We start from the raw sequence: 144,179 nt of genomic DNA, 5'->3' as shown, positions 1-144,179 counted from the left end.
TCACACTTCAGATAGAGCCCTAATATCCAGAGTATACAAAGAACTCAAAAAATTAAACAATAAGAAAACAAATAACCCAATCAACAAATGGGCCAAAGACCTGAACAGACACTTCTCAGAGGAGGACATACAATCAATCAACAAGTACATGAAAAAATGCTCACCATCTCTAGCAGTCAGAGAAATGCAAATCAAAACCACCCTAAGATACCATCTCACTCCAGTAAGATTGGCAGCCATTATGAAGTCGAACAATAACAAGTGCTGGTGAGGATGTGGGGAAAAGGGTACTCTTATACATTGCTGGTGGGACTGCAAAATGGTGAGGCCAATATGGAAAGCAGTATGGAGATTCCTGGGAAAGCTGGGAATGGAACCACCATTTGACCCAGCTATTGCCCTTCTCGGACTATTCCCTGAAGACCTCAAAAGAGCGTACTATAGGGATACTGCCACATCGATGTTCATAGCAGCACAATTCACAATAGCTAGACTGTGGAACCAACCCCGATGCCCCTCAATAGATGAATGGATAAAAAAAATGTGGCATTTATACACAATGGAGTACTACGCAGCACTAAGAAATGACAAAATCATGGAATTTGCAGGGAAATGGATGGCACTAGAGCAGATTATGCTAAGTGAAGCTAGCCAATCCCTAAAAAACAAATGCCAAATGTCTTCTTTGATATAATGAGAGCAACCAAGAACAGAGCAGGGAGGAAGAGCAGGAGGAAAAGATTAACATTAAACAGACACATGAAGTGGGAGGGAAAGGGAGAGAAAAGGGAAATTGCTTGGAAATGGAAGGAGACCCTCATTGTTATACAAAATTACATATAAGAGTTTGTGAGAGGAATGGGAAAAAAATAAGGAGAGAAATGAATTACAGTAGATGGGGTAGAGAGAGAAGATGGGAGGGGAGGGGAGGGGGGATAGTAGAGGATAGGAAAGGTAGCGGAATACAACAGTTACTATTATGGTATTATGTAAAAATGTGGATGTGTAACCGATGTGATTCTGAAATCTTTGTAATGTTTTGAATAACCAATAAAAAAATTTAAAAAAAAAAGGTAAACGTAAAGTTATTGATTCATTCAGAAAGTCCACTGACTCCTAGGTATCAGGCCAAGAAAAATGAAAACATCTATAGCCACACAAAACTTGGGCACACACAGCACCGTGCATATAAGAAAGAAGTGGAAAGAACCCAAATGTCCATTGGCTGATGCATAGATAAATCCATATGGGGAAAATTTATTTGACCTTAAAAAGGAATGAGGCTGATTCACCCTACAACATGAGCAAAACTTCAAAAAGTCATGCCCAGCAGGAGGAGCCTGTCAGAAGAGAGCACCTGTTACAATCCCATTGACATTCAATGTCCCAAATAAGTAGACCTACAGAGCTAGAAAGTGGATCAGTGCTTGCCAAGGGGTGGAGGGATTGGAAGGTGACAGCTACAAGGTACAGGATTTCTTTGAGGGGTGGGTGAAAATATTCAGAACTTTATTGTGAGGACAGTTGTACAATCTGAGTGTATTAAAAGCATGGACACGTGAACTATAAATGGGTTGATGGAAAGTGAACTATATCTCAGTAAAGCTGTGTTTTTCAGTGATAGTGTAATGAAAGACATCACCCAGACAAAATCAAAAGTGACGGACCCATCTGGCCTGGAGCAGTGGACCTCATGGGAGGGGTCAGGGTAGGCCTGGCCTGGGCACCCTGGCTGGCTCCTACAGCAGTCCTGACCAGACAAGAGCACAGCCCTGCAGGAGGTCTACTGCCTGGACACACAGGCCTGACAACCAGGTAGAGAATTCTCTCTTAGAGCCCCTGTTCTTCTGGCTACATCCCTTCTACTCAAAGGATGCTCCTCAGACCAGCCTGAACACGTGTGTCGGACAGGTGGAATCCAGGCCACACCCCAGGACTGGAATGAGAGTCTGTATTTCATTAGACTCTACAAGCTCTGGCTTACACGGCAGAAGTAACAACACCTCTAAAGGATTCTGGGAGGATACTTAACTAGCTTCGATTTCTACCATTAACCTGACACCCACTATGGGCCAGGCTACCATGATATACCTACGAAGGTGCCTATTTTAGTGCCTGCACACAGCAGGTGCCAAGCACTGAATGTTTGTGTCCCCCCCCAATTCATGTGTTAAAACCTGACCCAAGGTTAAGGTATTAGCAGGTGGGGACTGCAGATGGCGAGGACAGCGCTCTCCTGAGCACCCAGTCCTCAGATGGACGCTGCCCGTCTCCAGCACTGAGACCTTGGGCAAGTTATTTACAAACTCTGTCAAAGCCTCGACTTGCTAATCTATAGACTGGGTCAAGCTCACGGGATGTCTGTGAAGATTTAGCAAAATATCCTGCGTCCAGGGACTGCCCAGCCCCTGCCAGTACAGAGGGTGCTAGCAGGGCTGGCCCATTTCTTCCGTTCCCTGCAACCAGACCTCACAGGACAGCCAGGGGAACCACGCACCTTCCGTCCTCCTCAGTCTCGCATCCAGACCCACCTCTCTGCCACTCATTCATGTGTCCACTGAGCAAATTCTTCCTAAGCACCTACTGCGTGCCAGGCTCTGCGCTAGGACACTGCAGCTGTGGACCCTGAGGGAGCTTGCAAAAATCCAATCGGGGCCTGCAGAGAGGATAAAATAGGCCCATTTACCCACCTGCCTTGGGAGCTCTAAAAACAAAACCCATTGTCTCTCAGCAGACTTCCGAAACAATTAGTCTCAGCTCTCAACCCTAATGTGTTTCCTTACTGTGACAAAGTACTTTTTCAAGGGGGGCAGGAGACGTAAATTAGTATAATAACGCAATTAAAATGCATTTTCCCTTCCACTTATTTAAATTACTCTTTTTTACATCTTTGAGAAAATGTATCCTTCCTTGGAGGTATTTAGGGAGATTCAAAGAGGCTGCGGAGATGAAGCAGAAAATGACCCAAACAGAAAACACAGACACCCCGCCCGATGGAGCAGGGGCTGCCCACCCCGCCCCAGGGAGAGGGGTGACAGCTACATCTACAAAAGACCCCACACTTCCGGGCTTCAGGGAAGCCTCTGGAGAGAGTCTCCCAGGACAGGCCACTTAGTTTCTCTGTAAATACTCATTTGTTCATTCATTCACTCATGTTTTTGGGTTTTTATTTGTTTGTTCGTTTGTTTTCCTTCATGGACTAGCACCGGGAATACTGAGATAGATAGGAAATAGCTCTCATCTCCTAGGGAACTGTTGGAGGAAGGCAGACCTGCAAAGAGTAGAACCTGTTGTGACAGGAAGACACAAGTAGGAGCCCCACCTACCAGCCCAGGGGACAGGTAGGCTCCCTGAAGGTGACTCTTATGCTGAGCCCCGTTGGATAAGAAGAAATGAACCATTCCAAGAGGGCAAAAGTGGTCCTCCAGACAGAGGAGCCCACAGAGACAAAGGCCAGACCTATAAGAGCGTGGTGGACAGAGGGGCACTAAGCCACCTGAGATTTGTGAGCGGGGAGTAAGGCAGGGTTACTCTGTGAGGATTTTGTCCTGGTGACCTTAGGAAACCAAGGTGAGCCCCCAGGTAGCAGAGATGGAGTACCCCCTAGCTCAGGAATCACAGGCCATTGTCCAACCTGCCCAGGACACTACAGCAAGTCACCTTCCCTGCTAGGAAAGTGGGGGATTGACATCCTGAGTGACTGTTTGGGGCGCCACCTGCTGGCAAAAGTTCTTAAGTGCAGCCAGTTCAACCAAAATGTACAAAGAAACGCTTTAAAAAGCATACTGGAGTAATAAGGCAGAGAACTTTCTAGAAGTTGTACAAAAACAAATAAGAGTGACAATTATAGAAAAAAAAAGAGTTTCCTTCAAAAACGTGAGCAGAGAGCACCACGTGAGTGAAGTGAGTTCAAATGCCTGCTGTGCTGCTGATTAGGTAGAAAAACCACTTCTCTGGCCTTCAGTTTTAACATCCATGAAGGGCAATGATGTTACCCAAACTCGGTTATTGAGATGAATAAAATGCTTGTGCATAAAGAACCTGACTCTGCACAGTAGAGCTCCAACAGGAATTGAGGTGTGGTGGTAGAAACCATCTATGCTAGTTACCATATTCTCCATCTCGACCCCCACCCCACTGCTCCATCCTTTATGCCTAAATCCCCAGGGAATGCACATAGCCCCGTAGCCATCCCCAGGCCCAGATCAATAGGCCACCCCTCTCTGTTCTGCGTTCTCCACCGTGGGCCTGGGGGAGACAGGTCTCCCTATCACACTCCTTCTCACACTTCCTGTGAAGCCTGCTGATCCCCAGCTGGCTGGTAACCTGGGGAAGCAGCCAGGCAACAATGAAGAAGACCTTGACCAAGCTGGGGAAATATCCAACATCCTCCGCTCTGAGGTGGCAACCAGGGCCTCTCTACCTCTCACTGGACCCCAGTTTCCTCCTCTGGGAAAGGGGACACCGTATGGCTCCTGTGATGCTTCATTTAAAGAGACTAGTAGAGTCCTAGCACACCTTCAAATAGGGAAGGTACAGACATGGTGACAGGCCCTCTTATTGTAGAACAGCTCCCACAGACGGGAGGAGAGGGGCCCCCAGGCACATCTGGGTCTCTTCCAGCCTGAGGCTTGGGTCCATAGTTTAAGTCATCTTGCACATGTGAACGTGGTACATGAAACCGAAAAGGTTTTATGCTCATGGGGAAAGAACCCAATGTTTGGGACCTTGCCAGGGAGGCCCATGGAGATTTAAAAACCTGGAGAAAAGGGCTGTGGGGTGTTCTTGGAGAAGGGGGAGTCCCAAAAAGAAAAATAGAATGAGATATGTTTTCTTTTATTTGTTATAATTAGTCATACATGACAGTAGAATGCATTTTGACACATCATACATAAATGGAGTATAACTTCTCATTCTTCTGGTTGGAAACGATGTAGAATCACACAGGTCCTGTAGTCACATATACACATAGCTTAATGCTCCTCTCCTCTCCTTTCACTCCCCTCTGTCTAATCCAGAGTACCTTTATTCTTCCCTAGCCACCTCCTCTCTTTATTGTGAATTAGCATCCACATATCAGTGAAAACATTCGGCCTTTGGTTTTGGGGGGTTGGCTTATTTCGCTTAGCATGATATTCTCCAGTTCCATCCATTTACCAGCAAATACTATGATTTCATTCTTCTGTAAGACTGAGTAATGAAATTATAGCATTTGCTGGTAAATGGATGGAACTGGAGAATATCATGCTAAGTGATATTCCATTGTGTGTATGGACCACATTTTCTTTACCCATTCATCTGTTGAAGGGCACCTAGGTTGGTTCCAAAGCTTAGCTACTGTGAATTGAGCTGCTATAAACATTGACGTGGCTGCATCACTGTGGTATGCTGATTTTAAGTCCTTTGGGCATAAACTGAGGAATGGGATAGCTGGGTCAAATGGTGGTTCCATTCCAAGTTTTCAAGATATGTTCTTATCAGTCAACACTCCTTCACCATACAACCAAGCAAAAACTTAATAGCAGACAGCTTCCATCCCCTAGGCCTTGATGTCTGCTCCCATGCTAAGCACCTGCTACTCAGTCAACCACCCCATTAATGACCACCTTGAGAGTTAGATATCATTACTCCAATTTTACAGCTGAGAAATGACTTAGAGGGGCTAAATGCTGTCCCCCTATCTGGTAAGCTGTGGAACTAGAATTTCAACCCAGCCTAGCTCCAGAGCCTGTGCTCTGTCTGCCTGCCTCACCTGGCCACAAACTTCTGTACATTCTTTCTTTAAAATGCCCTTGGGGGGGCTGTGGCTGGGGCTGGGGCTCAGTGGTAGAGCCCCCGCCTCACATATGCAAGGCCAAGGGTTCGACCCTCAGCACCACTTAAAAACAAATAAATAAAATAAAGGTATTATGTCCAGCAACAACTAAAAATAAATATTTTTTAAATGCCCTGGAAGAGTTGCCCTTCCTCTCCATTTTCTGTGACCCAGGGGCCTGTCCCATCACAGCTATATTTCAGCCTTTTCCCTGGTGGCCGTGACCCACACACCATCTGCTACTTTCAAAAGCGCTTTTCAGTGGAACTTCTTGCCATGATGGAAATGTTCTAGATTGGTTCTGTCCAATATGCTGTGCCTACTGGGCCTTTGAGGGGTGGCTAGTGGGACTAACCGAGTTTCTCATGTTATTCGTTTTAATTCATTGAAGTTGGCACATGCAGCAGTGGCTACCATATTGGATGGTGTGGTGCCCAACAGTCCAGATCCGTAGTGGGAAGAGTGGGAATGACAGCTAGGTGGCAGTGTAAGCCTGGTACACCATCAGGAGCCTGAAATGTTGGGTTTTGCTCTTTCCCAGCATGAAAAGTGTGGAAAGCTACTGGGCACCCTGGCCCAAGTTTTTGATAAGAATATCTGCCGTGGGACCAGTACCTTCTGTGCCATCTCCTCTGAACTAAGCACCTGACTTACATTTTATCTAAACCTCACAACATCCCTGCAAATGACCTTATTTATGTTCGTTCATACAGTCAACAAACACATACTGAGCACCTACTTTGTGTCAGACACTACATCAGACCCTCAGGGGACTGGATTAACAAGAAAGATCCCTCGGAGTTTGCTTTTATAAAGAGGAAGTCTGAAGCTCAGTGAAATTAAGTAATTCACCCTCTGTCACATGGCTGAAATTAGCACTGAGGGAACTGGCTTCACCATTTCTCAGGTCCTTTGAACTCCCAGGCTGAAACTCACATCAACACTGAAGAAGCTTCTCCCTACAAACAAAAGGCGACCCAGAAAGAAATCAAAACAATGAATTTTAGCCGAGGTAAATATAAAGACCTTCCCTGGGCTCTTCAAAATTAAAATAAGATGGGCAGTGCTTTTTATGATATAACCAGAACAGAGCTGTCTGTCACAGTGTAATGAAGCCAGATGCCATGGGGAAGCAGGTGCCCAGCCCCATCCCTAGTGAGAAACACTCCTGCCCCTCACTGGACTGGTCAGACCACATGGAGAACTCGGAACCGCATCCTAAGAGGAGCACTAGCAAGCTTGAGTGAAAGTGGCCTAAGAAACAGTTGAATGTTTGGGTATAAAGAATAAAAAAATGGGGCATGCGAGCCGTTCAGGGAGCTAAGACTCCAAGACGTGCATTTTACTACCTGGGTTATAATGCAACATAAAAGTTCATGAAGGGCTGGGACTGTGGCTCAGTGGTAGAGCACTTGCCTTGCATGTGTGAGGCACTGGGTTCGATTCTCAGCACCACATATAAATAAATAAATAAAAATAATAAAAGATCTATCAACAACTAAGGGAAAATATTTAAAAAAAAAAAAGTTCATGAAAAGAAAAAGGAGAAAGAACGTGGTGAAGACACCCATCTGATTAAAAAATCATGGTGATTCGTTGCCAATGGTTCCTCAAAAAGAATTTCCAGGATGCACTTCAGAAAGCAGGGAAATGACCCAAGAGGAAGGGGTGGAGGACAAAGGAACTGGGAGATCCAGGAGCAAGTCTGAACAGACATTGATTCCATTAAAAAAATAATAACGAGGTCCACATTGTGGGTTAACAGAGTCATAACAAAATAGATTTGAAATCCTGAACAAAAATAGATATAAGCTGGATGAAAGTGGTTTGTGTCTGAGGAAGCTCTGATTCAGGAGGAGAGATGAGACACTGTTTAACTTTAGGCTTTGTTATGTATAACAAAAATTTAAAATCATTAATCCAAGGAGCTGCTCTTCACTGTTATGACCAAAAAAGATCCTAAGCCAATGTGGGCGGAAGGCTGGGGGCTGCCACAGCCATGGGAAACCACAGCCACTTGTCAATCCCCCCAAATGAGACACTTCTCAAACCCAGAAGACCAGGTCCCACCGAGGAAGACCCCACACCAGTGATGAAAGTTGTGTTTCTCCCTATTCTTATCCCAGAGGAACCGGGCGCCATCTATCAGAACAGCTGTACACAGGCAGACCTTCAACTCCTGCTGTGTAAACGGTGCTAAGTGACATGAATACCCAGGAAGTGCCCCTCTCAAAGGCCTAAAAGGATAAGAACACCCCTTTTAATCCATTGGTGTAAACGCTGCAAAACCAGATGGAGGTCACATTTGCAGGTGTTAAGCCCCATAGAGTCAGGAGGTCGATTAGAACAGATGGACACAGCCTCTGGCCCTGGGAGGCCGCCACGATCTGGCCCCATTAGGACGGATGATCACATCACTGCACATTCACTGTTGGATGGACAGCTACAGACAGCACGCTTTGCTACAATATGTGACAATACTGTGTTACAATATAGTCTGAAGTAATCGTGACCACCCTGACATTCCAAAGAAGTCAGTCTCTCATATTGATGACATCACATTAATTGCCCCCAAAGCATTTTCTTGTCCCTGCAGTATGAATTCTTCCAGACAGTGGGAAAGAACCCCTAAGGAAGGTTCAGAGAACTCCTATGTTGGTGACATTTTTAAGACTCAGTGGTCTGGGGCATGCCATCTTCTCCAAAGTAAAGGATAAGTGCCACCAACCACTAAGAAACAAACTTAAGACTTGCTTCTGGTTTGGCAGATAGCATGTACCACATTGGAGAACGCGGCTTCCACCCAGTACAGGTGACATGGACAGTTGTCAGTTTGGAAGGAGACCCAGAGCAAGAGAGAGCTCTGAAGCATGTTCAGGATGTAGTACAAGGAGCCCTACTGCTTGGGCCGTATGGTCTGGCCGACCCAAGGACATTAGAGGCATCTGTGGTCATTAAGGGCACTCTGTAGAGTCCCTGGCAGTCCCTTGCAGGGGAGCTGCAGCCCAGACCCCAAGGTCCTGGGGCAAAGCATGCTGTCGACAGCAGAGAACTATTTGCCACTCCAAAAGCAGCTCTCACACACTGCTGGATGCTGGGAAAATTTGTATCTGATCATGGTACATCATAAACTGGGACAGATCTGCCAAATCATCAGCTCAGGCAGGCACAATTGCAATCTGTCATACAATGAAAATGGTACATTTAACATCAGGCTCCAGCAAGGATGGAGGAAATGATTATCCTATGAACAGGTGGCCCTTTCCTAGAGAAATCCCCACGGGCCCTAGGTGTGAGTCATAGGTGTCAGGGCAGGAAAGGTGGGAGGCCCGAGGGTCTGGGCCACCTGTGATGGAAGTTATCATCACAAATCATCATCCATTGACACCTAATATTATTTGCTGAGAAGCAAACAATGTCACTTATGTAGTACTCCAGAAAAAAAAATCATAACCCACCCAGGTGCAGTGATGCACACTTGTAATCCCTGTAGCTCAGGAGGCTGAGGCAGGAGGATTGCAAGTTCAGAGCCAGCCTCAACAATTTAGCAAGGCACTAAGCAACAAAGTGAAACTCTGTTTCTAAATAAAATACAAAAAATGAGGGGCACTTGAGGTGTGGTTCAGTGGTTAAGCACCCCTGGGTTTGATCCCCGATTCAAAAAAATATATAATTAAAATCTAAAAATAAGGAAACATGAGACAAACTCCAGATGAGAGAGCCACCATCCGGTACTCTCCAAAGTGTAAATGTCGTGAAAGACTAACAGACCTCTGAAGGACTATCCCAGATTAAAGGGACTCTAAAGTCTAAGAGTGACAATGCCTGATGTAAACTTCATTTGGCAAAAGTGGAATATGGGTATGTGTTAGATAATGTCAAATTGCGTAGCACTTAGATAAATATTAAATTTTCTGATTTTGTTAAGTATTCTGTGATTGTATCAGAGAAGTACTCTTGGACTTAGGGAATAAATACTTAAGTCTTTGTTGAGATTTGGAGGGGAACAGGAAAGAAAAACATATGCACATATGTGAGAGAGACGAATAATAATGTGTTCCCCTTTTAGCATCCTGATTTAAAGTGTGACAAAACGTTAATAGTGGGTGAGGAGTTGGGAAAAGAAGTCCTTTAGTGTGTTGTCATTCTCTGCAGTATCCTGCTGCTTATCACAATGCATATTAAGGAAGCTCATCAAGGACCAGGGCCTGTTAATAGCACCTTGGAGCCAGCTTGAAGGAGTCCCCGTTGGCAAAAGATGAGAAAATTTGAGCATCGAAGATAATAATAATTTAAATATATTGAAATACAGCAAATATATACAGATCCATTTTTGAAACAGCAAATAATAAAAATTTGTGGATTCACAATGTTATACAGCCACTGTTGGATATTTTTGGAGGTTGACAGGATACCTATGTGTTCTGAAATGACACATTAAAGGAAAAGAGTCAAGCACTTATCTTACCTCTTCTATTCAGACTGTATTTTCAGGGTAACCCAATGACTGGGGGAAATTCTTTTTATAGAAGAATCACAGCTAAGAAAATACATGATTTAGAAAACCACTTTTTTTTTGTACTGAGGATTGAACTCAGGGCCACTTAACCACTGAGTCACATCTCTAGCCCTTTTTATTTTTTTATTTTCAGACAAGGTCTTGTTGCTTAGGTCTCGCTAAGTTGTTGAGGCTGGACTATGATTCGTGATCCTCCTGCCTCAGCCTCCCAATTCGCTATGGTTACAGGCGCACGTCACCGCACCCAGCAGAAAACCACTATTTTGCAACTCAAACTGAAATCATGGATACAGATCATGATCATCAATGGCTGCCAAAAGCCTGGTGGAAGGTGGATGGGAGACTTCACGATGGACAGAATAGGCCTGACCAGCTCCTCAGTACCAAAGATCACACAAGTCAGGAAAGCAGCCGCGTGGACCGCCTGATGTGAGGCAAGACAGAGCGCACAGCGCCACCTGCAGGCAGTTTGCCCAATAAATGGACACTTCCATTTTCTTAAAGAAAAAGCCTAAATCTAACTCAATCTCTGGTTCCAATTATTAGTTTTCAGAAACACCGAGGATGGCATAGCATGTTCAAACATTAAATCAAATAAATACAGAAGGCAAGACATCCCATAGTACAAATAATTCCATTTCTTCATCTAATAAGTAGAGTTTATTTTTTTAAAAAAAAGAGGAATGTTTAAGGATTTAAAGAGATTTCAGAAATGTGGTGACCAGATGAATGTGTTCCCCTTTTCGCATGAACAGTAAAGATACAAGAGTTTGGGAATTCATGAAAAATTGAGCACTTTGGATATTAGATGATAAATAAATGATTACTGTTATCTGAATAGTATGGACCTCATGTGATCATGGGTATCATGGCCATGCACTACTGCATTCAGAGATGAGGTGACAGATGCCTGGGGTACTTTCCAATATTCCATCAAAACAAGGAAAGAGGGAAGAGATGATACAAGAAAGGCAGGAGATAGGTCAACATTGAAGTTAGATGTTGGGTCTCTCTACTTTTGTGAATATAAAATAAAAAGTTAAACATATGATCATCTTAATAGACGCACAGAAATCATCTCGTCACATTCTACATTCATTCATAATTCATCGATAATTGCTATTCTCAGCAAACCAGGAATAGAAGGAAATTTATTTAACCTGATAAAGTATCCCTATCAAAATCTACAGCAAACATTACAGTCAATAATGAAACAGGAGGGATAGGGATATGGCTCAAGCGGTTGCACCCTCGCCTGGCATGCGTGCGGCCCGGGTTCGATCCTCAGCACCACATACAAACAAAGATGTTGTGTCTGCCAATAACTAAAAAATAAATATTAAAAAAAATTCTAAAAAAAAAAATAATGAAACAGGAGACTTTTCTCAAATCAAAAATAAAGGAAAGAAGGGCTGGGGTTGTGGCTCAGAAGTAGAGCGCTCACCTGGCATGTGTGGGGCACTGGGTTAGATCCTCAGCACCACATAAAAATAAAATAAAGGTATTGTGTCCACCTATAATTAAAATAAAATGCTTTAAAATAAATAAATAAAGGAAAGAAGCCCCCACTTTTACCGCTCACCAGCAGTGTTGACTCAGGGATCCTGGTTGGTACCCCAGGTGAAGAAAAAGAAATAGCTGTTACAACTGGAAAGGGAAAGGCAGGAACTTTCTATTGATTGCCTATTTAGAAACCCAAAGTGTCTATAAACACATCATTAGAATCACTAAGAGTTCATCAAGGGAGTGATAAAGGTAACAGGATGGTCTTTATCCTCAGTGGTGTTGGGGGCCAAGGAGAGGATTCAACTCAGGTAGGACCCTGGTGCCAGAGAGACTGTTCAATTTATTATTCCATAGTGTGCGTGTGTGTGTGTGTGTGTGTGTGTGTGTGTGTGAGAGAGAGAGAGAGAGAGAGAGAGAGAGGGAGAGATTTTGTTTATAAAATATAGCATATTCAAGAAATTTAAAGCAACTTTCAAAAATAAAGGATTCCTTTTTTTCTGGAATTTATTTTTTATTTTTAATGACTGGATCTCGCTATGTTGCCAGGGCTGGTCTTGAACACCTAGGTTCAAATGCTCCTCAGGAGGCAGCCTCCCACACAGCTGGGACTACAGGTGTGCCCCACCGCCCTGTAGGGTCTACTGTTTGTTTGTTTTGAGGTGCAGGGGATTGAACTCAGGGCCTCTCTCATGCTGGGCAAGTGCTCTGCCCCTGAACTACAGTACTCCCAGCGATATCTGGAATTTCTTTTTTTTTTATATTTATTTTTTAGTTTTATTTTTTAGTTATCGGCGGACACAACATCTTTATTTGTATGTGGTGCTGAGGATCGAACCCGGGCCGCACGCATGCCAGGCGAGCGCGCTACCACTTGAGCCACATCCCCAGCCCGATATCTGCAATTTCTAAAGCATAAAATATATATGCATGTCTGTTGGGGATATTTTAGAGATAATTTTTGCTTTGCCTGAGAAAATCACAGTAGCTCTTTCTTAAATAACCACTTGTCATTTTTAAAAGTTCTCTGAACAGTATCACCAGATAGTTGCCAAATGATAGTGTGAAATTGGGGTTGCCAAATATTCAGATGGCCACAAGAAATCTGGAAATACGTCTTTTCTCACTCGTGCAACTCATTTGACTATTTTGAAACACTGGATCAACACTGAGGGTCCACCAGAAGACACCCACCTCTACCCAGGGGGCCGTGACCTCGGCTCGAGACTCGGTCCAGAAGTAGTCTGAGACATCGAGTCAGGTCCTTCCCTTTGGGATAAGACTGTACACTCTACACATCCCCATTCTCCTCACTTCCAGCTGTCTTCTTCCTGCCTGGCCCCAGGAGATGGCTGAGTTCCTCTACCTATGACAGTTCCAAACTGTGAGATAGGAATTCACCTGTATTTCTCTCAATTTACCACCAGAGGGCGGGCATGTAAAGGAAAAGGAGGCGAACCTTTTTTGGGGGGAGCGGGTTGTGGGGTTTTTTTGTTGTTTTGTTTGTTTGTTTGCAGTTATTGGTACTCTCAAGGAAAGGAATCCAGGTATTCACCATAAAAGTCATTTTATGTGCTTATCTGAATCTAGATGCATTCTGCAAACACCAAGACTTGGCAGTGGGGAGGTTCACACCTTGGGAGAGCTCACTGAAATCAATACATTCGGAAGTGGGAAACTCTCCAGGGGTTCTGCTCTAAGAATCAGTGCTTGGCGCTGCTCAGGGGCATGGCCAGGGCAACCAGGAATTTGGCTTAGTTCGGAAATCCATACAAATGAGCAAGTGACCTCATGTGTCTCCTCACAGTCACCCTGTGCTGAATACATGTCCTGAAGAGAATCTCAAATAAGAATTAAGTTCTTGGGGGAGAGACCCTATGCAGGGCAGGGAGAAGCCGGCATCTCTCAGAGGAGCTCTGGCTAGTGGTATTTACCCATTTCCATGGTGTGGACACTCTTGTCTTGGCCAACTTGGAGCTACCAAGATGGCGTCACTGAGCACAGAGCGGAGAAGAAATGCACACAGTGGACTGGCTGTCCAAGCAGCACGAGCTCCTTCATCATCCCCTGACTCCCTGTCCCTGCCCCTTTCAAAGTTACGTCTTTACTGCAGAAGCAGGCTCACCCCTAACATTTGTGAGTGCAAGGTCAGGGTGCCAAGGGAGACCCCCATATTGGATATCTAAGTATTTTAAGTCACAAATCAACCTAACAAATGATTCCATTGTATGTCGGATCCTGTTGCCTTCCTGACTACCCAGAATGCCAGGATTGAATTTAGAACACGTCTGAACATGGCCACGTAGAAGCCTTCTCTGGCCCTCCACCCCAGCCCTGACTCCCCTCTTCTCACCCTGGGTACGCACAAGCTCTAGCTGGGCTGCATCCAGGGCACACAGCTGCAGTCTTGGCCATCTCTCAGCCTTAGGAGGCCACAGCCACTTAAAGTGGACTTGAGGTCATTGGGAAGGGAACTACAGGACCCCACACACCCACTGCACAGAAGTGGGGTCAGTCTCCAAGGGGACAGACATCCCTGGTGCCCTTGAAGACTCATCACCAAAAACCAAAGCAAAACCTTTAAGAGGCCGGAGTCAGGGCAGGGAGGCCTGTCTCCTGAGTCTGAGGGCGACGCTCCTCACAATGTCGGGTCTTCTGACAATCCAGTATTACACATTGCTCTCAAGAGGTTCCCGAAATTCCAAATACTCAGGCCAAGTGTTGAGTGCCTGCAGGGGCGGGTGCTCCCCTGACAGCGAATGGACACATCCTTCTGCCTCAGTATCTCCAAGACTCTGAAAAGAAAACAGGCCTGGGTCCCAGAGGGAGGACCAAAGATGGCTTCCCTGTGGCCACGTGCAGGTGTGTTCCAAACTGAACCCCAGCATTCCAGGTGGTCACAGAGGCAGCAGGATAAGACACTGGGCCTTTGCTTGGGCTTTAGGGCAGGGGTCAGCAATCCAGGACCTGAGGCCGAATCCTGCCCACCTATTTTTATACAGCCCAAGACCTTGGAATGGTGTTTGCGTTTGAAAGAATGGGGGGGGGGGCATGTCAAAAGAAGTAGAATAAGTGTTGATGTGAAAATATACAAAGCTCTGATTTCCAGGGTCCACACCTCAGGTTTTACTGGAACACAGCCCTGCCTGTTCGTTGACGTACTGTCTGTAGCTGCTTTCACACTCAGACGAAGGCGGTCAGTTGGAGACCAGAACTTTGTGTCCCTAGAAACAGGAAGCTGGAGTAAAGCACAGGAGCCAACGAGGTCACTGGGGTCAGAAGGCGGGAGGAGACGCAGGCATGGCACCCTGGCCCACTTCATCAGCACATGCCCAGTCTGTGCCTGCGTGTTCCCCTTTGTCTCATTTAGAGCCTACATGCCATTGGAATCTTAAATCTCTGCTGTGAGTTCACCGTGGTTCCTGAGCTGTGTGATTGTCCCTGAGGTCAAACGGCATTGAGGTGTCATTCATATTCTCTCTCTCTCTCTCTCTCTCTCTCTCTCTCTCTCTCTCTCCATCTCTCTCTCTCTCTCTCTCTCTCTCATTTTCAACTTTCTAATAGCCTTGCTTTAAAAACAGAAGCTGGTTAGCCGGGTGCTGGGTCATGGGCCTGTAATTCCAGAGACTCAGGAAGCTGAGGCAGGAGGATCCCAAGTTCAAGGCCGACCTCCACAGCCTAGGGAGACCTTGTCACAGAATTTAAGAATAAAAGATCTGGGGACTTAACTCAGAAGTAGAACCCCTCTGGCTTCAATTCTCAGTACCAACGGGGGAAGGAGACAAGGAGAGAAGCTGGTGATAGTCATGAAGCATTTTACTTACTCCAATCTATTCACAATTTTGTCATTTCAAATGTAATCAATGCAAAATTTGCTAATGAGAGATCTTTGTTTCTCTTTCATACGAAGCCTTTGAAATCCTGTGGGTATTTTAGAGTTGACAGTGCATCCTGATTTGACGATATCATGATGCTAAACTTCCAACAGAAATATTTGGTTTATACCTATAATTTATAAAAATAACACTGGAAAAAGTAGATAACATATTCAAATTATTTCAAACACACTTAAGACTGTTTTAAATAAGTCAATCAAGTTTCAGTTTTTAAGTGTATGTTTAAATTAATTGAAATTTAACAAAATTTAGCTGGGCCTGGTGGCATGTACCTGTCATCCCAGCTACTCAGGAGGCTGAGGCAGGAGGCTCTAAAATTCAAGACTAGCCTGGGCAGTTTAGCAAGACCCTGTCAAAACAAAAAAAAAGAAAGAAAAGAAAGTGAACAAAATTTAAAATTCAGTTCCCAGTTGTACTTGCCACATTTCGGGTCCATGTGTGGCTGTTGACAGTAGCAATGGATAGAGTGGCTCTAGACATATCCTGGGACAGGAGACTGCCACGCATGGCTCTCTAATAATTTCTAACAACAAAGGGCAACAATCAACACTTACAGCACATACACACACTCTCTTGAAGCTCCCTGAATCACAGGAGAGAGAACACATAGTATCTTCATATTGTCTGCCTGCCAAGGTGAACCTCCCGGATTATCTACCTGGACAATATAGTTCATCTTCTGGAACTCCCCAAAAAGGTCACCAGGGAGGAGGAAAGGTATTCTTTGGCCAACACAGTTATAATGGTCAACCTGAATTGTCAACTTGATTGGATTAAGAGATGCTGAAGATTGTGGGTGTGTTGATGAGGGTGTGTCTAGGAATGATTGGCATGGGGGATAGCCAACTGAAATGGAGACCCTCCCTAAGTGTGGGCAGCACCAACCAATAGGACGATGGCTTGGATGGAATAAAAGTTGGAAGAACAAGGAAGCTGCAGCAGATGCAAGCTCCTTCTTGACTGGGTTCTTGGTTGCTCCTGAGGATGTTGGACTCTCACTTCTTTACTCTTCCAAAGTGGACTCTGCCAGTGATTCTCCAGAAGCCTTTGGTCCCAGACTAGGGTAGTGCCATTGATCTCTCTTGTTCTGGGGCTTTGACCTCTTGGACAGCACAGCTACTGGTCCTCCAGCTCTCCAGCCTGCAGAGGGCCATTGAGAACTATCCAGCTTCCGGTCCCATAAGCCAACCTAATAAGTCCCTTTTTTATAATCGTACATGTGCTGATTCTGTTCCTCTAAGAGAACCCTAATGCAACAGTCTCCAAAAGGCAAAGGTCCAAAAAAATTCCCCACAGTGGTTCTGTTTCCCACTCATAGAATCAATAACCAAGTCTTGTCGGCTGTCTCTATAGAATATAAATGTCAGAGGACTCAAATCCCATTACTAAAGTGTAGTCATCAAGGCAGCATAGTAACTGGCACAAAAACAGACAGGGGTATCAGTAGAATAGAACTGGGAGCCCAGAAATAAACCCACACAAATGAGGCCAATTTATTTTTGACAGGATGCCAAACTTATTCAATGGAGGCAAGGCGGTCATTTTAATAAATGGTGATGGAACAACTGGACATCCACATGAAGAAGAATTAATTTGAGCTTCAAGAGTCTACTCAAAATGATAAGCACCTAAATGTAACAGCCCAAATTCTGATACTTTTAGGAGAAAATAAAGTGGTTAATCTTTGTGATTTGGATCGTGTAACAGTGTCTTAGATTTAACACCAAAAGCACAAGCAAACAAATCTTAAAAATAGATAAATTGTACTTCATCTAATTTTTAAACTGGGTACATTGAATAATATTATTTCAAGAGTGAAAGGAAACCCATGTAACAAGAGAAAATACTTTTAAATCCTAAGGATATAGTACCAAAAATATACAAAGAACTTTTAGAACTCAACAATGAAAAAAAAATTTTTTTTTAAATGACCAGCATTTTTGTTCCTGTTTTTCTTTTTTTGTACTGGGGATTGAACCCAGGGGCATCCACCACCAAGTTCAACTCCCCACAAACCCACACACAACTTTTTTTTTTTTTTTCCAGACAGGGGCTGGGGGGCTGGGGCTGTAGCTCAGTGGCAAAGTGCTTTACCTCGAATGCTTGAGGCACTGAGTTCAATCCTCAGCACCACATAATAACAATTATCAAATCAGACAGGGGCTGGGTAAGTTGTCCAGGTTGGCCTTGAACTTGTGATCCTCCTGCCTCTGCTGCCCTGAGTCACTGAGATCACAGGTGTGTGCCACTGCACCTGTCTGGGCAAAGGTTTTTAATAGACAGTTCTTCAAAAAAGATAGCACAAATGACCAGTAAGCACATTAAAAGTGTTCCATATTGTTAGTCATTAGGGAAATGAAAATCAAACCACATAGCCATTAAGATATTATAATTAGTACACATAGAAAATAATGGTATCCAAGAGCAGACAGAGACTCTGGAACCTCAGACATTGCTGGAGGGAATGTAAACTGGTCCTGCCTCTGGGAAACAGTCTGGCAGTTTAGTTACTCAGATAGTTAAACATAAGGCTGGGGGTATTGCTCCATGGTACAGTGCTGGGAGCCATCAGCCAAGTAGGTATGACAATTTCCTTGCCAGCTACTCCCATGCTGTCTAGTGGAAGGACTCTTGAAAGGTGACCTTGCTCAAGGACCAGGGCGGATCCGTGTTTAGGGTGTCCCCGGTTTAGCATAATAGGAGATTAGGGTGTTCCCCCTTTAGAATAGGGCAGTTTAGCATAATAGGAGATTAGGGTGTTCCCCCTTTAGAATAGGGCGTATCCTGCTGCTGAGTTCCTCTTGAGTTCTTAGGGTCAGACAGTATATTTGGGAGACAGAAGCCCAGGAGTAGTGGATTTGGGCAGAGTGTGGATTTGGGCAGAGAACATGGATTTCCCCAGAACGTGTTTGTAGAAGGCCGGTGTGAGATCGGGAATAAAGAATTGCTGTTTGAATCTGTAAGCTGTGGTGGCTCGTGATTTGTGCCCAGCCAGAGACTGCGGCAGTACAGTACCTGCTCAGCATACAGTAGGCCCTGAGTTCCATCTCAAAACCACATGCAAAAAAATAAAAGGTTAAACAGAATTACTCATATGACCCAGCAATTCCACTTTCAGGAGTATATCTCCAAGAGCATTGAAAACATATGTTCATATAAAAACTTGTACATCAGTATTCATAGCAGCATTATTCATGATAATTATTCATGATATCCAAAAGAAATTTAAATAGACTTCAACTAAAAAGGGTAAACAAAATCTGGTATATCCATGGAGTGGCATATTATTCAGCCATGAAAAAGAAGGAAACATTAAGAAAAGCTACAATCTAATAAACCTTGAAGACACTATGCTCAGTGAAAAATTCAGGCACAAGAAGCTACATGAAGTATGATTCCATCCAAAAAAAATGTCCAAAATAGGCAGTCCAAAGAAACAGAAACAGAAAGGGGGTCCACAGTGCCAGAGGAAGTCAGCGGAGAGAACTGGGAGAGGCAGCTCCTGGGGGTGTGGCTTCTTTTTGAGGTGATAAAAATGTCCTGAATTAGAGACAATGGTGGCACAGCCTTGTGCACTTTAAAATGGTGAATTTTGTGACATGTGAGTTTTTTTTCAATTTTATTATGTCTACTTCTGTAATTTTTTTTTTCCTACTACTTCTCCCCAGCTTGATTTCTACTTCTCTCTTCAAGGTCACCTTTCACTGACCCCCAAAAGCCTCCTACCTGGTCTACCTGCATTTTCTCCTGCCCCTTACAACCCACTCTTCACACAGCAGCAACCTTGTGGGTGTCCATGTCTGTGTCTGTGTGCCCCCGTGTGTCTCTGTATGTCCATGAGTGTGAGTGTGTGTGAGTGAAACTCCTCTACACTCTCACACAGAACGCTTGGCACCACCACCTCCATTTAGTATCTTTCTTCTCTGCTCTGAATCAGTCTCTCCTGCAGACCTTGGATCCCAGGAACAACAGGTCTGATGAAAACGTGTGTGTGTGTGTGTGTGTGTGTGTGTGTGTGTGTGTTACTAAGAAAAGAACCCAGTGGCACTCTACCCCTCTATCACATCCCCAGTGCCATTTACGTACATATTTAATTTGGGGACAGGGTGTCTTTAAGTTGCTCAAACTGGCCTCAAGCTAGGGATCCTTCTGCCTCAGCCTCCCAAGTGGCCGAACTCACAGCCCCACCTAGCAATGAGCGTCTCCTGACAGTCAGAACACCTGCTCTCCAGACAACAGCAACCTGCTCATTACTGCAGCTGAGATGGTGACCACCCAGGCCAGAGTTGGACCAAGGCTGCTTGACCATGCATCTTTCTGGCCCACCTCCCTGTGTAATCTGGGAGTCCAAGTCAGTCCCCAAAGACAAGGCAAGCAGGCTGGGCCCCTGTCTTCCAGTACATCCGCACACCAGTTAAAGTTTCTTTCCTGCCTTCCTTTTTTTGTTTGATTTATTTGGGACAAGTGGCCAGACCTGATTCACTGTGACCCCCAGAGTCAGGTCTCTGGCCCAGAATTCCTGTATCCTCCCCCAACTTCCCCATCTCACATGATCATAGGATAATCATCCACACCGGGAAACTGCTGCTATTTTATCGACTAATCTATACTCCTCACAGCCCATGGGGTGGAGGTGTGGCTTGGTGGTAGGGCACTTGCTTAGCATGTGCAAGGCCCTGGGTTCATCCCAACACTGGGGAAAGGAGGGCCAGAAGCCTTTCCACCAGCTCAGGCTCTGGAGCCCCTGAGCATCCAGGCCCCCCCTGCCTCCTTGGTGTCCCCTTAACTCCCGACAGCTCCTCGGGATTCCTTTATGCAACCTTGAAACTTCTGAGGAAGACAGGCTACTTACCATGTGGAAGGTCTCTCTACTGAGATGTGCCTGACATTTACCCGTCATGAATTCAGAGTTAGATATTTGGGGAAAGAATAGCACAGAAGTGATTTGTCCCCTCCTGGGTCACCTCTCAGAGACTCTGGAGTCGGTAATCCCTTGCACATGCTAAGCAACTTGGTGAAGGTGCGGACTCCTTGGTCTTCCTCCAGGAACACATTGGTCTTCTTTTTGCAATGAGATTTTGAGACTATGCAAATATCCTTTCTCCTTATGCTCTCTGCTCACTAATTTAGCAAGCCCTGGTGAGGCTCGCCTGCTCCTGGGGTGTCTACAAATGATTCTGTGCCCATCACTTCTTCTATGTCAATTCAATCTTTTATAAAGAAGATTCATCACTTTTTCCTTGTTCACTGCTTATACCAGTACAAACATATGCATGTTAATTCTATTCTGTGATATTTAAGTCATTACGGCCACTTTTAATCCTATTGCACAAATTGTCCCAGACTTGGCCCTTGGGAACCCTTTTGAATTGGCCTGTAGGCCTTTTCAACAAGTTTCCACCATTTCCCGGACATTTCTTTGCTTCTTGGTACAAGATATCTCGGGCTCATCTTGTACTGTCCCCATGAGAAAGTTTTGTTTGTGTTTCGTTTTGTTGGCACTGGGAATTGAACCCAGGGGGCACTTAACCACTGAGCCACATCCCCAGACCTTTTTTATATTTTATTTAGAGACAGGGTCTCGCTGAGTTGCCTAGCACCTCACTAAGGCTGGCTTTGAACTCGAAATCCTCCTGCCTCAGCCTCCCAGGCCATTGGGATTTCAGGCCCGGCTTGCAGTCTTGTCTTTATAAGGGATCCTTTAGCAAGGCAGCCTCCATGACTTCCTGTAGAATACAAGTCCTTCCTGTGACCTCAAGCCCTTTTCTGTTTCTCAAACCTCAATCCCTGGTGCTACCCCAACACTCACACTCCAGTGACGCCAGTGGTGGATCCTAGGACATGCCCAGCTACTGCAGCCTCGGGGCCCTAGCACGGCTGCTTCTTTGTGACCCTTCAGCTCGCACCTCCCCTCACTCACAAGAAAGCTTCCCTAGCAGCTCCTGCTCTCCAGGTCCTCCACATTCCCCTGCCCACCCGTCTCTCCTTTGCTCTTGTTGTAATCCCTGCTGTGTCTGCTTCCCAAACACACAGATCACCAGCACTGTATTTTTGACATTTTAAAATAATAATTAAATAAATATGAATGCGACCACGGTATATGCAGATCAATGAAGGAAGCCCAGGTGGGTGTTCAGCCCGGATCAGCAGGGTGGCCACCAGCAACCTGAATCCCAGCACGTTCAACAACCCTCTGCCAAGTTCCGAAGCAAACAGAGTACATTCTTCTGTGATTTACCTGGTAGTGGCACCACCGCTAGAAAACTCAAGTGTTTATTAAGATCTGGCAAAGGATACTTTCATGTTTACATATCACACAGAATGAGGTTTTAGGTTCCCATAATTATAAACAGGTTTTTTCACCTGCTTGAATGTCAGGCAGGACAAATGAGAGTCGCGTACTATTTGCAGCCCTTGTTCATTGTGCTGGACTGTCCTGGGCTTTGTGAGATGTTTAGCATCCCTGACCTTGCCCTGACCTTGCCCTGACTTTCTGGTAGCATCTCCCCATCATGGTGGCCATCAAATGGAGGTCCACTGGATTTAGATTTCTACAACATCACCTGGGATGGTGAGGGGCAGTGTGTTTCAAGACACTGTAAAGCAAGCCTGGCAGGTAAGACAGGTGAGCTAAGGCGCTGGCAGGGTCTTCTGCATGGGCTCTCCCACCTCCCCACCAGCAGGAAGAAGACAATTGACAAAGGGTGTGAGCCACTCAGTGATTGGCAGACCTTCCTAGCCCCAGGTCTGAAGGGACAAAAGAAGGAAATGGGATCCCAGGGTGCTGGGACCGCAGACCTCCCCTCCAGGACCTGGCTAGGTGTCAGGGGTTTCAGATTTCACACAACATCAGAACCACATGGAAGGGGTGTTAAGATACTGATCACTGCAACCCTCCGGGGATTTGGGGTCAGCCAAGAACTTGCCATTTTAACAAGCACCCAAGTGATGCCAGTGTTCCTGGTCCGTGGGCCACACTTGGGGAGCCATTGCTCCCAATAGAACCTCGGTGGGGAAGAGGGAGCAGGGAGTGAGCACCTGACCATCCCCACCTGCCGGACCTCCTCTGGCGTTTCCCATTGGCAGAACCCAACCCGAGACCAGCAGGTAGGGGAGTCAGGGAGGTGGAGTCTGTGGAGGTCTGGCTGGGAGAGAAAGGGTCCCAACTCTTCCTTGCCTCTCAGGCCACCAGCTCAGGGAGCAGAGAATCCCACTGTCATTCAAACATCTTCTGCCCAGTGGTTTCTCTGAAAAGACCACCCCTGCTACCTCCACCCCGCCACCACTCCACCCCCGCCACCTTGGTGGCACTGAGGATTGAACCCCGAGTGCTCTATCACTGAGCTACTTTTTAGTACTTTAGAACTGCCCCCCACCCCAGCCCTTTTATTTTTATTTATTTTTTTTTTTTTTTTCATTTTGAGACAGGACCTTACTGGGTTAACCAGGCTGGCCTCACTCTTGCGACCCCCCCACTCCCCAGCCTCACTTTCCAAGTAGCTGGGATTACAGGCGTGTGCCACCATGCCGGGCTTCTGACTTCCTCCTGAGGGCTGGGACACAGAACACTTTACCCAGAGGCTTAAATGAAATGATGCTTCTCTCCGTTTAATGAATAAACTACCCTGTCTCGTGCCCTGCAGCGATTTGAAGCCTTTCTGGGATTAAGAAGTGTTGAGATTTCATCAGGAGGAGAGCTATTCCTTCCAGCCACTTCCCCCAGCTGTCTCCTGATTCATACATGACATTTTATCCTCCAAATCTCAGTTTTCTGTTTTGTTGTTTACCTAAGCCAAGGATGAAATAGTATTTCTTGAACTAATCATTTCTTTTCTTATATCCCCTGCTCCCAGCTTTGAGGGAGAGTAAATATATTTGTCTATGGGGTGAGCCTGAAGCTCTGAAGATTTGGAATGAGGTAGGAAGTACGCTTCATTAAATTCCATTTTTTGCTCGGAAATGAAAACATTAGCCACTGTTAGTCGTTCTTCAAAAATTCTTTCCACGTCCGCAGAAGCTGCCCCTGACAGAGAGGTAATTTGCAGCAGCTTCCAGAAACTCAGACGGATTAAAAAGAAAAATCGGGTAGGTATATGCCCAGGTCAGGAGCTGGGGAGGGAGAAACGTGTCCCAGTGTGACTTAAAGGAAGTCCGTCCTTGGTGGCTTGGTCCTACCTGCACTGCTGAGCCCCTCTGCCCCTTCCCTGGGTCTCTGAAGATGGGCTCTGAACCCAGTGACCCTGTTCCCTCAGCCCCTCCGGGCACTTCTGCTTCCTCCCTGAGAAGCCACCTGTCAATTCCAGAGGCCAGTGGGTTTATCCTTGGGTAACTCCTCCACTGATGGTGGCCACCTGCGGTGCCATGTTGAGAAAGACCTTGGGAACCTTATGGGGCTCAGCAGGAAAACAGTCCCATGAGCCATTGTGGCATTTACCACAGACACAGAGGACAAAGCCAAGGACCCCTAGTGCCTAGTAGATGCCCCCGAGACCCTGGCTTCCAGAAGTCATGCCTCTGTAGGGTCCTGCACATTGCACCCTCGGAGTCCCTACCTACCATGGGCCCACAGTACCTGCCCTCCACAGGTCTGGAACCCAGAAAGCTCTAAAATGACCAAAAAAAAAAAAAAATTAGTTTTTTATTTATTTTTTTAACCCCAAGGAAAACTCAATCTGAACTATTTATGGTACTTGTTCAAGGTCACCTAATTAGGTATGGTAGTAGAAGGAAGAAGCCAATATAGGCAGAGTGAACCCAACGCTGACCCTGGGACACAACGTAAAATGACCTTTATGTCCTTAGAACCTTACATGTCTCAGGCCCAAATGCATAGTCCCAGGAAAGACAATCTGCTTGGCCCACAAGAGGTCAGAAATTCAAATCCATTTGATAATCACTGTGACCCCCAGGTGAAGAGCAGCATTGGGTGAGACTAAGGGGACCATTGGGGTCAGCACTGTGGAGGTCCCACAGGGGCATGGCTGGGTAGGCGCCCTCATAAGTGTCTATAACCAACCAGGTCAATGAAAGGCAGACCGTTTTTAAGCCTGTATGAGTGCTAGTGATGAATGAGGGGTCCTCTGGGAAGATATTGTCCCTTGTGAAACAGAAGGGCAAGCCGAGGACCTCCACTATGGTGACCCTGGAAAGAGCAGCTCCAAAAAGAGTATTGAGGTCTCGTATTTTTCTTGGAAGTCTCTCCCTTTCAGAATGGCAGCCTTTATCATCACCACGGTGGCCCCCGGGTGCAGGCCACCTCCAGGCCTTGACTGCCTTTGGAACACAGATGCAGCCTGGAATACCAACCACACTGAGAACCCAAGTGGAAATGGGCAAAGAACCCAGAAGGAGCAGGAGAAAAGTGGGCCTCGCTTAACTGGTGTAAGCCATCTCCTTTCCAGAGCTCAGGAGTCTGTCTGCTTTACCTGGTGTCTCGGTTAGCTTCCTGGTTTCCCCCAAGGCTGCGCGGTAGAGAGAGCCTTTAACGCACTCAACAAGGGACGCGGTGTACTGTTGGAGCCCTCCCGATGAACTTGGCACTGTGCGAAGTGCTGGGGATAAAATAGTAACAAGCAAAATAAGTTCATCTGGCTTTTAAGATGTGTCTGGAATTCTTTTCATTGATGAAAGTCAAGAACCCACCGGGGCTGAGGGAAGTCCTAGTCTCCTCTTTGGAGGGAACTTGTCAGACACTCTGTCTGAGAGGTGTTGAGGTATGCATATGAAGTATGCCCCCCACAAAGCTCTGTCAATGCAGGAATCTTCTGCGGTAAAATCATTAAATCATTAGATTATGAGAGCTGTAACCTAGTGAGTCCATACTACTTTGAATGGATTGACCGGTTGCTAACTGTAGGGAGGTGGGTCACCCGATAGCATGCCTGAAAAAATCTCTCTCTCTCTCTCTCTCTCTCTCTCTCTCTCTCTCTCTCCTTCCCAGCCATGATGAGCTGAGTAGTCTTCCTCTACCAGGCCCTCCCGCCATGACGGGCCTCATATGGGGCTCAGAGCAATGAAGTTGGCCAACCATGAATTGAACCTCTGAACCACCAAACTCAAAGTAAACTTTCCCCTCTCTAAGTTATTCTTGTCAGGTATTTTGGTCACAGCAATGAAAACCTAACAGGAGGAATGGCTAAGTCACGTTGCAAAGGGGCAGACGAAACAGGAAAGGAAGGAATTTGTGGGTAATTTTTGCAATGCACTCTACCCAGGCAAGAAGTTCACATTTCAACCAGAGAGCAGTGGGAAGCCACTGAACGGGGTTTCCAAATATAGAAACCAGGTAAATTTGGCTTAGGTTTTTAAAAAAGATCACTCTGGTGAGTGGGTGGAGTCAGGAAGAGAGCAAGACAAGAATGTAAGCAGAGACTGGTTGGGTGACTTCAGCAGCGGCCCAGGTTGAAGGCCAAGAAGCCCGGGCTAGGGTGGAGACAGGGGAGAGGGCAAGAAGTGGACGTCTGAAATCTGTGTGGGAACTGGGGAAGGTAGCATTTGCCTAGAGAGGAGTTGGTGACAGAACCGGGCATGACTCTGACGTTGCTTCATTTGAGCCACACGGATGGGGAAGGCAGAAGAGCAGGTGGGAGAAGGAACAGATGGGCATGAGAAGTTGAGTTCAGGGACTCGTTGGAAGCACTAAATGGTCCTGTCGGGTAGGCAGTTGGCTCTTCAGATCTGAGGCCCAGCAGAGAGACTGGGGTTGGAAATATCAATTTAGGAGTTTACTGGCCCATCTTATGGGTCATATTCTCTAGGCTGGAGTCCCGGCTATCCAGACAGCCCCAATCCAGGTGACACTCTGAAAAATAGTTTACAGATGTGACTAAAGGGAAGATTTCAGGCAAGACGCCATCTTTAGTGAAAGTACAGCAAAGTTCACTAGAAGAGAAAAGAGGGCCGGGAAGCACCTTCAGGGGAGGAAGTGGGCCCTCTCCGAGAGGAGAGGACAGCTTCCTTCTCTGTGTCCAGCATGTATTGGGGTAGGAGGGAGAGTGTTAGAAGGTCCTGCCCAGGTATCACCACCGGACACGGAATGGACAGACTGCATTAGCCAACAACCTACGGGCAGCTCTGGGTCGCCGTGGCCTGACTGGCGAGTCCTAGTTGAAACTGACTTTACAGAATTTATAGTCAGTGGGCTTCAGTCATAGCTGTCCTACTTTCCCAGGTTTGGGAGTCTCTGGTCTGTGTTGTTTGCAGAGGGTCTAGCTGAAGCTATATTAGCAGTTAGGCCCCTCTGAGCTAAAATATCTTTGTCCTCCCCCAACTATCTTTGTCTTATTGTAAGAAAAATTATTTGTAGGCCTGAGATCAGGCCAGGGTCCTGAAAGGGCTCTCTTGTCAGACACCACTGAGGCAGGGCTGCTGATTAACTGATTTGTTCTCTTCTAAGCATTTTCTTAAACCCCAGACCCACAGCTCGTGTCTAACTGCTACCTAACAATAAGTCTGTGTGAGATCTCCCAGGGAAAGAAGGGCCCAGGACAGCGACTTCAAACATAGTGTCGAGGAAAATGGACAGGAGGATATGCCCCCCTACTCCACAGGGTAGAGAAGAGACACAAACAGGTCTCCCTTCCCCCTAGGCAAAGATTGGCTCAGAGACAGGGACATAGCCCAGGGGGCCTACTCACAGCCATCTTGGGGAAATTCTGGGTAAAAAGGATCCCTCACTTTAAGATAGCATGGGCCACATGCTATCTTATCAGGATAAAGTGCCCCTGAGGAGCAGAAGGTCAACTACTAATTAGGGTCAGACCTAGGATACTTTTTAAAGTCCTAAAACAGACCAGAAGTGGTGGCCCACATCTGAAATTCCAGCAGCTGGGGAGGCTGAGGCAGAAGGATTGCAAGTTCAAAGCCAGCCTCAGCAACTTAGCAAGACCCTGTCTCAAAAAAAAAAAAAAAAAAAATGAAAAGGGCTGGGGATGTGGCTCAGTGGTTAAGCACATCTAGGTACAATCTCTGGCACCAAATAAATCAATAAAAACCCTAAAGCTTCGTCTCCCTTCTTCTAAAATCTCCATTTCAAAGCTTTCTCTAGTGCGATGCTGTTAGTCCAAGTCTCCCTTTAAGTTTATGCAGAGGGAAAAAAAAGATTTTTTTTTTTTTTTACTTTAAATGCAGATTTGACTCGTTTAGTTATTACCTGTGGAACACTCTAGAGTTTTACTCAAAAGCTACCTTGAAGTGCAGGTCCCTGTCCTGTGTCCCTGTCATTATGTGCTTTGGGAACTTCTGCAAATAGTTGCCCTGGATGAGCCCAAGCAGCTTTCCACTGAGTCCTGTTGTGCACAGAAAGGTGTGTCTGTGACCGTACGTTTGCTTAGTGATGATAGGGGTCACCAAAGTCAGGAAAAAACCTAGAAACCACGGCCTCTAACCTAGTCCGTAAGTGAAAATCAGAACACGGTGTGTATAACCATGTGCTTCGTGTGCCCACAGGTACGGATATCAAATTTATTTAACTAGAACTCTTTCCTTCTCAGGTAACACAAACCCAAATTGAACTTCACTCAGCACAAAGGGATATTTGTTTTCTCCACAGTGAACCATTGAGGGCAATGCTCAGGCATGATGGATCCAGGTGCTCGCTGACCTGAGCAGAAACCTCTTTCCATTTTAGAAGGTCCTTGTCTTCTTTTCTCCCGGGGTCACCACGTTCTGATTCTGCTCAAGTGTCTGAACACAGGCCTGGTACTGGGTCAGAGAACCTTGGTGAGGGTGTCCACTCAGGAAGGCACTTTTCAGGCAAGAGATGAACACATGTGAGCAGGCACAGTGGTGTCCTGCCAACAGCAGGGGGGTATCTGCCCCAGGAGAAAGGAGAAATTTACCGCTGACATGGTTTAGTCACCCGCACTGATGATGGTAAAAGCTTTTTTTTTTTTTAAACCATCATTTTTTTTTTTTTTACCATCATTAAAGAGAGTTTTACAACTCTCTAAGCCATCTACAGATGATGCTCCCTGAGTTTCTGCTCGCAGACCGGTGATTCCCACCAACATGCTTTTGGTAAGCAGTGCGCCAAGGTCCCTCTCTCTCCAAATGACAGCTCCACCTACTCCTCCTGGATAGAGCTTCGGAGTCTTTCTCTCTCCTTTGTTAGGATCGTCCAGCTGCCTTTGGAACACTTCAGCCTAAGTGTCCCACTGTCGGACGCTATTCTCCCCCTTGGCCGGCTTAGCTGTCTGTGATCCTGATCTCAGAAAACACATCTATACCATGAGTACCTAGGAGAGCTACTGGGAATGCACGAGACACGTCTCTAATCTTTAAAGGCAAGTCAGGAAGGGACTCCCTGGAACTGCCTCTCTTGGGGACCTCAAGAGCAAGCCCACAGGGTCCAGTGGTGAATCCCAGGGTCTCAGGAAAGGTTGAGGCAGGAGAATCACAAGTTCAAGGCCAGTCTCAACTACTTAGTGAGACCCTGTCTTGACATTTAAAAAATAAAAATAGGTCCTGGGGTTGTGGCTCAGTGGTAGAGCGCTTGCCTAGCATGTGTGAGGCACCAGGTTCAATCCTCAGCACCCCATAAAAATAAAATAAATATATAAATAAATACAGGTATTTTATAAAATATAAAAATAAAAAGGGCTGGAGATGTAGTTCAGTGGTAAAACACTCTTGGGTTCAATCTCTAGTACCAAAAAAAAAAAAAAAAAGGACAAGGTGTTGTTTATTAATCTTCACAAATCATCCTTGCAATTGTCTAAGACACATAGAATCTAAGCTTTCCCCAAATGCACTTCTAAGAAGAGGGGGCAAAGCACGAGTCACATTTCCTTGCTTCTAGCCCTTTTATCCCACTTGGATTTCTGCTTTCCTGACCATATATGGTGCCTGCAGGGGCCAGTAAAGAGTGTCCATGGAGGTTCTAGATGTGGCCTTCTGTGTACAGTGGGCAGGTCCTCCGGGCCCACCCATGGTATAGAGACAGGGCATGGGGCTCAGAGAGACCCACAGAGTTCAATCACACCCGAAATTTATCTCCACTCTGACCACTAGATTCTCTTCCACATCTCAACCTCCGATCCCAAATTCTAATAAAGCTAGTCCACACACGCTAGTAATTCAAACATTTGCCAAATTCCCAAAATCTTTACATTCCCAACGGTTGGGATCCTGGATTCCCAAACTTGGCCCTGCGTGCTCCAAGATCCCAAGCCATCCTCATGAGCAGGAACAAGTGTGACCACCTGTGCAGAACTCCTCCATTCACAAGTGCCTCTCCCATTGACCTGTCTCCATAATCAAATTTCCACCCTTGAAGAGTAGTAGCAGAATGGAGTGGTCATGCATCAGCTGGTATGAATTCATTTATCAAACCAGCTCCCGACATTGGGAGCTTGCCCGGAAGAAATGCAAGGGTCAGGTGCCAGGCCCTGTGGGAAGGGGAGGCTTGCCAGGGGGTCCCTAATGGGGACGGAGAAACTTAGCACACAGGAATTCTGACAGGTGCATCAGACCAGCAGAAGGACAGTGCAATTGCCTTCTATCATTGTCTGGAGTCTGTCTTCAAGAGTCAGGATTTAGGTGCTGGTTATGCCCCTCCTCTTTGCAGTTACCCAAAACCTAAACTGCAATCCTAAACCTGCTATACTCAGCAGAAGGACAAGCATGATTGAGGACAAAAGAGATTTCCTATGAGGCTGTCCCTGACACAGCGTTGTTCCCGAAAGGTGCCGACCTGTCTGGAAAAGACATTCTCTCCAAACATGTACTTTGCTCTTCAACAACAATCCCAGCACACTGACTTCTCAAACACCAAACTTGACCTGAGTTTAAAACTTCTTTGCCTAGGATCCACCAATTCCCGGAAGCAATCAATGGAAGCTTTGGACATTTTTATTTATGACTAGGAATTTTTCTGGAAACAGCCCCTTCCTTGGCCTCATCAGTTACCCACAAAATGACCCACCACTGAGGTCATCGCCAGAGAGGTACTGCAGTGTGCGTCTTCTCCAGGAGCTTCCAACAACCCACGGTGTGGTACAGGATAGAAATCCTTCAAGCCTCTGCTGACAGGTTCTATATAAGGAATGGGCATAGAGATGAACCCACCCTGCAACTCCACTTCGTAATAAGTTCATTTTTAACTGAGGACTCATTCTATTCCCATTTGGTAATCGGACACGAGAGCCGTTGACACAACATTTATACGTGTCACAAAGGCCCTAAAATAGCACTTGCAGCCAGGCCACCAGATTCCATAAAGCTGATGCCTTAATGGAACCATTCTTCCCTGGTTCCAAAACAGTCTTCACATTGACAAACATGTTGTCAACTGTGGCAAAGAATCGTGGGTTTAGGGTTTTTTGGTTTTTTTTTTTCTAAATAGTAACTCTGCTGCCTTGCGGGAAGTGCTGTTTACATTGTTTTTTTCAGATTAATATTAGATTGGTATATTTTAAGCAAAAGTTTGAAGGGTGAGAACCTGTTTTCCTCTGCAGAAGTAAGATTAACGCATGCTGTTTTAGAGAAATAAATCCAATCTGGTTTGATAGCTTCCCTGCTGTTTGCTAGCTGTATGGAGGATTTTCACAGTTAATTTGGCATTCCCCCAAAAAATCACAGCAAGCAAAATACTGTACAACATTTTATATTGCAGAAAATTCATGGTGTTTTTTTAATGCTTAGTCATGTTATCCCTCTCTCTTTCCTTTTCTTCCTTCTCTGATGGTTTTCTGAGCTCAGAACAGAGATCTACTTATGGCCAGCTTCCCAAGAATGCAAGGTATCTTGAAAAAAAACCAAGTAATTATTGAGTAACTACTGTATACCCTGGCTTCTTTTGGGCTCTACTAGAGGCACTTCAGGAAAAGACAGTATTTATCTCCAAGAAATTAAAATCTGATTATGAAGTCAGGATGATACACATGAAATAAATAGGAAGCAATGTAAGATGATGAGTAAGTAATTCAATGCTGAATTGTGAAGTGTTGACTGAAACTGCTACTCAAGTTTAGAAAACAAAGATGGCTTGATGGTTTGATAGATTTGAAGTAGAGATAAATGTTAAGTTAGAACTTCAAGGTACACGGTCCTGATAATACTAAAACCAACACAATTACTAGGATAAAAAAATAAATGAAGCACCGATTTTTATAAACTACCCCAGGCCAGCAAGTGTTTTGCATGAATTACCTCATTTAATGTTCAGCACAACACATTTCACAGATAAGGAAACCAAAGTTCAGAGAAGTGAAGGACCTTGGCCAGCGATAGAACCAGGTTGGTCTGCAGCCTAAGCATATTCTTTCCACCACATCACATAGTCCATCGCCCCAGGAGGTGAACAATAGCACGTTCTCTTCTTTTGATTTAAAAAAAAAAAAAAAAAAGTCTTTTAATATTTTGGAATTGTAAGACTGAAGCCAGAATTAGACAGGCAGATAGGGAAGGGTCAGATCCAGAAAAATGGAGGGATTGAAATGTTAATTCCTTCAGAGCTCTTCCTCCTCTCTTATCAAGAACCTGCCCCTGCTCCAACCTGTTGCTAAGGTAACCAGTGCCAGGAATTGCCCCTCCCTACAGGAGCTATAAGGTTGTTAATTAATGTGTCCTGGGCTGCTCCATCCTGCCCTTCCCTTGTCCATCTGCTTCTCACCTTTTGGCCATGCCAGGAGCATCTCCTGGGCCTAGTCACATAGGCAGGAAGGAGAAAGATAAGGGGAAGAGAGCAGGAGAACAAAGGAAGCCTAGGACATATAAAAAAGTGGAACACCTCCCTTCTTGGGATACCAGAGACCAGTTATGGCCCCCTTCTCCCTCCTGGGAGAAGTCTATATTAACCCTCCCCTTTTTTTTAATAGTTTTTAGTTGTTGATGGACTTTTATTTTCACTTATTTGTATGCAGTACTGAGAATCAAACCCAGTGCCTCACACATGCTAGGCAAGTGCTCTACCACTGAGCCACAACCCCAGTCCCTGTGTTACTGAGAAACTGATGTGACTCCATTTTTGAGAAACCAGCTTCTACCTCAAGGCCTGTCCTAAGGAAGGTCCTTGTCCTTGGAAAAAACCCACAGAGCACACCTAGGCACACACCCACCCTGATGAATCGTTTGTCTGCAAATAACAGGAGAGATCTACAACACCGGGTGTCCCTCACTCAGTTAGGCTAGGTGAGAACCCATAGCAACCCCCTAGCAATCAGCATGAGACAGGGTAAATACCTGGGATGCCAGATGACCCCCCAGTAATTTATGGTGGTTGATAACATGTTGGGAAACCATGTAGTTTAGCACGTACACCCCTCGTGGCCTAAACCAATCAGTTCAAAGGAATCTCCCTCTTGTACTAACCAATCACCCCTACCCAACTTGTTCTCCCCAGTGAATGTGCTAATCAATGTTAAGACTTTCCCGTGGTGTGAAATGATTTGCTATGTGATGTTGTGACGGATTGAGTATTCCCCAAAAACCTATAAAATCTCACTGAACAAAGGACCGGGACTCACTCCCTTGGACCGCTGCATCGGAACGGTTGTGAGTCCAGGCTCCAGCTTGCAATACTCTTTATGTGATTGCATTGGATTCAGCTCCTGGAGGTCTACTGGGGTCCCACGAATCTGGCATTACATTACCCCTTTTTAAATAAACCTTGCTGAATATGCTTGCCTCGACATGCTTCTCTAATGGTATATTCCAACGTGTGAGGAAGCAGAACTTGTTACCAGTAACCGGCGGTATCAAAACGAAAGTAATTAGATTCAAGAAGAGCCATCCTTTGGCTGTACCTAGACTTCCAAAAAGTAGAAATTGTTCATTCGATGACTTGGGGAAGATTCAGCCATCCGTTGGTTCACAGCATGCCCTAAGTCACCCATGGAGTGGAGTAAGAAGGAGGAGACTCCTACAAACTAGAAACAAAAGGCGGGAGGTCCAAAGGAAAACTCTCACTCCCGAAGCAGGAGCAGCTAGGAGACGTCTAGATTTCATGAGACCTGATCCTCTGCTCTGAAGAAGGGCCCCCATGAAGCCATGTCGCTACACAGAAATGATCACCAGGGACGCGCTTTGATTTAGCTATAGGATCAGTGCTGCTCTTCTCCAAGGTGGCCCCAGTGATCCTGGACTCACATTTCTCTGTAGTCCCCTCCCTTACTGCACCAGAACTGGGCTATGTGTGAATAGCACGTGATGGAAATGATGTCACTTGTGATGTTAAATTATAAAAGATTTCTGTCTTGGGTATTGTTTTGTTTTGTTTTGTTTTGTTTTGGTCTCTTCTCTTGCTTCGTCTGAAGCAAGCTACCAGATTATGAGCAACCTTCTGGAAAGGCCACCTGGTGAGAAACTAAAGCTTGCACCACCACACAAGTGAACTGAGAAGCAGATTCTCTGACCTGAGTCAAATGCTAGGATGTTTAGCCTGGGGGCATCTTGACTACAACCTCAAAGAGAAATCCGGAGCCAGAACCAGGCAGCTAAGCTGCCCCTAGGTGCCTGACCTCAGATATTTAGAAGGTGATTGATAAGTGTTTCTTGTTTTAAGATTTCGTATTAGATCTTTGAGAACTATTATCTTTAACGATGGAGGAAAATAAGCTGTGTGAGTCTCCTGCCTGTAGGTCCCAACGCTCTCTCCGGTTTCCTACTCCCCTTCTGCTTACCTCTCTGCCTCTCAGGCCTGGGTTCAAACGTAACATAACCTTCTGCAGGAACCTTCCCTGATCTCTTCATCTCTTCCTCTGTCTTCCAGGATCCCACTAATCCTCCCCAGGGCAGCTTCCTTTATCATGCACAACATTTCTAGAAACAGAGGTTCTTCCAGTGTTCAGGCAAAGTCACATTTCTTTTTTCTTTTTTTTTTTTTTAGCATTTATTTCCCAGCTTTTTTTTTTTTAGGTGGACACAATATCTTTATTTTACATTTATGTGGTGCTGAGGATGGAACCCAGTGCCTCACGCATGCTAGGCGAGCGCTCTACCACTGAGCCACAATCTCAGCCCCATGCACATCATTTATTAGGGCCTATCAACTTCTCTGTCCACCCCAGTTTGCAGGCAGGGCTGATTCCAACATCTAGTTAAATTCTTGTCAAATAGTAGGTATGCAAAAAGGTGAAGAAGCACTTCCTGGAGCTTCAAACCATAGAAAGTTCCAGAGAAAAGAAGCAACTGCAAAGCTAACAGGGAGAGGCCTGGACTGTAAAGACAGAATCTTTGGGAGACACAGTAAAGGGATATTTTGGGGGGATACCAGGATACCAGACTTGGGTAGATACTTGGCACCTCCACCAAGCCACCTCCCTCGGTATGGAAACTTAATTCCAATTATGCTGAAGAGGGTGACCTGAAGCCCCAAAGTGGGCCCGAGACCAGGAAGCCAGCTCTGGACAGGACCCAGCATCCAATCAGGCCTGGATGTTATCCCATCCCAGTCGACCTTGACCTAGAAGCCAGGCTCTTTATTTAGGATCCAGGAAAAAAAAAAAAAAAAAAACTGACAAGAGGGGAAGGCACCCAGGGGGCCAGGTGTGTGATGGGCAGGGCCAGCGGGTCTAATCCGGCACTAGGCTTTGGATAATCTGAAACTAGGTTTCTAGAAGACGCTGGAGCATCAGGCCAGGGAGGAGGAGATCTGTGCACCGGAGTTTCGCATTTGTCTCCTTTTGTGTGTGTGTGTGTGTGTGTGTGTGTGTGTGTGGTTGTAGATGGATGGCATGCCTTCATTTTATTTGTTTATTTTTATGTGGTGCTGAGGATGGAACCCAGGGCCTCTCACACGCTAGGCAAGCGCTCTGCCACTGAGCCCCGGCCCCAGCCCCAGCCCCAGCCCCATTTGTCTCCTTTTCCAGATGTGATTAGGGAGACCTCAATTCAAACTCAGGGAAAAGGAATCTTTTCCTACCTCTTGATCAAGACACCGGGAGAAGGAAGGAGGGGATAAAAACCTTGGATTCCCGAGTCTCCCTGTTGAATCTGGATCTGCACCATTAGCCGAAATCCAGCATGTGAGGTCAGCGTCACCAGTAGGAGCAGCATGCCAGGGGACACCAAGGCGGGATGAGGAGTTTATTATGGTTGCTCCTCTCAGTCCCAGGTGTGGGGCTGCCCAGAGGGACAGGCCCAGCCACTACCAACCACTGCCTCCAGCATCCGGCCCTCCAGAACAACCCAGCCCAACTGTGGTCACCACCTGCAGTCCTCAGGACTCAGGCCCCTTACCTCCCTGGTAGGGCTCAGCCTTCAAACAACGCAGGTTTGTATTCATACCCAGTTTCAATTGCAGTACTTTAAGAACAAGAGAAACCAAGTGACAAAGATTTTCCCAGTTTGTCACCTGTTTTCTTACTTTGCACATATTATTTCTTTCCCATATAGGAACTTCTCACTTCGGTAATTGCAGGCATCAATCTTTAATGTTGTCCAGACTTTGTGCCATGTTTAGACAAGTCTTCTTCATCCCGAAATTATATATATATATAAAAGTCTCTCAAGTTTTCTTATAAATTTTTTATGGTCTCTCTCTTTCTTTTGGTACTGGGGGTTGCACTCAGGGGCACCTTACCACGGAGCCACATCCCCAGCCCTTTTCATTTTTTGAGACAGGGTCTCACTAAATTGCTTAGGGCCTCCCTAAGTTTCTGAGGCTGGCTTTGAATTTTCGATCCTCCTGCCTCAGCCTCTCAAGTCCCTGGGATTACCGGCATGGGCTATGGTCTCATTTTTTAATAAACTTTTGGAGGTATAATTTACATTATAATAAAATGCACCTATTTTAAGTATACACTTCAATGAGTTTTTTTTTTTTAAAGAGAGAGTGAGAGAGGAGAGAGAGAGAGAGAGAGAGAGAGAGAGAGAGAGAGAGAGAGAGAGAATTTTTTGATATTTATTTTTTAGTTATCGGCGGACACAACATTTTTGTATGTGGTGCTGAGGATCGAACCCGGGCCGCACGCATGCCAGGCGAGCGTGCTACCACTTGAGCCACATCCCCAGCCCCTCAATGAGTTTTTTAAAAAATATTTACAGGCAAGTAACTAGCAAGTAATTTCTGTTCCCCTCAATAAGCATCCCTCAGTTTTGATCAATCCCCAGCCTCACCCTCACCTCCAGGTGACCGATATCTGTTTCCCTCCCTTTAGGTTAGTTTTGCCTATTCTAGAATGTGACATTGTACGGTATAACTTTTGTGTTTGGCTATTTCACTGAGCCAAATTTATTTGAGTTTTATCCATTTTGTATCTTCTTTCTTTTCTATTATTAAGTAGAATTTCAACAGATGCATAAACCATAATTTATTTATCCTTTCCTTGTTGAATATTTTCCAGCTTTTTTTTTTTTTTTTTTGCTGTTATGAGTAAACTTGCTTGGTTTTACTTTGTTATGTTTGTTTTCTTATGTTTTAACATTTGAATAGATTTTTTTTTTGGAGCAATTTCAGATTCACAGTTCAACAGAGAGTACTGAGTTCCCAATGCCCCACTCCTCCCCACCGTCAACATCTCACACCACAGAGGTATCTCTGTTAAAATTGATGAAGCTGTGTTGAAACATTATTGTCAATCAAAGTCCAGGATGGATGTTAGGGTTCACTCTTGGTGGCATACATTCCACAGTTTTGGACAAGTGTCCAATGACACTTGTTCACTGTTAGAGCTCACAGAATAGTTTCACTACTGTGAAAATCCTACTCTCTTCTTATTTATTCTTTCCTAACCACTGATCTTTAGCAACTACTGGTCTTTTTACTGTCTTCATAGTTTTGCTTTTTCTGGAATTTACAGAGTCAGAATCATACGTGAACTTTTCACATTGGCCTCTTTCTCTTAGTAATACGCATATAAGTTTCCTCATGAGTTTCTGCAGCCTGATTATACATTGCTTTTTAGCACTGAGTAATATTCCATCATCAGGAAGTACTACAGTGTATCCACTCATCTACTGAAAGGCAGGATGGTTGCTGCCAAGTGTGGGCAATTCCAAATAAAGCTGCTACAAACAGCTGTGTGCAGGTTTTTGTAGGAAACAAATTTGCAATTTATCTGAATAAACACCAAAGAGTGGGATAATATGATAAAATATGGTTAGCTTAGAAGAAACTGCCAATCTGCTTCCAAAGAGGCAACTCTCTGAATCAGAGTTCCTATTGTTCCACATCTTCACCTGCACTTAATGTTGTCTGCTTAGACTTCAGCCATTCTAACAGGCAAGCCAGTGCTAACCCATTGTTGCTTCAGTTTGCAACTCCCTAATAAAATTTGATGTTGAACATCTTTTCATGTGCTTACCTGCCACATCTGTGTATGTTCTTTGGTGAGGTTTTAGGTCATTGGCTAGTTTTAAAATTGTGTTGTTTGTTTGTTGTTGAACTTTAAGAGTTCTTTATATATTTTGGACCACAGTCCTTTATCCGGTATGTGTTTTGCTAGTATCTTCTCCCAGACCATGACTTATCTTCTCATTCTCTAGACTTGGCTTCACCATATCCTGGAGGTCATTGTAAACTGTTGTGTACTCATTGGGCTGGAACTTTCCCAAGGACACACTAGGGGTCCCTGAGAACAGAGACCTTTACTCTGGGAGCTCCTTGGACTTCTCTACCTTCTCAAACTGGCCAGTCCTCAAGGTCAGGAATCCAATCACATCCATCAAGAAGGCCTTCTCACAAAAAGATGCTGTACCAGAAATCCTGGCACTCAGTGTGCAAGAGCCCCGGAGGCTGCCCACCACGCAGGACCGCAGGACCACAGGACCATTGTCTGCAGAGGTTGGCACAGAGCTGCGCAGGCGCAGAGCGGGGGGGGGGAGAGCATCCGGAAGGTCCCAGGATTGCACCAACTGCCTGAGTGGGGCGGTGCCAGCAGGTCAGCCAGCTGAGGAATCATGGGAGGGAGGGAAGGAGAGGCAGCAAGAACTTCACCAGGAAAGGCTGAAGGCTGGAGTGACACTAAGGGACTTGAACTTTCTTCTCTCTCTCTCTCTCTCTCTCTCTCTCTCTCTCTCTCTCTCTCTCTCTCCATTTCCCCTTTGCCTCAAAGAATCAGACAATAAATAAATTCAACCTCAGAGGTTTGTTGGGGAAAAGAGAACAAGATAACATGTGAAGGCACCTGCAGTTGATAAAAATTAGTTGAATAAAAATTTAGTTGCATAACTGTCAATACATGTTTCTGTTCATTCATTGACCCAAATGAATAGTACACTCTGTCTCACCCACACTCACAGTTCCACAAGTTTATCACTTTTCCAGTTATCTACCCCTTACCTATTAGATACATCTAGCCACTTACTCCATTCAGGTTATTCATCCAATCTTCATCCATATAAGAAGTAAAATGTGCACAAACTTAATTTGGAGGAATCAAATTATATAAGCAATAGTTGCACTCAAGGCTGAAACAACTCTATAGTTCAACTATAATTATTATTTCTAATTTAATTCCCTGGTGCTCAAAGGAAATACTTATGACTTAAGTCCTCTTGCATTTTTGAAGATGTGTTCTGTGGCTTAGAATACAATCTATCAGGTAAATAGTCTATGTGCACTTAGAAAGAATATGTCTTCTGCTGTTGTTGAGGGACACATTCTGTAAATGGGAGAAGAAGTTGGTTTACAGTATTGTTCAAAGCAAATTTATACTTGCAGATTATCTCCTCATTCCGTCAATTATTTAGACAATGGAAATGAAATATCTGGCCAGAATTATGGTTTGTCCATCTTTGCAGTTCTGTGTTATATACCCTACTGTTAATGGGTAAATAAACATTTAGGATCATTCTATACTCTTGATTAATTGACTCTCCCATAATGAAATGTCCTTCTTTAAACATGGTAATATTTGCCTTGAAATCTATCTTGTCTCACATTAATAAAGCCACTTGGCTTTCTTTTGACCAGTATTAATATGGCATATCTTTTTCCATCTTTTTATTCTAATATATTTGTGTCTTAATATTTATAATTTTTTTAAGGCAACACATAGTTGGACTTGCTTTTTTTGACCAATTTGATTATTCTCCTCCTTTTAATCGGGCTATTTAGGCCATTTACATTTAATATGGTTATTGAGGGGCTGGGGATGTGGCTCAAGCGGTAGCGCGCTCGCCTGGCATGCATGCAGCCCGGGGTTCAATCCTCAGCATCACATACAAACAAAGATGTTGTGTCCGCCAATAATTAAAAAATAAATATTAAAAAATTCTCCCTTAAAAAAATAATAATATGGTTATTGATGTAGTTAGAATTACATCTATCATTTTGATATTTATTTTCTATTTGTGTCACCTGTTTTGGGGGGCTTTTATGTCTTTTACTTGATTGTTTCTTATGTTTCAATTTACCTCTTTTGTTGGCTTATTAGTTATAACTCCACGTTAGTGGTGCTTAGGGTTTATAGTATACAGCTTTAACTCATCACAGTTTATCTAAGTGATATCATGTTCACACATATTATAAGAAACAATTGAATATTTGGGGGTTATGTTTTCCCTGCATCTTTGCATGCTTGGTAATCCTTGATTAGTTGCAAAGATTGTTCATTTTACCTTGTTGGGTACTAAATATATTTTTACTCCTGTAATATTTTTGATCTTTGTTTTGTAATGCATTAAATTGCACACAGATTAATCCTTGCACATTTTACTTTTAACATTTAGGAGACAGGCCCAGTACATGACTATTATTTCCCCCACTAGTGAGGCAAGACCCTTCTGAGTACTCTACCCAATTTCCCCCTGATTTGTGAGATTTTCCATTCCAGCCCTGTGTGAATGTCACACACTGGTCCCTCTACTTCTGAAAGAGGTTCTTGTCCTCACATGCATGCTCTGATCAGTACTCAGCCAAAAACTCAAGGTGACAGTATCTTGGGTTCTTGATCCTCTGCCACACAAACCCTGCTGCCTTGGTCTCCTTGGACCTGTTTGCCCTCATGCCAGGATGTCTGCCAGGTTCTGCCTAGTTTCCATCTTCCTGCACTGTGGGCTGGAAACTATCTCCAGGCCATAAGCCCTGGCATTTGTATGGCTTAATTTGTTTATTTTTCCATCTATCAGGAATCAGTCTTTTATTGCTCAATGTTCAGGGCCTTAAAAGCCATAAGTTTATATATTTTGCCAAGTTTTTAATATTATTTCTGATTCTTGTTACTCCATCTCTTTTGGATCTAAAGGTCTTAACCAAAATTATGGAAAAACAGTGAAAATCATTTTAAGTATTTCCTAATCAGTGAAAAGATGAAAAGCCAACTGTTTAGTGTGGTGGAGAAATTGGGTGGCAATGATTTCAATGACATCCTGAAGAAGACATTGAGGAATTAATCGAGGGCATGGGGAAACATTAGTACAAAAGACGTAATTAGTAGCCCATACTCCCGGGACACATAAAGGCTTTTCTCAGTTAAATCCAACTATAGGTCCTAGAGCTTTCTTTTCCCAGCACCAGTCTTTGGTTGTAACTCCAAGTACAAGAGGAGTCTCAGTCCTGTTGTCCGTGCCCTAACAATTCACCCAACTATGTAGCAGGCTAAGAGGTTGGGGTCTGGAGTGGAGGCTAGAAAAGGTAAAAACTGGCTGATTTCATGTCCAAACCCAGGTCCAAGGGATCTAGTTGCCTATAAAACGAAACTGTTATCACATTATTTTTAATTTATTTATTTTTCTGGGGATTGAGCCCAGTAGTATTCTATCACTACGCTACATCCCCAACACTTTTTCAACTTTGAGACAGGGTTTCTTGAAGTTGCCAACGCTGGCCTTAAACTTGCTCTTGATCTTAGCCAAAAGACCAAGAAGCAATTGGCCTCAAACTTGAGATCCTCCTGCTTCAGCCTCCAGAGTCACTGGGATTACAGCTGTGTGCCACCACACCAAGCCCCAAGTGTCCGTCAGTGCTGCTTCTTGCAGCATTGCTGCCAAACCAGAAGTCTAGCCTTTCCACCAATGGCTCTTGATCCCAGTTGCTGACCCAGTGCCAATATTGTGTCAGGTACTAAGCGGGAAGAAAAATATCAAATATACCTTCCAATTTGGGGAGCTGAGAGACCTAAGCTAGTACACATTTGTAAAACCATGGAAAACAGACCAAGGGCAATCTCCAGATATTCATTTCCTGTCAATAAATGAGGCCCACTGGGTATGCAGCACAACAAATGAAGAGACCTCAACCACATCCTGGCATTTTGCCATGGAATTTTTCCAAATCAGGGATAAAAGCAAGGTCCTAAAAGTTTTGGGAAAGATGGAGCAGGGTAAAGGGGGAGTAGGAAAATGACGAAAACTTAATCTGAATGCATGATAGCCAGAAATGAGTAGACAATGTCTGAAATCAAGAAAAGCACCATAAGCTGCTATTAGTAATAAATATGAAATTAAATAAAAAGCAAATAGTTTAAAGTAGTTACCTGTAAGAGCAAAAACGAGGAGACAGGAGGTATATAATTTTTCTAGCTCTATATATTTGCTTTACAACAATCATGTGTGATTCCCATGTGTTATTTTTTTATTGTAGCAAAAAATATACATATCATCAAACATCCTATTAACCACTAGTAAGCACAATTTAGTGGCATTAAGTAATTTTATTTATTGTGCAACTGTCTTGCCACCATCTCCAGAACTTCTGTCATCTTCAGCTGAAACTCTACCCACTGAGCAGTCACATCCTACCCCACTTCCCCCTGTTCCTGGTACCCACAATGCTTCTTCATTTCTCTATGACTTTGACTACTCTAGGTACTTCCTATAAGCAGGATCGTACAAGGTTTATCTTTTTGTGTCAGGCTTATTCCACTTAATATTATGTTTTAAAGTGCCCCCCAACCATGTTGTAGCCTGTGTCAGTTTCCTTCTTTTATAAAGGTTGAATAACAGTCTATTGTATGTATAGGTCACATTGTGTTCATCCATTCCTTTGTTGATGGACAGCTTGACAGGATGTTTCCCTCTTCTGGCTGTTGTGCACTCTTTAGCTGTGAGTTTGGCATGCAGAATCTCCTGAGGTTCACTCTCAATTCTTTCAGGTATATGACCTAAGGTAAAATTGCTGGATCAGACAGTAATTCTATGTTTAACTTCTTGAGAAACGGTTCTAATTTCTCCACATCCTGGCCAACACTTGATATTTTGAGGTTTTTTTCCTTTTTTCTTTTGTCTGTTTGCTTATTACCATCCTAGTGTGTGTGAAGCATTTCACAGTGATCTTGATTTGCATTGCCCTTGGTTTGCATTGCATTTGATGAGAAGCATTAAGCATCTTTTCATGAGCTTATTGACATCTGTATATCTTCTTTGGATAAATGTCATTCAAGTTTTTTTGTCCATTTTTGAATTGGGTAGTTTGTTACTTTCAATAAAAACCAAGAATTAATGTTAGAAGGCAAGATCTAAATGCCAAAAATTAATTGGGTTTCAGAAAAAGGATCCTAGATGAGACCCTTAGATGGGTTCTCAAGCAGGAAAACAGGGTACTACCTTTTTTTTTGTGGGGGCGGGGTAGTGCTGAGGATTGAACCCCCAGCTTCGTACATACCAAGTAAGGGCTCTACCACAAGTAAGGGCTCAACCCCCATGCCTAAGGGTATTACTCTCTAGTACAACAGTGTTGAAGTTCCAGGCATGTCTGGGCAGAAGAACATTTGTTGTACTCTAATCTCAATGAAATCTATGCTTCCTTTGAAATATCTCCCCACAGTTCTAATTCTTCTCCTGGAAAGTAGGAAAAGTCTCTTTCTTTTCTTCTTTTTGGATTTTATTCCTGTGGCTCCTGGGACACGCTCCTGAGAGAGAGTGTGTTTCCCACAAGGAAAATGTTGATTCATTATGGGGAAAACCCATTTTTTCCAAGTAAAGCTCCTTATCTGTCTCATACTACCTCCATATACTTATCACCAGGGTGTATATCTAAGCACCATTAAACATCACTCAACATAAATGCTACTGAGTGGCAGATGGGAGTGGCAGTTAAATGGGAGATTAAACCTGCATTAAGGAGCAACTGCCCTGTGATTTTCCATCCAGGACTCAGATATAAGTGCCCATTTTTTTCTTCTTCAGCACCTTCTCTTCTGATGTTCTTCCCAAAGTTTTTTCTTTTCTTTTCTTTTCTCCTCCTCCTCCTCCTCCTTCTTCCTTCTTTCTTCTTCTTCTTCATGGACAGAAGGCCTTTATTTAATTTATTGATGTTGAGGATTGAACCTAGGACCTCACGCATGCCAGGCAAGCACTCTGAGCTACAGCCCCAGCCCCAATTTTGGGTTTTTTTGTAGGAACTACATCTTAAATTCTTGAGATAGCATAGAATAGAGGATAAGAGAACAGACTTTAGCGCCAGAACAGACTTTAGAGCCAGCTTAACTTCTTGCTGGTTGGGTTTTCCAGACAAATCCCTTAATCTCTCTGCATCTAAGTTTCCTCCAACTATAAAATGGTAAGTCCTTACAATGGTTGCGAGAGTATTAATTTAAATACTTGGCAAGGGTATGCAACAATGCCTTGTAGATAAGAGGGCTGGAAGCACAGGTCCATACAAAGGCATGCAAGTCACTATTCATTGCAGCTTTGTTTGTAACAACCAAATACTGCAACAACCTCAATGTCCATCATTAACGAAGAAATGACCTTTTATCTCATGCTTCTGCATAAGTAAATCTCAAAATAATTATACTCAATGAGAAGAAAACAAAACAAAACAAAAAGGGACATATTCTGTGGTTTGGTTTAAACAAAATGCTAGGAAAATACAAATTAATCTGTAGCGACAAAGCAGGGAGTGAGTAGTGCGTGTCTGGGAGGGTCCGTGGCAATTGGAAAGATTACAAAGTAATGGCTACGCTGGTTACCTGGATTACAGGGACGGTTTCCAGGTATACACATGTCAAGGCATATCAAATGGTATTCTTTACATATGTGTGCAGCTTACTTAGGTTAATTATAATTCAACAAATTTTTTAAAATCAAAAATATTTAGTGTCTGGTCATAAGAAAATGGTGTAGAAATCTGGAGCTCTTTGAGATGAAGTACCCATGAGAATATTCCCACAGCTGCTAACGATGCTTTGGTTTCCGCTGAGTAGAGGGATTTCTGAATTTATTGTTTATTGTTAAAAGCAAAATGGAAAAAAATATATATATAAAATGATATTTGGCAAAGAGCATACACCCAAGGTTAAACAACAACAGTAGCAAAAGACCAAACATTTAAAACTGACGTTGCCGTTCCAAGGCTTGAAACTTACAGGAATTTTCGGAACCTGGAAGACTAGCAGAGGGTAAGCTGGCAACGTGACATCAGTCCACGTACGCTCTCTAGCATGCCCCCCACCCCCTCACACACCGAGAGAGTCGTTAAGGGTCGTCTCTAGGCCTTTAGCACTTAAAATTAGAAAACAGAACAAATCTGCAAAACCAGATCCACCCTTACTTCACAGGAAGCTAGTTTTGTTTTGAGGAAGGCTTGGGGTTGTGACCACTCTGACCGAGACTAGCCTTTTTCCCATAGCCACTTAGAAACTACAACTCCCAGAAGACGTCTGGGCAGGCAGGAATGGGGACGCTCGGAGGTGAAGATGAGTCTGATTGGAGGAGTGCGGCTTCAGCCCCACCCACTGCCCAAAGGTCCTCCTCCTGCACGAGCCGCTAGAAGCTGGTGTGTGCAAGGAGCAAGGGCTGATCCTGAAGGAATCTCTCCGCGGGGTACTCCAGCCAGGACGAAAGAGGAAGGAAGATTATAAAAGAGCTGCAGGAGGCTTTGCGGAGGAATCGCAGCAAGCATGGGTGACAACGCAACCCTCCAATCCCGGCAAGAAGGAGGACTGCAGCAACCACACCCACACCTGTGACCTGAACTTGCAAGGGCAGAGTCTGCTTCCACAGTGGCATCTGAAGGAGGTTCAAGAGGAAATGGCCACTTAAGAATTGTCCTTGCTCAAGGCAATAATCGTTACTGCACAGAAGAACTTCGACTCCCTTCTTACCACTTGTAGAAACTTCATAAAAACATTAAACATAATTCTTACGGCAGGCCCTTGGTCAAAAACGTGGACCAATAGCTATTATCTTAAAAGAAATTCACCTGAAATGGTGTGTTTTGGAAAAGTTTGACAGTTTCTCAAAAGTTTAAATGTTGAATACCAGCTGACCTAAAAGCTGCACTCTTTGGTATATACTCAGGAGAAACTGAAAATGTATGCCTATGGAAAAACTTGTACACAATTGTTCGTGGCAGCATTATTTGATAGCTCCAAAGTGGGAACAACCCACAAGTCCATCGATTGAGAATGAACAAACAAAATTGTCATGAAAAGGACTAAAGTACTGATACATGCTACAACATGAATAAACTTAGAAGACATTGTTCACTGAAAGAAACCAGACAAAAAGACCACACAGTGAGTGGAGGATTCATTTAATCATTCATTTTCTATCTCTATAGAAATAGAAAATACATGTGTGGTTTCCAGGGAAGAGAAGGGGAATGGGAGTCACTGCTAACAAGGAACAGGGTTTCTTTGGGGATGAGGAAATTATTCTGGAATTAGGTGGCAGTGATATTTGCACAATCATGAAAATATATTAAAACCCATTAGGTCACCCAATTTAAAGTGAATTTTATGAGGATTGTATCTCAATAAAGCTGTTATATAAATGTAACTTTTTTGGCAATGGCCAGTGGTATCAATTTTTGTTTCTATTTTTCTATTTTTACCCAGATCTCTCCCTCTAACGGGCAGTGATTACATTGCCAACTGAAACTCTGGAATCAGATTTTACAGAATTCAAGTCCAAGCTTCTTTGGGATGAACTGGATAATCTTGGGCAAGGCACAAAATTATCCTAAAGCCATTTGTTTCCTCATGTGAAATTAGGGTAATTATATTGCTTACCTTATAGATTAGTGAGAGTTCAATAAGAGAATGTTATAAAATGTTTCACTTAGAGCCTAGAACTTTAATGAGTACTAAAGAAATACCAGCTGCTAGTTCTGTCACAAGGAATAGAGAGCAGGGAAAGGGGCATACACCTGTAGATCCCATGTCCAGGAGAGGCTGAGGTGGGATGATTCCTGGAGCCCAGGAGTTTAAGGCCAGCCTGGGAAACTTAGACTCTGTCTCTTAAAAAGCAAACAAAGCCGAGGCAGTAAAAGAATACAAACAATAATTCCAGCTAGCACTTATGTAGCACTGTTTTAAGTGCTTTAAATATTTTAACACTCTTTAATACTTTAAGGTGGAGTAGATGGGCACTTGAGGTCTGTACATTTTGTAGGAATTTAGGAGCCCATAAGGAACACAGCTAAAACAATCAGCCCAGCCTTCATAAATTGGCCCTGGAAGAAAAGGAAGGTGGGTCCTGGAGAATTCCAGCGGGTGGCAAAAAGTGAGGCCTTGAAGGTGGAAGGGCAGTTATATGGGTAAAGAGGTAGAAATATTGAAATGTGTTCAGTCTGGATGATGAGCATTGGGTGTCTGGTATTATTTTCTGGACTTGTCTGCACATCTCAGAAATAATTACTTACAAAAATTAAAAAAATTTAACCACTGTTCTGGAGAAAGAAATAATTTTCTTTACCACTGAGGTTGACCCTCCTATGTATACATATAAGAAACATTTATTGATCCATAGAATGAGTATATGGACAGTTTATTCTTTCTACAACAAACCTTTAATTTATTTGCCTTTTACTTACTACATCTTCTCCCCATATTTACCCGTCACCAATGCATACTATTCCATAGAAGGAATGTTCCATGATTTCTCTCTCCATTCCCCAAAGATCCCCCCAAGTTTTCCTACTACAAGGCATGCTTGCAATACTATACCTTTGTGATGCTGTGCATGAGTATCTTTGCACAAGCCTTTTCAAGCATTGTGTGTTATTCTCAAGTAAATGCCTGACAGCAGAATGACTGGGTCATAAAGCCGTTTTATTTTTTTCAAAAGTATATGTACTTGTGGGCTCCGCACCCAGGTTTTTCCTGGCTCCTGGGCCGGGAGAGCGGGTCCCTATCTGCCGGGCGCTCTGCGCAGGCCCAGAAGGCGCGACGCAGCCTTCCGGGTTAGAGGATTAGGTGCGAGGGCGCCGCGACCTACTATCCTCCGGGCACGCGCTCTGGCCCCGCCTCGCGGCCCCTTTCATTGAGGAACCCCTTAGCGATCACGTGAAAGAGGCATGCCGCTCCCGTGACGTCATTCAGCTGGAGCCAATGGGAGTCTCTGTTTATGTAGGGGCTCAGGACTTTCCACGCCCCGCTCCGCGCGCCCAGAGAGCGAGCGGCGGCGCGGCTGCAGCGCGACGGGGATCGCTGCGCTGGGTTCCTTTTGCAGCTGCGACTCCGCCAGCTCCCCTCGCAGTCCCGGGGGCGTCGTGCGGCTCCTTCGGGGACCGAAGCCGCCGGCCATAGCGGGCACCTGGATCCGCGTCCCGCCTCAGCGCCCGGAGGACATGCAGGAGAGAGAATGAGCCAGAGGGACACGCTGGTGCATCTGTTTGCTGGGGGGTACGGTCCAGACGGGGCGTGCAGCCGGGGGCCGAGGGGCTGGGAGCGAGGCTGAGGGCCGGGGACGCTCTAGCCCGAGAGCGGGGCCGGAGGCGAGGCCCGGGCGGGGAGGCCCGGGATGGAGCCCGGGCGGTGCTTGGGCTGCGGAGCGGCTGAGGCGGGGGCCAGGTCCGCAGGCCTGCGCGGCCGAGGCCGACGCGGATCCCAGATCCGGATCCCAGGATCAGACCCGGCTCCGCGGCCTTGGGATGTCCGGGATGCGGCGCCGGTGGGGGCCCAGCCCCGGACCTTGCGTGGTTCGAGTGCCCAGGGGTACCGGGCGGGCAGTGCGGAGGCCGAAGACAAAATGGGCGCCGGGGCCGCCTTGGCCTCGGCCCGGCGGGGCGCGGGCTGAGCCTCCGCACGTCGCGCACGCCCCGCCTCGGACCTCGGGCGGCGGTTTCCGGGCCCCTTCAGGCGGGGGCGGCGCTCGGGGCCGCTGGAGGGGCTGGAGTCGCCGAGGCGCTTGCGTTCTCTCGTCGGTGGGAGCTGTGGGTTATTCCTAAGCTCTTGGAAATTTCCTTCCGAGTTGAGAGATGTCATGCAAACCGGCGGTGCCCTTGAAGTCAGGTCCCCCCGCCACCCCTGGGCAGACCCGTCCTCTTGCACAAACTCGCTATTTTTCTGCTGCTCAAAGGAGAAAGTGGGGTAGAGAGAGGTCAAATAAAGAGGACGGTAGTTACTATGGGTGTGCACAAGATGAGCACTACCTGGTTGCCAGCCCGGGAGCTACAGCCATTTTGCTTAGTTTCCCCGTTAGATATGTTCCTTACAAATTATTTGGAGAATTATAGCCATTTTGTTTTGTTTTGTTTTGATTATTTGGGGTCCCGAGAATTGAATCTGGGGACGCTGTACCATTGAACTACACCCCAGCACCCTGCCACCTCCCTTTTTATATTGAGACAGGTCTTATTAAATTGTCGAGGCTGGCCTTAAACTTGGGATCCTTCTGCCTCAGCTTCCCAAGTCGCTAGGATCATAGGCGTGCCCCACGCGCTGTCAATTATAGCAATTTTAAGTGCTACTTTTATCTGTAGGATTAATTTTATAAAAAAATCGTTATGGGTGAATTGTGTTAAGACACGTAACCATGTAAAACATCATATCTTTGAAGACTATCATTTGTTTCCTGATCAACCACTTAAAGAATATTAAATACGGAGTTCTATTTATGTTGTCTTGCTTCGAGGACTCTATTTACAATGATGGCAGTACTTTCTTAGTTGGAACACATTCATCCAACAAATATTTATTGTACTTCATTTATGGCCCAGTAACTATTCTGTCATAAAAACATTTTCTATTAATTTGTGAGATCCAGTTTGCTTTCCATATTTTTGAAATGTTTTATTGCCCCGTAAATCTTTTTATTTATTTTTTAATCCAATTGTATTATATATGTTCTTTAACAGTAAAGATGTCTTGTCTTGTCATGCAAGTAATTTTTTGTCATGTAATTAGATGTGATTGTGACACCTGAAAGTTAAGAGATCACAGACCCAATTCTGGCCACTTTTTTTTCCCCTCCCTAATTTGGGTAAAAAATGGACAAACTTTTTGATTTTCATTTCTTCATCTGTAAAATGATATTGTGCTATTTGATATCTAAGACCTTTCTCTAGCTTCTAACATTTCTGTTTCTCTATATATCAGATATATCATTTCTGTTTCAATATTTCAAATATTGTTGTTGTTTTTAATATTTGTTTTAGTTGTAGGTTGGACACAATAACCTTTATTTTATTTTTATGTGGTGCCAAGGATCCAACCCAGTGTCTCACACATGCTAGGCAAGGGCTCTAATGCTAAGCCACAACCCCATCCCTCAAGTGTGGTTAAAAATAGAGCACACATATTTTAAATAAATATTAGCATTATTGCACTAATTTCCCAGTTTGGATTAGGATCTTCCAAATACTTATAACTCAGTATTTTTCCATATTTTGAAGGGACTGATTCAGATAGCCTTCTTTTTTTTTTTTTTTTTTTTGTAGTTGTAGATGGACAGAATGCCTTTACTTTATTTATTATGTGGTGCTGGGGCTTGAACCTGGTGCCTCACAGGTTGTAGGCAAGCACTCTGCCACTGAGCTACAACCCCAGCCATGATTCTTCCTTTTTTTATGCTACTATATCTCTAAAATGTACTTTTAAATTGGGACATTTGAAGCAGATCAGCACTGGACCTTGGATCAGGGTGACACACTCACATGCATAACTCGTGCTTTCTTTAAGACACCCTTTGGTCTCATTATGCTTTTGCCAGAGTTAATATTCAGAGTTTGTAAGGTCCTTGGTTAGGTAATTGAGTTACAGAAGCATTTCATGGAAGCCTGCAAAAAATGGTCTAAATACAATTTGATTTTAGCTGTACCTCTAATGTCATTATATATCTGTATATAAAGAGGTAACATGAAATATATTTTTAAATACTTTGTGTGTTCTGTCAGCTGCATATGTTTACCAGAGGCCATTCACTTCCCCCCCACACACACTATTTGAGGGAGATTGTCTCAAATGGGAGTGATAAACCTTCAGACTTCCAAGTGGATGATTTTTTTCTGTGTAGCTTTTATGACTATGAGAGAACGTAATACATGTAGTTAGTACTATTGCAGATTATCTGTTAAACTGCTTATTTTAGTATCAGAATTCTTTTACTTATTAAACACTTAATTTAATAAGAAACTCCTATGTTATGATTTTTGTTAAATTAATTTCATCTACTTCTTTGTATGCTCAAGGCAGAATTAGGATACTTTAAAGTATAGTTTATGTAGATTATTTCCACTATACTTTGTTCATACTTTTTTTTCTCCTCCATTCCCATTTTCTCAATTTTTACTTCTCCTTTTCCTGTGTCTTAGTCCGTTTGAGCTGCTGTAATACAGTACTGTAAGTCAGGTCATTTATAAGCAGCAAACATTTCTCATAGTTCTAGAGCCGAGATTAAGGTATGATTCTTATGTCTGGTGAGGATTTTCTTTCTTACCGACTGTGCTTTCTCACAGTATCCTCATAGTGGAAGGGCCTAGCTAGCTCTCTTCTTTTATAGTGCACTGATCCCAACCTAATCACCTCCCAAGGGCCCAGCCCATCCTGAACTATTACCTTAATGGGTAGGATTTGAATATGAATTTTGAGGAAACACAAACTATCAGATATCCCTTTTTTTCCTTCTAAAAATATTCTTTCATTCTTACCAATAGATTAGAAAACTTGGGGGAATTGCTTATCCTTATATAGAATGTTCTCAAATAAGCTATTTCCTATAAATGGATTAGTGTAGCGCAGCAGTGTAGGCCAGGGGCTCCTGAGAATTCTCAAGATCCTTTTGGTGGTCTGATAGGTTAAAACTATTTTCATTCAAATACTGGTTGGGGCTGGGGCTGGGCTCAGTGGTATTTTGGTATTTTTAAATCGTTGTAGGTGGACACAATAACCTTTATTTTATGTGCCCCTTGCACATATTAGGCAATGGGTTCGAACTTCAGCCCTATATAAAAATAAGGTAAAAAGTAAAATACTAAGGCCTTGTTTGCCTTTCACAAATGTGTTGAAGTTTGCACTGGTGGTGTAACAGCTATGCTGTGTGAGGGCAGCAGCACGTGACTGAACTAGTAGTCATTGTCTTCTTCATCTTGGAGCAGTTGAAATTAAAAAACACAATTGAAAGGCCAGTTTGTGTTCTTGAGGGGGTAATAATTATTAATTTTATTAAATCTTGACCCTGGTGTTCACATCTTTATTTAACATTCACTGTGTCAAAATGGGAAATGGGCCTAAAGCCTATTCCTGCATTCCAAAGTGTGGTTCAGTAGTTGTCTTCAGTTGCAAGCTGAATTAACCTCTTTTTTTCTTAGAGGAAACAGACTTACTTAAAAGAACTATTGAGGGGCTGGGGATGTGGCTCAAGCAGTAACTCGCTCGCCTGTCATGCCTGTGGCCCGGGTTCGATCCTCAGCACCACATACAAACAGAGATGTTGTGTCTGCTGAGAACTAAAAAATAAATATTAAAAAAAAAAAAAAGAACTATTGAGAGACTGTTTTGACTTGACCCTCTTGGCAGATATTTTCTCAAAAAAGGAAGTGTTTTAAAGAAAAACACTCATATTATTTGTTGTCAATGATTAAACTAGTTTTTAAAACTAGTTTTTAAGTAAAAATTAGATTTTTTAAAATCTTGAATTGACCCACCATCTCCAGTGTGACAGCTTCCTAATGCCTAAGGATATTTCTGATGAGATAACAATGTCAATATCAATAATATCAATTAAGAAAGTGTAAATAATATTATATTGATAAAATGTATCAACATATGGAGACCTGCTTAATCCACTTAACCAGTATTTTTCAAATGACCAATATATGTTACAGTGGAGTCATGAATAAGTAAAAGATCGATTTGTAGTATTAGATAAACCAATGGATTTTAATATAGCTGTGGAAAATTGACATTTTCCTTTGTATTCAGATTCTACATTACAGCTAGCCTCTAAAAACCTGCCAGTTGTCCCATTTTGATGTAGTATTGAAGAATAAACAATTATCCAAAAAGGAGGGTCACCTTGTCAAGTAAATCGTGTTATTCAATGCTGTGAGAGAAATAGTGGGCAACAAAAAGTGGGACAGTGGGAGTTCACGCAGGTTGAAGTAAGGAAGTGTTTGAATCATACAGAAGTTGCCATTTGAGCAGAGACCTGGAGGGGAGGGAATAAGTTGTGCAGAGGGCTTGGGCTGGGAAAGATCTAAGGCATGAGCACCGTAATGAGAGTAATAGATCCTAGGCCATTAGAAAACTTTTGGCTTTTTCTACTGAAGTAGAAGGAGACATTGCAAGACCTAAAGGCTGGCCCTGGCTACTGTGTTAGAAGAGCCAACACCTGGGGCAAGGGCAGAAGTACAGAGATGATTAGCTTTCAGTAATCCAGATGAGAGATAATGGAGGTTTTTGGAGGTACTAGACATTGTGCTTAAATTCTTAAATTTTGAAAGAGAGTTAAAATTTGTGACTTATTGTACATAAAGTTTTTTTTTTTTTTTTTTTTTTTTTTTTAAGAGAGAGAGAGGGAGAGAATTTTTTAATATTTATTTTCCAGTTCTTGGCGGACACAACATCTCTGTTTGTATGTGGTGCTGAAGATCGAACCCGGACCGCACGCATGCCAGGCAAGCGCGCTACCGCTTGAGCCACATCCCCAGCCCTGTACATAAAGTTTTAAGGGAAAGAAGATGCAAGAAAAACTTACACGTTCTTAGTTAAGGCACTTGGAAGAATGGAATTGCTGTCAACCAAGATGGGTATAATTGCAGAGGGAACAAACAAGGTTGGGAAAAGGAGAGATTGATTACCTTTAGATGTGGTAAATTTGAGAAGTAGCAAGGTCAAGAAGGCAATTGCTTAGGTGGATGTATTTAGTGTGAAGGCCAGGAAAAAGATCTGAACCTGAGATACATTAAGTAATCATTAGAACTCACTAAGGGAATGAGTATAGAAGATTTCAGAGGATTAACCTCTGGGGACTCCAGTAAAAGAAGTTCGGAGAGGAGGAACCAGTAAAGTAGAAGAGGTGACCAAGAAAATGTGGAGTTTTGAAGTCCAGATGAAGCATGCTTTCAGTGTCTAGGAAGGTGTGAGTGATGAACTTTCAAATGTCACTGTCATTTCAGGTGATGTCTGAGAACTCTTCGTATTGATTTTGACAGTTGGGCACCTTTGGTGATTTTGATTAGCTGTTTCCATGGCAAGTCTGATGGAAGTGAGAGAAATTGGAGACAAAAAGTAGACAATCGAGATTTTCTGCAGTGGAGAGCAAAGAAGCAAGCAGTAGTTACAGAGGAGGTTTACTTTCACTAATTCTACCACATTCCCTCAGTGGGTTTTGTTTCTGTAGTGGATTTTTTAGTCCTCAGTCTGATGGTGTTTTGTCCTGAGTGAAGGCTGTATGATAAGGTTTCCTTCTGTGCTTCCAATTTTATCAGTGATGGTAATTACTAATACAGTCTTTGATATTAGGTCTTGATTTTGCTCTAGCAGTCAAAATAGGAATAGCCTGTTAATTTTTTCTGCATCAGAAATACTGCATGTACCTTTTTAAACAGCCTTTTATTTTCAGCAATTCATGTTAATTTGTCAAATGATAGAAAATGTCCTTCGCCATTTCAAAAATCAGTATTTTCTTGCTGAAACACAAATACTTAGGGAAAATGCTTTTAGTAAGACTTCCTTAATTTTTATAGGATTTTCGAGACAGACCACATGTTACAAGATCTAAAACTCCTTAAGTTTGGCTAACATTTTAATGACATCTTTAATGTTATTCCATAGTTTGATAAATTCTTAGCTAGTAAATTGTAATGGAGTATTAAAAGTCCTTTAAAGACAAAGAGAAGCTGCATCCAGTAGTTCAGTGGTTTGGGGCTGTCCAGCAGATAGGATTTTATGTCTGCACACTTAATTTAGGGATTCCTGACTGTTGACATCATGGTTGAAATTGACATTGCGTGTTATTTTGTGTTTTGTGAACGTTTCTCTTGCCTGTCTCCCCACCCCTAGCCTCTGCCCCCTGTGCTGCAGTCACTTGTGTGGGAGAACTCTTTGAGGCCTCCAGTATTTTTATTTGTTATGAGATCTATTTGCATAAGGTCTCCCAGGCTCCACATTCCTACTGGGGTTTGAATCTGTGGTTCTCTTCCCTGAGTTACATCCTAGATCTTTTTGATTTTTATTTTGAGACAGCATCTTGCTGCTTGCACTTGCCATCCTCCTGCCTCAATAGAGATATGTCACACTGCACCCTGCCGCACAAGGTTACTTGGATTTATGTTTTGTTTGTTTGTTACCAGGGGTTGAACTCAGGGGCACTCATTCACTGAACCACAATTCCAGCCCTATTTTGTATTTTATTTGGAGACAGAGTCTCACTGAGTTGCTTAGTGCCTCTACAGTAGGACTGGCTTTGAACTTGAGATCCTCTTGCCTCAGCCTCCCAAGCCGCTGGAATTATAGGTGTGTGCTACCTTGCCCAGCCCACACAAGGTTTTTTATGTTTTTTTTTTTTTTTTTAAACCATTTCTTGGTTACACTGTGTTTAGTTTAAACAAAAAAACACCCTAAGTTCTAGGGTGTACTTGGTTACTACTTTTATATAATTTTTTTTAAATTGTTGATGGACCTTGATTTTATTTATTTATATGCAGTGCTGAGAGTGGAATCCAGTGCCTTCCACATGCCAGGCAAGTGCACTACTGCTCAGCCCCAGCCCCTTGGTTACCTCTTTACTCAAGAGGGGCTGAAAGTATTTAAGAAACTAGGCTGCTGGCATGCTTTGATCTCCATTTTATACAATCAGCAATAAGTAGATGAAACACTTGTAAATTCCTACAGAACTAACTACACTCCTCAAACTTTGGTTTAATTAGCTCTACATAAGCTGAAAGTGTATCTATTTTCCAATAATTTACTGAAGTGACATGATTATTTCATGGCACAATTTGGCAACATGAAAGTCTTAATAGTTCTAAAATATCTTATAAATGTTTAGTGATAATCATGTTAAACAGTTCTTTAATAATCTATGGAATCAGTACGTAGTGCTAGCCTGGAGGAAAGCAAGACCAGTTAAAACACGAGAAATAATGAGGGCTGCTTTGTGGCACTTGAAGTGGGGGTGGTGAGAATGGTGAGATGGGCAGAGAACACGTGGCCAGCACAGCTTCAGGCTGGTGAAACTTGGGAGGCTGCTGTGTGCATTGCTGCTCCCACTGGAGACTGTTGGTGATTTTAGGGTTTTTTTGGCCAGTCTTCTTGATTGCAATTTTTTCCCCTTGATTCTGGATTCCTTTTCAGCCTCACTATGTTCTACGTAGTTCTAACTTGTTTTTTAAAAAATGTTTTTTAAAAAATGTTATTGATTATGTGTGAAGAGTTTGCTTATTGTAAACAACATAAAATATTTAAATTAGTATTCATTGTTATGAAACTTTCTTTTGTCGAAGTGAATAAAACCATGTTAAATGCTATGGGTTTTTTTTGGTACAGAATTTTTTTCTATTTTTATTTCTATTTTTTATTTTTTGCAGTGCTGGAGTTTGAGCCTAGGACCTACCTGTACATGTAGGCAAGTGCCATACCACTGAGCTACATCCTCAGCGCCCCTCCCCCCCACCTTTTAAAAATATTTTATTAGTTGTCAGTGGATCTTTATTTATTTATATGTGTTGCTGATAGTTTAACCCTGGGCCTCACACATGCTAGGCAAGTGCTCTACCACTGAGTCATGATTCCAGTCCCCCTCAGCCCTTTTTAATTTTATTCTGAGACAGGGTCTCTTAGTCCCTGACTGGCCTCCAATTTATAATCTCCTTTGTTAGCCTCCCACATAGCTGAGAGTAGAGGCATCACCACCACACTGGTTCCAGTCTTTGCCATTACATATTACTTGCTTGGCTCAGAGTAATTGTCCTGTCCTCATCTAATAGATTCATTTAAATAAAAAATATATATTTAATATTTTAGTGGTGTTCTTGTTCATTTAAATGTAAAGTTGAGAATGCATTGTCCTTGCCTTTCAGTTAAGTAGCATGCTGATTTAATCTTTTGCACTAAATTGATCACCCCATAAAAATACCTCCTCTTATAGTTGACACAGTATGGGTGATAAATAACAATACAGGACAGTTTTTTCCCTGCCCTTCCTAATCAGTAAGATGCCAGGGTGGAAATGGTGAGAAGTGATCCAGATTCTAGATTGTGTTCTGGATCAAACATTATTTACATTCTTATTGTACGCATCACTTTTTCTTAAAATTTCATGTGAGTTTCCATTGAGTCCCAGAAACATCAATCAACTACATATTTTCCAGTTTAATCTCTGTGGTGATTTTAAAAGTGGATAGTTATAATTTTGATAAAAATGTATTTAAAAATATACGAATGCATGAGGTAAGCTGACCAAAGATGATAAAAACTATATTCCCCAGTGCCCCATCCCACTTCTGCTTCCTAGTAGAAATATCATATAACTCCTAACCTGTTTTGGAATTTTCTTTCATGCATCTAAATATGCTCTATTGCCCCCCCCCCTTTCTTTTTTTTGTTTTCTAGTACTAGGGATTTAACTCAGGTACACTTTACCATTGAACTACAGCCCCAGCCCTCTTTATTTTATTTTTAACATTTATTTTTTAGGTGTAGATGGACACAACACAATGCCTTTATTTTTATGTGGTGCTGAGAATCGAAGCCGGGTCCCGCCCATGCTAGGCAAGTACTCTACCACTAAGCCACAATCCCAGCCCCTCTCTTTATTTTTTTGAGGCAGGATCTTACTTGGTGAGGCTGGCCTCCTGCCTTAGCCTCCAGAGACTCTGGGATTACAAACATGCGCCACCACCTGGCTCTATTACTTTTTTTTTTTTCCTAATTTATTTGTAACCCATCAACTTTCTATTCTGGTAGATAAGGATTTTCTTAAGTTATATTGCACTACTAACATTTCCCCCTTCTTTCCACCTTTGAATATATAGCTAGTTAAAATGTGATCTGTTTTTTTTGTTGTTGTTGTTGTTGTATTGTTGTTAATTGAAGTCAGTGCTTATTTTAGTTTTGACAGTGCAAATACAACTTACTCTAGAGCTAAATTATGTTCTGTTGACTTTTTCTTTCTTGAGTAACTTCTTTTCCTTCCCCACCTTCGGAGGTAGTTTCACCTATTTAAAACATTTGCTTAAATGTGTAAGTATTCATTCTCGAATATTTATTTTCATGTGGTTATATGTTAGTTTATCTTCATGAAGATCTTTGTCGTTCTGAAATATGATGTCCCAGGACCATTAGTATTGGCTGTTTCTGAGCCTAGCATTTCACTTCCTTTTGTGGGCACTTTCTCTTGAGCCTGGGTTATTTTTTCTTGCGTCCAATTATGTCCTCTTTTTTAGTTTATTCTCTTAATTTGTTCTTTTAATTAGCTGTATAAGAAAAGGGCACAAGGTAGGCAATTGCTAGAATATATCTTTGTCTGCAGGTATATGCTAAATTGCCAAGGTTGGCCTTGAACTTGCTATTCTCTTGCCACAGCCTCCCGAGTCCTTGGAGTTGGAAGTGTGCACTGCTGCACCTGGCTCAGTGGTTAGGCTTAGCGTGGAGACTTTTGCATTCAATATACTTATTAATCCTGAGCTTGGAAATTCTTGTGTTCCTGTGTTCTTCAGAGAAGTAGGCTTCTGCCCTGGAATATAGTTTTACCCATCAGGTGTGTGTGTGTCTGTCTGTCTGTTCCATGTCTGTCTCCCGACCCCACCCCGGCCCCTGCCCATATACCTCTCCCTTTCCTCCTCTTCATTCTGTAAAGGAAATGTACACCTAGGCATCCTGCCTTTGTTGTACAGCTTGTCGGCCTATTCTCTGTTAGTTCTTTGCTTTATCTCTCTGTAGTATGTGGTTCCCTTGATCTGGGATTTTGAGTGGCAAAACTGTTTGCTGCTTTTTGACATTTCCCTCTGCAAGCCTTTCTCTTTACTAAGGCCCTTTCTATTGGCCTCACTGAAATCCTGTGTCTGCTGTTTTTTTCTGGCATTCTCTGATATGGGGGCATATTTCTTTAGAAGTTGAGATTTTCAACATGGAAGAGAGATAAATCAAGGAGGTTAATTCTGTTTTCAAAAATAGGAATTTTAAATGACTAGTGAAGTAATTGTTTTGTTTTCTACATCAATTCTGATGATTTTGTTTTATATAATAATTACTTTAAAATAGCAGCATGAGAAATACCAGAATGCCACCCCTAAACTGCACATGGATTGCATTTTATAATGTGGAACTGCTTCAGGACAACCCAAGTGTTGTGTATACCCACTTATACCACACCAATCTCTATACAGTTAAGATCCTCGTTATGTGTCTTTTATTTGTGGATGTAAATATTAAGTTTATTAAATGTTTCACATACTAAAAAAAATTCAGCCAGGGCACAGTGGCACACGCCTCTAATCCCAGAGGCTCGGGAGGCTGAGATAGGAGGCTCTCAAGTTCAAAGCCAGCCTCAGCAAAAGCGAGGCTCTAAGCAACTCAGTGAGACCCTGTCTCTAAATAAAATGTAAAATAAATAGGGAATGTGGCTCAGTGGCTGAGGGCCCCTGAGTTCAATCCCTGGAACCCCTCCCACCAAAAAAAAATATGTATATATATTCAGCTCCAGGTAGTTCATATGTTAGCAATTCCTATTAGTTTTCACAGAGTTTGGGATTTCTTTTTTAGATTCATCACACTACCATTTACGTGCAATGAAATCCACCCTTTAGATGTACAGTTCATTGAATTTCAGCAAATCTATAAAGTCCTAAAGCCACTACTGTAATAAAAATGTAGAACATGCCAAGAATTCCCTCATTCTTTCTGCAGTCAGTTCCTCCCTCCTCCCCCACCCTGTGGTAACCTCAGATCTGATTTTGTTCCTATAGTTTTGCCTTTTCAAGAATGTCAGAAAATTAAAGCCTTTTTTCAATTTACATGATTCTTTTGAGATCCATCCAGGTTGTTGCTTTTGTAGATTAGTATTCCATTGCGTAGATGTACCACAATTCATTTGTCCTTCACCAGTTGATGGGCATTTTTTAGCTGTTAAAAGTAAATCTGCTATAAACATTCATGGTCAGGTCTTGGTGTAGAAGTAATCTTCATTTCTTCTAGGTCAGTCCCTAGGAGTGAGATTACAGAGTTGTGTGGCAGTTGTATGTTTTAACTCTGTAGAAAACTTGTTGCATTTTCTAAAATGGGTGTATCATTTTGCTTTCCCACCTGCAGTGTGCAAGATTTCTAGTTGCTCTTTATCAGCACTTGGTATTGTGAGTTTTTTAATGTTAGCCATCGTGGCTTCATAGCTCTTTATGGATTTGCTTTGCTTTTCCCAGATGACAGCTCTCTTTACTTACATCCATGTGTATCATTGGTAAAATGTTAAATCTTTTTTTATTGAGTTATTATCCAGTTATTCATGTTTCTGAATACAAGCACTTTATCAGGTATATGATTTTATGATTTGCAAATAATTTTCTTTTCATCTTTAGCTTGTCTTTTCATTTTGGTGAAGTCCAAATTTGATTTTTTTTTTTTTAATGATTCGTTTATGCTTTTTTGGTAATTAAGAAAGCTGTTTCTTACCCAAACTGAAAAGATTTTATTCTTCTAAGAATGTTAATAGTTCCATGTTTTACATTTAATTCTCTGATTCATTTTGAATTAATTTTTAGATATGGTATGAAGTGTAAGGTCAAGTTTTATGATATGAATCCATGTCCTCTAATGTTATTAGTTTTGTTGTGTAAAGTTTTCACTCTTAGATCAACAGCATACAGTTGGTTTCTATTTTCTTGGTGATGTGTACTGTTACATCATTCTTTATCTCATTTAATGCATTTTTATTTTAAATTTTATTTGTAGTGCTATGCTGCCATGCCTGCTTTCCTGTTACACTACATATCTTATAGGTTTAGATGGGTATTTAGTTCTGGGGGTGGGTTTGTTTAGTGTATTCCTTGCTGCTTCCTTCATTGCCCTCATGGAGGTCCATGGTAACCTCTGGCTCTCAGCGTTTTGTTTGACTGCAGTGAGAACTGTGCTGAGTCACCATCCTCTGTGGTTAGAAAGCAGTTCTCAGCGCTTCACTGGGTAGCTAGTATGATATGTTAAAAGAAAAATGTTAAAGAAAAATATGCTCCACTCTTGTCTTTGAAAGGAATACTTAAATGGCTTACCAGTCTTTTTAACATGTTTAATAATTTCTTAAGAGCTTTTTTTTTTTTTTGACCATCAGTCTTTTTAAAGTGGATTTTTTTAGCTGAGTGTACGTATCTTCCATAGATTTCCACATTTTAACCTAACACATACTGATTGTGAAACTTGCCTGATGGTTTTTGTAGGTGAAATATTTCTGAGTATTTCACTGTAGGAAGAAACACGTATACTTATCCATCAGTGACTTATTTCTTGAGTTTTAAATTCAAGAAAACCATTTCTTTAGTTTTAAAAAAGACATTTGAAAGATAGGATATACTTCAAATAATGGTCTTGGTTTTAAGAGAGCTACAAGTCGTACAAGGGCAAGAAGCTCTAAATCATCAACCCTGAGAAGATATTCAAAGGTGTGATGTGATGTGACTTACTGGTGAATTATAGTAAAAGCACTTATGATTTGAAATCTTCTTTAGCTAATTGTTTTTTTGGGTAGTAGTAAGCTCAGTTCTTTGTAGCAGTTGATGGTGTTTATATGCAGTTAAATAAATGAAACTTTAAAACATCATTTAGTCTTCTAAAATCATTAAAAAATTTAAAGTTCAGTAGGTTGGCAGAGCTTTGGGCCCTGGGGTACAGCACTGGAGTGTGTGCTGATAAGAGATGGGTTTCCTTCTCCTGTCTTGTAGATGTGGCGGCACAGTGGGAGCCATTCTGACATGTCCACTGGAAGTTGTAAAAACACGGCTACAGTCATCCTCTGTGACACTCTACATCTCTGAAGTTCAGCTGAACACTATGGCTGGAGCCAGCGTCAACCGCATCGTGTCTCCTGGACCCCTCCATTGCCTAAAGTGAGAGCACAGTACTTGTAATGCTTTTAGTCTGTTTTTCTGTGATTCCCATGTTTATATTCTGTCACGTTTTAAAAGATTTTTTTTTTTACAAACTTAGTGACAGAAATAATTCATTAGAAATAGTAATCCCTAATGGAATAAATAGGTTTTTCATAGTTAAAGTTGAGTTTATAACTGAAAACCTTGTGTGTCTCCCTTATCAGCTCATTTGGATTTAATCTGTTTGAACTTAGTTCAGTAGTGTTTATTTTCTAGAAGCAAATAAGCTCATTCATTGTGTTTACTTTTGCTACCAAAAGATTTCATCACACTTAACTTTTTCAAAACTTGGTTGCTTAAGTGCATGAATAGGTAGAATAAAATGGTTAACAATTTTGAATTAAAATACCATGTTTACAGATAAATTCTTCTGATCACTAAGTATTTTAATATGACCTTGATAGTTATTACCACTTAGTATTAAAATTTTTCCTTGATACATTTTTTTTGTTGTTGTTGTGTTTTTCAATAGTTGTGCTTTCTCTTCTCACAGGAACTTTGGAGAATCCCTCTGGGCTCTGTTTTAGTTTCTCAGTTTTTTAAACCCAAAAGCTCTTTATGTATATTTTTCAATCCTCATAGTAACCCATTAAAGATATACTGTTTACCTTTATTTACTGTTGAAAATTTGGATGAATGAGAAAAATACTTTCTGGTCTCACAATTAGTCATCTGCCACCACTGGCTCTGAATGAGAAGTCTGGCCTCAGCTCAGGTGCTTGCACTCAGCTGCCTTTAAGAGATCTTTCTTAAGCATAGAGATGTTTGTGAGTCACTTAACTTACCTAGTCTGTTAACTCTGAATTAAAAAACCTCTCTGCTCTCTGTCTAGTCATTACAACCTCCTTATGTGGGGCATGGTAGTGTGTGCCTGTAATCCCAAAGACTCAGAGGTTGAGGCATGAGGATTGCAAGTTCAAAGCCAGACTTAGTAACTTAGCAAGCAAGACCCTGCCTCTGAGTACAAAGGCCTGGGAATGCAGCTCAGTGGTAGTAAAGTACCCTAATTTCAATCCCAGAACCAAAAAAGTAAATAAAACAATGAGGTCTTTTATATAGTTAGTATTCTGTATAGGAAGTATTAACTGAGTGGAGGGAGAAATGATAGCAGTCAAAAACTCCAGTCCCCTAAAAGGTGTTAGGATGATAGATTTTTGCCATAATACTTCACTGGAATGGTTGGATATCATCATACTGTAGTACTAAGTGTTTTGTTCAATATTGAGTAAAAGGCCTCAAAACCAGGAAGGAATTTACATTTCTAATTAAGAATTGAATTTTCTGTTAAAAATATTAAAATGAGAAGATTGAGATAAGAGTTGCATAAATATGTAAAAATCTTCTTTAGAAAAGAATCTGAACTGAGTTCTTTTTATTATTGCTAGTAAATTGATTGCCAGTCTTTAGCACTTTGTGCTATTTCTTGAAAAACTAGATTTTTATAAGTAAGGAAAACTAGACAGAAATGCCTAACATAATACAAACAGATTTAGGTTCTAGCTTTGCTATATAAAATAAAGCACCAGACCTAGAATATTAGTCTAATGTAATTTTTGTCTTTTTTAGGGTGATCTTGGAAAAAGAAGGGCCTCGCTCCTTGTTCAGAGGACTAGGCCCTAATTTAGTGGGGGTGGCCCCTTCCAGGTAAGAAAAATATAAATTCAGATTAAGTAGAATTATGGCAGTCTTTCTTGTTTCAGGGTATCTGGATTTAAATCATTTATATACAGTTAACTGCAGTTTTTAGTGTTTTGGGGAAATATTTTCTTTTTAAGGATTTTGGACATTAACCAGGACAAATTTACAAAGTAATGCTTGGTGGCAGGAAGTGGTACTAGTGTTCGGAAAACTAACAGAATTTCAGCATGTTAGAAATTAACAGTTGTGATATGAATGCAAAGGAAATGTTCCATAATATAAGGTAAAAAGTATAGTATTTGTATCAAATTATCGATGGTCTTATAGTGGGGAAATAAAAAAGTATGACATAACATACCTAGAAGTTTGAGAAACATTGTTTCTAAATAAGAGTTGTAAATTTTTAAATTCCATGAATGGACCTGAGATTTCAGGTGTTGGAGGAGATATTCAAAGTTGAAAATAGGGAAGATAATATTTATATTTGTATTGGATTGAATAAGAGATGGTGAATTAGTAATGTTTGTTTAAAAAAAAAATCTATAAATTCCTGTAGAGCTAGTGGCTATGTATTGAGTTCTCCCAGGACAATAATTATACCTTCTTAATGACCTTGGGAGTTGGAAGAATTTTTTTCTTGTTGTGGGGAATTGAAAATCTATGCAGAGTTAAGGCCATAAACTACTGATACTTTGTAATAGGTGTTGGTGGTTTTTCTGAATTTAACTAAACCCGTTCATACATCTTTTAAAATTTTGTCTTTAGGAAAAATAAGCTTTTTAAAAATGCATCCCTTGAACCTAAGGGTATAATTAGAATATGACTTTCAAATTTTTCTGCTTCAGATGCTACCCTATTCTGTACTCCACTTGAAGTTAGTGCTCTTTTCTGATTATACAAATAGAAGTTAAGCTTCAAAGAAACAAGATGGCATCTGTAGAATCAGAGAGCTATAAAGGGTTCAGGGCTTAGAACAGGATTGAAGAAAGGAATAGAAAGTCTAAAACAAGAAAATCTGTGCAGCATTGAAGGTCAGTAAGATGCCTACAGTACCTACCATAGTAAGGAAGGCCCAGTAAAGGGAGATCTGAACACAGTCAACGTGGTAAGGATATCAGTGTGGGGTAACAGTGACCATCTGAAAGGTTACGCAGATTGCACCAGGTGGAGGTGCAAAAGGACCTCTCAGTGAGATCATTGTGAAGCAGTCTTTGCACCAAGTTCAAAAGACAACAATTAAAGGAACTTAGCAATAAGAAAAAGAAAATTGGGAATTGTAAAACTAAGCCTTTTTTTGGCTTCACTAATAAGCCAAACAAATAGTTCCATTTCCTATTAAAGAAGTCATAAAGATCTGGAATATTACTTTATCATTTCTCTGATGCCATTTTATCTTAGGTTGACTTCTTTCATGATGTAAGATGTACAAAGTTCCTATTTAGTATGAGCATGAGCACAACAGTTCTCTGAATCCAAATCTTGAACCAGATTTATGTCTAATTACTTACTGGATTTCAGCTTTTTTTTTTAGGAAATTATTCATTTTGCATCCTTCTTGTTTGAAAAAAAAAAAAAAAGCATTATAGCATCGAATTTGACTTTCCATCTTAAACATATTGTCTATTACCCTGTTCCCCTTCCCATACACTAAGTTTCCTCATAGATAATCATCATTAACAATAGTTTGGTGTATAGCTTCCCAGTAATTTTTCTGGGTTATCATATGCATAAAAACATGTAAAATTAAATGTATAATTATCTCCTATATAAAATCGAGCTCATACTATTCAATCTAATTTGTGTTGAAGCTATTTTCAGATTTAAATATAAAAAACAGTGTTGTGGAGCTGGGTGAAGTATTGCACACCTAAACCAAACTTCTCACGAGGCTAAGGCAGGAAGTTCATACGTTCAAGAATAGCCTAGGCAACTTAGAGCGAGGCTATAGCTCAGTGGTAGAGTCCTTGCCTACCATGTGCAGTTCAATCCCCAGTGTGGTAGGGGGGAAAAGTGGTATTATAAATGTAGAACCTTTGAGTACTTAAGCAAGTATATTCTTTCAAGATGTTTACCCTGAAGTAGAACTTCTGCATAAAATGGCATATGCACATTTAAAACTAGAGAATACTGTTCATTTGCCTTCTAAAAAGGCATACCATATTTTTATTATCAAATAGTGAATCCGTTTTTCTTTTATCCACAATCTTACCAATTCTGGCTACTGTCCATCTTGTTAATACTTGCCAGATGAGCTAAATATGATTTTTTTTCTGTTTTAATATATCCTTGTTTAATTTTTGATGCAGCAGCACTCTCATTCTTAACACTTCACATTTCATAGCTCTACTGTGAATTGCCTGTGTGTATTCCATACTTATTTCCTCATTAGTATCTTTTTTTCCTTATTCATTTCTAGGAATGAGATGTTTGTTCTACTTCACAATTTAGCATCAAGTGTATACTGTTTTTTTTTCTTTCTTATAAAGTAGATTTTTTTTTAATTGTTAATTTCCCTTTATCCTTTTTTTTTAAATTTTTTATTTTTTATTTTTTTTTCCCTTTATCCTTAACCACATTTAAAAAGATGTAACAGTGAAACTTTCCATTTGTACTTATCTGTTCTTTATTAAATAGGTAATTAGGACTGTTGAGAAATAGGATATAGGAAATAGAAAGCAAATAATTCTATGCCTGGAAAGTTAAACACTGGGGATGTAAAAAGTCAAAGTATGTTAATGGAAAATATTTACAAATTTAACAGAATGTTCACAAACATTGACAAACGTATCCGAATCTGATGGTGTGATTTCACTTGTGGGGCTGGGGTGTAGCTCAATGTAGAGTTCGTGCCTCTCATGCCTGAGATCCTAGGTTCAGTCCCCAGCACTGAAAAGAATACCGTGAACTATTCTGTACGTTATAGCTAAGACTATGCTATATTAAAATTTTTAGCAAGTACTTTAGTGATACTCTCCTTTCCCCACCAAAAAGTTACACTCAGTTGATACTCAGCTCAGTTAGGTGTACTTCTTTAGCCTTAGTCTTGCACAAACCTCACAATCATGCACGGGGTTTCCAAACATAAAAATCTTGTACAAATATTTTTGTTCCAGTTAGTCAATTTCTTTTTCTTTTCTCTTTTTTGGTACCAGGGGTAAACCCAGGAGCACTTGACCACTGACTGAGCCACATTCCCAGCCCCATTTGTATTTTACTTAGAGACAGGGTCTCACTGAGTTGCTTAGTGTCTCACTATTGCTGAGGCTTGCTTTGAACTCAAGATTCTCCTGTCTCAGCCTCCTAGCTGCTGGGATTACAGGCATGTGCCATGACACCCAGCTCCAGCTTTCTAAGTAGCATCAAAGTACTGGGTAGAGGATTGTTTAAGGATAGAAACTAGGAACTTTGTATTGGAGTTTGTCCTTTTTTTTTTTTTTTTTTTTTTAAATCAATACAGAAAGTATTTAAGGGTATTCACGTAAAACTATTACTGATATTTCATGACAATATGACTGATACTTGGTGTTTAGATTTTTCCATTCTGAGATTATGAAGGTAAATTTACATTTAAATCTTAAGAATTAGACAATGTGCTTATTGACAAATTTAAATTTTATTTTTAGAGCAATATACTTTGCTGCTTATTCAAACTCCAAGGAAACGTTGAATGGTGTGTTTGATCCTGATTCTACCCAGGTACACATGATTTCGGCTGCTGTGGCAGGTATGAATGTATAATACTAAAAGACTAAAACTTTCTGAAACCCAGAGACTTAATACTGAATTTTGATGAGTTTATTTTGAAAAGTTAAGATGATTAGTGTGCTTTCACTGACTAGCACGTGCAAAGATGATTTTTATGTTTATTTGTATTAAACAGATTTGATTGGGTACATGGGAAACTTGTTGTAAATTGGCATTTTTGTCTTTAGGACTTTAAGTAATAAGATAGATAATATAATGTTCATATTGTTCTATAATTTACTGAATGTTTAGTATTTACTTTTAACAATTTTAAGACTCCAACCATAATTATGCTATAAGTTACAGAGCTGTAATTTATTCTTCTCTCCTCAATTTCTGTTAGTGCCTTTCCCCTTTTTGCTGCATGTTTTGGCTTCTGTCTGAAATGTGCCGGCAATTCTTGGTAAAGTATTCATTTTGTCCTGTGCTCAAATGCTGAGATTTTTGTGAGTGATGTATATAATTCAAGCAGTTACTACAATGTATGCATTTTTTAAAATATATTTATCATCCCACATAAATGAGACTAGATACTACCAGAAATTTAGACACTGGCTGTGTGGACATGCTTGTTATAGAAATGTTTCCAGGAACTCTTCTGTCATCAATGATTCTGAATTAAAACAGTTGGCCCCAGGTCTGTACACTGCCTTAAAAATAAACTATGGGAGATTGGTTTGACCAGTCTGGTTCTGGAATCATTTGCTGCCATGCATGTTAGACAAAGCCATGAAGTTTGGTTCCGAATAGAAATTTTCTAAGTTTTCTGAGATTTGTTGCATATTTAACTATATTTTATATTTCCAAATTATGCTGTGGCTTTATAAAGTGGACTGTAGCCACTTTTATCAGCTGATGATCAGTAAATAGAGTGTCAGTTATGTGCTTAATAATGAGTGCCTTAAACTGTTAACCATTTTCTGTTTAGAAATAAATTGGATCAATTTGAACCACATATTTAATCAACTAAGTGTAAGTTTGAAATACTAATTTCTGAAAGGTTGATAGTCTTTACCATATAATAAATCTAGCATATACCTACAAATTGTTTTCAAGCCTTTCCATATTTAGCTATTGTTGATTGACTTGTTGAAGTTTAAAAGTTGGAAGGGACAACAAAGTTAACAATCAAGATAGTACATACTTTGATTTACCAATAAGGAGATCTTGGGCAAGTTAGGTAATTTATGTGAGCCTCTTGACCTCATCCATGGAGTGTTGATGTAGACAGACTTGGATTTTGAGAAATAGTTCTTTATAAGATTATCTAATTAAAACCAGAATTATTTTTTAATGTACGTTTTACAGATGTTGAATATATGGATATGATTTTCCCCCTACAAATTTTGAGTATAAGGTAAAAGTTAGTGGCAGTGATAAACCTAATAACTATTGGGTTAGGTTCTTTAAGAATATATTTCTGGCTTACCAGTGTATATGATTTTCATTTTTAACCCCAGAAAATTATTTTTAAAAATGTTAAAAATGTTGCCTTTTTGAAAAAAATTGAAATCAAGAAAGTAGATAAACATTGCTTTGAATGTTTATAATATCAGTATTACAAATTAAGAGGTTCAGAATATCTTTTTTTACTGAAGCACCTTATTTCATTAAAATAGCTCACCAGAATTTACTATTATGTATTTGTATCACATTGCAAAGAAATTCAGTAAAATTGTCATTTTGTACTTTTTTCTCAAATGGGTACAAATATTAACTCAGGTTGTTTTTATCTATACATTGATACTGTTTGCCAATTTGAATTCCTTGCATTTTAGCAAATTGATGATCATGCTTGTTCAGAGACTATTGCACTATACACTTACTGTGTAATTTTAAGATATATATTATATTTATTTGCAGTTACATTGTTCTGAGAATTATGCTTTCAGAGTTTCCTTGCACTATTCATGAGCTTTAACATTTTAGCATTACAATTTTAGGATTTTTTTTTTTTTTTTTTAAATAACTACATCCTGAATGGTTAAGTGCAGACTCATTAAGGTAGCCTTTTGCCCCCTTCATTCTTAAAATAATCTAGACCAGAGTGCTCTGAGTTTTCTTCAGGATCATTTTTAGAGGTCTAACTCTGAATGATTTTGGGGTGTGAAATACTTAGAGATACAGTCATGTGAAAAAACAGGTTTTTAAAAATTGGCTATTCAAGGAAAAAAAGCTAACCTTGTCACTTTTCGTATCAAAAATTCACTAAAAATAGGTAATTCAGCATTTTTCCTGGAAATTTTTGCAACACCAATTAGCATTCATGTTAAGGATTTTAGTGAGGCACTGTTTACTTAATTTTTATTCCAAGTAACCTCTGATTTCTTTTTTATCAACTCAAAACATTTAATTTATTTTAGATAACATTTAATTTAGCTACTGAAACAATTAAAAGGTCAATTGAAGTGAATCTTTTCATTTGTTTTAGTGTTACCGGTGAATGCTGTAAGAATTTTTAAGTCTGTAAAATATATCTATAAGTTTTCATGTATTAAATAAAATTTCCAATTATGAGGATATTTAATCACACTAAGTAATGTTGACCTTTCTTAATGTTTTACCTGCTATTTTTCCTCCTACATACAACCTTTGTCAGAGTAAGTTTATTTTAGCTAATAAGGATATCTGTCTTATGTGTGTGTTTTATTAAAATGAGCTTGAACATCCCTCTGTATACCCCTAAGCACATATGTGTATACAACAAAATCATTAAATTTCTCCTTTCTTTATGGTAAATTTCTTAAATTACTCAATTTTAAATTTTTTTAAAAATCTGGCATGAACATATAATAGATAGCCCTATCAATGTAAATGAAATGAATTCAAGATATATTTTTCTGTTTGACTTATAGTTCATTACTAAAGGTTAAATTTTTACTCATTAAATACAACTTTTGTCTTGCATATATAAAATATTTTTAAATAATATTTGTCCGTGGCAAATTATTTAGCCAAATGGATACTTGGACAGATGTTTTGTCTGTTTTTATGTAAATTTTTTCCTGTTTTCTGTTTTGTAGAACACAAGAAATTAAGTACAAAATAATCCAAAATATTCCATAAGTATGGATGTGCAATATTACTGGCTAGAGTGCAAAAAGTGAAAGGTACTATTGTAGCAGCATATATTTTATTTTATTTAAAATATATATATACATATAAACAGTTCTAAAATAAAGTTAGTTGAATATTCTGGTGGTTTTATTTTTATTTTTTTTAAAGATTTACTAAGTAGGCTGATTGTTAAAAGAATAGAAAATTGTGTTTTCAGCTATTAATCATGGTAGATGATAATGATAGGAAAATGGAATGTGATAATCCCTTCTGAATATTTGTTTTTAGATTCCCAATTGACAAGGTTAGCATTTTTTTCTAAGACCAAAATTGGTTTCTTTTAGGTAAGTATTTGGACTCAAACTGCTACAGATGGCAGGATTTTCAGTACTCGGTGCATTTTTATAAATAAAATGGCCCATTTTGATATTTCTTTCTTTCTTTCTTTTTTTTTAACTTGACTTTTTCAAAAAGGTTAGCTCTCATAGTAAATATTTCTCAAATCCTTCCAGTGGGATTCAATTTGTACACGTGTTTCTGATGAGGTCACTGCTTGTTGTTATGATACAGAAAAGCCTGTGTCTATTTTAGGCATTTACTGTACATTTCTCCCGAGAAAAGAGTGAGATCGTGTCATCTCATGCTCCCCATCCGCAGGTCACTTCCTGTAGAAATATGGACTAACTTAAACCTCGTGAGTACTGATCTGAGCATCTCTTGCAGCCTCTAGTATAAGAAACACACCCTGGGATTTTATAGTAGCTGTGAAATGAATAGAAGGCGGGAAATGAATTTTTATTTCCTGAATTTGTGTATGCATTATTGAGTATTTTATAAAAATTTAATTCAGATCCCTTAATAATCCTTCTAGAAGGAAGAATGGGGTATGTTTCAGTCGTCCTGTAATCCTGGGGTCTTTAGCTTGGCTATAACAGCCCTGACTTCCAAAGAATTTGGTAACAGTATATATTCATAGTTGTAAATGATATCATAATGCCCTATAACTTTAGATAAAATAGTTCACTTACTTAGCATAATATATTTAAAAGTAGTTTTCATTCTCTTGTCTGTCAATACTTAGCTTACTATTCTTCTGCCAAAAATAGTGATCTTAATGCCACGACTTTCCAAATAAATGCAGGATATAATATATTAGCTGTTTTAGTTTTAATTACTTAAAAAAAATACTTTTTTATAAGGTTCTTTTTAGGACAGTACATGAGTTTTGTTTTTATAGAGTTAATTGAAATAAAATGAATTACTGAAAATGCAATACTACAGGTATCACTCACTTAATGAAATAAACATTTTCAGCAGATTTATTGTATGTGAAATTTGTTTATCTGGTTTTTAATTGGTATACACTATCAAATGGAATCTTACATGAAGCAACATGTTTTTAAAACTGCATTTAAAAACCTTTTTAAGACTATCTAATAAAACACTAATCACCCAGCTAACAGTATGGCAATTGTATTGACACCTTGCTTTAACTAACTGGAGCAGTACTAATCCTTCTTAAACTACAAATGGATCCCTCCTATAGTTTTAAGTCTATTTTAATGTTTTACTAGGTGCTCCACATTAATATAAGTTAGCATAAATTGTCACAAAACTAAAAAGTAAAATAAGAATAGGTAGTTTCTAAATTTCAGGATCACCATTCCCAGTAACCTTGTGTGTGCTTATCTTAAAAGTAGTAGGAAGATTGTTTAGCTTTGTCTGGTCGTATGTAATTCTAAGTTAATAGTAAACTTTTGTTTTCTTCCATTTGTTTCATTTTTTTTTCTAATTAATAGATTTTTCTAGATTTAGTTTAGCCTAGTAATTTCTAATTAGTTCATTATTTTTGGTTAAGAAGAAGTAATAGCATAAGACTCAAATACCATCCAGTTTTAAACTGGTAAAGGATCAATAACTAAAAGCCTGTGGGTTATGCCTAGATTCTTTATTCAACTCATGGTTTGAATGCTGGAAGTTAGGCTAGTATCTTTATTAAGAATTCATTCTAGTTATTGGGAGAATTGAGTTAGATATATATAGTAAGTATAGCTTACTAATGTAGTCATTTTAAAGGGATCAGATAATATTTTCTCACCTGAATTTTCATATGACCTTTTATATGGGTTTAATTTGTGCTTGGAAATGAGTTCTAGTTAAGTGAGCAATACCTGTTGTTTGCTTTCTGACATTGTCTACTAATATGCACAGATAATAATTTTAAAATAATATTTTGAGCCCTAAAATTTTTAATTTATAGTAATATTTATAAATATTTATGTATATATACATATTTAAATGTTTTTTTTTTCCCAGTCTAAAATTTGGGGAATTTTGTGCCTTGGAAAAAAATATTATTGGCAAAAAACTTGGGTACTAAGTTTATATTTTTAGAATAGAACTTTTACTTAAAAACTTTGGTGTTCATCTTTTCAAATGAAATATAATAAATTAAATGAAAATTTTTACCTAGGCTGTTGAGTTTTTCTAAATTTGATGTAAGAATTCCCAGTTTTAGGCTTTTCAAGTTCGATAAGCAGGTAGTTTTTCTTAACTTAAAATTTTTAAGAATGATCAGTAATTACCATCTTGAGTAATGTATTCTGTTGATTTTTGCTGCTGAACAGCTTTTCACTTAAGGAGCCTTTATCTCACAAACATTTAGCTAATATAAATATTTAAGAAAGAAGAATCAGATTCTTAAATAAGTAAGAATCATTAAATTGGGGTTTGATCAGAATATGGATGTTTGATTGCTTAAAAATTATGGTTCAAATATCTTTAGTTTCACCTTTTTAGTTAGAAAAATGAGGTTCAAAGAAGAAGAAAACATTGAATAACTTTGTTTTCAGTTAAGCCAGATCATGCAAGAAAAATATTTAAACTAGTCTGATTCATAGTTTTCTGTTTTTTCCTTTCACCAAGAATATATTCAGACAAAGAATCTCTTATTGAAAAACGTTTGTGGCAACAACTGTTCAATTCTAAATTTTTATTAGTTTAATTCTGATTGATGCTTCTAAAATCATTGGTCCCATTCTAGTTTTATGTTCAGGTATATAATATTAAAAGCATGTAAGAGAAATAGAGAACTATATAATTCTTATAAATTATTAAAGGAATTATTCAACCAAATTTTATTCCAGTTACCTTCTTTCTTAAATAGATTTAATTGGAACATCCCTTTGTGTAACATCTGCCTATTTATAGTGTTAGAACAGTGTGTTAAGGGAGAAGTAAAATTTGAGTTAGCTTTTATCTCACATAGACAGGAGAAAAGAATCTTAAGTCCAAATTTAGCTTTGTAAACAGTTTAGTAAAATTATTTTGCATATGTAGTTACCCATAGTAACTTTGAAAGCCAAGAGCAGTTTATGATTGGTTCCACCTTATATAATATTAATTTTTAAAACAAATCATTCCTAAATATTTTACAGCATTTTTGTTCCTAAAGTGCTTATATTAAGTATGTGAAATATAGTACCATCTTGCTAAAAATAATGTGCTTGACCTGCTAGCATTTGATAGAAAATATTAAAACAGTTACGATCCTTAGATATATTTCTCCATATAAGTTTTCGAATTTAAGGGCCAGTTGAGTAAATGTAGCTTGATGTAAGTAGTTCTGTAATGTTTGTGTATATGATCTTAAATGTAAACATAAAATGTGAATACCCTGTTTTGTGTAGATGAAGCAATCTTTATAAATTCCCATCATCAAGATTGCAGTTTGTGTGCTGCTGTTTTTCCCAAACTAGGAAGATATCAAAGAAAAGATATACTCGAGCCTAGAAACTTACTGCTCCACAAATCGTAATTTTCTACCTAGAATTGAACCACCTTAGGGGCTACCCTTCTGCATAATAGTTCCTACTTAATACTTTAGTGTTAAAGTAACTTAGAGCTACCTTCTACCCTGACTCTGAAAGTGAGAGGGAAGTTCCAATTTGTAACTCTGAACTTTTGAGTTTCGTATGTGTTTAAGTGTATGAAAAGTAATCTGTCCTATTAACCCTAACAGAAACCTTACCTCTGTCATACCATTATTTTAACAGTATTAGTAAGTATGTTTGAAGAAAGTATTCATGGGGCCAAATAAGTCTTTTCTGTTAAATGAATAAAAATATTAGTAAATACTGCCATTTATGTAGAACTCATTTTGAACATTTGGTCTGTGACAAGAATCACACCCCCGTAGCTGTTCTAGAGTGCATGCTTCGTAGCCTAGAAAAGTTTCTATGTGTTTGTCTGTAGCATTGGGTTTCTGCATTCAATTTAGGCAATAGACAGCGCAGGCATTCTGGGTAGGTTGGAGGAGAGCACTTTACATATAATCAGATTTTACTCTTAAAAGAATCTTTTGTTAAGGTCAGAATTTGAGAATTTGTGTAGATTGTAAGGTCAGATAGATGTTCATGATTATATGAATTTGTAAAATAAAAGTGTAAAACATCAATTATTAGTTTAAGTACTTATAGAACATATCAATTAATAGTTTAAATACTTATAGACATTTTCTCTAATTATAGTCATAATTAAAGATCCTTAAAGTTAATCGTGTCTTCATCTTTACTGGAGTTCATTTTAAACGTGTTTGTTTAGGTTTTACTGCAATCACGGCAACCAACCCCATTTGGCTTATAAAGACTCGGTTACAGCTAGATGCAAGGTATGTTAATTCTTTAAAATAAAATTTAAAAGTATTTAATTTTTTCTACAAATTTACATCAGTAAGATTTCAGTGCCAGCCATTTCATTGTTTTTTTTCTCCTTATTACCTTTTTCTGTTGAACTTTTTATTTTGTTTGTTCCACGTTGAAACTTAGTCTGCTGTCAGAAGCAAGTCTTTCCTTCCATTACATTAAGGAAATTGTGTTGAGAACAGTTCTGAAGAAGTGCTTGATGACTCTATGGGTTCTCATTTACCATTTCCTGGAATACTAATAAGGCCATTACCTTTAAGTGGTCGTGGGGCATTTGATGCTCACCCACTCACTTCTTGGGGATGGTCTGGTTGGAGATGGAAGAACTACAGATGCACAGAAACTCAATTACACAATTTTCTTTGTAGTGTACTGTCATCATAAGTATCTCATTGTTGTCAGATATTTAAGTTACTTGGAACTGGAATTAATACAGTGTGAAGGGTTTGGTTTTGGGGTTTTTGGGGGACTTGTTTTTATCTTGAGCTGCATTCAGAGTATCTGGTTCCTGTTGGAGTTTCTTGGTTATCCTCACTACCTGAACTCTAGTGAGGAGGGTGTGAAACTATAGAATCAGTGAAATATATTTTGCATTCAGTAAATTAAGCTATTTACATATTATGCATCTAATATGACAAATTTGGGACAAAAGATAGGAAATACAAAAGATGAATGTATTTTTATTATGAGTTAAAGAAGACCATTCTTTATTAGAATGGCATGTTTTTACTCTGTTTCATTTACTTTATTTAAAAAACCTATATACAGTGTCAATATTTTTCCTTTCAGGAACCGTGGGGAAAAGCGAATGGGTGCTTTTGAATGTGTTCGTAAAGTGTATCGGACAGATGGACTTAGAGGATTTTATAGGGGCATGTCTGCTTCATACGCTGGCATATCAGAGACTGTTATCCATTTTGTTATTTATGAAAGTATAAAGCAAAAACTACTGGAATGTAAAACTGCTTCTGTGATGGAAAATGGTGAAGAGTCGGTGAAAGAAGCATCAGATTTTGTGGGAATGATGCTAGCTGCTGCCACCTCAAAAACTTGTGCCACAACTATAGCATATCCACATGGTAAGAACAGTTGAGTCTCTGTGAGTAAACTCTGTTAGATCAGAAACATTTTCCTACCCCAGCTCAAAGCATCTTTAGAATCTGTGGGATTTTACTTAATTACAATACAACAGAATGCAGTTCTTGGAGCTTACAGTGGGACTAAAGCTAAGTAACATGAGGTATAAGCAGGTATGTGCTGTTGGACAGGAGCTGTGAGTCAGTCATGCTCCAGCTCCAGAGGCAAATTTCAGCCACACTTAGCCCCAGCGAGGTGTCTTTGTACTGCTTTGTTAAATCTTTTGTTTCTCACTGTATCTTTCCATATCCATTTAGCTCCATTTCCTATCCTGCTTCTTAACAGTTTTATCCTTAACTCTGTGTCTGTTTATCTAATATACAACTGATATTGGTGTACATGATTTTAGCTATGTTAGGAACGTGGTGTTACTGAAATGTGACTGGTTTCACTAAGCTACATGTTAAAAGTCAATATCCTGAGAATGGGAAAAGGAATGTGCTCAGTATTGTGAGAGTGTAAAGATACAATAATATTTAAATAAGATGATTTTCTTTCTTTCCTAAACAGAAGTTGTAAGAACAAGACTACGTGAAGAGGGAACAAAATACAGATCTTTTTTTCAGACACTGTCTTTGGTTGTTCAAGAAGAAGGTTATGGATCTCTCTACCGTGGTCTAACAACCCACCTGGTGAGACAGATTCCAAACACAGCCATTATGATGGCCACCTATGAATTGGTGGTCTACCTACTCAATGGATAGCAGCAAAGTCTGCCACACTACAAAGAGGGAAGACCAAAAAGATTACAGTGGACCATGGAGTAGCAAAGCCAGCATGGTGGACAGAAGGAAAGTAGTTGGGAACATGTAACTGTGCCTCAGCAGCAGTGTGATTGAGGTGGTAACCATGTCACATTACTTAGTCTCTCAGTAATGTGAACAATCCTTGGCTACCCTTGAGGAAATGCCTTTAGAAGCACTCCTTCTCAAAATTGCCATTTTCTCTACCATGTCCACAAGATGCAGTTGTGTTTGTTGAGTAATGGCATTCAGAGTGTAGTGTTGTTCCATCAGCATTTTTTCAGTCTCTAAACAAAGCCATCCCTAATTATATACTGTCCTACAACTATCCAAAGATAGTATTTGACAGTCATAATTTCTAACTTCTGGCATTTAATCCCTATAATACTGTAGAATAATAATAATAGATAGATCCTGAGTATTATTTTCCCATTTTCCTGAGAGGACCTGGCACAGTATTTTAAATTTAACTATTTGGCATCAATAGTTACCTGTTATTGACAACCAATGAAATTGTGTCTAAATACCTTGTGTACTTTTAGCATTAAGATGTTTTGGTTTCCACGACTAACCGGTGCTTGATGTTGAGCATAATGTGGACTTTAAATTGTTAGAATATCAAACTCATAGTAGTTTGGCAAAATAAACTAGTAAAACATTAATTCTTGGCAATTTCAATGACTTGAATGTGTCTTCAAATCTTACCTAATTTTATGGTACATGAATGAATGCAAATGCCTTTTCAGTAATTTACTTGTTATGGACTTGAATTAAGTATCACTTAGTTAAATAGAAAATTTTACTACTTCTGAATCTTTCTCTACTTGCTATCACTTTAAGAATCTAAACCTTTGAATCATTTCCAGATCTGTATAGATTAGATTTATTTGTAGAGAAAATGGTAATTTTCAGTTTTGCCCTTATGAGTTTTTTTTAAAGCTGATATTAATGTGGGACAGTATAAACATTATAGAAGAGGAGCCCTCTGATTCAGAAGGTAATGATCTTAATTGACTTAGAGTTTATAAATGAACAGTTACTTCTGATGTAAATTTATTCTGTCCTATTTTCTCGAATGGTCTATCATAGAAAGATTCAAGTTAGAGTGAAATATGTTGACAGGATGTAACTTTTAAATTTTGCTATTAAGTAACCTGCACCTTTTAAGACTTTAAATGTGTTCTATATATGGCCCTTATGAGATGTCTGCTATTATACCATGTCAAGGGACTTTGCCTATGGATGTTGCTATACTGGTTTATAAAACTTCTACAGTTGAACTCCAGTGTGGTCCTCAGTTCAGTCTACCTTAACTTGACATTTTGTGCAATGGCTTTATCTTAAGAATGACTCCTTGTGAATGCACTTTGTGGCCTTGGGGGTGGGGAGGGAACAAGAGAGGAGAGAATTTCATGTTAACTTTTTTTGTTGTTGTTTAAATATTGGTCTTAGGGAGAAACAGTGTTCATAACATTTTTCTGGGTTTTTGTTTTGAAGGTCTAATAATGTGTTTAAGCATTCTTCGTACCCTGCAGTGCCACAACATTATGGAAAAGCAGCATGTCATTGCAATTTTTTTTTTTTTTGCTGTCACCAATGAAGCTCTCTTGAATTCTCCTACCTTAACTTCCTTGTAATCAGCAGTAACTGGATGTTTTTGAGGTGCTCAGTTGGAATTTAAAATATTCCAATCTATTTGGAGACCAAAGGCAAATTCAGTTTTGTTACCTTTTGTTATTTAACATTTTTTTTAATTTTAATTTCTGCTTTGACATTTATAGTGAGGAACATACTAAGCTCTCTCCCCACCAGAAGAATACCCCAGAGTTTCTAACTTAAATCTGTAGAGAAGGTCTCATTCCATAATGTTTGCCTTTTCAGTGCCATTTATACTGCCTAATACAGTGCCATTTGCCTTGTGAAGATCCATAAATAATGTGTTGAATGTAGGACACACTCCCTAGTCTTACAGATCTCAGTGCCCCACAAATGAAGAATGACATGAAAACCAGCAGCTAAGGAACATCTCATTTTGTTATAGCAAATTCATAACAAGTGTCCTTCAAGGATGGTATTCTATTTCTGTTTATATTTAGCAAGCAAAACTTACATTGACCTTTCGTGCATTATATCAGCTTTTAAAGTGCATATTATGTGTGTACTAGAAGGAAAAGATTTTCAAGTCTTGGGCTGCGTTTGTGCAACAACTAGAAAGGAGCAATGAAGTCTGGTTTTTCCCCTGAGTACATTCTGCCATAGTTTACACTAGGACAGATAATTCAAAAAAGAAAACTACATATGAAAATTGCTTTAATGCAATTAAAGTTGATTTTTTTAATCTATTCTAATGTTTAAAGACAAAGATGTTAATCAGAGCATTGGACTTTTAAAAAACTTATGTGTTGCTTTCATCTGTTTTCTATCAGAGAACTTTTTAGATTTTTTTTTGTTGTTGTTGTTTGATAGGAGGTCATCAGCACTCCAGATTGGTCTGTATTTTATTACAGAATCTTCTCAGAAATTGAATTGAACTTCTTCAGGTTCAGGCAGTAGGTACTGAAAGCTTATGCTCATAGAGCAGCCACTCCCAGAAAGAGTTTGCTATGTTTCACAGTTCAAATCTGAGACCACGGTGCCACCCCTGTGGTTGTGAGTACCATACAGTGCTTTCAATTCCAGGGGAAGAATCTACCAGGAAACCTCCGTCTTGGTTCTGGTTATGTAACTTTGTAGAACCAACCTTACTAGAATAGGCCCAAACTGATTAGTAACTTTGAAACCAAAATAGAATATCATGAGATTATTTAATCCAACCTTTTGTCTCATACCTAATGTGCACTGTGGAGTAGCATTATTTTAGGACCAGCAGAATCAGGGTTGTAATAAATTAGTCCCTCTTCCAGAATCCCTCTTGCCTGTTTTTGTGGTTTACATGCTCTTCTACCCAAATGTAGTAATTGTAGGGACCCTTTGGGACTGATTCATACTATAGGAGAAAAAGGCTGACTGTACTAATCATGACTTTAACATTCCTAGGAATATAGTCATTTTCTGAATGGTGTAAATTGAAAGGAATTTTAATATATGAAGTACAGTATGCTTTCTGTTTTTAACTCTCTATCATGCTGTTATATTTCCCGTTAGTCTGTACATTGATTTTATGCTACTCCTTTTAGGAACTGAAAAATTCTAGTCCTACTCAGTTATATTAATAAACTTTTGAATGTGTACCCCATTGTATGTGAACAATTAAATTATGACCTATCTGCCACCGCTAACTCGTCAACTTTTTATTAAAGAGTTGGTAACTTTTGCCCATTTATGTGAGTTTTGCTCCTTTCATTTATGTACATGGCTGTAAATTATGTGCATATATTCTGTATTTATGTTAACTAGCTTTTACTTGAATTGTTAAAATTTTAAAAAATTAAACTATGCTTATGAAATTGTGGTGACTTTGTTTCTGTTTGGCATGGTGAAACTAGAATCACGTGTTAATAGGACTGTCCTGTGTGTAGACCCAAAGTGCATTGTCAATTTGAAGTGAAACTTGACCATTCAACACACCTTTTTTTGAGGCACCTTCTGTCTGCTAGATCTAATAATATCGTTAGGAATCAACAGGTTTCCCTCATGGTTTGGTAAGAATATCTGTTCTTGCATATATTCCACAGTCCATTGTTTTTCATGTATCAAAATAGAATCATTTTACCCAGAACATTTTTAAGACATTGGAGTCTAGGTTATTGGATTTATAACCCTAGGTTGTAACATTTTTAATTTTTTTGTTTGTTTAATTCTAGCTTTTAGGAAAGTTAAAGATATTAAAAATATAAAGCTGAGAACTTGTTAGAATAACCAAATGAATCCATGTTAGGTTGAACTATAACTAACACATTTTATCATGATGTTTCTTTTTTCAGTTTCCTTGAATTTACGTAACAAACATTCCTCAGTCTTATAGGCAAGGACACATTTCTTATCTCAAGATTAATTAAGTTGAAATGTTCATTCTACTAGTGAATGTAATGACACTGACGAGTCATGCTTGGTTGGTGTGGTCTAGCCCCCTCCAAGTTTAAATTTGTATGTATGTTCGTTACTGAATGACCTATGACAGGAATGACTTGAAAGATCATGTTTTTTTTTATAGTTCAAGTGTGACGTCTGTACTTATAAAAATAAAACTAAGGCAAGTAAACAAAGTAGTTAAATGATGTCCTTTTTTCCTTTCTTTTTATATCAACCAGCAAGCAGTCTTGATATGCATTGAATCAATCAAAATGTGTGTATGTGGAGTGCTGTTTATGCAGTGGTTCTGTGTGATTTACTAACAGCCTATAGATGGTAGACATAGGGGGTGTTCATTGCAATTGGACTTTTCAAATTGGAGCTTGAGTCTATCCTGTGCATACTGTTCTCAATGGTGCTTAAGATGACATTAGGACAATATTTTTTTAAGACTTCATTTAAAGGAAAGTTCTGTAGGAATTGGCACAGAGTGAAAGCATATTAGGGAGTAATGAGAAATAGAACTGAAAATGTAAACTGGGACAGTAAGAACTGCCTTTGGACCTGCCCTCTGTAGACCTTCAATGAAGTATTGAAACAACCAGGAACCACTGGAGTTTTCCCCAAAGGGCAAAACATGACATCAGGGAAAGTCAGTCTTAGCAAAAATTAGGCTGTTTTGTGGAAGATGAACTAGATCTGTACTTTATAGAAGTACATTCTAGAAGGATCTAGAGAGGTTGCATGGGGAAATAGCATTTTAACCATGCTTTGAAACAGTTTGTATAATAGTCTACTGAGAAGGGCATTTTTTGGCAGGAGAGAGGGAACGCAGGGTACTGGGGATTGAACTCGGGCACTCGACCACTGAGCCACATCCCCAGCCCTATTTTGTATTTTGTTTAGAGACAGGATCTCATTGAGTTGCTTAGTGTCTCACTTTTGCTGAGGCTGGCTTTGTACTTACGATCCTCCTGCCTCAACCTCCGGAGCCTCTACAATTACAAACCTGCGCCACCACACCCGGCTGAGAAGGGCATTCTTGTGGGGCAAAGATCAACGTGGGTTTTTTTTGTTTTTTTGTTGTTGTTTTGTTTTTTGATAGGCACACACAATATCTTTAATTTTTTCCTTTCAAACTCTAAAACATGGCACAAATTAAGTATTTGAAAGATGCTTGGTGAGTGGAATCATGAATTCTGGTTCATAGACACCTAGCCAATAATGGTAGAAAAGTTCTTATACCCCAGGTAATTGTGAAAAAACAAAAGCTAAGTCCCGTAAGGTCATATGATATATGGAAGTTCTCAGCATGTCTAATGACTATGTTGGAAATCAACTATTAGGATTCTAAACCTAGTGTTAATAAGCTCATCATGTCCAGCTTAACAGTTTAGTTTTGGCCTGTTTCTTCATTTTCCAATCCCTTGTTCTTCTAAAGCACCTCCTAATTTCTCAAGTCTTCCCTGGTCAAGGGTAAATAGTCCATTTTCTTCAGCCACTACTTTTAAGTATTTTTGTTGTAGATGGACACAATACCTTTATTTTATTTATTTATTTTTATGTGGTGCTGAGGATCGGACCCAGTGCCCCACTCACACGGGCTAGGCAAGTGCTCTACTCCTGAGCCACAGCCCCAACGTCTGTACTTTGTTAGATTGGGTTCTCACCTTTTTTTTCCTTCCTTGCCCCAAATGTGCAAGCTAGGGCAAGTGGACATCAATACAAATAAAAATGAAATCACCTCACCCAAGATGGATCATAGGCCTAAAGATGAGAGAATTGCAGACCCTGTGGAAGAAAATAATAAACTTGTAGGCAAAAAGCACTAACCCTAATAGGAAAATAAATAAATCATTAAAAGTAAAAACATGGCCACAGACAGAAAATATTTATACCACACCCACAGGATCTGTTGTAGCAAAAATTGGGCAAAGAATTGATCTGTCATTTCACAAAAGAAAATAAGCATATGAAAAGATGCCTAATGTGATTAGTATTAGAAATTGGAAATAAAACAGTGATAGTGACACGAAACCAGGAGACTAAGGACCCCAAGATGTGCAAACAAGTGTCCTTCACACAGCCTGTGCCAATGTCAAATGGTATAGCTACTTTGGAAACATTCAGTTTTTAAGAAAATTTAAAGCTGTATTTGCTCTTATGACTGCACTTTTTTTACTTGAAAGGGGAGCAGTGTTTGAAATAAAAATAATTTGTCCACCAATTATTAATAAGTTAAGAAGTGATTATTAATATTAATTAACTATTAATAGTTAATAAGTGATCATCAAGAGACAGAGTGGAGCATGCCTACAATCCTAGTGATGCAGGAGGATTGACAGTTCAAAGCCAGCCTCAGCAACTTGGAGAGGCACCTCTGTCTTGAAAATAAAAAGGACTAGCTCAGTGGTTAAGTATCCATAGTACCAAAAAATAAATAGTGATATTTCCATACAATGGAACGATACAAGTAAAAACAATTTCTGGATAATGTGATCAAAATTGTTCAATGAAAGAAGGCCACATGTGATAACGTAGTCTGATCCATTTACACAAAGGTCCAGAAAAAGGTCCAGAACAGGCAAGGCTGGGCCAAGTGCTAGAATTGGTGTTTACTTAGGAGGTGGGGAGGAGGGAGTTGACAAGGGGCATGGTGGAACTTCTAGAGTGGTAGGAACACATATTGAGCTGGGTAGTGGTTAATTCATTAGCTGTATGTTATTATACATGTTTTAAGAAAAATCAATGCACCAAAACAAAAAAAAAAAACTTCCAGGAAAGTGCATATACAGGTGAAAGCCACACAGAGAATGAAATACTAAAAAGACTTTAAGATATTGTTGACCACATTATAGTTCATAAAGTAAGCGTGCTCAACATGTTTCAAAAAACAATGGAGGCTGTAAAAATGAAAATTTGGAGCCAGATGTATATAATCCCAGCAATAGGAGGCTGAGGCTGTAAGATCACAAGTTCAAGGCCAGCCTCAGCAATTGAGCGAGGCCCTAAACAACATGGAGACTTTCTCTTAAAGCAGGTGCTGTTGGGGGTGGGAGCATGCTGGGTATGTGGTTCAGGGGTAAAGCCCCTCTGGGTTCAATCCCCAGTAACCTTTGCAGGGCACATGGGGGTACGCCTGTAATCCCAGTAGGTTGGGAAGTTTGAGGCCAGCCACAGTAACTAAATGAGGCCCAACGCAACCTAGCAAGATCCTGCTTCAGAAAGGACTGGGGAGGTTGCTCAATGGTTAAGTACCCATGGATTTGGGGCTGGGGATGTGGCTCAAGCGGAAGTGCACTCGCCTGGTATTTGTGCAGCCTGGGTTCGATCCTCAGCACCACATACAAACAAAGATGTTGTGTTTGCTGAAAACTGAAAAATAAATATTTAAATTCTCTCTATCTCTCTCTCTAAAAAAAAGTACCCATGGGTTCAATCCCTGCTATATATATATATAATCTATCTATCTTTGGTATAAAGTGGCCAGGATAGGGCTGGTGTAGACATCCAGAGAAACTGGAGCCTGGGGCTGAAGAGGAGTCACGCAGGCATCCTAAGGTGCTTGAAGGGTGAGGGAGGTGGATTCTTTTGTGCAGAAAAAAAGAGCAGAATCAAATTCTTAGAGGAAAACTTTCTAAGTTAGGCCTGCAGGACTCTCACAGCATTACCTGGTGAGATCCCATAGGGCCAGCCCTATGAGGGATTACAACAACAACAACAACAAAAAGACAAATGTAGACCTTCCAGGACCAGACACATGAATGTGTAGCTCTATGCAATCAACACATCCTAAGCAGAATTCACACCTGCCTGTAGACATTGTAGTGCACCAAACACCAAAGTGAAGATCGGGGTTTCCTCTGCCTACGTGATGGTCTAGGAATAAGAATAGAATAAAGAAATTTCAGGAAAATAAAACAAGGAGTCTGCTATACTAGAAGCTCATCAAAGGAAATTCTGAAAGATAAACTTTTTTAAAAAAAATATTTTTTAGTTGTTGATGGACCTTTATTTTTTTTTTTTTAATTATTTGTATGTGGTGCTGAGGATCAAACCCAGTGCCTTAGGCATGCTAGACAAGCGCTCTACTACTGATCCATAACCCCAGCCCCTGAAATATAAACTTGAGAAGAAATACCAGAACAAAGACCTAAGATGCAAGGAGAAGAAATGGTAAGTTGGGTAGACAAATGCAAAAGGTGATTTGCCAAATAAAAATAATAACAGTGGGATTTTTAAAAACAAGATAGTATCATGTGTTAATTTTTTTCTGAAGGAAGGAATAGAGAGAAATAGAATTATTTAAATGTTCTATAGAACATGTTATTCAGGGTGCTGAAAACTTTAAAAATTTTAATTATCCATATTGAGGTAACTACGATAGCCACCAAAGAGCAAAAAATGGTATAACTTTCATGGTTGTAATAGGGGAGAATGTGAAAATTCTTTTATAAAAATCAGTTCAAGAGGCTGGGGTGGTGGCTCAGGGGCAGAGCATTTGCCTAGCATGTGTGAGGCACTGGGTTTGATTCTCAATACTGCATATAAATAAATGAATAAAATAAAAGTCCATCAACAATTAAAAAACTTTTTTTAATTAAAAAAAAATTTAAATCAGTTAAGCCTGGCGCAGTGGCACATGCCTGTAATCCTAACTGCTCAGGAGGCTGAGATAGGAGGATCCCTAGTTCAAAGCCAGCCTCAGCAAGGCGCTGAGTAACTCAGTGAGACCCTGTCTCTAAATAAAATACAAAATTGGGTTGGGGATGTGGATCAATGGTCAAGTGCCCCTGATTTCAATCCCCAGTACCCCACCTACTCCCTTAAAAAAAAAAAAAAGTCACCTGAGAAACAGCATGAAACAAAATAGTTTTAAATCCAAACCCTATAAGGACTACAGATGCTGCAAAGATAAACAACAACAACAAAAAGTTCTGCTAATAAACGCAACAACTTGGAGGACACAGCTTCCTGCCCGTCTCTGGCTCTTGGTTCTGCTCAGATCCACCTCCTCCTGACTTCTGAAAGCAGCTCCAGAGCCCAGTGGGATGCGGTTTGCAAGGAGAGCCTAAGAGGAAGGTCCACAAGATCCTCTGTAGACCCCAACACTGTGGAGGGTCATGGAGCTGCATTCTCTCTCCTGCTATCCATTCTAGATTTCACTCATGCTCAGGTCGCACTTGTGCTGGTCTCTGGTCTATAGGGTAGCATGATCCCGACCCTTACCTCTGAAGGGTCTCAATCTGGTGACTATACCCCTTGCAGTACAGGTCTGCTGCTATTTGTCTAGCTGCCACTAAAATGGAGCAAGAATACCAGTTGACCTTGAGAGGACCTTCTAGGTCATGTTGTTCTCTGCCCCGCACTCCTGTGCAATAGAAGCCCCAACTCTCTCCTAATAATTAGGGCTAATCCTCTTAATAAGAAGAGGACTCTTCCTCTTGCTTGCTGGCTTCTAGAGACAAAGAGCTTGAAGTGCCACTGTGGTGGCGGAAGACACTTATAGTCCAAGGGGGCTCTTGTTTTTATGTATTGGCACAAGTGTTCCTCCCCTTGGGGACCAGTACCTCCAAATTTGCAGAGATGCAAAAAAAAATGAAACTCAGTAGCTGAAAGTAGTAAGTGGGCTCACCCTTGTGAACCCATGTATTCTTCTAATAGGGATGCAGATCTGCCTAACAGTCTTTGGTTTGTATACAACATCTTGTAAGGTAGTGTCCCAGGTTGTCACCTGTGAAATGGAGCTTCGGTTGTGCCTTTAGGGGACCAGTGCAATGCTCTTTGAAGCCAGAGCTTTTGATGGTGCATTGTATGATAGATACAGCTGGTGAATCCCATGACACAGGCCAAATCCCACACTCCTTCCCTGAAATGTTATCTCGGAGAGTGATCCTTTGCAGGCAGGAGAGGTAAATCCCCTGAAATATGTGTCTACCCCTGTTAGAACAAATTGATGGGCCTTCTCAAATGCAGGAGACCATATAGAGTCAGCATCTCCCTTAATGGTTTCACAGTTCAACCCTCCTGGAATGGTGCCAAGCCAGCTACTTGGCGTTGGTCTCTGCTGCTGGAAGGCTGACCACTAGGTGGCAGCAGTAGCTAGACCAGGCTCCTTCCACAGGAGCCCCAGCTGTCGGGGCCAGGCCGAGCTACATCTACAGTACTCAGGTTACTTGGTTACCTTGCCTGTTGTCAGCCCGAGAATAAGGATTTAAGTTTCCCAGGGGCCTCAACCCAGATGCCCTTGTCACGTGTTTCAGAGCCCCCATTCTTTCCCAGTCACAGCCCTGACCTGGGCATTGCAGACCTATTTTGGTTAGGAGCTTAATTTTGGAAACTGACTATTCAGATGATTAAATCCTGAGCCTGGCCTTCAGTTTTCTTGCTCTTCCCTGCAAAAATGAGCCTTTCTCTGGAGACTGCCAAGGAAGCTCTCTCTGGCTTTTGCTCTTGGCTTCTGATGCCTGTTAATCACTCTCAGCCGTTCTCAACTTTTTCTGGACCCTGTCAGAGAGCTCAGTTACTGGGGGGCGGGGGGGGGGGGCGGTGTTGATAGCCTCGTGGACCCTTGTCTTCTTTTTTTTTTCTTTTTTTTTTTTTAGAGAGAGAATTTTTTTAATATTTATTTTTTAGTTTTCGGCAGACACAACATCTTTGTTTGCACGTGGTGCTGAGGATCGAACCTGGGCCGCATGCATGCCAGGTAAGCACAGCTACCTCTTGAGCCACATCCCCAGCCCCGACCCTTGTCTTCTTGACTTCATCTTGCCCGGAGTACAATCATTGTGCTTGAGGCCAGCCACCTGGTGGCAGAGTAGAAGCACCCAGCATGTGACAAAGCAGAACCAAGGGTCCCAGGTAGAATGGCAGAGCCACAGACCACTGTGGACAGCCTCCTTGGGTCTTCTCATTACACCAGAAAAATGAAGTCCGCTCGAGCCACTAGATTTTGGATTTCCATTATAAACAAACGTAATTCATCTTCACTGTGTATTTATGCAAATGTTTTAATAAGATCATTTACCAAAACTAACAATACTGATTTACAAGGAGAAAATTAAGCTGTAGTTTAAAATTTTCTCGGAGGCCACACACAGAGATCCTAGGTTTTAATCATCATGACTTACCAACCACTTAAAGATCAGATTATTCCAAACTCATGAATATTTTTTCCAGAGAAGAGAAAGCAAGGGTACACTCTCATTTTTCAGATTAGAATGCCTTGATTGCGAAAAGGAGGCAAGAAGAGGAGTATAGAAAAAATTACAGGCCAACCTTTCTCGTGGATCTAATAAACTCAATGCAAATTGCATTTAGAATGGTATTTTTTCAAGGATTGTGAAATTATGACCAAATTGGGTTAATCCCAAGAATTCCAGGTTCACCTAACATAAAAGAAGTTATTGCTGTGATTCATCATATTAGTAGTTAGTGGGGAAGAAAACATATGATCCTGATGGATGTGGAAAAGCATCCAGTGAAACTTAATATTCAGTCATGATGACTTTGTAAACTAGAACTAGAAGGAAAATTCTTTAACTTGATCTAAAAAATACCTTCAGGGGTTGAGGTTGTGGCTCAGCGGCAGAGCACTCACCTAGCACATGCAAGGCCCTGGGTTCGATCCTCAGCACCACATAAAAATAAATAAATAAAGGTATTGTGTCCAACTAAAACCAAAAACTAAAAAATAAATAAATAAAAAATACCTTTAGTAGCCAAGCCTGGTGGCCCACACTTGTAATCCCAGTGGCTCAGAGGCTGAGGCAGGAGGATCACAAGTTCAAAGCCAGCCTCAGCATCTTATGGAGGCCCTAAGCAACTTAGTGACACCCTACCTCTAAATAAAAACTAAAAAGGGCTGGGGATGTGGCTCAGTGGTTAAGCACCCCTGGGTTCAATCCCTGGTACCAAAAAAAAAAAAAAAAAAAAAGGAGAGAAAGAAGAAAAGAAAAGAAAACCTTCAATAAACTTATAGTAAACATCATACTTGTGACACATTATAGTAGTTCCTTTAAAATAAAAACAAATCAGGAATGCCCACTATTACTATACCACTTTTACTCAACATTGTACTTAAGAACCTAGCCAGAAACAACTAAAAAGGAAGAGAATAAGTTATTGTGATTATGAACATAGAAAATTCACAATACTTTTTTGAATATTTATTTTTTTAGTTGTAGTTGGACACAATACCTTTATTTTAATGTGGTGCTGAGAATCGAACCCAGGGCCTCGAACATGCTAGGCGAGCACTCTACCACTGAGCCACAACTCCCTGAAAATTCACAATACTTTATAGACAAATTACTAGAGCTAATATAAATCAAACAACACTGCTGGATATATAGAAAGCACTATTTTATAGCAACTACCAACAAAATTAAAAATTTTTAAATAATGGCATTTATAATAACAACCATTTAAGACAGATAAAAATGTGTCAAGAAAATATGGAGAAAATTATAACACTTCTGGAAAACTCTCAAAATCCCAGATAATTAGAGAGCTTGACCCTGGAATTACATCAGTTGCCTCCAATGCACCTATTTAATCACAACAGAATTTGTTGTCAGAGTTGTTAAACTAATCCAAAACGTGCATGGTAGAACAAGGGACCTGAAGAGCCGATATTCTTAACTCAAGATAGCGTGTTTTGGGGCAGGGACACAGAGTGAGGGAACAGAAGGCAGAGCCGAGAGACCTGGGCAAATACCTAATGGGGCCAGAGAACTTCACCAAACAGTGACCAACCACTGCAGGGACCATCCAGTTCAAGGGTGCTGACTCAGGTTAGCCATGTGAAAAGACCTCATACCCTCCTAAAAGAATCCACTTCCAAAGGATGAGACTTAAATATGACATGCTGAAGTTTTACAACTTTAAGAAGAAAACATGGAGAAATTCTTTGTAAACTAGTGGATGAAAAGTTTTTGTTTCTTTGGTACTAGGGATTGAACTCAGGGGTGCTTTACCACCGAGCCACATGCCCAGCCCTTTTTTCGCATTTTATTTGACCTCACTGAGTTGCTTAGGGTCTGGCTAAGTTGCTGAGGCTGGTTTTGAACTCGCAATTCTTCTGCCTCAGCCTCCAGAGCCCATGGGATTACAGGTGGAGTGAAAGGTTTTCATAAGCAAGATATCGCAAGGACACACCATCCAGGAAATGATTGACATATTAGCTTACATTCAATTTTAGGGGGGTGTGGTGGTCACACCTATAATCCCAAGTGACTTGGGAGGCTGAGGCAGGAGGATTACAAGTTTAAAGGTAGCCTCAGCAATTTAGGAGACCTGTCTTAAAAAAATTAATCAAAAGGGCTGGGGATGTAGCTCAGCAGTCAAGAGTCTCTGGTTCAGTCCATAGTACAGCAAAAAATAAATAAACGTTAGAATTTCCTTTCCTCAAAATACTTCACAAAGAATGAAAATCCCCAAACTGAGATAATATATTTGCAATACATAAACTGACAAAGGCTAGAATCAACATATAAAGCATATCTTTATATTTGTGAATTAATCAGTTAAAAACAACCCAATAAACATCTGGACAGAAGTCACAAATAAGGCTGTGTGCAGTGGCAAACGCCTGTAATCCCGGCCACTAAGAAGGTTGAGGCAGGAGGATCACAAGTTCCAGGCCAATCTCAGCAACTTAAAAATACCCTGAACCCCCCATCTCAAAATAAAAAATAAAAAGGCTGGGGATGTAGCTCAGTGGTGAATCACCCCAGGTGATTTAGAATTTCAATCCCCTTTACAAAAAGAGAGGGAGGGAAGGGTGGGGAGGGAAAGGAAAGAAAAGAAGGAAGAAAGTCTTAAATAAGCTTTTCACAGAAGAATAAAACCTATTATGCAATAAGCATATGAGAGAAAAAAGTTCATCCTAGTAGTAACTAGGGAACTACAAATTAAATCACAGTGAGATGTCATTTCACAACTTTCAGAAAGGCAAAAATTAATAAATTGGACGACATTAAGTGGGTATGGAGCAAAGGAATTCTAATGCACAGCAACTGGGATTATAACTGTTATTAACACTTTGGAAAAATATTCTGCATTATACTGAAAGTCGAAGAAAATCAGCTTGCTCTTCCACTCCTAGATACAGACCCCAAGAAGCCGGAGCTCATATGTTCCAGGAACCACACAGGAATGTTCATAGCAGCTTGGTTGCCATAGCAACTCACAGAAAACATTCCGAGAGTCCAAGAACAGGAGAATGGAGAGATTCACATCAGGGAAAATGAATGAACTCCGCCATCAACGTGGCTCAACCTCAGGAACTTCATTTTAAATGAGAAAAGTAAATCACAGGGGGTCAACCTAGGATACCTCTGTCATAACAAGGTTCTGTTTCTAGGAAGTTTCAAAACTTGCAAAATTTCTTTAGGTAAACCTTGTACATATTAATTTGATACAGAAAACCAAGGGATGGATAAACACACAATTCTGAATAATAACCTCTTGCGAGAGAAAACATTTATTTTCTATTTCTTCATAAACAAGTTACCCCCAAAACTTCATAATTTTGCAACAGATATTTATGATCTCGTAGTTTCTATGCTTCAAGGCTCTGGGTCAACCATCTCAGGGACTCTTAGCATGCACAAGGTGTCAGCTGGGGTGACATCAGCCCAGGACTGAAGAAGGGATTTGCTTCCCCACTCCCACCTGTGGTTGCTGCCGGGGTTCAGTTCTTCTGGAGTGATTGGAATGCCGGGTTTGCTCTCTGCCAAAGGCCAGCCACCCTTCGATCCTGGAACATGGCTGCCTGCCTGGGGCAGCTGGCTTCAGTAGAGTGAGCAAGAGATGGAACAGAAAAGGTGATCAGGAAGGAAGCCGGAGTCTCTTAAACCTGTTCTGAGAGGGGAGGCCATATTGCCTTAGAAGCAAGTTGCTACCTCAAACCTGCACCCTGGGGAAGGAATGACAGAGTGTGAACACCAAGCCGCCTGACTCCTGGGCCATTTTAGAAGCTGCCTGCCTCATATCTGAGTGTGTGTGTTCTGCATTAAATATTCCATGCTAACAGAACCCCCCGGGAGTTCTCCAGGAACTTCAGCATCAAAAAGCAGATAAGGCTCTGCTGAGCCTCGCCTTCCCCGGGGCCTCCAAATTCCACTGTGGGTTCTATCAGATGATTGACATCAGCTCCCCGGGTAGGCTCAAAGCCCCCTCTGTGAGCCCACGCAGCTGTCCTCTCTCCACTTGTCCAGCCAGTGGCCCTCAAGTGTCCTCATCCTCCCCCTCCTCAGCTGATCTCAGGCAGCTTGGGTCTCTGCCCCACGCAGCTCTGGGTTCTTGAGGGACAGGGCTGGGTGTCCCTGTTTGCCTCCCCAGCACCTGACACATAAGCAGGTAAGACAGTGCAGACCAGTCGAAAGGACATCGACATTTCCATAGCGAAACACACGGCTGGTCCCAGAGAGGGAGGGATCGGAGGCTGCAAAAAGCCTGGCAGATTGGATGCGGGGGATTGATGAAATCTCACTTTTCAGAGTTCTGCATTTCAGCATTTCTGATAAGGGATTGTGGATTTGTAGTTGCTTGAAATGTCCAATTATTGTAAGAGTTTTTTTTAAAATTAGACTCTTCATGTTGAAAAAATTTCAAATCCACAGAAGTTGCCAGAATATTATACTTAACTTCCATAAAACCTTCATTTCTTGTTAATCTCTTAACACATTTACTCCTCCACTCCCGTGTGTATGTGTGTGTGTGTGTGTTAGTCATAATAATGATTCCTCAAAGATGTCTGCATCCTCGTCCCCTAGTCCCACAAGCCTCAGAATATGCTGTGTTTTATGGGGAGGGAAATTTATGGTTGCAGGGGAAATCTCCTATTCAGCAGATTTTAAGATAAAGCAATGGTCCTGGGTAACTCAGGTGTGTGTCCTGTGCGATCTCTATCACAGAAAAGAGAGGAAGATGTGTCAGAACAGAGAAACAGCTTTGTGAGAAAGACTGAACCAGCCACTGTGGCTTTAGAAGATGAAGGAGGCCATGAGCCAGGAATGCAGGCAACTTCTCAAAGTTGGAAAAGGCAAGGAAACAGATTTTCTCTTGGAGCTTTCAGAAGGAAATGCAACCCTTCTAACACCTTGACTTTTAGCACAGTGGGACCCAATTGCAACTTCCATAACTATAAAATAATAAATTTGTGCTACTTAAAGCCTCTGTGTTTTTGGTAACTTGTGTTAGTCAGCTCTCCATCGCTGTGACAAAAATACCTGACATAATCAGCTTATAAGGATTAAAGGTTTATTTTGGTGCACAGGTTGGAGGTTTAAGTCCATGGTCATAGCAAGGCAGAACAACATGGTAGTGAAGGAAACAGATGGCAGCCTGGAAACAGAGAGAGGGAGGAGGATCCAGGGTCCCAATATCTCCTCCGAGGCTGCCCCTGTGACCTCACTTCCATCCACCAGGCTCTACCTCTTGAAGTACTAGTGTCCAGACCTTCAACATGTGAGTCTTCAGGCGACATTCAAGATCCAAACTATAGCACTCGTTAAGATTTGAATATCATAGGCATGTTGTTTACATATTTTCAATTTTCTTCACTTTTTAATTCAGTTCCTTTTTCCCCAGTTAAGGATTAGTTACAGAGGGCACAGTGACACACACCTGTAATCCCAGCAACCGAGGAGGCTGAGGTAGATGGATTGTAAGTTCAAGGCCATCCCTGAGAACTCAGTGAGACACTGTCTCAAAATAAAAAATAAAAAAGGGGCCTGGGATATCGCTTAGCAGTAAAAGCACACCTGGGTTTAATCCTCAGTACTGCCAAAAAAAAAAAAAAAAAAAAGTAAATCACAGATATTAGCATATGCTCTTATATAATCATAGTGTGATGCTCTAATTCCGGAAAATTGATATCCGTGCAAGTCCTCTTACTGAAATACAGCCCATACTCAGAGGTTGCTGATTATATTGCAAAAGATCCAGTTCAGAACCACAGTTTGCATTTAGCTGTTAGGTCTCTTTATTCTCCTTCATCCAGGACTGCTCTTAGTCTTTCATTTTTATTTTTGAAAGCACGGACCAAGCTTTTTGTAGAGTGGCCCCTGCTTTGGGTTTGTGCTAGTTATCCTGGGGCTGTGCACTTAGGGAAGGGATATCACAGGAGAGCGATTCTGCCGTTGCAAGGTATGTGGACAGCTGATAATTAAATTCCTGAGACAACTAGAAAATAATTACCAAGGCAACCCAATTCTCAACTTTGGTGAAATATAATTTAGGGAAAAAAAAAAAAAACTCACCCAATGTTTCTGCCCATCGTCTCCCTGGTTGAAAGGTTTAAGGAAGAGAAATGGCTTGAAACTTAAAGAGCAGAAAGGCGTTCATTATTACAAAAGCCCTAGGGGTGACCGGCAGCTGCCCTGGGGCTTGGAGCCACCATCTGGGTCCAGAGTGACTTCTCTCCCTGCTGAGGGTAAGGCCTGAGAATTTCCAGAACCTGGGAGCAGCCTCATTCCCAGAGGAGCGCCCCTGAAATTCTACTGAATTGACATGTCAGAAAATTCCTAGGATGTCCCGGAGCCTGGAAAATTACAATGAAAACATGAACAGAAATGAAGAATTGTTGTGGTCTTTGGTGAGGACGAAGGACGAGTTAAATGTAATTTGAATAAAAAGATAGCCCATGAGGAATACTTGCCCTTTCACATACGATTTAGGACTGTCGTATACATGTCTCCAAATTTGTGCTGCATATTAATGATTTTATGCTCTAATTTAGCTAGAACAAGATGATGAAGATGGGTACTTCCAAACTCCCTGCCCCACAGGAGAGCAGTCTGCAAAATAGGGACACTGTGTCTTTAAAACAGTTTGATCCTGGTCCTAATTGCAGTTGTGGTCAGGACCCTCTTTTTTATCCCCTCTCGCCCCTCTCTGCTGTTGGGGAATGAGATTTCATCCTGACTTGAGTGGGCATTAGCACATATGTTTTGCCAGGTCACGCGGGAAATCAAGGATTTAAAGTAATATTGTGTTTATTGGTGCAATTTCTTCTTTGTTCCTGTGGGTTTCACTTAAAAGCGGTTGGGCCATGCTCAGTGGCCCACAACTCTAATCCCAGCAATTTAGGAGGCCAAGGCAAGAGGATCACAAGTTTGAGGCCAGCCTCAGCAATGTAGTGAGTCCTTCAGCAACTTAGCAAGACCCTGTCTCCGAATTTAAAAAAAAAAAAAAAAAAATTTTAAATCACTGGGATGTGGCTCAGTGGTTAAGTGCCTCTGGGTTCAGTCCCCTGTGCCAAATAAATAAATGAAGCAAGCAGTCAAGGCAAAGAGAACACAGCCTGCCGTAGCCCATCCAGGTCCCTCCCTCCCTTAGATCTCATTCACTGGAGATGTGTTCTCAGTCTAAGGAAGCCCAGGACACACTCATCAGCTTTCTTGTTTATCCTTTCACTCCCATTCAGCAAATGTTTACGGGATTACAGAGACTTGGAACCCTCTGCAGCAGTTCTTCAAGGAATATCACGAAAGCCCACTGATTTGTGCCCCTGGTTCCATCTGTGGGGGTCAGAACGGCAACCATCTGTAGGTAGCACTGGCGTTCCCCGCCGCACCCCTGCAGGTTCTCATTTGGGAACTGAGACTGATTCCAAAGTCACTGTGCCACACCAAGAACGATGCTGTGAGGTTGTGAGTGCCCTATCCCTGTGTGAGACAGGGGAGGGACACATCATTCAAACTAGTGTCCCCAAAGGGTGCCAGAGGTTCGGCATGATCTGCTCATTCAGACGGGTCTAGTCCAAATCCTCAGTCGGGCACCTGCTCTGGAAACCTTCCAGCTACCAAACAGGGATGTTGAAGCCTCCAGCCACAGGGCTGCTTGGATATTCAATCTGTAGGAAGCCAGGAATTGTAGGTCCTCCATGGCCCCTGCCGGGTCCCCTTAGAGCAAGGCAATCACTGTCCCCTCCTCTAAACCTTCTGTCTTTTAGGCCTGTGTTTAGAGGAGCTTCTGCCAGTCTCGGTTTTTCTTCTTTCAAGGAATAAAAAAAAAATCTTGCATCAGAAAGGAAAGAATTGGGTAGAGAAAACATTTTTCTTTATTTTTAAGAGAAAAATGCATAGGGAAGCAACATGAGGGATCGGGACAGTAACTTGAGTGTTTATCTGGTGCCTGCGAGGGAGAGAGATCGCAGTGTCCGTCGGACCCTTGCCTGACATTCCGCAAAGCCACGCCAGTGCTAGAAGACAAAAGAGTGGGTCAGTTTTTCTGGTAGAAGATATATGGATTGCTGGGCATTTCATATCGACTCCTCTCATGCCGTGGCTCTCGGGAATGTCCGTAATGAACTCCTTCCTGCATCTGATTATCAGCCAAGGGCTGGCAGTGGGACCGTGCACCTAAAGAGAGAGTTCCTTCCTGCTCATCTGTGTCACATCTCAGCTGAGTGGCTATTAGCAGAAGTGTACCAGAGGCATTTCCTCTCTGTCCTTATGATATGAGCAAAGTCTCATTAGGTTATGATGTCATGTTTACCGAGCATTCACTACCCAGCCCAAGTTCATTGGCGAGTGTCTTAGGAAAAAAATGCACGCCACTGGCTAGGTGTTTCTGTGTAAAACAGAGACCATACGTTGACGATAGTCCTTATTCTTTGCTAGGTCTCTTAGAGATTTGGAAGTAAAATTATTGAAGGCCCAAGACACAATGGTGTGGCACCAGCAATTTCCTGGATCGTCTTCTAGCTCATCTGGGAAAAGAGGACAATGATGTCTGTCCTCTCTGAGTTGCATCTGGGATCCAGAGGAGCAGGAAGCATCCAGAAGGAAAAGGTAAGTGTGTGTTTGCATTCCAGGGGTGGCTCTTTGCCAGCCATTTCCAGCCTGGGCAGGCCACTGGCTGCCAGGGTCTCAGGAAGTCTGAGCCATACGCTTAGTCATCCCGATGCTGGAAAGGACACCCGATGGGTGTGGGCCAGGTGCTGGAGACCCTGCAAGGTGTGAGACAGTCCCACGTCACACAACTGTCCTGCGCTCCAAAAGGGTTCCCAGTCTCCTGCCAGAAATCTGCATCCATGAACAGTCTGGTCATGATGATCTGACTTTTGAACTCTGTTTTATATATAAACATAAAATATTTTTGTGGATTTTATATATACAATGCACTTTCTACAAATGTTTTCTACTGTGTAAATCAAGATAAGATTGGTTTTTGATTTATTTGCATTTCAGAAAGTCACAAGACCAATGACAATATCACTGTCTACTGGAGTCACAAATCAACCACCTCTGCATTTGGAGACGCTGACTGGCTGTGAGTCTAGCTGGAGGGGTAAGCTGGAGGGGTAGGGCTGGCTTCTTCATTGTGTCCGAGTATAACTGTGCCCCCAATCACTCATACATTGAAATACATATTTTTACAAATTCCTTTTATTTCTCTTTTATAATAGAAGCCTCATTCATCCATCATTAAAGATTTTCCCTAACTTGACAATTGTTCAATTTTTGGTTTTTGACTTTACAATGGAACTGGTACTTACTCAGTAGCAACCATACTGGAAATTTAGAATTTTGATCTTTTCCTGGATTAGCCATGAAGGGTAGGATAATCTCTTGTGATGCAGGACAGCAGCAGTGGGCCACAGGTCCTGGTCAGCCACAGGATCAGGAGGATAAACAACCAATATCTACAGTGAGCTGTGTTACTAGGCTATGATGTTTGGTGGGTTAGTTATAATAAATGCAGGAGCATGTGTGTGTGTGTGTGCGTGCGTGTGTTTGAGACAGGGTCTCACTAAGTTGACCAGGCTGGCCTCAAACTTGTGATCTTCCAGCCTCAGTCTTCCGAGTCATTGAGATTATAGGTGGGTGCTACTGCACTCAGATAGCATCTGTATGTTGATTTGGGTGATTACATGTGAATTTTATTTCAAAATGATCAAGGGAGCCTTGCAAAATATTTGTCATGATAGGGGAAGTCTTAATCAGGGAGGCGGAAAGCCTCTGCATGGGGGGACTCAATGAAGTTCTAGAATTCTCATTGCTTCTATTTTTGACCCTCATCTGCCTGCAGCAAACTACCTAAGTGAGTGTCTGAAACAAGACTGAGGTCTGTTTCTGTCTCTCCTAAATGAAGTCCACAGAAAGGCAATTGAAGCTGGCAGGGCAATTCCAGCCGCCATCAGAGACCCAGCCTCCTCCTACGCTTGTGTCCTTATCTTTTGTGCCAGGTTTCCATTTTCGAGGCTGGGTCCAAGAGGCCTTTAGAGCTCCAATGACTGTGGCCAAAGTCCAGACAGGAAGCTAGGGATGGGAGGAGGGCCATGGGGGACCCTGCAGCTGTCTGTCCCTGCAAGCTTACCCAGAAGTCCCATCCACAACTGTGCTCCAGTCCTTTGGCTAATCCCCACCTGCAAAGGAGGCTGGGAAATGTAGTTTTTCAGGCGAGCAACTTGTTCTCCAAAATTAAGTAGTTCTGGTAATAAGAAAGGAGGGAAGGATATTGGAGTGTCATTTTGCAAATTGAGCTGCTGTTGCTACTGGTGATCTGTAGAAAGATGGCCCTTCCCAGGCTCAGGGAGTCATCCAAAGAACAAAGCCCATGAAGTCCAGAGACAAGGATCTAATTGAAGCCCCCCTGGTGTGTGGCCATCTTGGCCAAGTGACTTAACCTCTGAGGTTCATTTTCTTCCTGTGCACAATGATGGCAGTAACAGCACCTACCTCCTGGGGTCATCGTGAGGTTTAAGTGCGAACTTGTCGTGCCCACTCACCCTCCTCCACCCCCTCTCTCACTCACCAACAGCACCCAGGGGTCCTCCGTAAGGACAGGTGGCACGCTCTTCCAGATACAGCGTGGGGAGCAGAGGAAGCAGGTCCCTAGGAAAACCCTCGCCTCACACCTGTTAGCTCTTGGCCAGCAGCTCTGCGGGAAGGATGCGGAGACAGCTGGGGTTGGTTTTTCTGGGCTTTTCTCCATGATCCTTTCCGGCAGGGCCAGCCAGAGGCCAGGATCTTGACTGCCGTGAAGTCGGTTTACAGCATCTGCCTCCCCCGGGTGCCACCAGAAAGACCGGGGAGTGGATTGTGACAGACGGTGGCCCACTTCACATCCAGAGAAGACCGGCTTTTAAATGACTGTTCTCTCCAGCGCTACTTAGGCCAGAGGAACCAGGGCCACCTGGGGACTTGACACTTCCAGGGTTGGTACAGTGTGGGAAGCCATTCTCACACGTGATTGGGCACCTCCCGGATTGGGTGTGAGGCCGCTCTGGCTAAACTGTGTCGGAGCTTTCCCCATCCTCTCCTGGTGCGAGAGCCTGTCCGTGTGGGGGTATGACTGACCACTGACCCTGAGGCCAATCACTAACCCTGACCTTGGAGTGCTGCCCCCCTCGACCTTCATTGGATGGAATTCTCCCCTGAATTTCTTGTTCCCCAATAAAAGGCCACTCCCTAGCGTGCTCTGCCCCTCTCTCTCCTGCTAGCCCTGAGTGATCCTTGCTGCCCTACCGGGTGGTTCAAGGTGCGAGCCAGAGAGGTGAGAGCCGTCTCGGACCTGGTCATAGAAAAAGGTAATTGAGTCTGTGTGTTTATTTTGATCTCACTAGCTAACTTTTATTCCAAGAACCTCTTTAATGAAACCAGTGCGCTGGTCGCATGGTGGAAGTACAGGACATGTTCAAGATAAGCCCCTGATGTCTTGTACCAAAGAGCACAGAAGCTACCAGGAAGGCAGGCCCCGTGGAAAGGACACAGAGGCCAAAGGGAAGGAGCTCTCAGTGGCCAAAATAAGATGACTTGAGCATCAGAAAGAATAATGATTAAAATATAGGAGGAGCTGGGGTGTGGCTCAGTGGGAGAGTGCTCACCAGATATGCATGAGGCCCTGGGTTTCATCCCCAGCACTGTAAAAATATAAAATAATAATTAATTAAAATATACATATTTGGAAATATATATTTTAAAATATTCTTTAAGTGATACTGGAGACTTATCGTGGGTTTTTTTTTTAAGATTGATAGGGAGGAAAAGATTCATAGGGAATAAGTCATCATTCTGAGAAAATGATAGAAGAATGAAGTAAAAGTATCTTACCTTTACTAGATGGACTGTATTTCAAAGTATCAATTAGTTGATGGGCAAAAATTTTATCTTTAAAAAAGAATCATTAAAAAATAAATAAAAGCAAGAAACATGATTGAATTAGAAAACCACCATTTTGCAGCCCCTATTGAAATAATAGATCTGAAAAGCAATAGTCAAGGCTGGTTTTAACCACCTGGTTAAAGGCCAGGGCACCTGAGGGGTAATCTGGGAGGATCCACCTGGACCCTATGGCCAATTTCAACACTGCCCCAAGTGAAGCACCCAGATGCCCCGTGCTAGGCCCTGTGCGTCCAGCTGCAATGCTGTGGAAAATACCTACCACCGCCATCAAGTTCTCCTGTGTAGGTCCCTGAACCTGGCTCTAACTAGGTCCCTAGACCTGATGTTAGCCAAAGGCCAAGGAGCGATCTGTCCCAGCCTCTAGCACATCCACCACTTGACAGGAAATACAAGGGGCAGATAAAAGACCCCGAGGACACGGTCTGCCAAGTCCAGAAGGCTGGAAGTTCTGCAGGATTAGTGGCTCCAGGTCTTCAGCAAACACGTGATGTGGGACAAAAAGTGGGAGAGGATATGGTCAGAGATTATAATAAATGTAAAGGACATTAAAGACCCTTCAGCCATATGCAATGGAAGGAGCATCATTAGACACTAATTTGAGGAAAGAAAAGAAAAACTACAAAAAGACATTTTAAGACAATGGGAGAAACATGAACATGTTTGGGATATTAGATGATTTAAAGAAATTAACATAATTGGGGGATATGATAATAGTATTTTGCAAATTTTTTTTGAAAGTATCTATTTATTTACTTATTTATTGGTACTGGGGATTGAATCCAGGGATGCTTAACCACTGAGCCACATCTCCAGCCCTTTTTTGTTTTTTATTTAGAGACAGGGTCTCACTGAGTTGCTCAGGGACTCACTAAGTTGCTGAGGCTGGCTTTGAACTTGTGACCCTCCTGCCTCTGCCTCCCAAGCCACTGGGATTACAGGCGTGTACCACCACACCCTGCTGAAAGTCTTTATTTGAGGCTGAAATATTTGTCTAAGATTTACTTTAAAATGCTCCAGGGGGAAAAAAAAAAAAAAGGACAAAAGAAAGAAAAAGAAAAAAGTGGGGATGGAGAGACTGGTTGGGACAGGGAGCCGGGGAGCAGTTTGCTGTGGACTATCCTCTGCCCCAAGGCCTGCCTGGAGCGGCCAGGCATCAGGACTGGGGAACGCGAGTAGCCCACCATCTTTATTTGAGGTTTAAAAGAAGAGGAGTCGGGGATGTGAAGGTGAATCAGGGGAAGGAGAACCAGGGGCCTAATCCCAGCTGCCTGTTGGTTGCTCACCTCCCTGAAAAGCTTCAAGCAAGCCGGATCAGAGGCCCCAGGCTTGGGCCTCATTCACCTCCTGGCCCTGCTCCGTGATGGCTCAATGGGATGCCTGGGCCTCTGGAAACTGGTTGGCTATCATCTCTGCCATTCTGCTCTCAAGGGGCCAGCATAGCCTCTCCTTGGCTGGCTCAGATCACCTCCACATCCCTGTGACCCAGGGACTGAATATGGTGAGAGTCCGGCTCAGTGGGCTGTCCTTCCCAGAGCCAGGCAGCGCCACCCGAATCCCAGCAGACCAGGAGTCCAGCAGGGAAACCAGGCTGCTATCGCCAACAGAGGAGGGGCTGGATCCTCCACAGAGAAGACACAAAGATGTCTCCCCCTCCCTTCGCCCTCTCGGGCCTCTAACCCCTCATTCACACAGGGAGATGGGGCTGCCCATCCAAGGACTCAGTGGGATCCACAGAATTCCTGGCACTCAGCAACACAACGTTGCTGTTCCCCCTCCACCCTCGCAATGGTTCCATTTCCACACTTTTTCATGGAGACAGTGGGTATCACAGGCTCTCCTGGAGACGGCAGGTGTGTGCCTCCTGACAGCCACCACGTCACCACAGTCCTCCTTGGTAGAATCAGACAGACTGAGATTTAGCAAGACACTGAGGTGGGGTTTAGGCCACCTTAAGGAGTTTGTAAAACGTATGTAGAGGAGCCATTAGTTGCTTGGATTGGTCATGCTTCAGCCCAAGTATATGGTCAAAAATTCTTTCTTTCTTTTTTTTTTTTAATGGTCAAAAATTCTTTCTTTCTTTCTTTCTTTTTTTTTTTTTATTTTGAACTAGGGTCTGTGTTTGCCCAAGCTGGCCTTGAACTCCTAAGCTCCAGCCGTCTCCCACTTCAGCCTCCAGATCAGCTACAAGCAAAAGCCACTAAAGTCAGTTTAAGCTCTTTTTTAAAGAAAAACTGATTTTAAACATCGGAAAATATTTCTATTGCGATAAGACTCTGTCCCCCAAGCTCTTGGACAGATCCCTTCTTTGGTCTCCAGTGAGAATTCTAATGTTTCCTGGCTGCTGAAACCACCGGTTGAGGAATTTTTAGTGTTTTGTCTTTCTGACCTTGGAGAGAGTCGTGTGCAAGAGACCAAGAGCTCAGCCTTCACCGTACAGAGAGATCTGGTGGCGTGGATGGAGAACACAGGCTTGGGGTCCTTGGGCAAGCGTTTCTGAGACCAGTTCCTCATTTGCAAAACGGGGGTTAGAAGTTGGCTGTGAAATTTAAAGGAAGAAACTGGTACTTCCCCGGCTCACGGCTTCCACAAATGACAGTGGCCTTCCCCTCCCATCCATGCTTGTCTGAGGTCCGGGTCCTTGGTAGGGACTGGGCTGTGGCTGGCCTCCTTTGTGTGTCCCCTTTGTTCGCCATCTGTCAGGCCAAGGCGCCTGCCATCTGAGCCCAGCCTGCTCCGCCCTCCAGCCTAGGCCTGCAGGGCTTCCCTCAGAACAATGCCCAGGCCGCCTCTGGACCTCAGAGACCTCAGGGACCCCTCAGGCCTGGCCTTTGTGTGGCCTGTCAGCCTCAGAGCCAAGCCCAGATGGGCCCTTGAGGAAGGAGAAGTGGGGGCAGGAGGATAGAAAGGCCCTGGGGAAACACAGTGATCTGGACACTTGGCTTCCTCAGTGCTCAGCACTGTCTCCCTGCAGGGATGGGCCAGACCGTGTGTGGGACCGACCAGGCCCAGGCACAATAGTGTCTGGATTTATGAGAACTTTACCCACAGCCCATCTGTCTCCTCCGAGCCATTTCCTTCTTCATTTTTGGACGTCAGCTCACACACTCTTGTTTTATTAGGGCAGTTCCATCTCTCATAGAATTTTCTCGTACTGACTGGGTATTTTCTGAGTGAGGCTCTGTCTAGGAGAACGTGTGGGCAGGGGCGTGTGGTTATGTACAGCAGCCCAGGGGAGAGGCAGAGGAAGTAGGAAAAAAAAAATGAAGAATCGTTTCAAATAATTAGGGGGAAATCATTCCATTTTTATATGCATGCATAACACGAGACTTGGGACATTTAGGTTTTAATGTTTCAGAACAAAACGAGTAAAGAAAAGTCTTGCAAAATAATAACCATAATCACAAATAAGCACATTGGCCTTCACAGAGAAAGAAATCAAATGAGGGCCTCACAAAAGAATTTACGTTGTGCATTTGATCATCCTTCATAAGCCTGTGAGGCGGGCAGTGTCATCGCCTGAGCAGAACGGAGGAAATGAAAGCTAAAGTCACACAGCTGGCACCTGTGAGACCCAGAGCACAGTGGCCACTACTTGCTCATGGGTGGGCTGTGTGCCACAGTGGGCCTCGGTCGTCTTCTCTGAAAAGTGGGGATATTACTCACCCTGCTGTCCAAGGTGGTCCTGAGCCTGAGGTGAGATAACAGATAGGGAGGAACTTACAGTGCATACAGCAGGCTGTCTCTGTGTGAATGCTGCTTTTTATCCTGGGTCCATGAGCCCTTTTACTTCTTTTAATTGGCTGCGTTCAGAGTTGGGGTGTGGACCGTCATGGCTCCCATGTCTCCCCGAGGGAGAGGGAGTGAAAGGAGGCAGTTCTGGCCAGCAGAGTGACCACGGGGGTCTAAAGAGGAAGAAGGCCATGGTGAGGAAGAGGAGGAGATGAAGGTGAGGAGGTGGAGGTGGGCACAACAGGCCAGAGCAGAAGGATGACTCAGAACCTGGGGACAGAGCCACCTGCATAAATGGAAGAGAGCAGACCACAGTGACCTTGGGTGCCCTGCAGCTCACATATACACTCACTGGTTCTCCAGAACTTTCCCCAGCCATCCCCAGAACAGCCAAGTTCTCTAACAGGGCTTGTCCTCTCCCGGTCATTGTGGAGTCTTTCAGAGAACAGCTGCTCACTTGGATGAAGTCCAGTTTTACCTATTTTTCTTTTTGTGTCTTCTCTAAGGAATATTTGCCGAAATCTAAGTTCAAGAAGATGTTACATGAACCCTCCACTGTGAATCAATGTTTACATATAAGATTAAATTTCTTTTTTGTGCATGTGGATATCTAAACGTTCTAACATTCTTTGTTAAAAAGATCATGTTTTCTTCATTGGCTGATCTTGACACCTTTGTTGGAAATCAATGGACTATCTATGGGGTCTATTTATGCTTCCTATTTTGTTCCATTGATCTGTGTCTATTCATAGGCCGATACCACACTGGCTTGATTATTATGACTTTATAGTAAGTTATAAAACTAAGTAGTGCGAGTCCTCTGGGTTGTTCTTCCCTTTCAGAATGTTCTTGGTTATTCTGAGTTTTTAAATTTTTTTTTAGAATCAACTTGTCAATTCTGAAAAGACTTTTGGAATAATTGTTGTTTTAGTTTTTTTTTTTTCATCTCTGTGACCAGAAGACCTGATAGGAACATCATAGAGGAGGTGAAGATTATTTGGGCTCAGGGTTTCAGAGGTCTCTCAGTCCATAGATGATCAACTCCATTGCTGTGTACCTGAGGGGAGGCAGGACATCATGGCGGAAGACTGGGGTGGAAGGAAGCAGCTCAGGACATGGCAACCAGGAAGCAGAGAGAGTGCATCACTCACAGGAACAGACTATAAACCCACTTCTTCCAGCCACACCCTTCCTGCCTACAGTTATCACTCAGTTAATCCATATCAGTGGATTAATCCACCGATTAGGATACACCTCTCATAATCGTTTCACTTTAATTTTAAAAATCCATAGATGTCAGTATTGTTTTTATAATGTTATTCAAGCTTGAAATTTAAAAAATTTTAACTATGGATTATGACTTTTTCTTTAACCATGAATTATTAAAAAATGTGTTGCTTAATTTCCAATTTTTCGTGAATGTTATAGATATTCTCTGTTACTGATTTTTGGTTTAATTTTGTCTCATTCAAATAATTTTACTTTGCATGATGTCTAGTCTTTTAAGCATTTTGAGGTTTGTTTCACAGCTGGGAACATGGTCTCTGTGCATGTTGGTTCCACGTGCCCTGAAAAGAGAATATGTTCTCCTCTTTGGGGTAGAATGTGCTACAAATGTCAACGAGATCATGTGGGTTGATCTCTGTGGTTTCAATGTATTCAAGCCTGCTCTATGGCCCATGGTATGTTCTACCTTGGTGAACATACTGTTGTGGTGTAGATAGGAGGGATCCCCCAATAGCTCATGTGTGACACAATGCAATAAGTTCAGAGGTGAAATGACTGGGTTATGGGAGCCTCAACCTGATCAGTGAATTAATTCACTTGCATGGATTAACTGGGTGGTAACTATGGGCAGGTATGGTGTGGCTGAAGGAGGTGGGTCCCTGGGCGTGTGCCTTTGAGAGTTCTCTTTCTATGCTTCCTGAGGTCATGTCCCGGGCCATTTTCCCCCATGACACCCTTCTGCCTTAGTGTTCTGCTCCATCTCAGGCCCAAAGCTATGGAGTCGACCATCAATGGACTGAGACCTCTGAAAACGTGAGCCCCCAAATAAATTTTTCCTTCTCTAATTGTTCTTGTGAGGTCTTTTGGCCACAGCAGTGAAAAAGCTGACTAAAGTACATACCCTGGAGACTGAATGGTGTATATTCTACAGGCATCAAATACAGTGTTCTATAAATATCAGCCAGGTTAACATAGCTAGCAGTGCTGGTCGGATCATTAACGTCATTTCTGATTCAGGGAGTAGTTATTCTATCATTTTCTTGGAAAGAGGTGTTAAAATCGTCATCTGTGACTTTGGAATTGCCTACCTCCCCCCTTTAATTCATGAATCTTGAAGCTATATTATTAAGCCTGTACATATTTATGATTGATATGTCTACATGATTAATGACCCCTTTATAATTATTAATGGACCTTTTATCTCTGCAATACTCTTTATCTCTGCAATACTCTTTGTCTTTGTTTTTGCTTTGAATAGGCTTTATACTATTAATATGGTCACTGTAGCCTTCTAATACTTGGTGTTTGCTTGTTATAGTTTTAAAAATCTACTTTCTTTCAGTTTCTCTGGAAATTTTATTTTTAAAGCCTATCTTATAGGCAGCATTTATTTGAGTGTATTTGTTAAAAATATACTCTGACAATTTCTATCATTTAATTAAAGAGATAGTCAAAACATCTGACAGGACTGTTTAATCTAGTTGGTGCGTTGGTCAGCTTTCCATTACTGTGATGAAATGCCTGAGAAAAGTAACTTAAAGAAGGAAAGGTGGATTTTGGCTCATGGTTTTAGAGATTTCAGACCATGCTCACTTGGCTCTGTTGATCCTGGGGCTGTGGTGAAGCAGACCATCATAGAGGGGAGGATGTGAGAGAGCAAAGCAGCTACCTCATGGCAGCTAGGAAGCAGAGGGAGAATGCAGCTGGGCACAAGGAGATGCCCCCAGTGACCTACACCTCCAACTAGGCCCCCAGCTACAGTTCCCAGTAGCACCACCAGCTGGGGACCAACCCTGCAGCACATGAGCTCTTGGGGGCCATTCTAGGTTCAAACCATCATAGTTGGATTTAGGTCAATAACTTGATGATTTCCTTTCTGGTTTTTTTTTTTTTCTATTTTTAAACTTTTAGAAAATTTTTCCATCCCTCTTTTCCGATCTTCTTTCAAATTGAGTCTATTTCCCTTCACCTCCTAAAGAGGGAAGAAGAGGACTTTGGGGTTTTGTTTTCCATGCCGGGAATAGAACCCAAGGCCCTGGACATGCCAGGCAAGGGCTTTATCACTGAGCTATATATTCCCAGTCATTTTAAAAAGAAAATTATTTTGAAACAAGGTCTAAGTTTCCCAGGCTGGCCTTGAACAAACTTGAAATCCTGCTGTGTTGGCCTCTCGAGTGACTGGGGTTACGTGCACGTGCAACTCTGAACTTAAGTCTACTTTTTTAACATTCCATTTTGATTTATCAATTGACTTTTATCTAAATGTCTTGTTTGTTTGTTTGTTTGTTTTTGCAGTGATGGTGGTAGAACCCAGAACCCAGGGCCTGGAGCATGCAAGGCAGATGCTCTACCACTGAGCTACATTTTCAGCCTTGCAGTTCTTTTTGTAGTTTCAATAGGAACTGTATTATTCATTCTTCACTCTTCATAGTCTCCTCTCTCCCTCTCTCCCTCTCTCTCCCCCTCCCTCTCTCCCTCTCATAGTCTACTTAGGGTCACTCTCATACCTCCTAACTCATCCTTTATGCCTTAATTGTCACATATATTGCTTCTACACATATCATAAATCTTATAAGGTAATATAGTTTTTGTTTAGACAGTAAATAAGTTTTAAAGCCATAATAATAGCTTTCTGTATTTACCCATATATTTACAGGGATGATACTTTTCATCTCTTTCAGAATGTCCAAATTTCCATGTAGTCTCATTTCCTTTCACCTTGAAGAATTTCCTAGAGTTTTGTCTTTGTTTTTGATTTATCAAGTATGTCTGCCAGTGACCCGTTCTCTTATACCTAAAACAAATCTCTCTTTTCACTTCATTACTTGAAGAATACTTTCACTGGATATAGGGTTCTAACTAGACACTCACTAATACTAGAATCATTTTCTCTCTCTCTCTCTCTCTCTATATATATATATATATTTTTTTTTTTTTGGTACTGGAGATTGACCCCAGAGGCACTCTTCCACTGAGCTCCATTCCCAGTCTTTTTTATTTTCCATTTTGAGACAGGGTCTTGCTAAGTTGCTGAGGCTGGCCTTGAACTTGGGATCCTTCTGCCTCAGCCTCCTGAATTGATGGGAGTATAGGCATGCACCACCACACCCAGCTAGTATGTCAATTTTTTTTCAATTTTCTTTCAGAAATTTTTCTTTTATCTTTGGTTTTATCAAGTTGACTATGGTATGCCTAGATATCATTTTTTTTTGAGAGAGAGAGAGAGAGAGAGAGAGAGAGAGAGAGAGAGATTTTTAATATTTATTTTTTTAGTTTTCGGTGGAACAACATCTTTATTTTTATGTGGTGCTGAGGATTGAACCCAGCCAGGCGAGCGCGCTACCGCTTGAGCCACATCCTCAGCCCTAGATATCATTTTTAAAACTATTTATGCTATTGTTGGTTCGCTGAGCTACTTGAATCTTCAAATACATATCTTTCACCAAATTGGAGTCATTTCCAGCAACCAATTATTTGCTAGAAATAAATACATTTATTTATAGTGTATTTTCTGCCCTATTTTCTCTCTTCCCTCCTCTGCAACTACAAGGACACCTTTTGTATAGTCTCCTAGGGCCATGCATCTTTGTTCACTTCTTTTTTTTTTCCTCTTCCTCTTATTCAGATTTGTATTAGTCTATTTTCTGCTGCTATAACAAAATACCACACATCAGATAAATAAATCATAGAATTTCACTTGTCTCCTGGTTCTGGAGGCTGAGAAGCCCAAGACTGCATCTGGTGAGAACTTCTGGCTGCATGACAACGTGGTGGAAGGAGAAAGGAGCAATCCGTGTGGCCTGAATTCATTCTATGATCAGGAGTGCACTCCTGCAATAGCTAACCCATTCCCATGACAGTGACCTAAGCCATTCATCAGGACAACTAAATCTCCAGGACAAACCATAGCAAGACTGAGTGCTTTCTCTTGAGCTATTGTCAAGCTCATGGATTCTTCTTTCATTTGCATTCTTTTTTAAAGCCCAACTGTTCCTTTTTTTCTAACTTCACATATTATGCCTCTCCTTTCTAGATTTTCCACTTGGTTCATGTTTACAAATGCTTCTTGACTTATGAGAGGGTTCTATCTTGATAAATACATCATAAATTGAAAATATTCTGATTTGCAAATATCTTTAATACCCTCATAAACACATTCTGCACCATTTCCTTTTTCCTGCTCCTTTGGGACTCTAAAAAATCATAACTTCTAGGGTCCCTCTATTTACAAGTGTTGTGTCCCGACAAGCTCATTGTGAAGTTTAGTAACTAGAAGTCAATCCCTTGTAAGTTGAGGACTATCTATGTGTTCCTATATATATCCTGATAGTTCATATATTTTACATTCATTGTGAGTATATTTTCCTTTACATCCTTGAGTGTAGTTAAATAAAATATTATATGATTATTTGAACATCTAGGTTATCTGAATGTTGGCCTCTTGGGGTTTTTTGTTTATCTGTTTTCCTTGTTGGTTGATGGGATTTTCCTTATTTTCATGTCAGTTAATTTCAGTCTGTACTCCCAAGCTTGTTGAGACTGTTAGATTCTGGTTTCTATGTTTGTTTGATTCTCAATGGGCAAGTACCTTTGTTGGATTCAGATTTCAAATTCTATTGCTTGCCTGGAAGCTCAAATCCCAGTTCACTTCCATTTTTTCTTAAGTAGGCTGCTCACAATCTGTCCAGGCATGCATGGGTTAGGGATTGTACCGAGATTTGAGTAGAAACTTTGCACAGAATGTGGGACTTTCTAGATGTCTTCTTTATGGGGTCCCTCCTCATTTTTCAATGGCTACCGTTGCCGTGAACTCTGTCCTAGTTTTTCAGGACAGAAAGTCTACAGATTCCTTCACAGAGGTTTTGCTACCTTGTCTTTTAATTGTGTTGTTGCTCTTGTTAAATTATTTTAGGAATAAAAATTAGCAAAGTGTTTGTGTGAGTGGGGTCATTCCTGGCAAAGGACCAGCATGTGACAAGACCCAGGGTAAGAGGAGAGATTGACAGTCTGAAGACCTGGGAACGGATTAGAGCTTGGCAAATACAGAGGGCTCTCAGAGGACAGGGCGCTGCTCAGCAAACTGTGTGGTCCAGTTTAGGAATTTGTTTTTATTTCTTCTCCCCTTCCTCTTGCCCATGTCTACGCAGGTGACAGAATTGGGGGTCCTGTTCGTGGAGTGGGCTGGCTGTGAAATAAAGGCTGAGAAAGAGAGGGCAGTGGAGAAAACCACAGGATACAGAAAGTCATTTTTAAACAGAGGGGGGAAGGACAGGTAGCCCATCCTAGGGATCCGGCTTCCACACTGGAGAGGGAGATGGAGCCCGCGCTTGCTTTATTTATATGGGGGAACATAAAAGGTTTCGATGGAATGTTCTTTGCCAAATAAGGCAGGAGGTGGGCTGTCCACTTCCCAACGGGTTGGGTTTTGCCCAATCCCAGAGCTCAGAGAGCTGTCCCACTACAGAGCAAAGACAGAGATCTCAGGCCTTGGGCAATCTGATGTGCACAGGGGAGCCGGGGTAGTTCCTAAGGAAAATACCTAAGTCTCCATGGCTCAGTACAGAGTGAAGACCCCTCAAGTAGCTCACGGGAGGCTCCCCACACCTTCCTCATCTTCCTTCTCCTCTGAGCCCCTTTACTAAATGATTATGGAACGTCCTCATGGGTATAACTCCTTGGCCCCTCCTCCCCACACCAGGCCTGTTCCTCTGCACAGACATGCCACCATAGAGGTCTCTCACATACCCTTCCAGAACTGTTCCACAAGCACAAGCTCACGGCTACAAATAGAGTGTCTTCTTAAGAAACAAAACTGGTGTGTGTGTGGCAAATGGGGTTGGGATCTTATGCACAGTGTTCTGCTTCATCTAGTTCAGTAGAAAAGACAGCTACACCAGCACAGTCAGATGTACAAGTCTCTCTTAGGATGCCCAGCACTCTAATGCATGGATACGCCATGATGATTCACGCAATCTCTGATGGAATTTTTTAAAAAAATTTTTCTTTGATTTTTTGTTATAAAAAATAATGTGGCAATGAATTCTTATAAAGACATTTGGGTACACATGTGAATATACATGTAGGAAAATTTCGTTTCAGTGAAATTTCCTGGTGAAAATGTATGCACATTTATAATTTTGATAGCTATTCCTTAATTGTCTTTCAGAGATATAATCCAGGGGTTTTTTTGTTGTTGTTGTTTGTTTGTTTGTTTTTGTTTTTTTAACCATTAAAATGTTCTCCAGGCATAGCTTGTTAGCAGAGATCTAGGAAAATGTTGGGGCAACACAAGTGGAAATTGCAAACTTCAGATCAATAAATATTTAATTAACATCTCTATAACTTATTACATGTAATATCAATATTCATAAGAAGTTCATTATATTAGAAAATAACTTATAGGTTGTATTTTGTTCACTTGGTAAGAATTTGTAGATATGTATGATGACTGCTCAGAAATAGCCTCTCATAAATTAAGAAGCACATCATAAATCAAATAGCCTACCATAAATTAAATAGCCTGTCATAGAATTACTTATAGCCAAGTCATTTCAAAAGCAAAATTATAAAAACCCTTTCAATATTTCAATATCAGTAAGAATCATACTCATTTTGGATGTGTGTATTTTAATGTATTTGTGTGATGCAGGGCACGGCTTCCAAAAGTAGGAGTGCCTGAGACCTAAGGTTTTTAAGGCTTTGATTGTACCAACCACTTTGGAAATTGCCAGCATCCTCATACCTTTATCAACATTGTATGTTTTCCAACTTTTTAATCTTTGCCAATATGATAGGCAATTCTTATTCTTCTTTTCTTACTTTCATATTTAATTACGAGGACAGTTGAGCACCTTTTTGTGTATTTATATGCCATTTTTCTCTTCTATTCTGCACTAAAGTTTTGTAGTCTAGATCCATTTTGCTACTGGATATTGTCAATTTTCTTGTTGATTTTTGAGGTTTTCATGTAATGAAGAGCATGGATCTCAGTCCTGTGATGTTACAAACATTTGATGAGGATTGCATTGAATCTATAGATCACTTTTGGTAGAATGGCCATTTAATCTTATTTTTTTTTATTTTCTATTTTTATTTTTTTGGTACTAGGGATTGAACCCAGGGGTTCTTTACCACTGAGCTACATTCCTGGCCATTTTTCTTTTTTGTTTTGAGGCAGGGTCTCATGAAGTTGCTTAGGATCTCACAAAGTGATCCTCCTGCTTCAGCCTGGGCCACCTTGCCCAGCTCAGAATGTCCATTGTAACAGTATTAATTCTGTGTATCTATGAACATACAAGGTCTTTCCATCTTCTGGTGTCATCTTCAAGTTTTTAATTTAGTGTTCCGTAATTTTTTATGTAGAGGTCTTTCTCCTCTGGTTAGATTTATTCATTAGTATTTTTTAAATATCTATTGTAAATGGAATTGTTTTCCTGATTTCTTTCTCAATGGATCCATTCTTTTTGCATAGAAAAGCTGTTGATTTTTGTATATTGATTTTTGTATCATACTACTTTGCTGATTTTTTTTTTTTTTTGTCATCTCCAGAATTTTACTGGTGGAGTTTTTAGGGAATTATATAAGTATAGAAGACAGGCACCGTTGACTGCACACAACTGCAGACAGGAGCAGTTGACTTCTTCCTTTCCTATACGTATGCTTTTATTTCCTTTTCTTGTCTAATTGCTCTGGCAAAACTCTCAAGGACTATATTGAATAGGAATGATTAAAGTAGACCTCCTTGTCTTGTTTCTGATTTTAGAGAAAATACTTCCAGCTCTTCCCATTCAGTATGATATTGGCTTTAAATTTGTCATATATAACCTTTATGATGTTTAGGTAAGTTACTTCTATACCTAATTTCTTCAGGGAATTCATCATTAATGGTTGTTGGATTTTGTGAAAGAATTTTTTTCTGCATCTAATGAGATTATCATGAGATTTTTGTTCTTGATTCTATTTATAGGGTAGATTATATTAATTGGTTTGAGTAAGTTGAAGTTGAAACTTGCATCCTTTGAACGAAACCAATTTGATCATGATGTACAATCTTCTTAATGTGTTGTTGAATTCAATTTGCTGATACTTCATTGAAGATTTTTGCATCTATATTCATCAAAGATATTGATCTGTAATTTTCTTTCCTTTAGGTGCCTGGTCTGATTTTGGTTTCAGTGTTATTCTGGCTTTGTAGAGTGAGTTTGGAAGCATTCATTTCCTTTCTATTTCATGGAATAATTTGAGTTCTTCCTTAAATGTTTGGTAGAATTCAACTATGATTCTATCTTGTGCTGGTTTTTTCTTTGTTGGAAGGCTCTTTATTACTGTTTCAGTCACATTACTTATTATTGATCTTATTATTAGGTTTTCTATATCTTCTTGGCTCAATTTTGGTGAGTCATAAGTCTTTAGATATTCATCTATTTCTTCTGGATTTTCAAATTTATTACAGTATGTTTTCAAAATTAGCTCTCAAAATCTTTTGGATTTCAGTAGAGTCTCTTGTTAAATCTCTATTTTTTCTCTTATTTCATTTGTTCGAGTCTTCTCATTCTTTTGGTTAGTTTGGCTACGTGTTTATTAATCTTACTTATCTTCTCAAAAAAAAAACAACTCTTGTTTCATTGTTCTTTTTTATTGATCTTCTATTCTCTATTTCCTGATTTCAGGTCTGATCTTAATTATTTCTTTTATTGCTTTGGGGAATGGATTGTTCTTATTTTTCTAAGAACTTGTGATGCATCATTAGGTTATTTATTTGGTATCTTTCTGATTTTTCTAATGTAGGCACTCATAGCTATATACTTTCCTCTTTGAAGTGCCTTCACTGTATCCCAATGAATTTGAAATGTTGTATTTCTATACTTGTTTGATTCTAAAAATATTTGAATTTCTTCTCTGATTCCTACTGTTCATTTAAAAGTGTATCATTCAATTCCCAAGTGTTTCTATAGCTTCTGTAGTTTTTCTTGCTATTGATTTCTAATTTTATTTCATTATACATGATGATATGCATGGAAATATTTCAATTTTTTAAAAATTTTCTAAGACTTGCTTTGTGGATTAAAGTATGTTCTATTTTGGAGACATTTCCATAAGCAACTGAAAAGAAAATGTATTCATCTATTGCAGATTATCTATTAAGTTCATTTGATTTATAGTATGATTTCTCTCCTCTGTACTATTTTAATTGATTTTTGTCTGGATGAATTCTCTATCAGTGAAAGAGATATATTGAATCAGGACATATGTGAGCCTTAATGTTGAGTAGTGTTTGTTTTATGTAATTTGATGCACGGACATTATTCTGATAGGTTTTTCTCTAAATATGACTTGGCATTTCTTTTTGTTGCTTTCTAAATTTTCTTTGATCTGTATTTTGGTATTTTAATTATGTCATGAAGAAATTCTTTTCTGTTCTTATCTATTTAAATGTATTTATTTTATTTTTCTATTTGGGTTTTAAATGTCTCCAGTATCTGCATATTCATCTTGGTACCAATGTTTGGAAATTTTTCTGATATTGTTTCAATGAATAGGTTATCAGTGCTATTAGTCTGTTATCTTTGCTCCCTCTTAAATGTCTATGAACCTCTATGAGTTTGGTCTCTTTATATTGTCCCAGAATTCTTGTTTTGTTTTTTTCCTTCACTACTGTTTGAATATTGAAGGCTGCCCAACTTATTATCTTCAAGCTCTAAGATTCTGCATTTTACATAATCTGATATATATTGGAGAGACTTTCAAGTGGATTTTTTACTTGATTTGTTGTGCCTTTCCTATACTTACCAATACACCACAGAGAAACCTCTATACATATAAACCATAACGTTTTACATGAATGTACCTATGTATTTGGGGAGATAAATTCATAAATTTACATAAAAACCCATAGATATTTTACATATATGTATATAGGTATACTCGTTTCCATATATTTTACATATATATATATATATATATATGAATTTTGATATATAACCCTACCCATAATCAGGAGCCTTTTAAACAAAAATTATAAATGTTATTGAATATCTATATGTATTTTACATGTGTATTCTGTATGTTTATATATTCATATATAAATGTATGTACCCTACTAGTAATCCAAATCCTACCCATAAATTTTCATATATATTCAGTTATATAATCATATCTATAACTTACCAAAACTGTAAACATCCATCTCAAAAGAAAAATAACAATATACAAATCCATAACCATTCAAATATTTTCACGTATATTTTTACATATATATTCACATATATATACATATATATTAGCAGTATTAATTATCCTTCTTTGCCCCTTCTGAGTAACTTTGGCTTGAAGTCCACTTTATCTGATACGAGAATAGAAACCCTTGCTTGTTTACGCAGTCCATGTGAGTGATATGTTTTTTCCCATCCTTTCACCTGCATCTGTGGGTGTCTTTGCTTATGAGGTAAGTCACTTGGAGACAGTATATTATTTGGTCTTGTTTTTTAATCCAAACTGCCAATCTGTGTCTTTTAATTGATGAGTTTAGGCCATTAATGTTCAAGGTTATTATTGAGATATAATTTGTGTTCCTGGTCATTTTGGTTTATTTCTAGTTTTTAATTTGAATTAGTTTCTCTTTGATTGACTATTCTTTTAATGTAGTTCCTCTCTTTGTTGATTTTCACTTTTTTTTCCATTTCATCTTCATGGAATATTTTGTTGAGATTCTGAAATGCAAGTTTTTTGGTTGCGAATTCTTTTAATTTTTTGTTTATCATGGAAGATTTATTATTTCATCTTCAAATCTGAAGCTTAATTTTGCTGGATATAGAATCCTTGGTTGGCATACATTTTCTTTCAGAGCTTGGTATATGTTAATTCCAGGACCTCCAAGCTGGTTGAGAAATCAGCTGAGATCCATATTGTTTTCCCCCTATATGTTATTTGATGTTTTTTTATTGCAGCCTTTAAAATTCTATCCTTATTCTGTTTGCTAGTAATCTCCTTATAATGTGCCTTGATGTGGGTCTGTTGTAATTTTGCATATTTGGTGTCCTATAAGCCTTTTGTATTTGATTTTCCATTCATTATTTAGATTTGGGAAATTTTCTGATATTATTTCATTGAAAAGATTGTGCATTCCTTTGGTTCATATCTTCGTGCTTTCATCTATCCTGATAAATCTTAAGTTTGATTTTTTCATTATGTCCCATAATTCTTGAAAGTTCTATTCATGATTTCTTAACATCTTCTCTTCATAGTCAACTCTATTTTCAAGATTATATATTTGTCTTCACTGCCTGAAACTCTGTCTTCCAAGTGGTCTAGTCTGCTTTCTATTGAATTTTTAATTTGGCTTATTGTTTCCTTAATAGCAAAGATTTCTGTTTTTTTTTTTTTCAGAATCTCTACCTCTTTATTGAAATGATATTTTGCCACCTGTTTTTGCTCTCTTACATCCCCCTTTACTTTGCAGATCAGTTTAACCCTGTACACTCTAAACTCCTTCTCTGACATTTCTGTGACTGAAGTGTCAATGGATTCTGTTATTGCAGTATCTTGTTTTGTTTGGGGCGATTTGTTCCCTTGATTTTTCATGTTGTTTGTGTGTCTAATCCCCTAATAGTATGGATCTGAGGCAGTAGAGTTTCTACCCTGTAGACTTACAGTGTCCCTGAAGGTTTCCAGTACCTCACTCTCTAAGGGAAAACAAATAACAATGACCAATGCAAACAATTTACAGCATTAAACCAAATAGTTCCTACCATGATATGTACAATGTTAATTATCACAATAAAAAATGATATGATCAGTTATTGCCTTTAATAAAAACAGCAAGTTTGCAAAAGGATTTACATTTTCAAATGGTGGACAGGGAGAGAACAGAAGTGATATAGGATGTGATGGTTATGAGGGAAGAGAGGTGACAGAGTAAAAGATTAAAGGAAGAGAAAAAGAGGGCTGGGGATATGGCTCAAGCGGTAGCGTGCTCGCCTGGCATGCATGCATCCCGGGTTCGATCCTCAGCACCACATACAAAAAAACAAATATGTTGTGTCCGCCGAGAACTAAAAAATAAATATTAAAATTCTCTCTCTCTCTCTTAAAAAAAAAGAGAGAGAAAACAACAGAGATTGGCTGTTAGCAAAAAAAGAGAATCAAGGGAAACAGATAGGAGAAAATATATAAAGCAAAATTTAAAAAAAAAACTAAAAATGAAAGTAAAATAATACAAAACAAAATTTGAATATACTAATCAAACATCCTATTTTTAGAAAAAACCTAATCCATGTAAAATTATGACTTCAAAAATGCTAAAATAAGAAGAAAAAAATAGGAAACTGTATAAATGTATGTACTACTAAGGTCACAATTAAACAGTGAAAAAGAATTTTAAAAAATATTGATGAAAAGTTAAAGAATTCTTCCCATTGGAGTTCAAAATATTCTCAGCTTCTCTTCTCAGCAGTTTTGGTGGGGTCTTCTGGGGTGTGATGCTCCACCCTCTGGATAGCTGGGGTGAGAGAGGTAATCCAGTAGGTGGAGTTCCTAGAGGCAGAGTTAAGGCTTACACAGGCTCCAGGCTCTTTGCTGAGTGCCAATTGGTCCGAGGATTCTAAATCAGCGCACCTCCAACACCCAGTTCTTGCTGGTCCACGCTAGAAGACTTTACCCCAGGAATCTCCCCTGGGTTCCACTCATGTAGTGGGGGAGGCAATTCTTAGTCCTGTATGTTACATGCAGATTCCACCGTTTCCTGGTCTTGAGTTCAGTCTCCAATTTCTCCCACCCCCACCCTTCTGAGTGTCCAGATTCATCTCTCCCAGCTGGTCCTACAAACAGTTGGATTGGAGGAGGAGGGCAGAGCCAGTTGGGTTTCCTCCCAGCTGTCCCCTGTGTAAACCTCTCTCCACATTCAATTTTCTCCTGGTCGTTAAGCACACTCTATGTCAGGCAGTGTGTGTTCACTGGGCCTGTATTTCAGGCCAAACTTGGGTTTGCCAGGAATCAGTTCCCTCAGTTGCCAGCCCCTATGCGGCAGATGCAAAATGGTTCCTTCCTTTGTCCTCTGTGCACCGCCTGGAGAGATGGAAGCTTCTTTCCCCACACTCGGATATTGTGTGGTGAGTCCTTCAGGTTTGCTGGGCAATGTCCCTATTCTCTAAATGTTCCATACCCAGATACACTTGGGCCTCCCCAAAAGGTAGGTTCCTTTAATTCCCTTACTCCTCTACTGTACTCACAGAGGGACATCTTTGGCTGGTGTTAAGGTCTGTAAACAAGTCAGGATGGCACCTGGTATTTTGCCAAGAAATGTTAGAGTCTGTAAACAAGTCTGCATGGTGCCTGGCAAAATGCCAGAGGGAGTGGTTTGTGAAGTAACAAAAGCGAGCCATTAAGTGTGGAAATTCCTTATTGGTTGACTGCTGTATCTATTTTATGCTAATTATATAAGCTGTGTAAAATGTATAAATACCACTCCTGTCCTACAATAAATGGCTTCCACTCCTGCTGTATCAACGTACACAAGTTATTCGTCACCTCCAGGTTATTTTGCTGCAGTTTACAGACCTTAACAGGCTGGAGCTTCTGGCTTGGCTGTGGCAGTGACTCTGCCACTGGGGATGTCTTCTTATTTTATTATATCCAACCTCCTGCATCCCTGACCTGTTTGAATGTCCAGTTTTAGGCTCCAGTCAAGCCCGACCCCCTTGTTCACCCACTTTGCCGAGAAGCTGCCTGTCTGCTTTCTTGGTTCATGCCAGGGAGTGGCCAGGGTGGCGCCCTCCTCTGTCCCGCCATCTTGGATCCCCCGAGTGCTTTTCTTTAATTGGCAATTACATATTCCTTTTAATGTTACAGGAATCTCAGATCCTTTTAACAGATGACATCATAATTGCAGTTTTCATCTTAAACCACTTGGTTTTTAGAGAGATGAGCGACCATGTCAAGGACATTTAAGATAATTTCATTAAGATAATGAAAAAGATGAACTGTTTGACAACTATGCAGGTAATAGCTGATAAAAACTGGCTCAGGTGGCAATAGACCAGGTAGAATGGAGTGGGTACCTTTGGGTGTGTGGGTGGAATACATTTCCAGTTACTAACTGCCTGTGTTCCCTAGGCCAGCTGTCCCCACTGAGGACTTGACCTCTTCCTCTCAACAGGGAGGTCCTAACCACAGTTGTACTGGGATGTCATAGCAGCGGTCTGGGCTTCAGAGTCGGCTGGACCTGAGTTTAAATACAAGCTCTGGGGATGTGGCTCAAGCGGTAGCGCGCTCGCCTGGCATGCCTGCGACTTGGGTTCGATCCTTAGCACCACGTACAAACAAAGATATTGTGTCCTCCGAAAACTGAAAAATAAATATTGAAATTCGGTCTCTCTCTCTCTCTCTCTCTCTCTCTCTAAAAAATAAATAAATAAATAAATAAATACAAGCTCTGATATTTATTGTTGTGTGACACTAGGTAATTAAATGGGGACATGAAATTCTGTTCCCAAAAGATATTATGTGCCTTTGACAAGATATTGGTTGAGGAAAGGGAAGCTCACAGGTAGCAATGTGAGCAAACTTCTCCCTCTTTGATGGCCATGGATTTACTTCTGTGTCCTGATGAAGTTTATTAATCTGAGTATCTTCTCAGCCCATAGTGATGGCAGCCTAATGTGTCAAGAGCCAGCTGAGGATTGGGCCACCAAAGAAACAGAAGCCAAGAGGAAAAATATTTCTCTATACAACCCCCTCCCCCCACCCAGCATGATTTTAGAACTTGAGGAACCCTGAGCCGCCTGCTTCTCGCTTTATAAAGAAGAAAAAAAATGATACATGTTTTAAAACATCTACCAGTGCCCAATCTCCGTGTTGAATTTTGCGGGTGATATAAAAAGTAGAAGATATGGTCTCCGCTTTCCAGGAACTTAAAATACTCTTGAGGACCCAAAATAAACACAATGCAAAGCCGACAGAACTGGATTTAAATTCCAGCTCTGCCACCTACTATCTCCGTGGTCTGAAATAGTCATTTAACCTCTCTGCACTTCTGATTCCAAGTCTGTAAAACAGAGACACCTGGACCTGCTTCAGCAGGTCATCGTGAGGTTTAAAATTGCCACTATACATGTAAGGAACCTGGCACAGAGTAGGCAATTGGAAAATCCGAGTTCCTTCATCCTCGAGACACATGGTAGTTAAATAACACAGCAGAAGATCTATGACTAGCAGCCTATAATTCACTTACCAAGTGACTCCCCTGCCCCGGCAAAACCAAACAAGACTTAAAAGAGTTTAGGGAAGGGTGAAGCCAGTCAGACTGAAGTGGGTGTGGATTCCCGGATGAAAATGGGAAGCGACCCGCCTCCTCCAGCGATGGGCTGATTTTCTCAGATGGACCAGGGAGCCTTGGCCCCAAGCCATGGTTCTGCACCAAGGTAAGGAACAAGGATTCAGGTATCCAAGATAGAAGAGGCACAATGAGAAGACTGAAGAAAGCAGTCCTGTTATCTCCCAGGGCCCAGACCCGATACTAGTTGCAGTCAAACTATATTCTCACCATTCACCTGCATCAGTGGCTTCCAGACTGTTATGAATGGAGTCATAGTTCCCCCTTCAGGGTGAGAAACCAGAGTCCCTTGGACAATAACAGCCTAAGTGGAGGATAGATCCATGCCTGGGATCAAGGAAAAGACTAATGGACAGAGATATGTTCATGCCAATATTCTTGACAAAGGATTGCTTTTAACAAGAGCATAGAGGGAAATTTACTTGTGGAAGAAGCTGTTAGTTGCTCTGACCAGCTGCGGTAAGTTATATTATAGGTCTCGATGATCAGCTTCCAGTCCTGTAAAAGCATCACATTTCCCTTCCCTTTCAGGACTCTCCGTGGGTGGAGTACAACAGCATCCCATGCATATTCATAACCATGCGACTGGCCTTGACCAATGGCATATGAGAGGATGCAGTAGGCTTCACATCAGAGCAGAAACATTAAATGCATTTTCATGGTTGATTTGACCTCATGCTGTCTTCCACCAGGAGGATAGCATGTCTCAGATGATGCTAGTATCCATTCAGATCCCAGAAAGAGAAAGCCTGGTGCTCTGGATGAGCTAAAGCAGAGCGGAGACATGGCAGACAGAGTCATGGCAGAGGGAATTAAGCAGATCCACTGATTGCCAGATCCAGGAACTAGACATGTTTGTTTTTATAAGTCACTGTGATATGGAAGTTGTTTGTTGCCACAGCAAACGCTGACTTAAATACATCAGCATTCATTGACCATTTGCTCTGTGTAGGGACTGAGCTAGACCCTTTACATATGTTCTCTCATTCAATCTCCACATTAATCACATAAGCAGTATTTCAGCCAGGATTCTCCTTTGAAAACATCAAAAAATTACTCTGTGTGCAGAAGGAAATACAAAAGGAAGACTTGTCCTTGCAACCAAGATGGAATAACAGAATCTGGATGTGCCTTCCCATCTCATAGAACTGGAAAGCCAGAAAAAAATATATGAAACAATATACTAGACAACAAGCAATGTAGGGCAGTGACTTCTGAGAGCTGGGATCAAGCATGATTTATAAACCCTACCCAGATCACTACCTAGAGAGAGTTTCTGAGCTGCTGGGCAAACAAGAGGAAGCCAGACCATGCTTGGAAATCTCTTTGACTTGAGAGTATGGAGCTGTGATTAGGGGGCCAAGGTAACTAAGTTTGCAGGGCAGAATACTAAAAAGTAAAGGGCTACACTAAGAGAGGACCATGGATATTTACAAAGGATCCTCACCTGGAGGACTCAGGTGAGTACAGATCATCAGTACCCAAGTACCCTGGAAAATATGACCCAAAAGATTATAGGAACAACCTTCATAGGACTCACATAGGACAAGAATGGTGCAGTTCTCACCAGCCAGGGCAGACTTTGGGTGGAATACTCAAAGGATCTTCCTTCCTAGTGGGAAGAAATTGCCAGGCATGCAAAGAAGCTGGCATGTGCAACTCAAAATGAGGAAGAAAACCCACCAATTGAAATTGATCCAGAAATGACCCAGATAATAGAATTAGTGGACAAGGACATTAAGAAGAGTACTGTTATTGCCTTCCATATGTTCAAGAAGCTAGAGGAAAAATTGGACATGTTAAATAAAGATATAGTAGATGCAATAAAAGCCCAAGGGAATTTTTAGACACAAGACCACAACATATGAGATGGAAAATACATTGGATGTGAGTAATATCAGATTAGATGTTGCAGAAGGAAGGGGGTGAAGATACAAAAATAGGAACTGTTGGAAATGAAGGGCATAGGGAGTTCATAACCCACTTGAATCTAATGTATGAAATATGATATGTCAAGAGCTTTGTAATGTTTTGAACAACCAATAAAAAATAAATAAAGAAAGAAAAAAGAAAATGAAGGGCATAGTCAAATATAACATACACAATAACAGCTATGGGACAGCTTTAGAAAGCCTATGCATGTGGATTTGAAGTGTTTAGGGGAAATAAAGGGGGACAGCAAAGTATCTGAAAAATAATGGGAAAAAGAAACCCTTATAGTTATGAAAACTGTAAGCTCACAGATCCAAAAGCTCAATGAAGCCTCAGTACAAGAAACAAATAAACTACACCAAAGCACATCATAATTACATTGGTTAAAACCAATTAAGGGTAGGAAATCCCTTGAAAATAAAGGCTAAAAGTAGCCACGTCAAAGGGGGAACTTGTTACAGATGGAAGAAAAGTATGACAACAGATTGTTTGAAGGAAACAATGGAAGCTACAAGACAATGAAGCAATGGTTGTAAGGAGATCGTCTTAGTTGATGTTGTGCTGCTACAACAAAATCCTCGAGACTAGGTGATTTATAAAGAACAGAAATTTATTTTCTCACAGTTCTAGAGGTTGAGCAGCCCCAAATCAAGGCCCTGACAAGTTCAGTTGTCTGGTGACAGGTATGTCCTCCAAAGGGAAGAAAACTCTGTCCTCACACAGCAGGAAGCAGAATGCAAGAGAACTGTTTCCCAGCTCTTTTATAAGGATCTAATCCCATTCAGGAGGGGAGAAGCCCTTGTGGCCTAATCACTTCTTGTCACATGAGCAACACTGGAATTTTGGAGGGGACATATTCAAACCATAGCAGGCAGTGCTGAAAATAAAAAAGGCCATCAACCTGCAAGTCTTTACCCAGTGAAAATATCATTCAAAAATCAAGGTAAAATTAAAAGACTTTTTTTTTTAGATATACAAAAGGTGAATGAAAACATGTTAAAAGGAGATCATTCCAGCAGAAGAGAAATTAATCCAGATGGAAATGTGGATGTGTACAAGGGAAGAAGGCATTTGATATGATAACTATGTGAGTAAATATAAAGGCTTTAAGATTACTATTTAAATCTCTTCAAAAAATAATTGGTAGCTTAGAGCAAGAGATACAATATGTTAAGGGGTTTATAACATATGTAGGAATAAAATGTATGTAAACTATACATGAAAGTCAAAAGGGAGAAACAAAAATACTGTTCAAAAGTTCTTAGACTATACTTGAAATTGTCTAATATTACTTGAAAGTAGACTATGATGAATTAAAGATGTAGAATGTAAATTCTAAAGTGACTTTTAAAATAACACAACAATGACTTGTAGGCAAAAAAAACAACAAATGAAATAAAAATTAAAAATTGATTATTTTAAGATAATAATAATAATAATAATCAAAAAGTAGCAAGGAAAGAGGAGAAATGTAACAAAGAAAAAAATGGACAGATGAAAAACAAATAGCAAGATGGAACATGTAATCCCAATAATCAATATTCACATTAAGCATAATAGTCTAAATACCCTAATCAAAAGGCAGAAATTAAGGGCTGGGGCTGGGGCTCAGTGGTAGCACATTTGCCTGGCATGTGTGACTCACTGTGTTCGATTTTCAGGACCACATATAAATAAAGGAGAAAAACATTCATTAAAAAAAAAAAAGGCAGAAATTACCTAATCAGACAACAAATGCTAGTCACAATCATAAGCTGTCTTCCAGAGACCTGTTTTAGATCGTTGTTAAAAAAAAATGAGAGGAGCTGGGGATGCTCAAGTGGTAACACGCTCACCTGGCATGTGCGGGGCGCTGGGTTCGATCCTCAGCACCATATAAAAATAAAGATGTTGTGTCCACCGAAAACTGAAAAATAAATTTAAAAAATGAGAAAAGGTAAACCATGTTAATTCTAATTTTAAAAAGAAATTAGAATAGTTATATAAATGTCCAACAGGGTTTCACAGTCATAAAAAGGGTCACTTAATAGAGAGACATAAAAAACCAAAAGTGTACACACCTAACACAAAGCTTCAACATACACATTATGAAAAACTGTTTGCAAGAGTAGCTGAAACCTTCAGTTTAGTCATAGACCTGAACATCTTTCTCTCAATTGTGTTCAGAACAGTGTACAGAAAATTATTACAGATAAGGGAAACTTAAATAGCACCTCATTGCATTCCCAGAACAAACAGCCGAATAGTCATTCTTTTCCATGGAACTTGAAACATTTACAAAGGTCAAACATATTCTGAGCCAAAAGTAAATTTCAATACATTCAAATTACCCCAGTGATAAAAAAGAATATTCTTGGACTACAATGGAATTAAGTTAGAAACCCCTACCAGGATGAGATATGGAAAAATCTCCAAATATTTGGAAACAAAACTACATAACTAAGTAACCTGTGAGTCACAGAAAAAAATTTTTAAATTACAAAACATTTTGAACTGAAAAAAAAAAGAAGCAGCATATCTAACTGTGTGTGCTGAAGCTAAAACAGTGTTTAGAAGGAAACTGTAGCATTAAATGTCCATGATAAGCAAGAAAAAAACATGTTCTTAAATCAAGGGTCTCAGCTTCCACTTTAAGAAACTAGGAAGAGTGGATGGACCCTGAAGGAGCAAAATAAAAGAAGTAACAAAGAAAAAAATCAATTAAGTAGAAATCAGGAAAACAGAAATAAACGATACCAGAACGGATTCATTGGAAAGGTCAATAAAATGGGGGAACAGCTAATGAGACTGAAAAGGGAATAAGTAAGGAAAGAAAGAAAGAAAGAAAGGAGGGAGAGAAAAGACGCCCAAATTACCAATATCAGAAATGAGGTGACATTATTACAGATTCCACATGCATTAAAAGGATTTTTTTTTTTTTTTTGGTACTAATCCAGGGGTGCTTTACCACTAAGCAACATACCCAGCCTCCTTTTAAAGCTTTATTTTGAGACAGGCCTCGCTAAGTTGCTTAGGGCCTCACTAAGTTGCTGAGGTTGGCCTCAGACTTGTAATCCTCCTGCCTCAGCCTCTAGAGTCATTGGGATTATGGGCATGCACCATCACATCCAAATGCATTAAAAGGATGTTGAGGGCTGGAGTTGTGGTTCAGTGGTAGAGCGCTTGCCTAGCATGGGTGAGGCACTGGGTTCAATTCTCAGCATCGTACATAAATAAATGAATAAAATAAAAGTTCATCAACATCTAAATTTTTTTTTAAAAAAAGGATGTTGAGGACATCATAAGAGTGACTTAATGCTAATAGCTCTACAAAAAGAGGAAATGATCAAATTTCTTAAAAGGCATAAAAAAAACCCCACAGTTCACTCCAAAACAGCTAAGCAGAACAGCTGTGTATCTATGAAAATAATAGATTTCTTAAAAAAAAAAATAAGCCTCCCCATGAAGAAAATTCCGGAGCCAGATTACCTCACTGGGAAGTTCTACGAAATATTAAAGGAAGAAATAACACCAATGCTCCACAAACTTGTATAAACTAGAGAAAAAGGAGCCATTCTTAATTCATTCTTTAAAGTCAGCATTAGCTTTGTGTTAAAAACCAAAGTGTTATAAGAAGAGCCCGGATCACTATCCTTCACTGACATACGTGCAAGTTGAACCCAGCAATATAGTAAGAAGATAAATACATCATGACTAAGTGAGATTTAGACCAAGAATATGAAACTACTTCCATATTCAAAACTCAATCAATGTCATTCACTGTATGAAAAGACTCAAAAATAAAGGAAATTGGGGAATACAGAGTGGATGGGAAGGCTGGAAATCAGATACGGGAAAAAATTACACACAACCAGGCAGGAACAAGAACACATTAAGGGCAGCAGAACCACATCCGTTGAGGACACGCGCCACTCTCCGCACTGGTCCCTGGACATGGTGGTGGCACCACTGTGAATGCTGCCCTGAGGACTGGTCAGGGCTACCAACTCCATTCCATTAGAACCATCTCTCCTCCACCCTTGCTTTTTGGAATGAAGCTTCCAGCTTCAAAGATCTATGAGAGTCGTTCTGGTTGGAAAAGCTGTCAGGGCGGTGGGCACCGTGTGGTGACAGCAGTTGCTCTCGACAGCTAACAATAGAATCCCTCCAGGTACTTCATGCAGGTCGGGACTTAGCAGAAAGATCAAAAAGTTCACAAGATTAGTGAGAGGTGACAACTGGGCTCTGGACCAAGTTTTCAGGAATACACCTGCACTTCGCTTACTCTGCAGAACCGCCTGGTAAGGGAGCTCCTGCCACCGCTGAGATGAGGAAGCTCCTGCCATTGAGCCTCTGCTTCTCCACACTTCCTAGAGTGGATCCCGAGGCCTGGAGGGTTTCCTCAGGCAGTGTATCCGAGTCTGACCACTGAGCCTGTTCAGTAGAATCCAGAGTCCACCTGCAGCCAGAGGCAAGGGAGCCTGGGAAATGAGGGGGATTCCTTTGTCCGTTTTCACCAAAAACGAATTGTGAAGAGGGTTTTCAAGAGATTTGGGGGAGGTCGTGGCTGAGTGCTGGGCTTTAGGTGCATTCACAGGAAGTGACTCTGCTTCCTGCCAGGTTCATGATTCGTTCAGCTGCTCCACATCCCAAAGTGACAAATGACACAGAGGAAGGTTCCATTTGTTCCATGTTAGGGACTGGAATCTGAACTTCCTAGATGTCTGGCAACTTACGCAAGATCACGGCTTGAAGAAACGTTGGCTAAACCATTGGATACGCCGTCTCCTTTCATCTTTACAACTTTATGCAGTCGTTATTGTCACCTGGATTTATACAAGAGGAAAATGAAGATGATAGAAATTAAAGAGCTAAAAGTCCTGTGACATGTGCCACTCTACCACGATCTGCCACACACACCCCACCACCTTGTCCCAGTGTGCTAAGGCATTTTGTAACACAACCCTCCAGGCCTCTGTCTATGTACATGTGAGTGTGTTTGTGTGTGTCCCTAATATCCTGTCCTACACCAAGTGCAATGCTTACTGATGAATTTGGATGCCTCTGTCACTGAACTCACCTTTTTCTTTCTTTTTAAATTTTTTTTAATTCGTTATACATGACAATAGAATGCATTTATGCACTTTGATATATCATACATAGATGGGGTGTAACATCATTTTTCTGATGGTACAGGTTGTAGAATCACATCGGTCATGTGGTCGTATATACGCATCAGATAAAATGTCTGTTTCATTGCAGGCTCTCAGGTGTTTTCCAGATTCTTCCTATGGTGTTGAGACCGCCGGGCCTCACTAACTAATTATCTAAAAGGAAAAGGACAATGGAACAGGAGATGAAATGGTTGGGGAATCTGCAGCCCTGACAATATGCCAATCTCCTATTTGTATACAAGTGGTTCTGAGGGAATACATTAGAGTCAGGGATCCCTGGGTTCCCCAGTGAATGATGCAATTACTTTGTATGTAATGATGCAATTACATACAGCTCTTCTTGTAGCTGGATTGGAACACTTCATTTTGATGAATTGACCCAGACTAACTGCAATGAGGAGGATACCCGGACTCACAACTATTCCACTCCAAGCATTAGCATTGATGTACCTGAGTGGGCCAGTGGAGGCGCTGTTTCTCATTACACTTCTAGGTCCTAAATCCTAGAAGCCCCAAAGGAGAGCTAATTCACAGGGCTATGGAAGAAACTGGGAAAATAAGTTGTATATCTTCATCCACTGAACTATTATAGAGCCACGAAGGTGAATGAACTACAGTTACAATCCTTAAAGCATAAGTCCTATTGAGTCCAAATAGTCCTATTGAGTCCCTAGAAACAATATCCAGCTAATGTTTTTTTGTAAATTTCAAAAAACAACTAAAACTAAATAAATTTTTAGGAGACAAACACACGCATATAGAAAAAAAATAACACAAGGAAATAATAAGCCATAGCAGTTCAAATAGTGGTTTGTTTCCTCCTCCTCCTTCTTCTTCCTCTTCCTCTTCCTCCTCCTCCTCCTCCTCCTCCTCCTCCTCCTCTTCTTCTTCTTCTTCTTCTTACTAATTGAGGCCAGAAAAGGAGCACATGGTGTTGGGAATGTTCCAGTTCTTGGGTTGAATGCACAGGTGTTCATTATGTCATAAATAAGCAAATTAAGGGCCACACATGGGTAATATTGACAGTGTGTCAAGAGCTAATGATTTATGTTTGACCCAATTCTGACTACTCAATGTCTTCAATGAAAGACGGAAGGAAAGAGAGGCCGTGGAGTCTCCATGCCTGCCTACCTGCCTAATCTATCTTTCCTTTCTTCTATTTTGTCTTTAGTCATTCATCCTACAAACCTGTATTGGCATTGGGATGAATCAGACATGATCTTATCCTACAGAGGCACCTTTATTGAATTATCATACTGTGCCCCATAAATACATGCAATTAAACTGTTTAAAAAGAGTTACCGTCTAACGCAGGAATCTGGCAATTCCCTAAGTGTTTGCTCTGACAGAGGTCAGGTGACATGGTGCTCTACAGCTTAGAGAAGGAGCCCCCACCCCACCTCGGCCTAGGGAAGAATGCATATTTTTGTGCTTTGAGCTCTTAGTAAGAGGAAATGCATACGTGGTTTATAAAGTCTCTAAAGCTGGAAAAGACAGCTTTGCCCTTGTCTTGGAATGGGGGCAAGAAGAGAGACAACAGCGACCATGAGGTTGGGACCCCGAGAAAAAAAGGGCTGAAGATGTACTCTGGAGGGCACCGTGTCAAACCTGGCACGACAGGAAGACTTCCTGGAGGGGGTGACATGTGCACAAGTGGGGAGCTGAAAGGTGCATTGGGGTTTCCTGGGAGTCTATACAGGGAGCAAGGTCAGCAGGTGCAAAGGCCCATGTCAGGGAGAGGCAGCATGGTCACAGAGGGGCTCTGGGGTCCCAGTGTGGCCTGTCCCAGAGCCCAGATGCAGGGAGTTGAAATGCCAAGAGTGAAGGGAGTGGCAGGGGTGGTTTCTCTTTTATGAAGACAGCCCTGGCAATAGGGATGGTGGTGCCCGAGCTGGGGAGAGGAACAGAATCTAAGTGCTAAGCACGCTCTGGTCCCTGAATAGCAGGCTGGGCTCCTTGCTATTCAGGGGATGGAAGACTTGGGGGCCTTCAGGAGACTTGTGGGTGCTGTTGCAGCCACTCTTTTATGCCCTAGGAATAGTGTCATTTGAAAAGGCCAGCTGGAACCCATCTGGAGCTGCCAGGGGAGCTAATTTCTCAAATGGTAGCCACTGCCCTTCCCTGCCTTGTTCTAGAAGCTGCTGTGATGTTCCCCAGCAAGGAGGGGAAATAAAGACCATCCCCCTCCCCATCTGCCAGATTGCAGTAAGATCCAGGCAGAGAAACCATCAGCTCCAAAGTCTTGTTGCTCAAAGCTCCCCTTTGCTTCTGGTCTTTCCTCAAATTTTCTTTTCTTTCTGCCTAGCCACAGTGGCCAGGAGAACAGGTGCCTCAGGAGATTCCAGGTAGGAGACCCAGGGAACATACCAATGTGCACTGCTACCTGGATCCTTTCAAATCATTCCCTTAGCAGCTCTTCTGTGAGGGCACAGAGCATCCAGAGACATATCGGATACAGATGCTTGCCCAGCAGGGGGACCACAGTTTCAGGAGGGAGACAGTCATGCAAACCGACAATGATGAAGCAGAATAAGTACGACAACTACTTTATCAACACACCCTGTTTGCCACTCCGCCAGGCTGACTCGGTTCAGGAAGCACCATCCATTCCTCACACTCCTGCAGTAGCTTCCAAGCTGATTTCTGCCATCCACCCATCTCCTCTACTGCTGAGAGATTTTTCTGGAAGGCAAGGTCAAAAGTCTTGCCTAACTGATCTTGGGGAAAGAACAAACCCTTTGCAAAACCCTCAGCATCCTCCCGGTTCATCTTACCACCTACTCAAGCATCGTCATCTACAGGCTCTGGGCTGTGCTAAGTTATCTGTCCAGGCGACTATGCTGTCCCCTTACTTCCAGTGGCTAATTCATGTAGCCATCTCCAATAGGAAGCATTCCCAGATTGCCCTTCCCAGTATAGGAAAGGAGCACCAGAGCCCCCATGAAAACATTGCCTTCACGGGGTAGGATTGTCTATACTCCTCTTCCAGGTCCCTGATAAAATCAGCCCTCTCCAATCTAGGCCCTCTGCCAGGTGTTTGGCACGGAGAGGGTTGGGGTCAGCAAATGACTGTGGAATGGACCTGACGTCAATTCGGGGATCACAGGCAGGGCGCCAAGGCCAGGAGCTTTCAATTTGCCCAAGGAAGCAAAGATACCAGAATCAGTGTTGGTCCTTTGCTCTGGCCACGCCCTCTGCCTTATCTTTGAGCTCAAGCTCGAAATGAAGCCGCCCACCATCTGCGCTGGTAGCTAGCTGAGCAGAGATCCATCTCTCAGCGCCTCGGATGGGCTCGGAAGGCGCCGTGAAGCAGGTGCGGGATGAAATTGGACTTTAAAAGATGAGTTGGAGCCTGGTCTCGGAAATAAAGTGTGGACATGTGTGTGTACACGGAAGGGGCTTATTAAATAATTCTCTTTCCCCCGGCAGCTGTTTCCCACGTGCATTGAGTAAAGGCACAGAAGCTGTCTAGTGACTGGGTATCTCCTCCCTCTCAGGGCACCCACCCCGGCGCTCCAGGCGCGCTTGAATGAATGGGGGAGGACCGCGCGCATGAATGAGTGCGTGAGTGAGGGAGTGCGCGGGCCAGCGGGCGGGTGAGTGAATGGCGACCGCGCCGCTTCGGCACAGGGGAACGGGCGCGGGTTCCACTTCCTTCTCCCGCCAGCTGGTGGCCTCGAGAAGGTGGCGGCGCCGGCAGCGGCTCGAGCTGGGACGGCCGGGGCGCGGGATGGTGGGGGAAGGGGCGTTCCCGGCGGCCGCGCCTTCCGCGGCTATTGGATTAGTGGCCTTCAGGGATGAGCTCAGCCGGATCGGCTTTCAGCTGCAGCCTCCGGGCCGGCCGGGAAGGCGGGGAGCGGGCGGCGGCGGAGGAGGAGGGGGAGGCGGCGGCGGCTGCAGCATCCAGGGCTGGCCGCGGCGGCCGGCGCGCCCCGCGCACAAAGGCGCCCAGCCCCTGGGGAAGGCGATGAGCGCACCACAGCCCCGGCCCGAGCCACCGCTGCAACCAGCGCTGCGTGCGCCCACGAATCTGGGGAAGACGCTGGGCGCGCCGGTGGCCGGCTGCCGAGGTGCGGCCCGTGCGCCCTGAGCGCGGGACTCGCCGCCCTCCAGGTCAGGCGCCAAGCTTCGGAGCGGCTAGAGCGCGGGCCTCCGCGCGCACCTAGGATCGGCGCAGTAAAGGCGCCTCCCCACTCTGGGCCGGACCTCCGGTGCCTTCTCGCCGCGTCTGAGCGCCAACTTCGCCAAGAACGCTCCCAACTCCAGGCCACCCTGCCGGGCAGAGAGGGCGCTGCTGCCGGGCACCAGTCGCGAGGACGCGCCGCTGGCTCTGGGGAGGAAGCCACCATCTGTGGGGTCACTCGGGCGCCCCTGAGTGGGCGGCAGCGGCAGCAGCAGACTTCTCTCCCGGGATTCCGGGACCTGCCAGCGCTGGGGATTCCTCCGGAGCAGGCGCTCGCCCTCTCTTTTATGGTGAGTATTTTCCATCCCCTGGTGAGGGGCGCGCGGGGGTCGGGGGCTGAAATCCAGCAGCTCTTCATGCGGGCCGGCACTCATCACAGTCAGCGCTCCAGATGTTGGTCTTGCTCCTGTCCCCGGGAATTTCTTTCTGCGGATTGTGGCAGTCCAAGGCGGTTGGTATGCGCGCAGCCCTGGAACGTTGGGGGCCCTCCTAGAGCGGTGGGTTCCAAGTCCGCTGCTTCTCCGTGTACTGGAGACAACACCCACCCACACACACACACACACACACACTGCCTCCAGAATTACCCTGCATGGTTATGGGTCCAATATCCGTCATTCACTGACTGGGTGACCTTGGGCAAGGCGTCAGACCTCGCTTTTCTCATCCACAAGATGGGGATGAGAATTGTGCCAGTTTTCGAAGGGAACTGGAGGATCTGAGGGATGGTTTGGAAACCGGTTCCGACACAGGGGAAGCTCTCAATCATACGTTAGCTTGCATCAGTATTAGTTGTGCGAGTCCATGCATGTCATCCAACTTTCCAGAGCTGCTCTCTAGTCTGTGTAATGGGGACAACACTTCCTGGGCGGGCTGAGAGGAGAAATATGTTAGTCCGGGGATTCGGAGCAGTGAAAGTAAAGCGCCTGGCCCCGAGTAGGCACTGGTGAAGCTAGTGAAGTGGTGGCTGTTGTCACGGTTTATTCCTGACGCTGGGACATGGAGGCTGATCGCCTAGCCGGAGAGCTACTTGGGGCCAGTTCCCGGCCTTGCTTGCATACAAACTTGGCTTTGCTTAGGAAGGGAGGGGATCGGGGGCTCCGGGAAGGGGAGAGGAGGCCAGAGCCTCGAGAGCGCGGCAAATGTGTCCGCCCTGGTCTCGCTGGACGCACCACCGGCTCCTTGCCAGGAGAGGACACCCAGCCCCAGACCTCTGACTGGCTGGAGAAGCTGGAGGAGTGGCTGCTCCCGCTGCCCCATGGCCAAGCGCGGGCTGCTGCGGACACGAAAGGAGAAGAGGACACTTTGGTACCTCTGTCTTGAGGAGATGGGGAAACTCTGGGTTCTGGAGCCGGGCTTGCATTCAAATTCTGCCTCCACCACCAGCCTGCAGTGTGACCTTGAACAAGTTATCTAACCTCTCCCAGCTCTTTGGCACTCTGCCCTCTTTTGGGATTTGGGGGTGAAGATAGGCATTCCCCTCTCCTTAGGAATCTGAGCCCCCTATCCACCTACTCACTTTCTGTCCCCCCCCCCCCAATTTGATGAGCCTAAATCTGGAAAATGTGAAATGACTCAGGGGAAGGCTATTAAAATGATTCAGAATTTGCCCACCCCAGCCCTGTGGGAAGAGATCATAGCATTAGAGATAGTTCATCTTCTCTGTTCCACCTTGGCACCTCTATCCTCCAGCTAAACTCTGCAGCTTCCATCCCTCCGGCTGATGGGAGCTCCCTCAAATCCTTCTCTCAAATCTCTCTCCCCCAAACCCTTATTATTTATTTATTTTTTAGATTAAAGACTGAATTCTTTTTTTCCTTCATTATTTTTTGAAAGCTGCAGATAAAATGAGTCTGCAGAAAAACAAAGTGTCAAAAGCATGTCAGGAACATGCTTTACCTAAGGCCACATTCCTCTGAGACAAATACCTTCTGATTCCCTCCTTAAAACTAACTTAAAATGGTAATAAAATGAATTTAAGCCACCTTGCGGGGGGTGGGGGTGGGTGAATGGCAAACAAAACCCAACTTACCAGCCATTTCACTCAAGTATCTCTCCAGTTTGTACTTCTTTTTTATTTTAAAGATGGATTAAATTCAAAGATGCAGAAATAAAATCTGAAAGGAAAAGAAATCACTATAAAGAGTCCAAAGAATTGCCACTCCTATTGCAACAGGCTCATCTCTTCGAATGTGGAGAAGTCTTCAGGTCAACAAGCACATGACCAAAGGCTTGAAGACCACAGACAATTCACACACAGAATGAAACAGAAACCAACTGTAACCTATGACAGGGTGTCCTACCTCACTGAAGAAGAAAAGTGCAGGCTAAAGCTTCATAGCTTTAATGCTTTTATAGTTTTTCCACATATCAGATTATCAAATAGTAATAACCATTTATCAGAAGAATTCTTTTAAAAATGTAAATATACCCAATTTCTTCCTCACTTTTAGAACCTCCTCAAAGACTTTTTGAGTAAACTCTAGACATTCCCAGGGTCTTCCCCTTGTGTTCCTTTGTCACCATTGACCACCCCCCAATCTCCTGGCCTTCTTAGTTTTACTCTAGCACTTCAAGGGCTTATTCACTTGCTGGTCTCCCTGATAGTATACTTGTCTCCCTAGCTTTTCATGGGACTGGAACCTTCTTATCATTCATGCAAATTTGTCCTAATGGGGCTTCACTTCTGGCCCAGGCAGTGGTCAGGTCCCAGGCCAGAGCTCTGGGTTTCTTGAACTTTTGGGAAAAGACCCAGTACAACTCACCATGTCACAGTTAATTTTTTCTAAGCTCTCTGGCCTGTTGTCACAAATTGAGGCTCTTGGAATGTCCGTCCCTTCTCTGTTAGTACAGGAACAGGGGGTCTCAGGCAGCAGCACCCCAGCTAGAATGAACCACTCGATGTGGGAATTCTTGAGGGCAGAGGGGCCTAGATCAGGGTCATCAGAAGTCTTTCCTGGTAGTCATTTTTTTTTAAAAATGCATAATGTGTGCACTTAACTTATGTGAATATGACTAAACATACTTGGCAAAAAAAGATCAATAATAAAAAATTAAAAATTCAGCAACACAGTTTAAATAAAACATGGTTCCTAAATAAGCTAACTGGGTTTTCCTGCTGCTGCTCAGAAATATGGTTGTGTTCAGAGGCTGCAGGAAACAGCTATCTGGCTCTGACTTTGGGAAAGAGATTGACACATCCCAAATCATTTACCTTGAACTTTCTAGACCTTCAAAAGACCTTCCTAGGGCAGTGTTTGCATGTGATTTTTTTGCTTCACACATTGAGTTTAGAACTTAATCCCCACTTAAAATGTATATTTTAATAGTGAAAAAAACTTCTTGGTAAAAATGCAAACCATACAAGAGGTGTGGAGCAGATATTCCTTCTTCAGACTGGGAAGGACTTAACACAGCCAGAAGTAGCAGGTGCAGGGTGTGTGCTAGTCTGGGAGACAAATAGACTGGCTGGGCACCGCCCTGGCATCAAGACATGCAGCACGTGGTCCAGGAGACATCAGCTAGAATGAGGGCACAGTGAGGTGAAAGAGTGGGACCAAGGGCTGCACACAGAATGGGACAGGGAGCGTGAGGCATGGGAGGGTGGGAAGGCCCAGGGTGCCCAGTGTGTGAAAAGAATGTGCCCTGAATGCTCTGAGGTGGGCCCTGAAGAGAGACTGAGCGTGGGAGAAATAAGCAAGTGCGGGTCTCTGGGACCCTTGAGTGCCAACCTGAGGGGTACAGTTTTAGTTTGGAGAAGCTGCCCAGAGGGCAGAACAGGCAGGTGGTAGGGTTTACCCTCTCAGCAGCATGGTGGGTTGGGAGGCGAAGACCTTCCTAGGGCAGTGCTGACTGGTCTGGATTAAGGGACAGTTGAAGTCATTGAGTGAGGGAGGCCGAGAGATGGAGATCCACAGCAAAAGCAGGGGTGTGCAGAGGGGAACCTGGGACATGGGAAAGAAAAGGGGCATAGGTCAGCCTAGGACTTGTGATTCTGAAGTTCCAGTGGGTCCCCAGATGTCCCCCAGCATTAAGACAGTGAGCGTATCCATGGTGGGAACGGGGGGGCTTCAGATGGAAAGAGGCCAGATGACTTTACAAGGTGGCCCAAGGAGCATACTATCTAGGGTGTCCAGAAGCTTCTAGTAGGTGAGCCTGGTGCTGAGGGAAGTCACGGCAGGAGCCCCAGCTTGGGAGTCTCTGCAGAGGGCTAGAGGTGTAAGTCCTAGGTGAACCTGCACAGAGAGAGGGGGGGCTGTGTCTCTGAAGATGTGACCTTGGGGGTGCACCCTTTATGGGCAGGCAGGACAGCTGCTGCTCCAAGCTCTGCACCTCCACGTGTTGGTGTGTTTAGAGGGAGAGGCCAGAGCAGGGCCAGCGTCACCCACCAGGCTTAAAATGCTGTGAAATTAGGATAAACCAGAGCTCTGCCTTCTCCAGCTCGGCCCAGCTAGCCCTGCAGACACAACCACCTGTTAGCCACATTCTGGGAGAAATGCAAGTCCCAGGGGCCTGGGGCTGCAGCAGCTGCCTACCAAACGCAGCCTCCCCACCGTCGGTTTCCCTTTCTCCCTCTTTCTATAGCTGGCATCCCAATGCCCCCCAGAGACATGCAGGCTTAATGAGGGACCTTCAGAAACACTAGCAGTTCCCTATTTATAATCCCCTAGATAAACCCTGAGTCTGGAAGAGTTGTGCTTTTCTTTCAGGCATTCTGATTTCAGACAGTTGAGCTGAAGGGCAGAGTTCATCTTGGGAGATAAATAATAGGTTAGAGGTGAGGATGGTCCTGTTCTCCTAATAGAAAATCTCCCTAGAGGGTCCCATGAAGGAGCATCTTCCTCCTGCCCCTCTTTTCATGCTTTTCCCCAGCCTGAGCCATGCTGGGCCTCTCCGATGCCTGTTGTCCTGGGGCAGCCCTCTGGGTGCTGAGGCAGCTGCATGGTGACCAGGCTTGCACGTGGCCTCACTAGCTCAGAGCTATGTCTCTTTCAAATGACCTTGCAGAGCAGGCTGGCCTGGTCCCTGCCCAGCAAGCCTCCCTCATCCCATCCCCTTCTCCTCCCAGGCTGACAGCTGAGCTTCCACCTTGGGGGCCCCTGGCTCAGTCACGCGTGGGAGGATTCCCATGGAAACCCCAGGAGGAGGGGAGGCCCGGGGAAGCCTCATTGATTCCGCTCCAGGAAGACGGGGCGGGGCGTGAGTCGGATCCACCTGGAACTGAACAGATGGCTGTCTTTGTGGGCGCTGGGGACGAAAGGGCTGTCCGGCCGGTCAGAGTGTGAACTCCCTGTGTGTGTGTGTGTGTGTGATGGGGAGAGGGAAAGGACATCTGTGAATAAAACCTTGGAGGTTCCTGAGTGTGTTCACTGCTGGTGGGTTCATTCTGAGTGAGCATCTTTTAATAAAACAAACCCTCTATTTAATATCTGTATCAAGAAAATCTTAAAAACTTTCCGGTGGAACCAGGCCCAGGAAGACATTATTGGCACCATTGTAAACAGGTGCAAATTGAGGAGGAAAGGCATGACATGAATGGCCTGAGCTCATGTAGCTCTGCTTTCCAAGTTCTTTGCAGGTGATTTTTCAAGGCAGCGTGTCGCGTCCCTAGACGTTCACCCACCGTTTTCTCTAAATCATGTGGATGGAGTCCTGGGGACTCCTATAGGGAAACCCAGCCTCTGTCTTGAAGTTGTCCCCAGCCTGGCCCCTTGCCATAACTGTTGTGGTGGGAACAATCCCAGCAGCTCTGAGAGCAGGGGGGTGGGGCTCCCCTGAGGTGGCGGTGCCCAGGCCCCAATGGAATTGCACAGATGTATGCCTGGGGGAGGGGAAGGGCCGGTGGCAGTAGCAAGTTAGGGAACCGCAGGGAGCTTAAAGGGATAGAGGACAGAGATTCACTGAGGGAGATGGTTTGGGGAAGCATCATGGGACATTCTGGGAGGGTTAGGGCTAGGAGGGGACAAGGCAAGCCCTCGGAGGGCTGGAGGCAGGGAGCAGGATTAGATGGCCTAGTGTCTTTACAAGCTGTGGTGACATGTATTTGAAAGGAACGTGCAGTCTGCTGAGGGGATTCCGGGCGCTCAGGGCCTCCTTTCTCTTTGCAGTCTTTGCCATTATTCACACCTGTCACCAGGCCTCTCCCCTTTGTGGGCTGTCCCTAGAGGAAAATGATTGGTTCTCCTACTCTCCTGCAGTGGCGGATCCCCAGGGGGGCTATCATGACTGTGGTTACAGGAAGCTAGGAAGCCTGCCCTTGCCTGAGGCCACACTGAGAGAGGCCATGTCACCCAGCCATCGCCAATGCCTGCAGCAGACATGTCTCCCTGCGGACCCCCTGCCCGATGAGCCCATCCAGACACTCCTGGGCCTCTAAAGACAGAGAGTCACGATTTTCAAAGCACCGAGGCTTCTTAAACAGCATGCCATAGCTGCGCCCTGACACCTCACTTCCCTGTGACAGTAACACCGCCAGAGCCCCGGGGAGGGCACTGAGCAATCTGAGTTTTGTTTTCTTGCTCAGCCATGATTACAGCCCCAGAGTGGACCCTTCAGGATAATGTCATTAAGCGTCCCCATCCGAGCATGACAGAAGACATTAAGTTTGGTCTGGGGGAGTGTGGGGGAGGCCCCCCACTGGCAATTTGAAGGTGGTGTTTTTCCCATAAGGAAGTTACATTCTGTTGAAGGTCCTATGTGCCTGGCCCTGTGCCACGTGCTGTGTCCCCAGCTCTCAGGTGCACAGTTCCTGGTACATAGCAGGCACCCACTAAGTGTTTGTTGAGTGAAAAAATGAAGGTTACACAAGCAGGGAAGGTGCACAGAAGTGTCTAGCAATGGGATGGACTGGATCCAGCCCAGAGGCAGCTGCTCAGAGAGGGTGACTATGTGCAGAGCCAGGCTCTGTGTTCCCCTCTCCTAACTCCAGCCCTGGACCTTTCACTGCTCTGTCCTTGGAAAAGAGCCAAGAGTGAGCCCTTCCTGCGCCTGGCACCTTCTCTCCACCACCCCTGTGTGTGGGCTCTGCCTGGTTTTGCACACTTCCTGGGCACAGAAGTGCAGGAAAACCTTCCTGTCCTCAGAACTGCCCTCCGGGGAGAAAAAAAGCAGGGGCAGAAAGACATGTCTCCCCACTGGCCTGGGGCACACAGAGGTCTAAGCAGGCTGCTGGATGCCCAGTGGATCAGGGCAGGCTTCTTGGAGGGAGGGGGAACTCGCCCTCATGAACTGACCACCTCCCAGGGGCTTTGTCTCCACAAACCCCCTCACACGGAGAGTTCTGGACACTCATTAAGGAAATCAATCTGCAGCAGGTAGCCTGCAGGTGGTGAAATGGCAACAGGGCTTTCACCTTTGGCTGGGTCTCCTGGCTGCCCCGCCCTCTACCAGGTGATGCTGGTGACAGCCTCCATCCTTGCAAAAGCAGGCAAAGCAGCACTTTCCTGATGAGTCTGAGGGGTGAAGTCTTTGCCCAGGGCCCTGTGGGCAGGTAGGGAGCCCAGCCCTGGGGGGTCTCCTGCGCTTCATTATATGGTCTGCTTCTGGTCCTCCTGAATGGCTCGCCATCAGGGGACATGCACGCTGCTCTGGGCCCTGCATTGGGGGAGCATCAAGGGGACAGTCTTTTATATGCCTCCAAAGCTGTCATGGTGTGCTCATCAACAAAGTGTGTGGTAGGGGGAGCTGGTGACCACACGGAGCTGGGGACAGTGGGCACCACGGAGGGGGCGCTGTTCTAAACAGTGTGGAGGAAGATGTGAGAGCGACAGTGTTGTCCATCAGGTCATCCTCGTCCTGCTAGTGAGTGGCCGTGTGACCCAGACAGATCACGCAACCTCTCTGAGGCTGCTTCCTCTTTTGAATGAAGAAGCCGTGATCCCTGGATGCCTGCCTCACAGGACATGTGAACTTGCTGACATTGGAGGTTGGTGATGGAGAGAGTGGAAAGGAGTGGAAGCAGAGGGGACTGTGTTCGGCTGCCCAGGACAGGATCAGCTCTCTCAGCCACATGACATTGGTCAGGCTGCTTCTCCTTGGAACCTCAGGCTCTGGGTCTGTTATTATGGGAGTAGAAGGCGACTTTCAGTGTATTACCAAACAGGGCTGGCAGATGGCAGCCCCCCTCACCTCCCAGCTGACATCCCTGGGCATTCTGAACAAACTTTCGGTGTTTTTGGGTGCATGCTGGTCCAGCAGGGGCTCCCCACTATGCAGCCTGCACTTCAGGCACGGGATCCTGCTTTGTCCCCATAACCTGGCCGAGGCTTGAGGGCTGGGCAAAGTCAGGGTGAAGCTCTGTGGGGAGCAGAGGAAAGCCAGTTGTCTTTTTAGACTGTTCTGGGGCTTCCAGTTTTCCTACAGACACACCTGGTCCCCAGTTCCCTTTGAGTTAAATACCCTGTCCTTTGTCCTGTTCCTTCTGCCACCTCCTTCTCCTTTCCCCTCCAGTAATGGCAGCAGGGGACACATTGTTCTGCACCTTGTTTGTTCAACTTTATCTCTTGAACCTTCTGTATCAGTACATTATTTTCTTCAGCATAGCATCCATTATATGGATTCATCATTTTCTTTTAGTTTATCTCCTGTTTCCTGCCCCCTCCCACAATATTTTGCTGTTATAAACAATGTTGTGTATGCATGCCGTATGTGAAATGTAGTTTTGCACCTTTGAGAACATATACGAGTAAATAAGGGAAGTAGAATTGTAAGTTCGAAAGGTACATGCATATGTGCATTTGCAATCTAAAAGATGGTGCTTATTTGACAGTCACTGAGACGCACCAGTTAACATCAAGTTAACATTCACTGGTTTTTTTTTTTTTTTTGGTACTGGTGATTGAACCCAGAGACACTTAACCACTGAGCCACAACTCTATAGCCTCTTTTATTTTGAGACAGGGTCTCACTAAGTTGTTTGAGGCCTCGCTAAATTGCTGAGGCTGGCTTTGAACTTGTGATCCTCCTGCCTCAGCCTCCAGAGTTGCTGGGATTATAGGCGTGCACCACCATGTGTGGCAGTATTCATTTTTGCAACATATGAACCTGCCTTCTTTTCCACAGCTCCTCCACTGTGTGATGAGACAAAAATGACATTTCATTGGAGTTCAACTTGTTTCTTGCCCATGATGCTTTTCATAGAGCCTCTTTCAAGGGAGTCGTTGATCTCTCCTTTTGGGTGCACTGTTTGTTGACATCTTCTCACATTTCATAGTTGGGGTGGTCTGTTCCTACTCATTTGTACGAGTTTGTTACATATTTGTTGGTAACTTGTCTAACAAATACTCCTCTTGCTAATCACAAAGCCCAATTTCTTTTGTGAGTGCTTTTTTGCTCTGTGAGTTTGTTATTCCCTATTTTTCCTATTTTTGCATATTCATGCCTTCTCTGGCCGCCCTTTTAAAATTATTAGATTAGCTGGGTGCAGTGGCTCATGCCTGTAATCCCAGCTGCTCTGGAGACAGAGGCAGGAGGATGGCAAGTTCAAAGCCAGCCTCAGCAACTTAGCAAGACCCTGTCTCTAAATAAAATATAAAAAAGGGCTGGAGATGTGGTTCAGTGGTTAAGCACCCCTGTTTTAATCCCTGGTACCAAAAAAAAAAAAAAAATTAGATTAAGTGGTTTGTAAGCTTTTTTTTTTTTTTTTAATTTAGTCATTGCACTCATGCATTTAAAGTACATTTAGTAATATTTGAACATGTTAATCTTTTGAGATAAATTAATCTGAATAAAGGCCCACAATAACAATTTTTTTTGAGAAAGAGAGAGAGAGAGAATTTTTTAATATTTATTTTTTAGTTTTCGGTGGACACAACATCTCTATTTTATTTTTATGTGGTGCTGAGGATCGAACCCAGCGCTTTGCGTATGCCAGGCAGACGCGCTACCGCTTGAGTCACATCCCCAGCCCAACAATTTTTAAAAGAAAATTCACAAATATTTTATAGATTTTAAATATTTTAAAAATAAAATTCATCCAAATACTAAATGTTTACATTAGATTAATGACTATTGAGGTAAGAGGTGGGTGAATTTTAGTTTTCAACATTTTTTTGATATGTCTTAAAATTGAGAAATTGATTATTTTTTTTAATTTATAGTTTTTTTTTTTTTTAAGAATAATTTTAGATTTTGGGAAAAGTAAAACAAGCACTTTGCCTAGCATGCACGAGACCCTGGGTTCAATCCCCAGCACTGCAAAAAGTGAAACCAATAAACAAACCAAAACCAATAGTGTAGACATGTTTTATATACTCTCTGCATATACCCACAATGTTTTCCCTATAATGAACCTTTATACATTAGTGGTGCACATTATCAGAACTAATGAACCAATACTGCACATTGTTATTAACTAAAGTCCATACTGTATTCAGAATTCCTTCATTTTTACCCAGAGTTCAGTTGCTGTTCGAGGATCCCATCCAGGATATCACGTTATGTGTGCTTCTTATTGGTCATCTTGGGCTTCTCTGGCTGTAACATTTTCTCAGGCCTTCCATGTACTTAATGACCTTGATGGTTTGGAGGGGCACTGGTCAGGTACCTTGTTGGACTCCCTCCAGCTGGAATTTGTTCAATGTTATTCTCATGATTGGACTGCAGGGAAGGAAGTGCACACAGGTGAAGTGACGTTTCATTATCTCACATTCAGGGGACGTGTTATTAAACATGACAGATTTACAGTAATAATATAATGGTTGATAAGAGCAGATAATATGGCAGGTTAGACTGGATGAGATGGTTTATATGTTTTATTGGTTTGTTTTTGTTTTTGTGTAGCATTTCCCCCATCGCCCCCCCCCAAAAAAAAAGAAAAAAAAAAAGAAAAAGAAAACAGCTCTTGGGTTTTTGATTAGTTCCATTAATTCTCCATTTCATTATGTTTAATTCATATATTTTCATTGTTAAAAATTTATTAACATTGGGTATTCCAGCAATGATGTCCTCTGGGTGCTGCTTACAAGCATCCCCTGGGTTCTAAGGGGTGGAATGTTTCCTTATTGCTTTTTTCCAGCTATTCTGCAATTTTACATGGATTTTTTTTTCCAAGTTGTTCAAAGAGATTTTTTTAAAATGTGTAAGTGATAGGGTTTTGTGATTCATAATTTTGTGATTTGTTTCTACATTTTCTGTTATCAGACAGTTTGCTTTTGCTTTTGGATAGGGTTTTATTTGTGGCCTAACATGTGGGAAATGTTTGCTGTGGTTCCAGGAACACCTGAAAGAACATGCCTCCTTTGTTTTCAAGGTATAGCATTGGATATGCACATCAATTAGATCTGTCTTATTAATTATGCAAGTTTGGCTTTTTCATGTCTTTACTTAATTTGATCTATTGATCTGTCATGAATAGGAGAGAGGAATTAAAATTACCTACCTCTATTGTGTTTCTGAGATCCCTCCCCTAAGTTTCCTCTAGTTTTTGCTCTGAATTTTGGTGCTATTATTTGGTGTGTTAGAGCTTCAACAACAGATCATATTCTTCATCTAAAATACAATAAAAGTTGGGTGCAGTGGCTCACACCTGTAATTCCAGCAGCTCAGGAGGCTGAGGCAGGAGGGTTCACAAGTTCAAGTCCGGAAACAGCAATTTAGCAAGACCCTAAGCAACTTAGTGAGACCCTGTCTCAAAATAAAAAAATACAAAGGACTGAGTATATGGCTCAGTGGTTAAGTGTCCCTGGACTCAATCCCTGGTACAAAACAAACAAAAGAAAAAATACATTAAAGTGTAATATAAAAAAGAATATTAAATATGATACAATAAAATCTAATAAAGAATACTAACGTATTCTTCTTTGTCTCATTTTAAATCTTTTTCCCTGAAGTCAGCTTTACCTGCATAATATAGTTATGTACAGTTCCTTCTTATTTTGAGTTTACACTTTCCTTTTATATATTTCTCTTCCTTTATTTTCACAGTTGTTGAATCTCTTTGCTTTGGGGATGTCTCTTGCACGTAGCATGTGGTTGGGTTTTTTGTCTTATTTCCCAATTTTAGGATCTTTTCTTCTAGTAGTTTCTATGGGCATACACTGACATAATTATTACCTTGGTCTTAGTTTTACTACCACATTTTATGTCTCTATGTCTTTTTGCTTCAGTTGCTTCATAAAACAAAATCTTTGAGTATATGGTCTATTTGGTTTTGTGTTGTGTTCCTTCTGACAGTTTGGAAGGTTTGTATTTTATTTTTACTTCTTGAGGCTATTCTTATAATAACTATATAAAATGGATTTAATGTTTTGTTTAGACTGTTCCAGTTGTCTCCCTCCTAAAATAAGCAACTACAAAATTAGCTTGCAAATTTGGTTACAATTTATATCTGCTTTGTGACAGCATTTTTTATGATGAGTGGTATTGACTGGCCATTTTTTTTCCTCCTGTTCTTTTTACTCCTTTATTTCTCTAATAGCTTCTTTAACTGTATCCTCTACTGGTTCTTCCTTGAAAGAGGAACAAGCATTTTGCAAACAATCTAGGAACTAGCTTAGGAAGGCAGGATTACTCTCTGGTTCACAGAAACTTTGTTCCCAGGATTGTTACAGTGACTTCTTTTAGTCTTTGCAGAGGTCTGTGGCTGTGGTTTCTTCCAGTTCAGAACC

General features: G+C 41.8%; 1 protein-coding gene across 2 annotated transcripts; it reads left to right on the top strand.

The window, feature by feature from the left end:
- Positions 1–47,947: 47,947 nt before the first annotated feature.
- On the top strand, positions 47,948–80,321 carry Slc25a36 (solute carrier family 25 member 36). Of its 2 annotated transcripts, none has more exons than XM_076866954.2 (7): positions 47,948–48,163; positions 61,647–61,811; positions 63,420–63,497; positions 67,115–67,215; positions 74,895–74,961; positions 75,785–76,074; positions 76,643–80,321. In XM_076866954.2, the coding sequence occupies exons 2-7, from the start codon at positions 61,756–61,758 to the stop codon at positions 76,834–76,836; spliced, it is 786 nt and encodes a 261-aa protein (XP_076723069.1). In that variant the 5' UTR covers positions 47,948–48,163; positions 61,647–61,755; the 3' UTR covers positions 76,837–80,321. The 2 variants fall into 2 exon arrangements, with proteins under 2 accessions (XP_076723069.1, XP_076723068.1); XM_076866953.2 differs by having other exon boundaries at positions 47,948–48,183.
- The last annotated feature ends 63,858 nt before the right edge of the window (positions 80,322–144,179 follow it).

This window comes from Callospermophilus lateralis, chromosome 10 (genome assembly GCF_048772815.1).
Source record: "Callospermophilus lateralis isolate mCalLat2 chromosome 10, mCalLat2.hap1, whole genome shotgun sequence".
Lineage (NCBI taxonomy): Eukaryota > Metazoa > Chordata > Mammalia > Rodentia > Sciuridae > Callospermophilus > Callospermophilus lateralis.
Note: the sequence above shows the minus strand (reverse complement) of the source record. Positions and strands in the feature narration are given on the sequence as shown.

Excerpts from the sequence above, each read along its gene's own strand:
- Slc25a36 (XM_076866953.2), top strand. The coding sequence starts at position 48,143 with ATGAGCCAGAGGGACACGCTGGTGCATCTGTTTGCTGGGGG. Across the intron at positions 61,812-63,419 it reads GGACCCCTCCATTGCCTAAA|GGTGATCTTGGAAAAAGAAG; the intron begins GTGAGAGCACAG and ends TGTCTTTTTTAG. Across the intron at positions 67,216-74,894 it reads GATTTCGGCTGCTGTGGCAG|GTTTTACTGCAATCACGGCA; the intron begins GTATGAATGTAT and ends GTGTTTGTTTAG.